At 38.8% G+C, this 128,271-nt stretch overlaps 4 protein-coding genes across 9 annotated transcripts; 1 reads left to right on the plus strand and 3 right to left on the minus strand.

Annotated features, from left to right (window-relative positions):
• Positions 1-959: 959 nt before the first annotated feature.
• ERCC3 (ERCC excision repair 3, TFIIH core complex helicase subunit) lies at positions 960-24,903 on the minus strand. 3 transcript variants are annotated; one of them, XM_026095505.2, is made up of 15 exons: positions 24,787-24,903; positions 24,471-24,676; positions 22,827-23,063; positions 22,129-22,178; positions 20,590-20,725; positions 20,220-20,384; positions 18,978-19,182; positions 17,597-17,911; positions 16,382-16,566; positions 12,739-12,941; positions 9,369-9,465; positions 9,069-9,186; positions 7,344-7,462; positions 2,505-2,657; positions 960-1,826 (listed from the first exon to the last, which is right to left on the minus strand). In XM_026095505.2, exons 1-15 carry the CDS (start codon positions 24,803-24,805, stop codon positions 1,692-1,694), a joined length of 2,343 nt encoding a protein of 780 aa, XP_025951290.1. In that variant the 5' UTR covers positions 24,806-24,903; the 3' UTR covers positions 960-1,691. The 3 variants fall into 3 exon arrangements, 2 of the variants coding, with proteins under 2 accessions (XP_025951290.1, XP_064370817.1); XR_010389960.1 differs by lacking the exon at positions 960-1,826 and adding an exon at positions 4,526-4,700 and having other exon boundaries at positions 2,587-2,657; XM_064514747.1 differs by lacking the exons at positions 960-1,826; positions 2,505-2,657 and adding an exon at positions 4,521-4,700.
• A 43-nt stretch (positions 24,904-24,946) lies between these two features.
• MAP3K2 (mitogen-activated protein kinase kinase kinase 2) lies at positions 24,947-79,033 on the minus strand. 2 transcript variants are annotated; one of them, XM_064514749.1, is made up of 17 exons: positions 78,634-79,033; positions 61,367-61,436; positions 59,198-59,316; positions 56,736-56,776; positions 54,138-54,237; positions 52,110-52,223; positions 51,329-51,428; positions 50,286-50,416; positions 46,646-46,725; positions 43,418-43,485; positions 40,890-40,982; positions 40,270-40,476; positions 39,371-39,519; positions 37,181-37,312; positions 35,805-35,934; positions 34,524-34,701; positions 24,947-33,119 (listed from the first exon to the last, which is right to left on the minus strand). In XM_064514749.1, the coding sequence occupies exons 2-17, from the start codon at positions 61,368-61,370 to the stop codon at positions 32,894-32,896; spliced, it is 1,872 nt and encodes a 623-aa protein (XP_064370819.1). In that variant the 5' UTR covers positions 61,371-61,436; positions 78,634-79,033; the 3' UTR covers positions 24,947-32,893. The 2 variants fall into 2 exon arrangements, with proteins under 2 accessions (XP_064370819.1, XP_064370818.1); XM_064514748.1 differs by having other exon boundaries at positions 40,890-40,985.
• Positions 79,034-85,379: 6,346 nt separating this feature from the next.
• Positions 85,380-103,958, minus strand: PECR (peroxisomal trans-2-enoyl-CoA reductase). Its single transcript, XM_064514753.1, has 8 exons — positions 103,802-103,958; positions 100,358-100,491; positions 92,708-92,873; positions 91,959-92,040; positions 89,635-89,731; positions 87,217-87,327; positions 86,508-86,619; positions 85,380-86,403 (listed from the first exon to the last, which is right to left on the minus strand). The coding sequence occupies exons 1-8, from the start codon at positions 103,914-103,916 to the stop codon at positions 86,315-86,317; spliced, it is 906 nt and encodes a 301-aa protein (XP_064370823.1). The 5' UTR covers positions 103,917-103,958; the 3' UTR covers positions 85,380-86,314.
• Positions 103,946-122,611, plus strand: TMEM169 (transmembrane protein 169). Of its 3 annotated transcripts, none has more exons than XM_064514752.1 (3): positions 103,946-104,105; positions 116,505-116,954; positions 118,723-122,611. In XM_064514752.1, exons 2-3 carry the CDS (start codon positions 116,651-116,653, stop codon positions 119,343-119,345), a joined length of 927 nt encoding a protein of 308 aa, XP_064370822.1. In that variant the 5' UTR covers positions 103,946-104,105; positions 116,505-116,650; the 3' UTR covers positions 119,346-122,611. The 3 variants fall into 3 exon arrangements, with proteins under 3 accessions (XP_064370822.1, XP_064370820.1, XP_025951265.1); XM_064514750.1 differs by having other exon boundaries at positions 116,523-116,954; XM_026095480.2 differs by lacking the exon at positions 103,946-104,105 and having other exon boundaries at positions 107,320-116,954.
• Positions 122,612-128,271: the final 5,660 nt, after the last annotated feature.

The following is a 128,271-nucleotide window of genomic DNA, read 5'->3' on the forward strand; positions in this document are numbered from 1 at the left end:
CTTTGAAGTACTGAATGGCCGGTATAACAAAAGGCCCAGGAACAAGCAGCCGATATTTCTCAGCAGCTGACCCCTGTCTGGAGGGCAGAATTTACTGGCTCTCTTCCAGCACAGATCGCACTGTGAGCACAGGGCAGCAACTGTTTTGTAGTGAGTCATGGCAAACCAGTCTGCCACTCTCAGCTACAGATGTCTGCGTACAGTAATGGCAGGCAGCAGTTACTGCAGTAATCATATCAAAGTAATTAAATCTAAACTTGGAATACCAACACACAGTTGCTGAAACATGGAGTGATTCTTATCTCTTGCAATTGTTGCACTTTACTTGGTGTTGAAAGCACTGCATCCCACGCAGATCCATTACTTAGAGAAGCAAAATCATTAGACATCCTGGCCAAGATTTACAGCACAGGAAGAGCTATATCAATGTTCTGCATCCAGCTACTGCGAGTGCCTTGATTATAAAAATGAGTATTGCTATTAAAGCCATCTCCACATTTAGCAGTGTTTTTTTTTTTCCCCTTCAAATTTACGAAGAGTGGAGAATAGTTTCAAGGCAATTTTTAAAGCATGGTGGAAATAAGTATTCACTTATCACACTGGCTGACTTGCTTAGGAAAAAAAGGAAAAAAAAAAGTAGCAGCTTACCTGTTAACATTATTAAGCAGAAGTTTTTCAAAAAGCATGCCCCTGCTGCAAACTGCCTCCACCCTCGTTCCAATTCTTCTAGAAGCTTACTGCATTAAGATCAAATGTAGTCTTATCAATTTTTTAGCATAGTTTACCCCCCCCCCCAGAATTTTATGTCAGTATTGTCATTTAACCAAAATGTAATTTAAAAAAAGAAAAAAAAGCCCAACTCAGGAATTTCTCCTTCACATCTCAGCTTCCAACTCACTGTACAGCAAAGTCAAAACACTTTCTGATTCAACAATAACTTTTGTAGTGACATGATAGTGTTCAGCAGTTATGATGGTTTTATTTCATGATCAATAAATAGAATATAAATGACAAGGAAAAACAGCCTTTATTCCAACAGTTTCTCATCAGTAGCAAGAACATAAAAAAAATGAAAATGGAGCACAGGAATTTATTTTTATTTAGGAATGCTTTCCTTGAGTTAACTTTGGAGACAGTCTATCTTTCTCATCTTAAACTTCAAAATACTTTCAACCAATTTGTTAGAATTTTAAGATAGGTTAAATCATGAGTATAAATTAGCTCCCAGTTTAAAAATACTATGTAAAGTGCTCCTATCAGGATTTGTTCAGCTCAAGGAATGATTTTTATTTAAGCATTTTAAACATCAATATTTTAGTTGAGCAGACACAGTAATCAGATAAATAATATTTTAAACATCAGTACAAACTTCATATACAAAACCTTTACAGAATTCTTCTGAAAAGTGGTCTTTAGCTGATAAAAATAAATTCTATTAATTGCCCTGGAAACCAGATGGGTATAACCAGGATCCAGTCCTTGGATAACATCTTTCCTGTGGTGAGATTTAGTTCCTTTTTTCCTTTCAGACTCGTCCATCAGAGTACATATATTGCTAAGTAGATAGGTAGCTATATAGATGCATATAAAAAAGTCTTTCAAAGGACCTGTCAGAAATCTCAGCTCCATATTTTTAGTTATGGAAACCGATACATGGATCCAGTTTTAACAAAATGCACACATGAAGTACATCATTTCCGGAAGCGTTTAAATAATGGATGGACATGTTTATTTGATGATGCCTTACTCCGGGAAGAGTGGTATTCCATGTAAACCGTATCATCTGCTCCTGACATAGAGCTCATTGTGCCCGCACGACGGGACACCTGTAGTAAGGGGAAACAAAACAAACCAAAAACAAAACACATACTTAAGTGTGTGATTAGATAGATAACGCTTTAACCTACTGACCCCACAAGTTAGAAAGCAGCACTATTCACTTACTGACCTCAGTGCCAAAAGTTCTGGACATTTCTTAAGATTTACTACAAAGAAATTCACTGCCTCCCACTGACCATAAGTATACATAATTATGTAAATTTTAACATGAAATGATACCTTCGACTGGAAGTTCCTAACACATTTCACCACAGTACCATTTAGCTAAAAACCAACTATAAAATATTAACTATTTCATTGTAGCATTCTTTTAACTTATGTATTATCAAATATTTAAGGCATTTTTCTTTACATCTGTTGCTGAAATTATTGAACTACTACCTGCAGTAATGCTGCTTTTCTTGAATACGAACAAAAGTGGCCTGCAAGCTTCTACCCTCAAGGCACGAGGTGATTCAAGGAACACAATACCACCAAAAAACATGTGCTCTGACACGTGTACCTATAAAATGTTTTTAAATATTTTCCTTGCTTGTGAAAGTCTCTCTTCCACTATTTCATACAGATACTATGGCATCAATAGTGGCATCACACTTGGACAGAATTGAGAAGGGAATGGTCGAGTTCTCTACCATTTACAGTCATCCTTTTCAAAGCATTATTACCTGAGCTGATTTTGAACCATATTCTCCAGCTACTACTTCCTCCTCAGCATCTAGGTCGGATGCTTGCAGGACTTTCTGGAGAAGCTGCTGCTGTTCTTCTTTGGATGAAAATGAAAGTTCTTCTTCTTCCATGCCTGCAAGCTTTGTTATCACCTAGGAAACACAGTGCAGTGCAAAATGGTTGTTTGTTTTTTTTTTTTTCCTTCTAAGCATTCTACGTAACTGTCCAAAACCAAGACAGGGACTCCTGATCTCACATCCTTGTTGGAACTGTCTTGAGCTTTTAATTAGCAGTTCGAACAGCTTAGCACTAGACAGCACAGATATACATAACACACTGCTAAACGTGCAGTGTCTCTAATTTCTGTCCAGTTTAAGATCTACTGTTTTATATTTCATAAAAATGATCCATTAGCTTTCCAGACACTGGGAATTTTAGCATGAACATTGATGAATATGGGCGAAGCAGCCTAACAAATTCTGAGGTGTATCATCAGTGGCTGAAAGAGAAACAATGCAGCAACCTGCAATAAAGCATGAGTGACAGAGCAAAAGGACTCTTCATCTTGTGCCTACGCACACAAAGATAACTAAGCTGTTATTTTACTTCTCTTTCAAGCTCTTGGTAATTCATTAGATAACCACGGATGTTTGGCACATGCCATCTACTGGCAGTATAGTGCTATATATTTCATTAGTTGAAAGTTCTTCTTTCCTGAAGTCTCATGTTTCTGTTACAGTGCAACAAGCAACTTGCTTTCTTAATTACAGGTATTCCACACACTTCACAAGAACTCTTCCTGTACTTAACACATTCTACTAAAACTCTTTAAAAAAAAACAACAAAAAACAAACAGAAAACCCCTATCATCCGTGTTTGGCTATCCAAAGCATTAATAATTTGAGGATCATTCCATCAGAAAAGCATTAATTTTTTTTAATTCTTTGCCTTTTATCAAAATATCATGCCTTTCTTCAAAATATCAGCCTTCCTTCTCTTCTCCCTCCCTTCCCATTCTTACAGCTGTTCTGAAAAAAAGGAAATGAGCACATATGCTTATTCATGAGAATCTTAATTGAAATTTGATTTCCCAATATGTTTCTAACTAGAAGAGGTTTTTAGATAGACCGTCTAATTCAACCATTTCTTCTCCTCATCCTCCTTTTTCAGTTTATCTCAAGTCAATAGGATTAGAGATTAATCATTTCAGTAATCTGGCCTGGGTCTGATTTTTGAAAAACAGATAATGAAACACTAGAACAACTTAGCGATGTTGTAGGTGGTTCTCAATGGCAGTTTTAAAAACAAAAATGGGTGTCTTTCTGAGAAATGTCCTAGCTTTAAGAATCCATTCAGAGAAGCAATCTGTCCTATTACACAGGCTAAATGAACAGTACGGTTGTTCCCCTCTTCTAATTTATTAAGAACTGCATGTGCTACGATCATCTCAAAACTAAAGAAAAAGGAATCATGGGAAGCAATTTTGAACTGCACTAGCCTGTCAGGTGTGGCTGCAGAAAAAAGCTAACCTGATGCGTGGAACAGAAAGAATTTCTACTGCATCATAATTTTTTTAAGCTCAACTTTTAATTTCAACAGATGTCAAGTTCAAAATGACCCCTGATTCCTTGATATAGCAAGTTCTTCTGCTATTTAAGATTTAATATATGCTACATTCATCCTCTAAATATACAAAGCAATAAATAACTGAACTTTGGTTAGCTAATGAAAAAAATTAAATAATTAGACTCCAAGCAGAAAACTGTGATGACAAAGGTCCTATTTAAAAAGCAAAGACAAAATACATGATGTAGCAAAGAAGTATTATTCTAGTCCTTCAGTCCTTTTTTTTTTTCTTTCTTCCCTAAAAGGCAGAGAATGGAGCTATTATGAGAAGAAAACAAGCCCTAGAAGAACAATGCAGAATGTTACCTTTATATGGGAGTACTGAATTTTTAGTAAGGTTAGGCATTAGAAACAAATATTCTGAAGGAGAGGACATAAGCAGTGAAATAATTACCTAAAGATGAGGTAGAGTTTCCATACTTGGAAGAATAAAAAGGCAAACATCTGTCAGGAACGACATACGTATAGCTGATCCTGCCTTGGAATGAAGTAACACACTAGATGGTCTCTTAAAAGCTCCTTCCAGCCCTATTTTTCTTTGATGGCAGGTATGACTAAGGCTTAAAAGTCTGGACAACAAAAGAAAATAGATCATCTCATATTTTGTTCCTAAGCTTCAAGTAAAGAACATTCCAGGACTGGTCAGCTTAGGTATTATTCCAGACACTCAGCTGTCACTTGCACTGCTTTTTGTTTCAATACAATGCCATAATGCTTAGGACTAGGTCCTTGCAAAATGAAGTAGCTCCATTTTAACCTCTTAATTAGTTCTATAATCCAAAGCACTCAAATATAAGTAAAGGGATTTCTCTAATCTTTTTGGCCACAGCCACATTGAAGTGTTTGTTGTAGTTAGCTGCAGATTAGTCCTGATCTATAGTGTTGTCAAAACAGATTTGCTACAAAGAAAAACAAAGCTTTTAAAAACTATAAACACTATGACATGACTGTTTCAGTGTGAGAACTTCCTCTCTAAAGCTCTCTTTAATGTGCCACTGATTACGGAGCAGTTATTTACTTCAGAGAGATTTTATCCATGGGGACACCCGCTGTTACAGGTATGCCTCACGAGCAAAAGCCCTTAAGTAACAAGGCTCAAGTGGAAGCCACTTGTCCTTGCATCTTTTTGATATCCTCTGCTCTCTCTCTCCTGAGAATGAAGAAAGATGGTGACTGCCGGCCCTGCAGTTCAGTTCAAAACAAAAGTTATATGTGACTGAGAAACCATGTAAGAAAGTACTTTATATGGCCAACCAAGCTTTGATAATCTATTAGATATCATATGATGGTCTTCCAAATTGTCATAAAAATAAGGCCTATATATACACACACTTACTCCCATGCAAACAGCAGGCTTGTGTCAATAACATAAGATTAAGCTTACTCCCTACAAACAGGTATAAGCACCCCATCTTTTAGTATTAACAATATCTCTTACTGAGAATGCTTCTAACTAGAGCAGTAAAACTGCAGTTTTGTTAAACAATGATTTTCCTAAAAACAAGATTTGTTTATGATGACACTCCCTTGCCTCTAGCCACCAAATAGTTGAGCACATAGGACTGTCCAGGGATTAAGAGAAAAAAAAATCAGGTAAGTCTTGAAATCTATACAGGAGTTCTGCTTTAGTGGAATGAGATTTTATGTTTGGAGGAAGAAAAGCATATATAGAGATACATAACAGGCAAATGATATACAATGGGTGATAAACTGTCAAGGTTTCCTTGAAAGACAGCGCTAGTGCCTTCTGGTTGCCAGCAGCTCGTTTTGGAGAAGACAGACAGTCCTCTAGAGAAGTTTTAGCAAGACCCCAAAAGCCACTAACCACTGAATTTTCTTTTGGAAAGAAAACTGCAAAGACCAATCACTGTGTTTAAATGGAAGTTTATTTTCAGGTTGGTATGAGATCTCAGCATCACTGTATCCAAGAGAGGACACTATGGAGTTTGACTCTCCTAACCAATAAAATGGCAATCAAGAAGACAGTCTTGGAAGTCAGATGATTTGAAAAGCACTCTTTAAGGTCATAGCATATGAAGAAGCAATGCTAAGAAACTTTCTGCAAAGTGAAATTTTTAACTGGTTTACAAGGCGTAAACTTTCTAAAAAAACAAATAAGAAGAGAGGAAACTATCTATGTCTTGAGACAGGAGATGAGATAACATTATGTCCTTTGCAAAAGGGACTTTAGGAGAAACATGTAAATTACAAGTCATAGCTCTTTATGCTGTCATGATAATCTCTGTTTTGATGACTACATTTTACTTGTGGGAAGATTTCTACTCTGCAGTAGGAATCTTTTCCCACAGTAAATTCTGTAATTTCTTAACCAATTAACATTCAATCTTGTGATTCTGGATTTGGGCGATGCATTTCGTATCATGCAGAGAAAATTACAAGAGCAAGGTCAAATTCTTAGTGGAGGCTAAATAAGCACAGTCTGAAGAGCTTCATTAGCCAGAACAGCTTCAGCTAACACAGAGCCATCAGTATCAACGTGGCTGCATCCTGACTAATTTTCTGCAGCATTGCAGGCTTTGGACAGCACTGTGAAAACAGTGCACAAGATCAGTGTGTGACAAAGATCCCAGGCAGGTATTTCTTTCGGAATGGGTGGCTAGACACTTTGGACACCTAACTTTTTGACTGGAATTCCAGAGTCGGATCCATGAATCTAAGACAGATGAATCCTGCCTGTTGTATCTTCTCTTCAGTCACAAGCAAATAGATTTTCTCCCAAAGTGAAATATGGGTCTGAGACTGGAGTTCTTTGGAAACTATTTGTGACTTGTGATGTTCTGGAAGTTTTCTGACTCACTGCAGGCCTCTAAAGACGTGGACAGCTGTCAACAATGTTTTTATGCACACTTAGTATGAAAACATACAGTAAGAGGCCTGCATGGGCAGACAGTTGAAAAACATGAACATAAACCAACCATGCAAATAAACTTCTGCTTCGCTCCCCAGCAGCTGCTTGGTTTCAGGCTGGAATACTTACCTTCCTAGAAGCTATATTAGTGCCATTTGTACCTATTCTCACAGTAATATAGGTGATAAAACAGTCCTGTCAGAACAGTCCTTGCCTGCAAGCATAACCTTCATTAATACACTCCACAGCTGGAATTCTCAAGTATTTGACCTAGTGGTAAAATAAGAGAATACAGAATTACATGCATAGGGCATAAATATAACAAACAAAAAAGACAAGTTACCTTGAAGCTATAACCTTGATCTACAAGAAATCGTTGTCGCTTGGTTGAATATGCCATTTCCTGAGTGTCTTGGGAAACAAGAGAATAAAAAAAGGCATTGTATTCCTCTGCAACCATGCCTAGGAGACAAAGACACTGAGTGGTTAGTTCCACCTGGAACCCTGAAACCAAGAATAAAAAGAACCTAAACAGTGAAAACAGGTGTTCAGATAACTTGTCTCTCTACAAAATCAATTTGCATAGTTTATTTTAAAGATGAGCTGCACCCACACCTTCATAAACTGATTGACAAAGTACGCAGCATGGAAATTTCTACTCTTGTTCTTAGTAACTTCAATGTAGGTGAGAGGAAGAAACTGCAAATGAAATGTAGATTAACTCAGTTACGTTAGTGCTCTGAGCAGAACCTTCTCCTTTATGATGCTAAGCAAGATAAAAGAAAAAAAAACTATTTAAAAGCCTATTATGTAAGGAAGTTGCACGAAGTTAGGGCAAGGATTGTAACAGAAGTCAAAAAAGTTCAACAGAAAAATACAAAGGAAGTTTTATCAATGTAGACTAGAATTTGCAGTGATTCTACATTAAAAAAGGTAAAACAAAAATATTTAGCTAAGAATATGCCAGGCTATCTATCGTTTTCTACTTATGGTCCCCAATACCTAATAACCCCAAAACACTGGGTTCTTCTTTGGAACCCAAGGTCTCTCCAAGAGTTTGTTAGTTCACTAACACAGGTTTTGTAGGCATTCACAAATAAAGCCTCAGCTGTAAGAAGCACAAACTGCACACAGTGTATGCAAAAAAGTGTATGCAAATCTTAAGTAGAAAGGATTTTAAGAATCTTTTTTCTAAACAAAAGGATCCTTGGGTACGTTTTGCAAAAACGCAACTAATTTGTGAAACCAAATCCCATTTTTAAAAGAAAATAATCTGCACGTATGAAAAATGTGCTTTCTAGAGACACACGAGACACATGCTTTCTACAGAAACATGCTTTTTAGAGTAATACTATAATTTTTTTTAACAAGTATTTGACGTTGAGGAAATTATCAAGGAATGAAAATGACGAACGAAAGACCTAAAGGTTCATTTTCATTCATTTTCCTCTGAGAAATGAGAGATATAAAAATGATTTTTCTCTTCTTATAAGAAATATTAAAACAAAAAACAAAATGGAATTCCCAAACCCTTTTAATAAGAAAGTAAAGCAGCTTAGTCATTGTCTCCAAAAGTCAAAGCTGGCCAGAGAATGAACAAAAAAAAGCTTCTCTCTCCCTGCAAGTTCCTATTTGTAGTAGTACCTGGTGTGTCCTGTCACTCAGATGGGCAGAAAAGGAGCATATGCAGAGAAGCACAAAATGCGTGTGCATGCATATTTTGCTTTTGGAAGTGCAGACTGGTTCCATAACCAGAATGTACCAGTACTGTCCTCTGTGCAGATGAAATAAAGGTGCACACAGGGCTACCACAGTAGCATGACATGCTATCAGCAGCTCCTCTCAGTCTCCATGACATACCCATGCAAGAAAATAAACCCATCCCCAGTGCAGGTAATTCTTTGCCTCAGAAAGTAACAGCCAAGAGGCTGTTACCTAATTTGCCTGCTTATTTAAGAGGATGCAGTTTATTTTATCTATGTTTCAGTATTCAACAATTTAAATTGAATAATTATTTGAAAGCTGTACCATGATACAAGACCCAGAGCCCAACAACCACCTCATTTACCTTTTTTGGCTCTCAGCACTCGTCCCAGCCTTTGAGCCTCCTGTCTTCGAGACCCACCATGGGACGAAATCTGAATCAGAACATTGGCTTCTGGCAGATCAAAGGATGTGTCACCTACCTACAACAGAGGAGCAGCCTCTGAGCAATATACTATTTCTGCATATCATAAACGAAGATTTAATATAATGTGTGCCTTTGAAAGCTGCATGAAAGATGTCAAATGCACTACCTGCACATATAATCTGCCCCTCAATAACGTTCACTCTGAAGGTGGGTGTAACACTGAATACTCTTACTTACCTTGGAAATAAAAATAGTGTTGATTTTTGGATTGTGCTTGAAGTTCTGTAGAATTTGCATTCTCTCTCCTTGTGCAGTAGGACCATATATGTAAGGTCTAAAAGAACAGGACATATTCAAATTACTTCAGTTCAAGATTTCTCAGTCATTTCTTGTTAGGTACTAGGATGCCATGGAAAGGAGTGGAGTGTGCCCTTAAACAGATATGAAAATGGAATAGACTTTGACAGAGCTTACAGTTTATCTTTAGCTTGTTTAGCTCTTTATGGCAACTACCCAGTTGTTTGCGGAGCCATCTGCAGCAACCCAGCCTGCCAGAAATAAATTCTGAGAGTTATATACGTTTTGCAATTAATGTGCACCCACAAAGCTGTACATCAACAGACTGAAGACATTTGCTAAGCCTACATGAAAGACTGAGGGCAACTGTTAAAATAAAAGAATTTTTTCCTCAAATCTATAGACCTAGTGCACGGACAGCTGCCATCTGTGCTTCCTATTTAAGCGCTTAAAAACCCAAGCTCCTCTATTAATAATATTCTGAGTGTCACAAGCTGGCTCTTGTATATTCTTTTGGGAAAATGATTCCTGCTTCTGAAATTAACCTCTTGCCCCTCCTAATAACGTCTGGACCTAATGAAATGAGAATGAGGTCCCAAACGTTCTGGGAGCGTGCCAATGCTCCCATGAGCAGCCCAAAGTGGCATTTCATCTAAAGTTTACAACCGATGACAATGAATAATCCTGAACACTTAATATATCAATCAGGAAGGCTCATTCAAACAAACTCTCAGTCACCCACAGACTTCAGGAGTATCTTAGATTACTATGAATTTTCCAAGACACTCTCTAGAGCCCAGCTATCCTCTTCCTGCTTTAGCAGAGTTCAAAAAGGCCACAAACTGCAAAGCCTGCATTGAAACATCAAAGAAGCACAGAGGCATACATAGCCACTGCATTTCAATCTGCTCTATTTCTTTTCCAAATGCTTGTTAAGAAGCATCTCCAAATAACAGGAAACAAATTTTACGGTTTATATTAGAATTGTTCACGCTTCCATTTATTATTTCTAACACAAGGAACAGCCTCAAAAGCTTAATTTAAATTTTAACATTGCACATATGTGGGTGGTAACTGAACATAAACATGCAGTGCATAGTACTAAGTTTTTCTGGATTCATCAGTTGATTCCTATGTTGAATCCCCCCCTTTTTTTAAGAAAACTTTATTGTAGTTTTTATGCTACCAAGCAATCATAGTCACCTCTAATCTGATTTTTTTACTCAGTGCATTTAACCAGCAGATTGTTTCAAACCACAGCTAAAAAGCAAAGGTGGCGAATGAGTCAACTCCCAAACAATACCATTACTGTTCAGTTAGTGGCATTCAGTAATGGGTTTTTTTAAGCCTTGTCATTTCACATCTAAATTGTGATGACTTTAATCCCCATCAAGACTGAAGTACAAGATATCCCACTGAAACGAAAGCATCTATGAGCCTACTGTTTCTTAAAGCCTCAAAGAAGGGCTGTCAAACACATGCACATTCTTAATTAAACACAGAATAACCCAAAACTCCTGGCTGTCAGTCCTCCCTTTTAACCCCCATTGCCCTACTTGACAATGTTTCGTTTACATGTATCCAAGTACCTTCCTGATCCAGAACCTAGAACATCCAATGTTAGCTTTTTTTTTTTTTTTTTTTTTTTTTTTTTTTAAACCAAATTACCCCCTTTTCTCATTGTGAAAAGATGTTGGAGGGATCTGCAAAGATCCCTGTCCCAACAACAGTCAAAATTAACTGCCAAAGACAGTCCTTCAAAACAGTGATTTAAATACATTAACACCACCACTAATAGGCAAAGAATAGTCATCACATGAGCTATACTACGCTGGAAGACAGACTCATGACAAAGAGTAAGAGCTGGCTAAGCGAACTTGAATTCTGTGGCCCTGAAGTTAAAGTAATTCCTGTCATGTGCATGGTCTTTCCCTACCAGTACCAAGGCAAAGGGGGGGGATTAAAGAACAAGCTGGTGCAAAGGCAGCCAGGCAATGGCCATCTGCCCCTCGGGCAGGGAGCCCACCTACCCTACACACTTCTCCCTCCTTTGCTGAGCTAGCATAGGCCATGCACAGACTTGGTACCACCACAACACCCACAGGACTGCTCTCTCCTGCTTAAACTTATCATTCCTGCCCTGCCCAAACTAATTTTTCACTTTGTTTATGCCTAAAGCCAACTTTATATATTCATATATATATATATTCAACTTTGAATATGCTCGCAGCAAACTATGATTAGAAAATTCTCTGTTTAAAAGAAATAACCCCTTACATTTATCTAGCACTGTAACTCTCCTTTCTTTCCAACACTGACAGTTGTATAACCTGGAGCTCTATAAACGATTTGAGAAAAGGAGAATTCACTCAAAAACATGAAAAGCAAACAGTAAATACTTCTTCAGCTGGTTTTGCTACCACACATTTCCGCATTATCTTCCCCCAGTTAACAACTGTTCTGCTATTTAGGAAGCAGGCATCCCCTCCCAACACTTGTCTTTATTCAAAAGCTCTTTTTCTGTGGAGCACTGAACACAACTAACTACATTCCAGCAGCATCGTTACAGCTAATCTCTGTCCAGACAGATTTAAAAAAATGAAGAAAGAGACCACGGGTGCTGGAATTTATCCAGCACTATTAATTCTGCTTCTTATTAGATGTCACAGCAAGCCAGCACAAGATGGCTACTAAACTATTCAAAACTCATTGCAAATTTTGGAAAACGTAAGGAGATTCATCTCTGATTTTGCTCAGAAGTACTGCTGAAATTCCTGGACATGAAATCATACGCAGTCAAAATGCTTCACATTCACATTCATATCTTCCCACAGGAGACATTATTTGGGCTTGTCACAGAAAGGCTAAGGCCAGCTCCTCCGCTCATTTTCCCCAAGAAAGAGATCTTGAAAGATCCGGAGGGTTCTTATTTCAGGAATCTTCCCCTCACTGAGACAGGAGAGCCTACAGTCTCTTACAAGAATAGTTCTGGTAACCTTTTTAAAAGGTTTGCCACTCATTTTACCACTGGCCTTTAATAACAACAAAATGGACTGAGAAATACTAGCAGTCCTCCACAGAAATCTTGGATTAAAACTCCTCTGAGGCATCTACTAAACAAAGATTAATTGCAATGCCAGTAAAACTGATCCAAAAACATCCTCTCAAGTTCCTTTTTATATAGGAAGTATTGGAGTTAAATCAATGTATTGTAAAAAATGTCTAAGGGGTACTGAAATCTGAGAAATTACAAGGTAGTTTTCTAGGAAGGAGGAAAAGGATAGTGCCATCTCTGGCTGTTAACACTTACTTCCCAAGCCTGATTGCATACTCCTTCAGTGCAAACACATTGTCAGCAAACACGATGATTTTGTCGTTCCGTCGCTCATGAAACTTAATCAGGAACTGGCAGGCTCTGAATTTATTTGGGTTCATGGTATACAGCAGTATCCGCTTCTTTGTTTTGATAGCTACATATTCTCTATAAAATTCAGGTGACATTGGGCACCAAACCTAGAAGGAAACAACCCACACACATACAAAGTGACCCACAACTATCTAATTAATTTTATTCCAGTGAGAAATTAAGACACTGGGGGATGATAATGCATTGTAACTTTCTCTATAGCACAGGCCAGAAATTATGAGACAGTATTTGTTGTACTAAGATGAAGGCTACTAATTGTTCTAGTCTCCAGCACTGTCAAACCCTTTTTGACCTCACTAATATTTTGCCCTTCCAAAATTCTGTAGCAGTGAAATCCACAACAGGAATAAGCACTGGGATTGGAATAGGATTAGAACATTTTTCCTTGATGTTTCATGCCTAATAATTTCACTGAATGCTACTATTTCTTACAGAGCAAGAATTAAGAGAAAGAACTTTCTTCCATATATTCTCCCTCTCCTACTAGTCAAGGCTTTTTCCTTAAAAATTAATATTTAGCCATATTCTCAATATTTGAATCAGAGATGCATTTAGTTTTCATTATTGAACATATTTACCAATCCTTTTTACATCCACAGCAGGGTGAGCTTTATTTTAATCATTACTGACTCCACAACTTTTAAAACATTAGAATTGATTAGAAGTTTTCAATGGCCTTCCCTACACATAATGATTTTATATAAATACATTTCACAGTACTGCATAAGTCTCTCTTTCTGAAGTATCTTACTTTTCTACTGTAGCATGAAAATAGAAGAAAAGTTTACACAAATGCAATGACACTATCTATAACACAATTTAGAACACATTTATTCTGCTGATCATAGGTTTTCCATGATATCCACTACACACTACAAATTAACAGAATACTGCAACAAAATGCCTATTTCATAACCATTGTTCAGCTAAGAAAGTTAACAAAAGATCTGTTCAGAAACGTAACAATTTATCAATTTACATGAGTTTATTTAACAACCTGATTTGTTCTGTACTGTTAGGAACTACTTTTTTTTAGGCTTTTTTCAGCACTTGACTACAGTAACAATAGATTTATGCACTGAATAGGGTCCAATGTTATTGTATGCTATCTATATGAAAGATTCAAAGTTTTTAAACCAAGAGAGAATATTTCAAGGTGAGAATGAGATATAAGTACTGAACATGTCATGGTAGTAAGATAATTTGTCTATTGCTCAGTGCCTCAGACTGTATTGGGTATTGAATACATTTTGTGTTGTTTTTACATTCTGTTCCAGATTTGGAAATGGATACAATTATATTTCCCTCCCCAACAATCTTTTTCATTTTTATATTTTGCAAGACACTCTCTCCAAGTCAAGAACTTATAGTATGGCAGCTATGAATGGGATTATGGGTAAATTAAAAACTTCTGAAAATAGAGCTAATGAAAAACACCAGAATCATCAGACAGGCAAAAATCAGTTAGCATTTATTTTAACCAGCTGGAGTTATTTACATAACTCTTCTGCTTGTTCTCTTTTGGGGCAATGAAAAAGTAGTACCCACAATGAATATGACCTGCCTTATCACACAGCAGCACTGCCCTCTTTTGCTACTTGGAAAGAACTTCGCTTAAGGAGTAAACCTGAGGTCTTACTTGGCTATGATAAAATAAGGCAAGTTGAGAAAAGACAACAACATGCCAAGAAAATCCAAACAAATATGCAGTGCAGTTGTGCATACATTAGACTCATCATTTCCCAGCCACTAACATTGTTTTTGGGGAGTTCTTTGCTTTCAGTAGTAGTTCAGAATATTACTTCAACAAAAAAAAATTGTCCTAAAGAATATAAATTTATAAAATCTGCAAATCATTCAAAAGAAAGGTACTCCATGCTTAGCTTTTCAATGTCTACATGGCAGTTTAGAGGTTGAGAAGAATTATGCTTCTGAAATGGAATCATCTAAAGTGCCTAAGCACAGCAAAATTCATAATTGCAGACCAACTACTCTCCCTTCAACCTAGTTACTTTCCAGATGCTCTCTATTTACATTCTATTACTTAAAAAAGTATTTTTTTTACAACTACTAGTTTGCACAAAATTCAAAAGGAGAACAACTGACTCATACAAGAGAAAGCAGCAGAAACACACTAATAAAAGTCAGTTTGGTTTACTTTGCCATCACTATGATTGACTGGTTATAATATTAACCTTGGGTATTATTTCTAACAAATATGTATATAATAAAATTGTTTTTATAAATTGTCTCTAATATGTACTATAGCTTCAGTCCTTACATCACAGCTAGGAGGATAACTCTCATAATAAACTCTACACTTTAATAGGCAGGAGACTGGAAATTCAATCTACCTGTGGATTTTAAAGAAAAGCTACTTTACTTCATAAGGAAGACTCCTCTGACTCTACAGTACGGGTATGAAAAGAAACAACTGTGACGACTGTTTCCTACTAAATCATATCTTGTTATTCAAGAGGAAATCAAAGTAGAAGTAAGGCTTTTTAAAATCTGGGACAACCCATTTGGTAGTAACAAACAATATATCTGTAGAACAATGAAAGCCATACATCCCTTTACAATAAATTTTACTCCTCCAATGAAAGAGGTGATTTGCCTATATTTCAGTGATAAGCCATTAAGTGTTTGATAATTATCAGGAGTGACCACAAGAGGATAAATAGGAATTAATTTTGCACCTTCTCTTCCAATACCAGAGCTAGGGAGCATTAAATGAAGACAGGTTTTAAAAAAATAAAAGTAAAAAGCATAAGACCCTTATCTTCTGAAACTCTACCACAGGAAGCTGTAGCTGCTAAAACTCCACTTCCATTCAGTAGCAGACTGGACAAGTTCATGAAAAATAAACCCACTGAGGATTACTAAATACACAGAAATCACATGTAGCTCAGGAAGTCCTCTAGTCACAGATGACTGCAGGCTTGGAGAGTAATCAGGAGAAGTATCAGATATGCTTGCCCTGTATTTATACTTTTCCCTAAGCATCTTACTTGACAATTCTCAGAAACAGTATGTTAAGTTAGGCAGACCTTTAGTCTGACCCAGAAAGGTTGCTTTAACATTCTAATGTGCCTCTGTGACAAGATTTCCACTTATCTGGTATCAGATTAAAATCTGATAAGATTCAAATCTTACCCATTTTCTTGAGAGAACAGAGGTCACACACCATCACATTGGACAACTACAGCAAGATCCAGTTTCATGTTTTCAATTTTCATTTTCATGTATTTGGGCTTGAAACAAAGTCTGTGTTTTCTTAATTTTTTAAGCTTTGGGCTATCTTTCTGTGTTTCAATAATTGGAAGAATTTTCCTTAAAAAAACTAAAGACTGTCTACCATCTGAGTCTCTAGAAATCAGCTTCAAGGACACCACCTGATGTTATGCTCCAGTAAATATAAAGTCATATAGGTACCTTTTTTCACAGTTTTATAGCTCTTCCTGCAAAGAAAAAAAAAATTAGCATACTAAATACACACTAATAGTAATAAAAAACAAAGCATCACCTCAGCACACTGTACTTTAGCAATGTAGCCACTGTTCTGCAGCTCCATCCAGTTCGCTTCATAGAGCTTTGGTCCAATCAGGAAGTTCAAGTCAACAATTTTATCATCTTCTCTGACCAGGGTAGCAGTCAGTCCCAGCTTACAATGAGCTTGTACTATAGTGAGCACACGTCTGAACATTTTTGCTAAGAAAAACGAGACAAATTTTCTGTTTACCGTCACGAACGGATTTAGAAGGCAAACACTGGAATTAAAAAATTTCATGAACTCCTAAACAAAAAGCAAGCACAGTGTTCGGAAGCATTGCCCCATTTCACACACAATTCCAATGGATCCACATTACAGCAAATTGACTGATTGAAGGTTCACTTTACACCTTCAATGCACTCTGCAAATCCCAGTAAACCTTCAGATATGTGTTATTTCCCCATTTCCCAACAACAAACTAATGTACTCAGCTGTTATGTGACTTAGGCCACATAATATTTCATAGGAAGAACTACTTTGTTAAAATAGTAGTCAATCAGCAAAATCTACTCTGAAACCTACCATTTCTGTAGAGGCCAAATTATACTGAAGTCAAACCATACCAATAAGGTACAAAAGCTAACAGAATCCTGGATGGTATTTTTAGCCAGGATTATTCTACTGAAACTTTAATACCACATTATTCCTTTTCAATAGCATGGGTGTCAATTACATAGTAATTTCAAATACAACAGCTGTTTCTGGACAGTAATGACTATACCTAATCACAGTATTTTATGGAATAGAAATAGACATGAAAACCTAGCCTACAATGCGACCACATCTCAAGAGCAAAGAAGGCAGACCAACTCTCCTGTTCCAGGTGAGAGAAGCACCATCCACACAGCAGACTTGACTACAGCAAAATTAAACAAATATAACTAAGGTATCTCAGAGCAGTTTATTAACCTAAAAAAGGGGGAAGGTGCTTATATTTTACATTGCCTTCATTGAGAAAGAATTATCTCATTTGAAAGGTTTCAGGGAAACAATGGTCAGCTAATCTCTGTAGCATCAGAAAAAAACATTTTTAGAACATGGCCATTTATCTAAGTCTCAAAACCCTAAGTTTTGGGTTTACCCACTATATTAAACATGAAAAAAGACAAAATGAAAACAAACTTTAAAAAAGCAGAGTTACATTAACAAGTGTATACAGCATGAGGGGGTTGCACACTGCCTCCTTACCAGGGATAGTATGTACTTCATCAAGAATCATAAGGCCCCACTCTTGACTTTTAAGCCATTCCATTACTCTCTCTGCTTCCCAGGATCTTTTAGTTGTGTGTCCCAACATGGAGTATGTGCTAATAGCAATAGAACAGCCAATGGGTTTGTCTTTGGCATCAGAAGTGAACCGACATATTTGACTGTCATCAATGGTGGACCACATCTTGAATTGGGCTTTCCACTGCTCCACAGACACTGCAGAATTACCAAGTACCAGACACCGCTTGCGGACAGTACACGCAGCTGTCACTCCAACTAGAGACTTGCCAGCACCTGCAGAGGATATTCATTAGTCATCCCATAGATATTGGGAGAAAAAAAAAAAAAAAGAGTGAAAGAAAACAAAAAGACTGAGAGAGGATATGAAATCATAACAGAGAAAGGCAAATTCTTCATTGTTTCTTTTTTATAACACTCTTAAAGTAACAGATTAGTTACTATATAAAACCAGCTTGATTGTCTACTAGCCACGTTACTGTGCAATTTCTCAACAAAATAATTGTAAATATTGCTTTGGCAGCTAGAAGCAATCATTTTAACACTTTCTTCATTTCAAAACCAGGTTAAGCTCTAGGTGGATACAGAAATCTCTTATTAGAGGTCCCATACTCCATTGCTCCTGTCAGCTATGCGCATTCCACCACGTAGCAATTCCTTACGTTCTCCTCCTCCTCCTTCACATTTTTCTTCTAACATCCTTTACACACTCCTTCAGGCACTCCTCATATCTCCTGTGTGCCTTCCCATCCATACCATGGGCATTGCCATGCCGTCTCCTATTCTCTCCCTCTTCCACCATTTCCCACAGGTTGTCTCAATCCACACAATCCTCATTTCTTTCCCAAATTCCCCTGCCCAGAACTTGTGTGTGCAAACTCCTTTCTTTATACCTCTCAATGCCATATTTTTATTCCCAGTTCCCCACCGAGTCTTCCTGTCCCAAAAAACAAATAACTCAAGTGCCAACAATTTTAAATGTCACTGGAAGATCAGCAGAGCTGTTTTAGAGGGACCTGTGAAAGCACTAATGGTAATTTTAAGTTACCACAACAAAAATCAGTTCTTCATTAACTACAGGGAAACTGACTGTTAAGTAGATCCTTGATAGCTCTGTAAGTCGGGCTCTCCCTCAGAGTGTCCCAGCCCACTCATTAAAAATAGACAGGACTCTACATGCTGCTACCTAGAACACTCCCTACTACTGTTTGAAATCTAAGTAGATGTAACATTCAGAAGTCACTTTATTACAGGGAAAGATGCACCACCTCTTCCATTGAATGTCTTGAATCATTTAGCCAAGAACAAAACAAACCCCCCCAAAATTAAGCCAGCAACTTACCGCACGGCAAGACAATAACACCAGATCTAGCTCGCCCATTTCCAAACATCTTCCTTAGGCTTTTCTCTTGGTAGGGTCTGAGAACAGCTGTGGGTTTCAGATCTATATTAATATCAGGATTCACTGAATCATTTCTGAAATCATATTCTGCCAGCAAGGGGTATTCCAAATGGATACAACGCTTCTGAAGTTCTTCAATCATCTCCTGAAGAGGAGACAAACCTTCAGATAGCAAATTCTCCATATCTGAACTATTTCTTTTAAATAACCACTTATTACAGAGTACCATACAAACTATATATATATATATTTTTTTACATTCCTTAAGTTTACAAGAATTAAAGTCCATTCCAAGAACTTTAGTCATGACCACCCCCCAAATATTTGAAATAACAGTCTATATTAAAAAGGGCTTTTTAGACATCCAGGACTAATGAGTTATGTTCTTCTGTCTATGTTCTTTATCTGGCAGTGACAAAATTACATCCTGAAGTCCTGCAACAAAGAGCTTAGTAACAGAGACAAAAGATTCTGTATTTTACATGGAAGGATCTAACAAAGTTGCACATCTGTTATCTGGGAAATCTTCATACCCTGGTAATGCAATTATTTTACCACAATTACAGGTTGTCTTCAATCACCAAGATTTTTTTTTTTAATAACCAGAAAAGCTACTAGGTTCTTTCTTGTTGGCTTTTGTTTTCCCCAGTAAGACTGCATTAGAATTACTGAGCCCAAGAAGCAACAGGAAAAATTTTGAAAGCTCTCTAAATGTCTGATCAAGCCAGTCACCTTTCATCACTTGAGAAGTGATGAAAGCAGAACCACCAAAAGTTCCTTCTGTACGTATGAATTGCAAAACAGAAGCAGAAAAAAACAGCTCTGGAACCAACAGGAGATTTGCCCTCCACACCAATTTCTTACTCGTCTTGCGCACAGTAACGTTCAGGCCCATACGAAGGGGGACCTTTCTTAGCCTACGGAGCCCTCCCCTAGCCTTTAAAGCACTGCACCTTGCATGCAGGGAAGGAACAATATGCAGTCTACCTCCCTCTGTACTGAAAAGGAAGATCCTAAGATAATATTTTGGAAGGCAAAAAAGGAAAGACATTTTAATAACCCCAATAAGCTCCTACATTAAACAAATAGTCATGGTACTTTATATTTAGCCCTCATACTTATTTGTGAGTCGTGAGCATATCCCCCACAGATACAAATGATAGGAGACTAACATAATCATACCTGCTTGACTTCAAAAGATACTGTCTGTGTTTCTTCCTCCTCCTCCTCATCTTTGTCCATCTGTTCATAGAATTCAAATAAATCAGCTGGGACATCTGGCTTATTCTGAGCATCTGTTCCTTGTGACGTTGATGGACCCAAGCCTCCTTCACTAGATTTGGAAATCTGAAATAGATGGACAGGAATCTTTATTGAAGTCTTCATTAGAGATCCCCCTCCCCAACTAAAATGGGTCTCATTAATGAGGCACAGGGCATTGCTGCTGAACAGAATGCAACCGCTGACACGACAAACATACGATAACCATTCTAAACTACTTAATAGCTTATCTAACGTTAATTCAATCATTTTAAAACATGCCGAAGCATACCGCTGATTTACTCGTAAATGTCTCTGTAATGAGCTCCGTTTCTTCACCCTCCGCATTTCTCAGGCGACAGTCTCTAATAACATGGTCTTGCAGAAGCTGCTGAATGACATCAGGATGGGTACTTTCCACAAAATACCTAAATGGAAAGAACAAAGGAAAAGATATGCCTATGAACTAATCAACTGAATAACTCACAGGAAGAATAGTGTGGATGCCTCAATTTATAGTTCTCCCAGATGCATTCTAAGGTACTCCCATCTTGGGGGTAATAACTTAAACATAAAGAAATAGTGGTAATCATAAATTTTAAAAGATACTTCATACCAAAACCAGTATTTATTTTACTGTTATCAATCTTGTTCAAATTACCTGCCATTAATATAACACGAATAGGAAAACTCCAAAAGAACCACCTAGACAGAGCTGAATAGTCCTCTTGTATTACAGTCTTATTTGTGACAGGAGACAATTTTTTTTGAGACTGAACTGAGGTGAGTCTGAAAATTCTGGATGTGGTGTCCTGGCCAGAAGAGCAAAAGGAAAAAAGAAAAAAAGAAAAAAAAAGCCAAAACACAAATCCTCTAAAAATGTAACCTTGGGTATCCTGAAATTTTTCTTTCCCTTGAGATTCACCAATAATGATGCTCATTTGAGAGCACAGTTAACATGTAAGCCAAGGGAGACTTAAGTCTCAACTGGCATGGGGAAAGTTTTTTTTCTCAGAGACACCTAATAAAACAATAAAAGTCTGCTAATAATCCTAGCGTTAGTTTTAGGCTCAAAAAAGAAGCAGCACCAGCAGAGCATTAGATCATAGTCCTAGGGCTCAGTTGTGGCCGTCACACAGAAAAGAACTTTATGAAGAAAAGAAAGGGAAGCAGAGAAAACATAGGAAAGTGTATGGAGATTTTATTTTTCTGCTCTCTTCTTCCCTCCCCTCTCACTACCCCAAAATCATAAGTTTAAATAAAACTGGTTAGCTCTAAACCAGTAGATGTCCCAAGATTCCTTCCAATGTTATCGTCTATACATAAAACACATCAGATTCAATCCACTAACAAGCAGATTTCACGCAAACACACAGGTCTTGTCAGTGGATTTGCTTGTCCTTCCTGAATAATGGATTACAAATAAAAACACAAGAGACTGAAGGACAGCTATAGAAAAGCTTTCTAACCGAGGTTCTGGTAAATTGGGAAGGAACGAATGAAACAATTATCTGAAAACCTTAGTGAGGTACTGCAAGTCCAAGCAATAAAGACACAAGCTAGAACATCAAATTAGTATCCTACTTACAATAATGTAATGATAACCGCTAGTAGCTTAAGGACAGTCAAACTGAATACACTGACTAACATATTAAACGCTTGCAAACTGAGAATATGATCTTGCAGTAATGCATGTTGCACTCAACAGGGAGCTGTAAAACAGTTTTCAACTCAACAGCTACTGAGACCACAGTCAGAATCATTTACATGCAGCGGTGCATTTGTTTGGAAGACTTCCTCTTCCACACTAATTAAGGAAGAAGCTGCTTACCTGTTGTGTTTCAGTACCAGCTTTACCTTCCCATAGCTGACAGTACACAACTACAAACAAATAAGAACAATCGTTATGAACATGCAAAGGAATGTTTCTAGGCTTGGGACCAGATGCTGCAAGGCACTTCTGTTCTTTGTGGGAAAGAGTGACATAGTCAATCATTTACTTACAGCATTATTATGCTTACAGAACAAACCTATTTTAACAAATATTTTCAGAACACGCATACATCATCTCACATAGGAGATCGGTCACTGACATCCAGTTTTTATATCCAATTCCAATCTACTGCCAAGACTACAAAAAAACATTTGCAAAATAAGATAGGCTGTGTTTTATAGTGCACCAGCTACTCCAGGTAACTCCCCACATTCATAATCTTCAGAGTAAACATGAGGAAACTTACTCCACATGCATTTCCTCTGGCATAAAGCATGCACACTAAAATTTTGTTTTAGGATCTCCATTTCAAGCTATAAACCACACATAGGCTACACTATGAAAATATTATTTGTGCAATTGTATGCTATAGATAAAGATAAAAAATAAGATAAAGTCTCTGTTCTCTTGAAACGGAACGACAGGATAGAATAAGATTGTGAAATCAATGAGTGAGTAAAAAACAATGAAGAAGCAGCAGCAGCAGGAAGAGATTTCAATAGTAGCAGTAGATAAATTTCCAACAATGGGCTTACCTTGATAAACTGAATTATTCCATCTGGGACACCAGTCTTGCTCAGTTTTTGTAAATACTCTGTGATGTCACTTGTTTGTAAGCCAACGCTAACAGCAGCATAAAGCGAGTAAGCAGTCAGCTTGTATTCGTGTATATGTGTTGGTCTGCACACTGGCTCAGCAATAGCAACCAAAAAATCCTGCGCATATTTGTAAACTGGAGAAAAGGCTTCCAAAAAGATATGGCCATCAGGAGCCTGTACATGGAAGAAAAAACAAGCTGAAAGCGCACCAGTGTTAGTTGAGAAAAACAAGGACTTTCCCGTAAAACAGCTGTTACGACACAGAAAGACTCCATTACTTAGGTGGCAATACATCACTGTGTTTCAGAAAAAGTGATGACTCTGACAATGAAATTACAATAAAAAGAAGAAATATAATTTTATAAAGAGATCCAAATTAAAGAAACCAAGAAACTAACATAATTTAATATACATGTAATAAGCTGCACTAAAGCTGATTTCCCCCCCTATCGGGGGAGGGTGTTGACATAGTTTAAAATTAAAAAAAAAAAAAAAAAAAGCAAAATGCTTTATACAGAACTTACAAAAACTAACATGAGTCATGGAAGGAGATGCAGGAATGTGAAACTTTCATCTTCTGCAAGGGACCAGGCATTGATTTGTCAGTGGCCTTTCTAGGACACTAATAAAAACCCACATCCAGATTGATTAAGCTTTTCTAGATTGACATTTTAGGCTTTTTCTCTTTTTTTGTTTTAACAATAATAATAAAAAAATTGTTTTCCTGCTCCAAGCAAGAGCAAGCTTCCAAACCCCCCCTCTTCCCTGTCCCCCATTTTACCAGAAGAAACAGAGAAGTAAAGGTGCCAATTGCATTTCACAGCATTCAATAACAGAAACCCTGCAGGACTTGGCAGGGCAACTGCCGCTTCTAAATATGCTTTCACTACAGGCCAAATTTTGGACAGGTTTCTTGACTTCCCTTTTAAGGCAGAGAAAACAAGTGGTACCAGATACAGGAATTAGGCCACACTGATTAATGCTGTTTCATTCCAACATACAAACCAAGTTACTGTGTCACTGCAAGAACGCATCCTACTTGTCTTTTTAACTCAAACAGTTTATTCCAGGATCCATTTCATCTTCCTCCCAGAAGCATCCAGCTAACGTGCTCCTGCTTCGCTAACCTGTTAAGTTTATTGCACACCTGAAAAAAGGGGTGTCTGGCAGAAAAGGGACCGGAGATTGCCAGCACGTGAGCTTTCACCTGCACTTCTAAACTCCCTCCAGCTACGGGCTGGCTCAGCGACCGCGGAAGGCCTCGCGAACCGACGACCCTGACACGCGCTGCACGTATCTCACCCACCCACTCTTCCAGAACCGGAGCAAATCTCGTTCTGACAGATTTACGCGGAAACCTCCAGCAGCGGAGCCTTTCCGCCCTTGCTTTCCCCCTGTCGCCACACGACTCCAGACAGGCGGGCGCGCTCCCGCCTTCCGCCTCGCAGAACGCGCACGCAGACCCCGCCGAACCCTCCGGCAAGCGCTGCCCACGCGCGGGGGGGTCTCCCGCAGCGCCGCCTCCGCCGCGGGCCTCCGCCGCGCCCCCCCTCCCCCGCCGCCGGTCGCCCCCGCACGCACCACCCAGAGGGGCCGCGAGGCGTGGTCGCCCTTCAGCGGCATCTGCAGCCGGTAGTCCTTGGCGCCGTACTCGTCCACGCGCGCGCCGCTCTCCTCCACCTGCTTCCCGGCCGCCGAGGGCACCGCTTCCTGCGACTCCTTGCCCGGAGCGTCATCGTCCTCCTCGTCGTCTTCCTCGTAATGGCGCTTCTTGGACTTCTTCTTATCTGGGAACCGAGCGGGGCGGGTCAGGAGGGGGAGGGGGTCGGACCGGGAGCAGCGGGGCCGCCCTCCCCCCTTTCCCGGCCGCCCCCCGCCGCCGCCGCGCCGCGCTCACCCCGCTCCTTCCTGCCCATGGCCGCCTCGCGCCGCGGTGGCGGGAGGGAGGGGAAACGCCGCGCGTGGCGTCACTTCCGCCGGGGAGGGGCACGACGTCAGCCCCGCCGCGGGGCCTCTGTGTGTGGCGGGGGGGAGCAGAGAGAGGCGGAGGCAGAGCGGGAAATAAATATTTCGTTTATTAACACTGAAAGCGCCGCTCCGCCGGCCGCGCCGGGGCCCGCGGCCGCGCAGCCAGCAGCCCTCCCGCGGGGCGGCCCCGCGCCGCAGGGGAACAGGGCTTCGGTACAGCGGTACAAAACCCCGAGCGACATGAAAGCCATGTACCAGCAAGGAAATAAAACAGGTAAATACATAGGAATTTGTTTAAAAAAAAATGAAAAAATTTATATTTTTTTTTTACAAGCACAATTTTAAAAATGTAACAAAGTCAAATGTGCATGAGAAGTGAAGGAAACACCGTACCAGGCAATTCTTAATTTGACGGAGTATATCAACTCTTCCTAAACTATGGACTTAAGGACAAGTCAACAGTGCACTGTGTAACTAGCATGAGAAATTTTACTTGGTACCATTTTAAACATTAGGCTTTCTTAAACCACACTGAAAAAAAATCGGAAATTCATATATTAGATTGACATTCTGTTCATTTAAAAGGAATAAGCCAAGTCTTTAAAGCATGTTCCAAACGTATGACATTCACGGATCAGCAAGAGGACAAACATGCTTTAATCTTTCCCGACATCCAAAAACCAGAATGGGAGAGGGGCTACGAAAGAAACACCGAGACAAAGGACAGGAGATAGAAGAATGCGACTTCCCCAAATTGGTGTTGTCTTCCTACTTTTTTATTCCCCAGTCACCTCTGAGAATTCAAAGATTGCTTTTCAGCTTTTCAGAACAGTGTATTTTCTCTGCTTCAATTAAATACTTCAGCTTTTTTTTTTTTTTTTTTTTTTTTTTTTTTACAAAATTCTTAAAAGAGAAATCACACTGTTGTTCCTATGGAGTGTTTTAATATATCTTTTAAGTACAATTCGTGTCTGATTTTGGAAATACAAATACATTTTGAATGGTTAAAAACAAAAATTAAAAAAATATTTTGAACATCAGCCAGCTGAAAATATATTTATCTAGTAAATTATCTCTCAAAGCTTTTATATATTTAATTATTCTAACTAAACATAGTACCCTTAAAAAACAAGTTCATAAAAATGTAGAAATGAAATTGTGGAATAAGATTACTGGGATATATATACACACACACATTCAATGCATACACAGAATTACAAGTACTCTTAAGTTTGGAAGGTTGTTAGACAAATGGAACTAGTAAGCAATGCTCAACTCCTGAGTTCCTCAACCAAGATAACCATAGGCTAATTTTTTAATTTTTTTTATACACAAGATATTCCATGTAAAGCAGCAACAGCAGTGCAGTTACTGATAGCAACATCTCAAAAGTAATAAAAAACCCATACATCCAGACAGTAGTACATTGCACACATACGTGATTCTCATACACCCATCGACAATTGGTCAGAGTATTAAATCAGTGTACAAATTAAATATTTCCAAAAATGTGCAAAAAAGTCAACGTTGATAGAAAAAAACACCTTTGTGTACATACATTACAAACTGTGCCCAGCATTCAACTGAGAGTAAAAACATTTACAGTGAGAAACTGATAGATTAAATAGAGAATTTAATGGCTACATAAAAAATGTACATTAGGTCAACAGTAAATTTACAAATTTTTATTCATAGCTTCATGAAAACTAAAAGCCTATGTTCCAATTTATCTAAGTCTCCCTCCATGTATTTACAATGATATTCCTTTATATGACTTAAGTGAGGTCTGAGATGACAGACACTTTTTTTTTTTTTTAAAATAATAAACCATTTCAATTTTAGGATGACACCATCTTTTAAACTGGTATTAATGAGAAACACTAGGAAACTGACAATCTAATGCCTGTTCAGAAAAGAAAATGCAATCCTTGTTTTTAAATCCACATTATATAATCTTGGGGGGAAAAGGATAATCTATTATTGGGGAAAAAGACATGAAAAACATGTGAAATATTTCCCGCAAATAGCCACTCTAGAGTTACCACATCCTTTTCCTTATTTCCCCACAAAAGACCGTGACCTCCAGTCCTCATCAGTGGACTCAGTGTAAGGACTGAATCACAAGATACGATTTTAATGCATTTATTCCAGTTCCTCTCCCTATAAAGCAGGTTCATGTAAAACTAAGACCTAGCCAAAGAATGACTGCTAATGTTGTTCGATGCATGAGAAATTTTTTCTCCATCTCATCTTCCCCCTCAAATAGCTGGATGTATATATACTGCTAGAGTGAAACCGAACAGTTGCTTTGTATGGCACAGAGTGTGGCCATGGGAGCCACACACCAAACTCCTGGTACAGCCAGGAGCTGCAGGACACAGGTCACCTCCCCGGAGTGCAGGGCCCACACGGCAACAGCAGCCCGTGGTCCTCCAGTGAGGACAGAGCGGGGCAGCCTCGGCCCGGCAGCCCTTGCTAGCTAACTCCCTCCAGCAAGCAGGAGTCTCCAGGACCCTCGACTCACATGGCGGAGCCATGGTATTAAGCTCTATGTAGCTCCTGTGCAATTCAGGAGCTATCAGTGGCCACCACCTATACAGTATTTAAGTAATGCCAATTAAAATGAAAAAATAAACCGTGTGTAGGCCAAGCAGAGCAAATAAAAAGAGAAAAGCTCCTTCGCTTCTCGTCAAGAATTTTGAGTTAGAAGCCCCAGTTTGGAAGCAGTTCTGCCCCCTCTGGTGTGTGTTTGTGGCTCCTCTTGAAGGCAGCATACACCCCCTTATAGTTGTGGGTGAGATTTGGCTCTCAAGTAAAACAGACTGCTTTGTAGCAGCTTTGAAATGTCCTCACTATGGCGCACAGAGCAATGCAGATCACAAATCTACTTTTCTTCACGGCATTCCTTAAGTGTCCCAAAACTCAAACCTGGCTACAAAGTAAGTTGTCAAATTTAGTCACCAAGCTTGAACGTTATTTTTCAAATGACATCAATAAGATTAAGTTAAAAAGAGTTTTAAAAAAACAAACTGTTCATTTTAATGCTGGCATGAATTCTGCACATCAAAACAGCAACAACAAACACCCAAATCTTTTAAATATGGGCAGTATCCATCACTTTATATTAGTACCTGCCTTCTTCAGTTAGCAACAGCTTACTGATAGATATATATGTATATGTAAGTAACAGTACTAATCCATGAAACATCACTTTTGGCTATACGTAGATGCGGATAGAAAAGCTTTGGTAATTGTATGTGATTTTACACTGCATACTTGTCATGAACACAAGACAGCAAGTTACCAGCAAGAAGAAGAGATACTGGCAGTAATACTTTTGCTTTTCCAGAAACACCATATGGACTTGCATTCAAGCAAACAAGTTATGCTTTTTCATATGCATGACCAGCTTTCAAGATTAAAAAAATATAATTATAAGTTATGACAGATCTGACCAATTTGCTCAAGTCTCTGAAGCTGCATACACATTGCTCTATGTTGTCTAAAAGAATGGCTTGCTGTACTGCACTGTACCTCCTGGTGCTGCAAGAAGGCTTTCAGTCAAGACAATGGCAGGATTAGGATTATCTAAAAGAAACAGGTAACAGTTTTATGGGAAACAAAGCTAGTGTCACTGAGGATTTTGTTGATTTGCTAAAGCAGAACTAATATTCCCGTATATTGAAAGTAAAAACCTTGAGTACAGTACCACGTTTAGAAGTATACCAACTATTGCTTTCTAGTCCATTAAGAACTCTTAAGATCTCTACAGTAAAACCAGAGTCTAGTACCCAGAGCTAAGTAACTATATCTTGGCTGTAACAGTATCTGTATGAGTGCAGAGAAGTAGTTTTTCTGGTATGCATCAGTTTGCAGTATCCAAAATGCAAATATAAGAACTGTATTAGTTTAGGTAGTACTCTGCAAGTACTTCAAAAATTACTTTTTAATAAAAAGTCTCAAATTGAAAGTCTACAGCAGATTATAATAAAGAAAGCTTTTCAATGTAGTTAGTGAATTTTGGTTTGGAAACTTTAAAAATGTATTTAAAGACTGTTTTGGTGACATAGAATTGTATGACAGCCATAGCATTTCAGTATGGTGTTCAAATATGAACAAAATTAAGGCATACAGATAAAAAGGCACTAGCTAAAAACAGCTGTTAAATAACTTAACATTCTGGTATACTGAAAGGACTGCTTAGCTACAATAAGAATTGCAAATCAAGTGAGTTTTTAAGACTTAAATCAAAACTGAGAAAGTAACAGATTTATCAGTCAAGAAAAGTCAATTATATCCATACTTTTTTTCAGTACTTGCATGTGTATTTTTTTATCACCCAAATTAAAAATGAACAATCTGCTTCTCACACAGGACTCAGCTAGATCAGAGCTCATCCATTTGCATTCCCACCAAATGGAACTTGTATTAACAGTTGTTCATAATTTTCCTCATTCCAGCCATACAAAAAAGCCGATTAAAAAAAATACATGGAAGTTTAATAAGATTGGCCGAAACAGCAATAAAAGTCCTCTTTGTGCCAAAAAGAGCCATGAGCAAACAATACCATTACAGTTATCACCATTAAAACCATGGTACACAAGTAGTTATAACTTTTGTTACTTAATATGTGTAAACAGCCAGAATAGTAAGACTCATTAGCAGACAAGTTAAGTCCTCTGAAAATACGTATACTCACTATCAATCTTGACCCTTACTTTTTGTGAGTACAGCTTCATCTTGGCATTTACAGAAAAGCAAAACATAACCTTGCAACAGTATTCTTTGCATTGGTATTTTCTAATAATTGGACCTAGTACTGAAGCATAACTGATGATTCTAAAATGCTGGTATCTTCATTAGTAAGGTATTAAAAGTTGTCATCAGGGATCTCAAATCCACAACCCTTCTCTCTAATGGAATTTTACGCATGCAACTCCATGCACCCTCTGAAATTCTGGAGATAGGGCTTGTTAATTATCATGCCAGAAGTCCACAAAGTGTCTGACAGACACTCTATACAGAGGTACTACATAATTTAATACAGATTGTTTTTCTATAATACCCCAACACAACAACGTTGAAGTGCAACATGCAAGGGGATAAACAGTAACTAACCTTTTGGTAAAACAGTTTCATTTAAATTTGCATATATTTCTAGCTCAAAATATTAATGAATGGTTAATAACCACCTAAATTTACTCTAAGTAGCTTAGGGCAACTTAGGGTGGAAAAAAACGGTGCAGGCCTAATCTTGATTCATTTAATGTAATCTTACTAGAATCACTTGAACTGGCAAAAGTCATCTTCTTTTAAGAAGTACTGTCATTACTCAGCAGCTTTCTGATGGCAAGGAAAGTTTGAGGAAGATGCATTCTGCAAATTCTCTTTCTCCAGTTCCAAAATGCTTACCATTGTCATGACTGAATGCCATTTTTAGAAAAGGCACAAAAGCAACAATTTCAATTGCTTTCAGTAATTAAAATCACAATGAGGAAATGATATTGCAATATACATGAGCCAGCACTGCCTCACAGAAAGGACAGAGTATTTATTAGAAAACTAGATTCTGAAAATTTTCAAGCTTCAGAGAGTGCAGTTTCTTTTTAGAATAGTATCTTTAATTCTTATGAATGCTACAGATAAACCTGATTACATTTTCCCTTTAAGGTCCTTTTTTGGTAATAATAAATTTCCTTACCTTTTCAGATATCACTGTCCACTACTGATTTTATATACATTTCCCGCTTGGTTTGGTACCTTCTTGATCTGTTTGAAATCAGTCATTTCAATTACACAATCTTTAAATTAGCTACATAAATTATGAGGCTCTACATTAAACCTCCCTCCCCTGCTGCCACTAAATTTTGCTTATAAAGCAAAAGTCCTTTACAGCAGATTACACACAAATTCTCTTTAAAGGCTGCTTTCGTACCTTTTGTCTAGTTAGAGAAACTAAAAATAAGTCAATACAAGTTGACTTTCATTTTGGCCTTCTAAATTTTCCCTGGTTGGGTTAATTCTTCCTGTGCTTATAAAATCCTGCACAGTTACATACCCTGACCAAAACAAAGTATATGCTGGATAAAACACTCACAGAAACTGAAAAAGGCCACTGCTCATAGTTTCAGGAGAGGTGGCTCAAAACAGAAGGAGAATCATTCTTACTCTGCTACAGGTAAAGTGATTAGAATAGATCCATACTCCTGCTTATGCTCGGTAGAAGATATGGAAACTCCTAAATAAATTCAGAAATCTCATGAGTTAACTGTCATGAGAATGGGTAAGTTTATTATTCTATGTCCACGTTCTTTATAATTCTGATAGTCCTCTAAGGATGCAAAACAGACAGGAGCCTGGGAACTACAGTGCATAACCTTGTCAGAGAGGACAAGATTCACAGTTATCAGCCCGCTCTGTTTTTACGTAACAACAAAAGCAAGCAAGAAATCATCCAAAACAGTATGTGTTATTTCAGTTCTGCAGCACAATAGTTCCAATTCCCTTTCAAATTATTTATATAGTGTACTTCTACAAAAATATGAGAGTTTGACTTTTCTGTAGCAAAAAGTCAGTTATTAACTGATCAGCACCGGGCTTCTCAATTGAGGACTCGTATTTCAGATATTACCTTTCTTCTTTTATTATTCTTTCAGAAATGGAAGAGTGATTCATTTGTGTTTTATGACATTTGGAAACCTGATAAACACTGATCATCTGGATTATCAGGTTGGAGTAATCATGCTCATGTTATTTAGTTGCTGGTTCACTTTATGTTTTTGGCCTATTCTTCATACAATCTTTTGTGCTGTGCCTTCTTGTTTAGGTGGATTCATCATCATCATCATCTTACGAAAAGTATAACCAGAGTTTTGTCTTTTTCTGTGACTTATTCCTAGTGTTAAAAGATGCTGGGCTTCATTTCAGAAATTTTCAACACATCCTAAGTGACTGAACTGTTACTAAAACAATTTTTTTAGTGCATAATGGGAAGAATTTTGTATTATTCAGGCACTTGATGTTGACATACATTCCACCCTAGTGCCTCTCAACAGCTTTGAAGACGTTATTTCTTATAGCTCATTCTGAATCATATACTGTGCAAGGATTAGTCACTCCCATTCCCCCAACCATTCATGGGATTGTAGAGGAAGATTCTTTCTCAATATCTCTATTTTTTCTTATCTAAGATAATTGTCTCCCTCCAGGCTTATGCAATAGAGGATTCTCTTTGGCAGATACAGCAGGAGGCATTCTCCAACTATTTACATCCAACAGCTGACTCTTCTGTTTATTCTGGAAATTTTCACCTTGCAGTATAGTAGTTCCTAGGAGTCTGCGTCCATAATCTGTTTACCTGTAAATCTTTTCCTATTAAGATAATATAGTTCTATACCAAAACCTCTCTTTACTGAATCCGTGTCAAGTTCTATTTTGTTATTTTCTTTTGGTCGCAGAAGAAGTACCAGGTAGACACGCTGCTGTACAAAGAGCTCCAAGTTCTTCCAGCTTCTAAATAATTCTCAAAACTGTGGGTTTAAGCTTGAACTGTTAAATCTGGAAACTGATTAAAATGCTAAAATATAAGAACTTAGAACTCTCTGCAGCAAGTACCTATAAATACAAAGAACAATCACAGATAAGTAACCTTCTTGTCCTCTAGCTGCGTCTGTTTTTCCCTGCACCCTGAGTCAGTCAGCAGTGTCAGAAAAAGTCACACTGTCCTTGACTGTCCAATCATTTGTCATTTTTTTTCCCCTTTAAATAAGGAACATGTACTAAAGTGCTTTATCTACATGAACCACATCAGTACATTATAGAAACAAAAAGTTCTAGTCCTGGTGGGGGAGTGGGGGAGGGAAGATTCTCATTTTACATACAAAATTTAGATTGTTTACAATCTAAGTGAAACAAAGATTCAAGAGAATGTGTTCTCTCTCTTGTCTTTTTTCTCCTTTTTTGTAAAAAATAAAAAATAAAAGTGCAGTCAAATAGAAAATAAATGCAGTAGATGCAAGCTGAGTTGAGGCAGGCTGTTAGTGATAGTGTGCAAACGTGTGTCTTAGCAGTTCATCTGCAAATGGTCGCAACTTGGCCTCGATAAAAATCCGTTTCAAGAAATCCCGAGCATGGTCTGAGACATGAGGTGGTAACTGGGGGTTGGTTGGCTGAGTGGCAATTTTAAAGATGGCAGCCATTGCTTCGAACTCTGCCCAAGGGGGCTTCTCAGTGAGCATTTCTACCACTGTACAACCTACGCTCCTGAAACAGAGGCAAAAGTGAAACAGCAGGTTACAACAGAGTCATGCTCTTCGAGGAAAACAAGAAATATCAGATAGCTACTAAAATACCACAAATAAGTGTCGTCCACTTAATGCTCCAGAGCAACTTCAGTGGAAAACAGGATTTCACACATTTGTGTGTACCGCTATATTCTTTATCTCAAAGTTACACAAATCACCATCTGCATCTTCACTTTATTTCTTCACTGGGCCAAAAGCAACTAGCTCAATGAAGAAATAATTACATTTTTATTTAGACAATACTGATTGTATTAGGCCACTATTCAGATTCAGATCTAGTGCTCAGCAGGCTAATGCCAACCAGGAACTTTACGGAATCCCTGTACTCTAGCACTTTAGACACCTTCAGGACTTAAACGCACTCGAAAGCTTTCTTGCTCATTATGTCCTAGTGGAAATGCAAAGCAAACAACAATGCTCTACATTAAAGTAAGTCAGAATATACTGCGTATTTTGGTAGCTCATTAGAAAGGCCTAAGTTATCATTGAAGTATAGGTATAAACTTTTTAACTTCCATGTTATATTTTTGTGTGCTATTAAGTGGTGATATCTTCCTCTGTTAGCTGAAGATACTAATACAGTCCAGACTGTCAGACAGTTTTAAGAAAGATCATACACAATCCTTGGATATGAAGCTTATGTTTAAATGATTTCTGAAGGCAGAAGGGTGCGCATATGTCCAGAACTTTGCTCCATGAGCCCTACAAGTTCAATCTCTGTCAAAAATATGTGAACGATACTACCAAATCGATCAGTTGGAATAACTTCTGAATTTCCAAGAAATTTTATGGTAGGACAGAGGTTCATTTCTTTTTAAATCCCTACTGTCTAGTTAAGGATTTATTCAACAGCAGAAACCCAACTTCAGTATTTCTTAATATTAAGCCATCAAGAAACATGCGTTAACCTTGATGCAAGTACTTCAAAGCTGAACAAGCCAACTACCACAAATCTATGAGGCTGTTCTATAAGTACAGCAGAATAATTACTAGGTGATCTATATGAGGCTAAATGAATTTCCCTGACATGAAAGTATGGCTGTTGGCTGGATATAACGTGGCCACCCAATAACTCACCAGGATTTACAAAGAGTCTGGTACTCCTAACTTCATGCAAGGTTGGCTCAAAGGATTCTCATAGGATCTCTAAATCAATGGGTACAGGAATTGACAAACCAAAAATTCCCAGATTTCATCTGTGTTATTTTCTCCAAATATGACTGTCACTGCTCACACTTGTCACCTTATTTCTGCTTAAACCCCAGAACAAAAAACATTCCAATTTCAGATCGTGCCTTCACACCAGTGAGAAAGAACCCATTCTGAAATGGTGCCTTTCAGCAGAAAAGTTTTTTTGACATACCAGATATCTGCTTTTCTGCCATATCCTTCTCCACTAATAACTTCTGGACTCATCCAGTACGGAGTTCCTGTGACAGACTTCATCCCTGTACCAGAGAGACAGATAGTCTGGAGTCGTTTGCTGGCACCAAAATCACCTAGCTTCACATTGCCTGCTGAATCTCGCAGAATATTTGCTCCTGGAAGAAAGAACATAGCATTACATTCATGAAAGGCCCATTAAGGCTTTGGTGTGGAAAACAGTAACAAGTGTTTGATTTCACTGATACAAGATGGGCCCAGTATTTCAAGCCAGAGAATTTACTTTCTCTACTCATTCCTATTGCTCTACTTCTGAGGTTCAGAAAATAATCACTTGTTCATACTGTTTTGCATCATTGGCCTTTTCAAGGAAGTCTCAGTCACCTTTGTAAACCCATGCTGGCAAAATAAGCAACATGCCAAATATGTTTTAATATAAGGGAAATTAAAAAAAGGGGGGGGGTAGTTTCTACAGCACTAAAAATATCTTGATACTGTATTAAAACAAAATCACAAACTTACAGATTTGTTCAAAACAATTATCTTGCATAAGCATGCAGAGATTGGCAGTGACATCTCAATCTTTTGGAAAAAGACTTGATATAAAGCACTAAGAAAATGTAAAAGTTTTTAGGGAAATACAATGGCATGGCGTCCAACACACCTATTTTGCTCATCACTGATCTTACTACATATTCATAGCTTGCTTAGGCAGCACTTAGAAATCACCTGTATCTATCTGCAAAAGGTAAATGTCTGCTCCATTAGTTTTCCTGGCTGCAAAATGGAAGTCTGAATCATTTGGATCATGCAAAACACCTCTGCCAGTAAGTTCTTTCAACAATGAAGTGCTGGGTAATTTTCAACTGATAGAAACAAAACTGTGTACAAATAAGTACTTTAGAGTCACGATGCTTGCCTTTGCGTGTTCCATCTATTTGTAATGACATGATCCTTCAATATATTAAAAACTATTAATACACACAGAAACATCAGAACTAAAATTTATGATTGTTTTGCAGAGAGAGACTAGGGAAACATTTTTAGAAGTCTTAAAACAGTATGAAGACGCTGATTTTTTTTTTTCCCCTCAGTTTACAACAGTGACAAAGATAAGTGATGTAAGGCAATGTTTTCATGACAGTTTCACATTGATTCTCAATATTTTTGGCATTTTAAACTTAATTTTTAGTATTTTATGCTAGAATTGAATTTGTAGTAAAGAGCACAGAACTGTGCACGTAACTATCCTTCTTATTACCTTTAATATCTCGATGGACAATCATGTTACTGTGCAAATAGTGAACTCCTTCCAATATCTGCCGCGTGTATTTACGAGTCACGTTCTCTGTGAGTGCTCCATATGATTTTAATTGGTCTTTGATAGAACCCTATGGCAAAGAAAGAGTATGAAACACTAACATTTCTAGACTCATAAATGGGTTAATACTATAGCTGAAACCCCATGAAATTTATGCCTGAAATGTAGACATTTGAAGTTGCAGGACTTCTCTACCACCTCCACTAAGAAAATCCTCAAACTTTCACTAGAACGAAGCTGAACACACAAATCATATACTGAAATACCAGACTAACTTCGAAACTATCAAATAACTTAATAGTGCCAGCCTGTTGTACAGAAAAAGAGGATAGCATTCAACACCATTCTTAAGTGTTTTGATGACTGAATGATGATACTCAATTTGGACCTGTACAGATGCTGTTTACCCTGGTTAATTTACACTTGGGGGGGAAAAAAATGTCAAGGAAAAACCTGAAAGCTGGAGGATTGTGCTTCACATCTGCATAAAAATTAAAAATTAGATAGGTCTTGGCTTAAAATAACATTCATGGTTTTATAAGTATCTTTGCATAAAATGGCTTTGTCATGCAGAGATACAAACTGCTAAAATTACTTCTTTGATACTGTCCTCTAAATCTCAGAAAAATTCAAGAAGCCTCCAAAAATAAAGCCCAAAACTCACCTAAAAAATATCACTTTTCTTCTATGGAGTTTCATGGTAAAGTAGAATGCTGTAACTCTATTCAGAAATACCGATCCTATGTTTTTATAAGAGCACATTTTATTCAGCTCTGCTAGTCCCACTTGGTGAGAAAATGAAAATCTATATTTTTCAGAGCACAGAATAGGTCTTGACAAAATAGTAAAAGCAGAACAACAGTTCAGCATGTACCCAAGTGCCACACAAAACACAAGCACCAAGAATATTTTTAATGCACCTACTCTCACAACTATCTTAACTGTTTTTTCTGAAAAGCTGACAGGGTGAGTACACAACAGCATAAGCTGAAGTGCAGTAAAAAGAAATACTACGCTTTAGGGAGATTCCAGAATCTACTACTAATATTGCCTTTTCAAAGACAGTTCTAGGTACTTCCTATGCCAAAATCAAATGCAAATGATTTTTGTACAAACTACTAATTCTGAATACATGAACAAACAAAGGAGAAGAGAGTCAGACCGCTGTAAACACGCCCCCAATATCTATCTTTGGCTACTGTTTTTACTTAGCCATTTCCTTAATATCTGTGTGCACTGCTGCAAAAGCTGTCTACTTGGGTGCACATCACATTGTGTAGAAACGATGGTTGAAGTGGGTTGGTTTTCTTGCTTACCCCAGGCATATATTCCATGAATATAGAGAGTGTTCTTTCTGGCGGATCTCTTAAGAAGCCATAATACTGAACAATTCTTTCATGAAGCAGATTTTTCAGCAACTGAATCTCACATTCAAGTGCATTTACTTCCTAAAAGGAAAAAAAAAAAAAAAAAAAAACAAACAAGATTTACCACATTTGATCTAACAACATTAAAATAATGTTTGGGTATTTTTTCAGCAGGACAATATGTACCTATTTAAGGGATATGTAAACTAAATAGCACTACTACTCCTGTAGTTTATGTAAAGTTTACACATTTTACAGTAAGAAAATACCACAATTAGATTGAGGGAAGGGAGGAAAAAAAAGTGTTTGTTTTCTGTAAATTGGCTTTGGGATAATTTTGCTCTCATTTCATTGTTTCTCTTATTTTGAAGTTATATGTGTTTCAGAAGGCAGCAGATATTAAGATGTGTATTCACTTAGGAATCATTACATAACATATCCCAAACTGCCAACTGGGTAAAAAAAGTGGGGTTTTTTTGTTTTGTTAAGTCTTTCTACTGAATTAACTAGCATTAATTCTTAACTTTTCCAGTACATCAAGGTTTTTGCTTGGGAAGGACTGGTTAATATTGTAACCATGAAATACAATAAACAAATCACATGAACAAATAAGGTGTTTTCACTAGTTACCCGAATGCTTCCCATTTGTAAAATTTACTATGTAGCATCTTTCAAAATGCCCCACAAATTCAAATTTCAAAGGATCCCAGATTTCACCCAAAAGCCTTTCATCAAAATTTACTTTTTAACCACAGTCTACTGATGATACCCCCCATATTTCTGAAGTTAGAAGGAAAACAGATTTTTGACACTGACAGATGCACATTACAAAATGCTATGGTAAGTGAGGTTACAAAACTGTTTCTACAAGAGAGATCCTGCAGTTTTTTTATATTTAACCATTTGCAAAGCAAAATCAGCTGTTTTCTTATATTTTTAAAGAAATAGCAACAACAACTACACTAGAAATCTACAGCGCAAGTGATTCTTGGCTTTTCTGGATCCGACATCACTAGTAACAGCAACTATAACTGGTAGCCACTCGATTCTGCAATAATGCTTACACCCATCGCTCCCCAGGCCATGCTCCCCACAGTGTAGAATGCAGTCCTAATTCAGGAAAATTAATAATTCTTTTTCCATCCTGTAAAAAGCAGCAAATACAATTTGGGAAAAAAGAAACAGAAAACTAGCGCTAATTACATTGTTTCTCTTCTTCAACGTCCAGTATTTGAAGGACAAGCTCAATTTCAGAGAGATGATAAACCGTCAACAAAAGTTGTGCTCTTCAGAGAGAAGTACTGCCAAGAACAGTAGCTAGCCCTGATGCCCAAAGCTTTACCAAAAAAGCCCAGCAACCCATTCCCCCAAACCTATAGCTTTCTACACCTTATCCCCCCTTGAAAAACAAATCAAAACAAACAAAACACCTTTATGCAACAAACTACCAAGCACAAGGGGAACTTGAAATGAACACTCCAACAGCCTCAGGGTGTGATTCCATGAGATTTTTCAGAAACAAAGTTTTTCTTTTTTAACCTGACTCATTCCAGTGATTTTTTAAAAATTTTAATTCCACCTCAAAGATGTCTGTAGATTCTGGTTTAACAAGCAACCATGAACAGTTGTACTGTTACAACTAAAAGGACTGTAAACTATGGAGGGACAGGTGGAAACTAGCAGCTAGGACTGGCAGGATAAGAATCTCGAGCTGTCTTCATAGCAAAATAAAAAATCCTTGAAAATTTATTTTCAGGAACAACACTTAAATAAGGGCAGAATTTCTGTTTATAAATGCAATTTGTTCTAGTTCCTATACTAAGTAAAATAATTATCTATTTCAAAACACACTTCACAACAGATTGCTTATTTTATGAGCAGAAACTGCCCCAAATTAGGTCATGCATTTTCACTGCATAAGGATACATCTGAAAATGAAAAAACACGATACAGCACTAAAATGAGTTAATCAAATTAATTCATCAAGGTATTAATAAAACAGGATTCCTAAAAAGTCATGAAAAGAAAACACATTTTAAAGTATTCATGACATTCAGGGAAAGGAACAACATGAGTCTAGTCTAGAGCATACCACTTTAGCAGAAACCCTTTACAAACTCCCTATTTTTCATCGCTTACCTTGCTGGTTTCTGGACTATCAGGATCAAACTGAACTTGTTTAACAGCAAGTTCTCTTCCAGTATCAGCATCGTAGCACAGGTATACTCTGCCAAATGCACCTTGACCCAGCAGTTTACCAAGTCTCCAGTTAGTTGGAGCTCGTGGTGCTGAAAATATAAGTATGTTTTGGTTTTCAAATGAGCTTGTTATTCAGCTGATGGACAAAAAAAATGCACTACACAGAAAATAATTTTTTTAAAAAGACTGTTTTTTCCAACAACAAAGACTGCATGTCCTAAAGTTCTTCATGTAAGTTACAAAGGTTAGTAAGACTTCCTTTAAGATGGAAAACTATGAGTTAAATTCATTCTCAGAATGATTTCCAGTATAGACAGACAGGTACTTGAAGGAATTAGTAACAGCTAGTCTGAAAGAGACAAAGTATGTTAAGGAAACTTACTAACACTTTTTAAGAAACAAGGGATGATTAAAATGTACAAGTTACAAAAGTCATCATAGAAAGTATATTTATGGTGGTATTTCAGGAGCAAATATAAAACAATACAAACTAGAGACTACAATTTACCAGAAAAGTTGACTAACATGAGCAAAAATAAATAGTGATCGCATCCTATGTGACACTTCTTGGGTTCTCAATAGTCTAATATATCAGAATCTTTTTTTTCTTAGTGATTTGTTAACACAGATGTAAATTCCATGTGAAAAATCTACATGAAGGTTGGCACAATAAGCAAAGAAAAAATTGCTTGAAAATATAGTCTTGGCCTTTTCCTACTAGAGAGATAAAACATTATTCAGTTGCATTTATTTTGATGACATGTTTAGTTTTGACATGATGTATTTGGAAGGTGATAAAAGAGTTTTTATTGTGGAGTTCACAAAATGCCTTAACTCACAGCGACTGGGTGGGCTGATGTCCATGACTGACAAGGTAGGATTGTCTATATCGCTTCCCCTTCTCCTCATTCTGTTATCTTCATATTCTGGTGTAAAGACGCTGCTCCCACTACTCGTGCTCAGTGAGTGATCAGTGGGACTGAAACTAACTGGCGATCGGAAGCTGTTTCCCTGAGTCCTTCTGGCTCTTGGAAAAGTTTTACGACCTTCAATAATATACAAAGAATACTAGTGTTAACACCATGAAAAATAACTACTATGCAAATATTTGTATGCATACATTTAATGAACTGCACATAATTCCAATTTTCCACAACATGATATAATGATCATGGAATTTACTGGTTCAACTTTCTGACTGGAAGAAAACAGCCTAGTACTTAGATACATCTGTGATAAATGCCTGAATCATAAGCTGGTTTAAGTGACCAAAATTAGGAGCAGTTAAAAAAGAAAAGAGAAGAAAAAGGGCAGTTTGTGGATTTGTTTTGAATTAAAAAAAAAAAAAAAAAAAAAAAAGATTCAAAGATGACTACAGCGTTAGAATAAAGAAAGGACACTGCTCTTCAAAGAAGTTAGTTACAACCAGATGCTTAACAGGTTAATTAAGAACTCTTACCATCATTGTAGTCTTGTTGATGGTAGGAAATATGATATCTTCGAGGATAAGTCCCACCCTTTCCAAATTTCTCAAATATTGGGATATCATACTCTACTAGAAAATAAAAAGAAAATATATTTCAAAATTAAAAATGTGACAAAAGCATACTGAATAAATCAGTTTTGTATTATAAGTCTCAACATCGACAACATACCAGAGGATACATTTCAAAGTGAAGTGTCAAAGCAGACAAGATTACAGAGCAAATCCACAGAATGGTAACAAATCACAAGAAATAAAGGATATTCATTCAAAAGTTCTAAAGGATCTCAAGAATTCAATAGCTCAAGTAATCTCTTGCTTAAAAGAGTATCAGAGGACTGCAGCATGGCTAATAACTCCAATTTTTAAAATACTTTATAGGGAAATTCTGGGAAATTACAGTTCACTAGCATGAAAATTGGCAGCAACTATTACAAAGAATAAAAGATGCCTAAATATGATATACACTGACACTGACAAATATACACTGACAAAGAGTCAACGCAGCCTGAACTACTAAAATACACTCAATAGGTCCTCCTTTAAAAGCCTATTAAAGGAGAAAAATAATCATAAGATAAAGGGGAAAGTCTTTCATTGATAAGTATTTGGTTAGAAGATAAGCACAGAGGATAAGAGTGAATGGTCAACAGTTTCAGAGGGATCTGGGCGACAACACACACAGTTTAATTAAGCCTGAATTTTCCGGACAGAACAATGACTAGTGATGTGATGATGTTATTCAGAGCAATAAGGCCAACAGAGGAATTCCAGAAAGACCTTAGGAGTCCAAGTGACTGGTTGTTAAAATGGCAGATGAAATCCAGTGCAGACTAGTAGAGAGCTCTAAAAAACCATCAGCTCAACACTCAGTGTTGGCTGAGAAGCAAATTAAACACTATAAATTATGAGGATATACTGAACAAAGCTTTTGTCTACTCTATTTCAGAGAAGGATTTAGTAAAATTGGAAAAGATTTAAAAGTGCAAAGATGATCAAAGATACAAAATTACTTCTCTGTAAGGAGTGTAGGGCTCCACAGCCTAAAAGAGCAATAGCTTAAGGAGCGACGAGAGGTCTATAAAAAATAAATCACGAGGGGCATAACACTTCATACAACAAACAATGAGCTGTACAACTTCTTTCCACAAGACACAGTGGATGCTTAAAACAAACAAAAAAAACCCCAACAAACAAACCCCCACTTACATAGGTTCAAAGAAGAACTGGACAAATTCATGGAAGAAAAACCCAAAGCACAAAAGAACATCCTGCATTTGGCAAAGTCCTAAAGCCTAACACCTCTGGGAATACATTCTGAGGAAGGAGTATTACACGCTTGTCTAAGGAAGCCCGATACTGGTTGTGGCAGGAGAAAGAAGATTGGGCCAGATGGACATTTGTTCTGATTCTGCATGCTATTCTGCTTTTGTTACACACCAACTGATGAGGACAGGCACTGAGTGTGTACTTATTAAATGACTGCTGTCTATCCCATCATTAACAAACAAGGGCATCCGGTGCTGGGCAGCAGCATCCAGAAGAACACTCTTACATGATCTTATTAAAAAAGTTAGCATGACGAATAAACACAAATAGGCTAAATTAAGATTACCAAAAGCAAACTGCTTTCTGACATTTCCCACATTTTTGGTGTTTATCTGTACAATGTAAACGTTAAACACAGTGCAAAGAATTTAAGAGTGATGTAGTCTGTTAAGCCCTCTAGAACCCGTAAAAGGAAAACATTACAGTTGCGTGATTATGTGGATAAAAGCTTCATAAACAACATAAAAAGAAGCCTTAAAATATACAATAATGTAAAAAAATACTCAATAAACACCCTAGATTCATTGGAAGCCAATTATTGTTCAATAGTATAATTTTATTTCAAGGCATGCCCACAAAAGACACCTCAGAGCACTTGCAAGGTTACCCATTACAGTTGGTATCCTGAACCATGCACAACAATTTGGATTCATGCCAGAGTATGGTATGAAAACAACATTAGTAGTGATGACTGATTAATTTATAGGCCCAGCACAGTCCTCCTTCAATCTTTCTCTTTGCAGTACTTTCCATTACAGCAATCATGAGCACTTAAAAATGATTCTCATTTCACAGAGGAGAAAATGGAGGCTCCAACATTAAATAAATTAACCAAGGTTATGCAGTAATTTAGGGGCAGACATTACAGTCCAGTCTGACTCACAGTTGTGTGCCTTCACCCACTGCATCACTTGTTGTTTTCAGAGAGGCAAGTCTGTTGTATTATACACGCTAGTAACAGTGCTATACATGTGATGAGCTAAAAGAAAGAGTGTGCAAAGAAAGATCTTATCCTTCATGGCATCTTCTATTGTGTGTAACTGGTATTTGGATTGTTTACTACCATATTATGTATGCATAATATGTTACCTCTCCATGTGGACTTTCCCTCTAAGCCCTATTACTTGCAAAAGAATGCATTTTGGAAAGCTAGTATGTTCAGTGATTTTGCTTACCTGAGAACTCCTGATGATTATCTGGATAGCTCTGTGCTCTTGGCATCCGAGATTTGGGATAGTTGTCTCTAGAAGTGTAAAAACATACAGCATCTAAAAACTGCTGTTAATCTAATGAAGTACTCAAAACATTTAGTCTTACTAATTACTTACAACTGATAAAAGTTTAGTGCTATACAAGTTAGTGCCCTTGTTTACAGACACAGAACCTCAGTTTAAAAAAATAAATCAAATCTACTAGGTATCAATAATAACTGAAGATCAGTAACAATGGAAAAGCTTGCTTTTTGAGCTATATGTATTAATACAGCAGACTGTATTAGGGAGCAATGGTATTAATAAAAACATGAGTTATCACAAGTAAAGCCACATAGGAACATTGTTATGTTTTAACACCTTCATAGCTAACTACCAAGATTTATATATTGGCAAAATCTCTTACACAGCATACATTCTTGACAAAGCTTAACCAAGGAAATGCAGAACCTTTCAACATTTCTCAAAGTTTTTCTTCTTCTATGAAACTCATAGGATTAAGAGAACAACTGTACTAAGTTACAGAATGCTGAAGAATTTTTGTCTTCCTGTGTGATCCCATTATTTCCTACCTACAGTTGCAGTTACACAACTCCCAACTATCAAAAGGTATAGATGGGATTTGCCAGTCAGACAGAACCCCCCATTACAGTATATTTCCATAAGCATACAAAACCAGCATCCTCCTTTTTCTGTTAAGAATTTCTCTACTAGGTAACAGAAGTTAAATAGAGACGCAAAAGCTGCACTCTTGTAGGAAATATCTGAATGGAGGGGCGGGGGGGAAGGAGGGGGGAAGAATGCAGACTAATTAGATGGGACAAACTAAGGAGGGAGAAGAAAAAAGCAGAGAAGGTTTTGAAGGAGAAACATTATAAATTGAATTAGGATTGCTTTGTTTCCCCCTCCTCTCTACTCACCATGACCTCACAAAAAACAAAATGTGGCAAGTGGCAGAATTTTTATCCTAACTACTGTGTATAACCTATTACACTCCAGCCACAAAATATTTTTCATGCCTAATATTCTTTTGTTTGTGAAATGGAAATATATTATTTAACTCAAAAACTTTTAAGACCAAATGTGTTTGTGTCCTCAAATCACACATTCTAGCTAGAAGTACCTATAATTCTACTAGTGTATTAACTCTACAAAACTTTAATATATTATCAAAATAAGCCACTTGCTAAACCTTTTTATTCTAGAAAAATGGAGATATGCAAGACGAATTTTACTGTAAAATCAGCTTCTGGGTCAAAAGTTTAAGATCTACCTTTCATTTAATGTTTTGTTTCTAATCAACCACGTACTGCATTAAAAAAAAAAAAGATTTGATATGTTGTACTCAAAAAGGAGCTACTGCAGTCTGTAAAATAAAACTGCTACAAATTAGGTATCTGAGCTCCTATGACACTAGCCAGTATGCAGTATCATCAAGTTCTTTCTCCACAATCTCCAATATGCTGGCTTCCTAGAGAGCTATTTGCACAGCATTCCTTGACATGGAAGCTTGCAATTCTAACACGTGTGGAGTCCCAAGCATTATGGTTACAAAGCATCTGGAAACCAGCGTCTTCCAGCTAAATGTTATTCTCGCTCAGCTCCGTTTCTCTTGTAGGGAAATGTTGCTGTTGCTTCTTTGCACACGCAAAGAGATGAAGACCAAGAGGTCCTGAGGTGATTCATCTGATGTCTAGCTACGCTTCTCACCACTCAAAACAAAAACACTTTTAAAAGATTACCAAATGTATCCATATTCTAAATTCAAGTTTCCAAACCCAGTTTACATACTATCCCACAGAAGAGAAATACCTTCCCCGAAACATACTGGGAGGGCCTATCAAATTTACCTTGCAGTCTCTTACCCCTCCATGTATGGACCCCAAACCACCTCTAAAGGCTTGCTAGGAAAGATAAACTTTGTGGCATGTCTGGAAGAAAAACAAATTCATCCACAGTGATCTCCTCCAAACATAAAAGTTTGGAAAAGAAAAATTTACCTCAGCTGTAACTGGCTGTTGTGCATATACGACTGATACAACGTGTGGAACCACCAACCCACTCCAGACTGGTGGAGTTAAAGTTCAAAAGTATGTATTTGTACATAACATGTTTTGAACAAAGAGTTTAACTCAAGTTTAGTGATTGTCATTCTGAACACCTAATCTAAGCAAGCTTATGACAACTAGTTATTTGCTTATTTCTTCAGCAAAATTCGTCTCTGACAGTGAGTATCCTGCTTTAAACAACAAAAAAACCAACGATTAATCTGTAAGATGTTCAATTGTATTTGCAATATATTTCTAAGTGAGAAAACCTGTAACATTCAAAAAAAGTATACTAATAGCAATCCTATAGCTCAGACTAATCACCACAGGCAACGATATACAACTTTTTACCTCTCAACTAATTAAATACAAATATTTAATTAGCAGTATTATTTGCTTACCTGTATTAAATAAACAAGTAGTCAATCTGCACAACCTAACACTCAAAGTTATTTGCCTGACCCACCAGAAGCCAAACAGAAGTATATTCTGTTTGGTATACCTGGCAGCTGAGAAACTGTGGACAGTGAGCCTCTCAAACAGACCTATCTCCTGAAAGGTCAATCAGAACAGAGCTCCAGATCCACCACAGTACAGGCTGCCTCCTGCTAACTGGCGGGTTTAAACAAGGAAAAATAAGTGGAAAGTCTGCAACAGGAACAAGGAGAGAGGAATGGACAGTAATTGTAAAGAAAAGGAGAGGGTAGCCTGTTGAAGTCTTTAAATGATTCTACCCCCTTTCTTGAATCAGGTACCACCATCCTTGGAAGAAGAAGTTTCCTACATATAACAGTATCTCAGAAATGTAAACCTAATCAGGCAGCTCACTGCTAGGGATCATAATATAAAAACAAGCCTGGCAAAATTTAGTAAAAACTTTTATACGTTGTTTGTTGTAGCATCTGAAGTCCTGTGTTTCAAGTTTAAATCTTTTTCTTTTTTTTTTTTTTTTGGGGGGGGGGGGGGCTACATCTCTTTTCCATGCGTTAGTAAGCAATTAAGTTTCAATACGCTTTCTAAATGTTCTGTAACTTACGGAAGAATTTCTAGAAGCAGGTCAGTAAAAGTTGAAGAGTTATTATATGTTACAACTGGTACATTAAGCAATCTAGTAAAATAGATAATGAATCTAAGTAATTCTTACCCATCTAAAGGGCTGTCAAGTGAGGGACAGCTTCCCGAACCAGAATTTTCAGGACTACTCAAAGACAATGGATCCAGCATCTAATAAATAACAAAGAGAGAGACCAACAAGTTCAAGTTTTTGTTTTTTGAAATGCTTTAAGGGTCTTGCTTTGAAGCTGCTAATAAAAGAAAACAAAAACTGTATTAATTACAAGAGCCAACAAAAAGTTAGCTGCTGTAATTGAACCTCCATTACGTGCAGTTCTTTTTGCTGAATGGATTCTGTCATTTCTCTCTCATCTAACTAGAATATAATTAGGGAATTCTTTATCATGTTCTGGAAATTAAAAGTTATAATGCTACATTCTTCCTGCATACTCTGTAGTCTATTTTAATACGTAACAATACCTGAATGAAAGTAGCTTAACAAAATAACAAAAATAAGACCTCTAAATGATATTTTGACAGTGGTCAGTTTTGACAGTGTTTTGAAAAAAAAGTGTTGTCAGCACCAAAGAAAGAACTTCAAATATAACAAAGAGTGTCATGGATGCAACTTATCATCTCTGCAGTGATTTAAGTCTGGGCAACTAAGCTGCACAAAACATCAGAAATAGAATACTCTGAGAAGCTTTTAAATTATATTCTCTAAGACTCCAAATGAGTTGTGCAGGAAATAAAACTGAACAGAAAATGGAAGGAGAAAGAGGGAGAACACATAAAATTTATAAATGCTCTTCTTTTTCATCCAAAGCAAAATTCTCCATTTCAATTAAAATAAACATTTAATCTCAAACTGGAGTTTACAAAAAGCACTGAAGCCAAATTTTTTTCCTGTAACATTTCTGATGACCTAATAATCAATATTCATGAGCTGTGTGAAATCTCCCATTTATCAGTCTGAAAAAGTCATAAAATCTGAAATTCTAGGCCAGATCTATTAAATAATGAAAATTATACTCAATGCTACTTTCTCTGTTGTTCAATTTCTAATCTAGAAAAAACAGAAGTGGGTTGGTAGTCAAGAGGTGACTCTTGACTACCAGCTGTTTGTACTGGCTGATATTCATTTTGTTTACTGCACACTACCACCTTTAATGCCCAAAGTGCAATGACAGGCAAACATCACTCCCTTCTCTTTTGCAGCAAAAGAATTTGAAATATTTTAAAGAGTTATTTTTCAGAAGAACTGGAAACAGAATGTGGATCTTGAATCTAGCATACACCTGTCAATTTAACCAGCCTACCTCTCAAAAACAGACTGAAAAGCTTATCTGTTGTCTTAGGGCTTGTTCTAAGCTTCCTAATATATAATTTATTGCAATATATTACATAGCCTATTTGTTATTTTCTATGAATTGGACAGCAGTCTATTGCTGTTAATTGTTTACACCTCCAATTTTTGTGGTCTGTGCTGCATCTTAAAAATCCTGGGAACACGCATTGTTGAGTACCCATCAAGGACTTTTTAAAGAAATAGTGTCCAGAGAACAAGTTTGTACTCTGCAAATTCAGACATGTGGAATAAGCTCCATATTGGGAAGGATAACATTCACCATAGGTTCAGCAGTTATCTTTCTCTTTTCTCATGTTGAACAGGGCACCCAAAAAGGCAAAAAAAAAAAGTCAACTGGTTCTGCCAGATGAATTACCCCTACAGCTTAATGCAGTATGGTCCAAATGGCAGCCCCTGGCTTCCATATCTAACCCATCACCCATTCCCTGGGAAGGAGCAGGGGGGCTGCTGTGAGAGCAAGAAGAACAGACCGACTGGCTGAGCTGCGACAGACCCGAGCGCGGCACAGGGGAGGCCTTGCCACTGCAGCAAGCACAGGAGGGCACAAGAGGCAGCAAAGCTCCGTGGGGAGGCAGTGGCCATCCTCTCTCCCTCGCTGCCATCCCAGCAGCACAGCACACACTGCCAGGCGGAAGTTTTTGGTTTCTTCATCATTCATTCTCTTCTCTTCTACTTCCACTCCCGAATTCCCTTCCGGTCTGGGCCGGGGAGGCTCAACAGATGTAAGCAGCACGCTCAGCTCTTGACAACGTGCAGCGGCAGCTTAGGGGAAAGGGAATGAACAGAGGATATGGAGTCCCAACACCCTTATGGCTGCTCAGGCTGAATTCATCTGACTTCTTATGAAAGTAAAATTCCTGTGTTTAAACCCTGCAGACAGCTCACACAGTGATGCTTACATGACACGTTACACGTTTTTTTAAATACTCTGGAGTGAATGACATCCTGGCCCTCAGAGCTCATCTGTCTATCTGACCAGTCAGTGACCAAGAACGACTTTGCCCACGCCAAAAGTAATCATTTTCTCTGAATGAATCTCGGCCTGGGCTGGATGTGACCACGTGGTGATCAGTCTGGAAGTTAGGAGATGCAGTCTCTATTCCCAGCTTGGCTATTTACATTGTGCAACTTGTTGCACAATCTCTTTGCTCTATTTTTATTCTATCATCTGTCTCTCATTTACTCAACTCATAAAAACCACTGCCTGTTGCCATTTGTGAACAAAGTGCCAAAGTCAACAAGAACTTGAAATGATTTGGGTATGCAGCACCACTATTCTTTCTTCCCTTAAAATATCTCTTTCTCCATTGCCAATTCTGTGACCCCTTACATTCCTCCATCTCTTCCTGACTGTTTTTAAGGGGAATATTGCTATTCAGAGAGCAGGATTTTTATACATGCTAAGTAAGTTGATATGCTGCCAACATAGCACATGGATAAGGGGAATAAAATACCATGCATTTATGATCCTCACAAAAAAATCATAACTGTGGAAAGGACTTCAGAGGTGATTTAGACCAGGCCCATCTCCACCCCCTGCCTCTTCCCCAAAACACCGTCAGCTGAGTCCAAATAACTTCTTACAGATGCTTATCCAATCTGTTGTTTAAAACCTTGCTTGATACAGATTATCTGAGGAAGTTGTGGAGTGAATCTTGTTTAGGTATCCTTCTCATTAGAAGAAAGCTTTTTTGTGCTTTCTAACCTAGACATCTCTTGCTATAATTTATACCTAGTGCTAGCTTACTTATCTATCATGAAAATGAAGAGCAATATCATCTTTGTCCCTGTAGCAACATATTCAAATATTTGAAGACTTACAGAGACAAACCAGGTTCTACAAGACTAAACAATCATAATTGTTTTAACCTCTTCACATAGATCATGTTTTCTGCACCTCATCTTTTTTTTCTTCTGTTCTTTCTAATATCCTTCTTGAAGAGCAGTGCTGAAAAGCAAAGTAATCCAGCTGAGGTCTTATCAATGCCACACAGCGCAAAAGAACTGGTGTCTTACAAACAGTACTACTGCTTATATAGTCCAATATGATGTTTGCCTTTTTCAAAAGGAACATCACATCAACAATTCATATTCAGCTTGTGATTCCCCAGAATGTGCACTGCATGTCATGTTCTGTTTGCCCAGATGAGTATTCAAAACTACACGCAGAACTTTCAAACCGTCCTTCAACACCATTACGTTTATTTCAGATCACCTCTCCAATACACCAGGGTCATCCCACAACGACACGAGATTTTTATCACTTCACTTTCTTAGCCAGTCTGCAAACTTTTCCAACAGAATGACAACTAGTATTTCATCAGTCTCACTCACAAAGAACTTTAATAAGTCATACACATACCTGATCCATACTTTCTGGAATGAATTCACCCTCGCTGTTGATACTGGTAAAGGACCCATTTCGGGCGACCTGATGCAGCTCATCTGGAATGTATCCTGGGGGAGGTGAACTCCTATCACGAGTATTAGAGCCTTTTAAAAGAAAAGGGGTAGTAAGAATCCCTTCGCTAATGCAAAACGCAGAGGCTTTATTCAAATGCTTCATAGGCCCTGAGCCTGCTTGGATCACTTTTTCCTTTAGATATTTCCCAAATGTCTGTTCAATATAAGACTTACATATAGCATTTAAAACCTGTAATCCAGGAATTATGAAAGCTTGAGAGCAAAACAAAAAAACATCCACTCTTTTCCCATGTCAACTAATTCCTTCCAAATCTTGAGATGTTTCAACTTTTCTTTGTAGCATGCTATGTCTCCAAAGCATGAATACATATATTTAGTATACATGTACAAAAAATTAAATAGGCTGAAAAAATTTGTTCATTAAACTCTAGTTTCATAATTAAATTTGGAAGTTAACATCATACCAACCTGAAAACATGAAAAAAGGTTATACCACTACCAGAGAAGTATCTTAAATAAGTTTGCACACTGAGATTAAAAAAATATGAAAGTCTAATACCTATCAAAAACATAATGCCATATAAACAAATTTGTTTGGTAACTCATTTCTATATCTGAAAATAAATGGTAGTATTAACATTAATTTTTCAGGATATGAAGATATACTAGAAAAGAATCATAAAATTCAGATGAGCAATAGGGAATATAAAATTAACCTGTCTGTTAACTCAAACAATTCTACATAGATTTATTTCCATGTGGATTTTTTTTATTATTTTCTATACTACAAGTTTAAACCACCTTTGATTCCTAAAAGTAGAAATTCACTGCTACAGCATTTCAGAGCGCAGACTCTATAGTATCAAGAATCAATGATGAGCAAGAGAAACATACACAATCTGTGTTGAACGCGAGATCTTCACGAAGAATATCACAAAAGAGAAGTTCTTACAATTAAAGGTACTGGAACATATAGCTTACCTATTACAGAAAGCCGCCTTTTTCTTTCTGTCACACCAAACACTGTATTATCTAAATCTTCCAGTGAGGGCAAGGGTTCCACATTATTTACGCTGGGCGACTAAAAATGAGTATACATTACAAACTGTGATTTTTATTTTATACTCCTGACAATAAAAATACTTCACAAATATGTAAAAGCTTCATGCAAAGCATCCTTTTTTTCAAGCAGCTGAAAGAAAGCTAGACAATTTATACCAAAATTTCTGTATTTTAGTAGCTCATTCATAAAGTTTAAACACAATTGTTCATTATGTAGTAGTATTCAGAATCCTATCAGTATCATGACTATGGTGTGTTAGATAATATCAAAATAACATTATTCAGGCTACAGACCACTGTTTTTTACAGATCACTGTTTTGCTGCTTTCTACAACATTTACCTTTCCACAGAGGAGTGGCACCTGAAATCTCACTTAGAAAACGGTTTCAAACAACAATAATTGCTTAAAATTCCCCATGCACTTCTCAAATTTGTATCATATCATCATTCTAGTAAGGAACACTTTTCTACCACTGTAGGAGGAGCATACACAAAGAGAGGAATGGTATTCATGAAAAGTTAAATTTGACTCACTACAAAATACTAATACATGCATAAAGAAAACTGAAGAAGCAATCTCTAATATCAGAATCTTTACTATCGGAATAATGAGAAAAGTGTCATCTTTAACAAAGGATACAAGTTACATTTTCATCTGAAAATTGAGGAAAGACAGACACTTAGAATGTCAAATCATACCTGTGTATTTCCATGTATTACAAGCAGTATCTTGAGACTCTTCATGTGAACACTACGGTCAAGCAGTTCAACAGCTTTGTCTAGGTCATCCTGTGTGGTTAATGGAATGACAAGCTACAGAAAGAAAGAGAGAGAGAGAGAAAAGACATCTTAAATGGGATACAAGAAAAGAGGAAGTTAAGAGCAGGGGGAACAAGTGAATTGATACTATCTTTCCTTTCATTCCAAATAACTTGAAAATAAAATTTATTAACGATGTGTCAAGTTACCACCAAAATGTACAGGGAAAAAAGTCTAAAGCACAACCTTAATTCTGCTTTCAAAGAGTACAGCATTGTGGAACAAGCCTTCACAATGAGGAAACAACTGTGTTGCATATACAGCTTAATTTTCTACAGATTCAGAAAAACGTGCAACAGCATCAAGGTATTTTCCATCCTCAAAATTACTGCAAGCACATGAAAAGTATGAATAAAAATAAGTCCTATTTTTCTATCCCACAATAAATATTACAACTATGTTTGTCTGAAGTAGTATTATTTACATAATTTCTCCACTGAATAACAGAATTTGTTAAGGAAAAGTATCAGGCATGATGAGAGCCACATGGAACAAATGCAGTCCTTACTAGAACTAACTTGGCTCTAATTAATTAGAATTAACTTGGCGTACATGTTTTTTTTAGGCATACGTGTTTCTTTAGAACAGGTAATTACATGCAGTTAAAATGCACTCGGGATCCGAGTTCTACAATGATTAGTGTAAATTACAACTTATTTGTAATAAAGGAACAGCATAATATGGATTTTTAAAAATCTATTCTATCTGTAAACAGATAGTCTCAATGATACTCCAGTACAACAACAGATGAAGTACAGTACTGTTTAAACAAAAAGAAAACAAATCATATAGAAAATTTTAGGGACCAGTCAAGTAGGACATCATCAAAACAGATACTGTGCAGACCAAATTTACCTCAAAAGTCTTCCTTATGGCTAGAAACAAACAGATGGAGAGAGGAAGGTCTTGGTAACTATGAAATGAGCATACTCTTCGTTTTATGCTGCAGTTCTAATGTTAATAGCAGATTATTACCAGCACACTTCTGAAACATGATGGAATGATTGTCCAACTGGAGCAGATGACGACAAGTAGAAAACCTGCTCAAATGCCTAAACAGCTACTCGGGAAAGGAGCTGAGGCTAAGCATCATAAATGCCTATTTCCTCTGACCTTCCTAATCTCCAGAAGCCTTCTGTAGGAATTTTCATCTTGAGGATCAGTTTCACAGAAGTGCCTGGTAAGCTAGTTAGTAACCAACAAACAGCAATTACAGGAATCTTCTTCAGCAGAGATACAGATTAAATGGAGTAACTACACTGTGCATAACTAAGCGTCCAAATAATCCTTCAAGTATTTTGCTGACTCAAGGCCAAAACCAGAATGAACTCCTAAGAATTGATCCTGCATCCCTAAACACATTTTCTATTAACAATCCCATCTATACTTCAAAAGGAAAGCTGGAAGTATCTTGATCAGACGTAACTGGTTTGATGCCAGAAAATCTTTGCCAACCAGACACTTTAAGCAGAACAGTTGAGTCCAGTTCTCCAATGTAATGTTACAAAACAGTATTTTTGCAATTTCCTAGTAACACTAAAAATCAATGTACAAGAGAGAAACATTATTTCCAATTTACAAACAAGACAAAGCTCAGAGAGCGAAAGACTTTCCCAAAGCCTCGCAACAAGACGATGGCAGAGCAAGAACAGAATTTATTCATTCCCAAAGAAGTCTCAGACTTGATCCATTAACATACGACTTTCCCCATAAAACACTTCATACATCTCCTGTCTACATTAATTTAGACAAACATATATTTGAGGGCACACACATTAGAAATCTGGGCTTTCATAAAAGAATTAAGTTTCATGACAGAACTGGTCCACACTGCTAATGAGAGCAGATCCCTATCCTGAAATAATCAGCAAAGAAGAGATTGAGAATTTAGAAAATACAGATTATTACCTCATTATTGCTGTAATGCAAATCCATAGTCTGTCCAAAAGCAACTTTAGCTTTAGCTGCAAGATCTTCTAGCTTGACAGGTCTGGAAAACTGCAGGATCCTGAAAGACAATTTAAGTTGTAGAGAATTTTTGTCCACTACTCAAGATAAGTTGGTAATTCATTACTTAAGAATATTCTCAGAATTAAATTTATTACTAAAAACAAAGAGTGTCTGTTCTATTCACTGTCCTCTGTATTTTCAATCATTAAAAAAAGAGAGAAAAGCAGTGAAAGAATTAAAAAGGATAGTCAAGCATAAAATCAAATCCCCTTATGAGTATTTTATTTGCTTGCATTCTGGCTTCTTTCTCAAGTTAATGCTTTGCACGACTCCATTCTGCAGGTAAATTCTTAGAAAATTCTAAACTTTCTATTTCAGAAAATAGAAGTAAAACATTGGAGTACCATAGGCTGACAAGCACAAGCAGCAGAAAGGAATTACTTCTACAGTCCTCATTTTTCACATGTCCAGAAGACCTCTGTATCTGTAGAAGGTAACTAAATATCATCTTTACAATAAATTACATAGTTAAACTTCTGAGTCCATGCACACTGACTGTGGTTCTTTAAATACATTCCCATAAAAATCATGCAACTGTCAATGACTCAGATTTTCTGTTAACTGCATGTCTCTCCAAGACGAATGATCCAAAATGCCCAGAACCGACTTCTCACTACAGGAAACAATTCTATTATTTGAGAAAGAACATCATCAAAACAGAAAAGTTAAAAAAAAGTTAAAAAGTTACTAAGCTAGTGAGGCAGATTTAATTCACACATTCAAAGAAGAAACAACACTCAGATTCTGTGAAGCAGAAAAACTAGCAAAGGCTGACTGTCCCTTTTATTGGTGTTTTAATTAGTACACTGCTCAGGGAACAATACTTTCTCATTGAAATAAGGCTAGAAGCTAGTTTGCTTCCAAATATTAAAAAAAAAAAAAAAATCAGTTTTCACTGTAGTTAGCTATTTGCTTAGCAGGTCTGGAACTCTCCCCACTAGAGTGCACGTTCCCTGGTATAGATTGCCACGTTCACTACTGAAAGGAACTCCAGAATCACTTCTCTTTTCCACTTCCCTTTTAGAAAAACTAGTGAGAAAGCAATTGCATAACTTATTTTTTCTTGCATCATTTCATTATTTTATCTTTAGGTCTACATGCTTAGGCAACAAAAGTATTAGAGCTGATGCTGAGCAAAGTGCCTGGTCTGCCCGGTATCCCTAGGCAAGAAGATTCAAGTTACTTCAGACAATTCAGGATAGAGTTAGGCTTATCAGCATCCAATAACAGCTATTTAATGCACTTCATGCTTGTATTCATACTGGATTGTTTAGTTTAGTCCACTGTAAAAATGAATTAAGATATACTATATTCTCCTAGTGCAGACTCAAGAGTGAGCAAACAATAGTTCTCCCTTTAAAATTCATACTTCTGCTTATTTCACAATAAATCCCTAGGTAGAAAAGTCCTCAAGTTTTAAAGCTTTTGTAAAGACTCATTTATTCCATATTACTTATAACAGTCAGCCATTAATGATGCACTGTTACATGTGATGTTCAGAAGGGCGATAGAAAGATGCTGAAGAACATTAACAACTAGTGAACTTGCTGCTCTTTTCTAACTCCCGTAAAGAGAAGCCACATATTGCAACTGCCATGAATGCACCACTGATCTATTGCACATCCTTAAGGACGGCAACAAGAAGTACAAGTTTCAGTGCGAAGCAATTCTTGATTAAAGGGTTTACCATTTCAATTGACAAAGAACATTATCAAGATGTTATTTCCCTTTTAAATAAGTATTTTCAAAGATATTAATTCATAATCATTTCTCAGTAGGTACAATGAAGGCTTATATTTTCAGAAAGAGGCAAACAGACAAAACAAGCTGTCTGCAAAGCAGCTGTGCATGAAATTGAAAGTAAAGGTGAAAGGTTTTGAGCAGCCATCAGAGCAGAGATATATACAGAGAAGTTAGTACACTTCAAGCACATGCAATGTTCACCTCTCATGCACAAAATGAAAATAAATTTAAACTGATTGTTCTTGTAGGTGTTTTCCTGAATAATCTTGTTACAAATTCTAATAAATTTTTCATTATGGTTCTCAGGTTGGTTCCTCCAAAGCATAATTCACTATTGAGTTTAAAGACCTAGGTTGCTTACTCCAGTGTTAGAATAACAATATATTAGCATGCACTTAGGTATAATAATGCAGTGAAAAAAAAAAAAAACTTATTTACTGGTCTACTCTTTTTTAAGGACTATGCTCGTGATCTAAGTAATTGTTCTAGGCTACAAACATCTATCTGAAGGGTAAAATATAAAAGACATGTGAGGCACGGCTAAGTTAAGATGCTTCTGAATTTTGTACACTTAGAGTCCATACTTTGAACAGCTGAATTCTGCTTAAATTGTGTTTATATCCAAATTAAACTGAAACCAAACACTCAAGTATCTGAACCACATTTTGAATAGTTTATTTGAAACTTTATTTATAGATTTTGGGTGAGTTCTTGATCATAAAAGAGAAGATTGTTTCTGTATTCCCACCTTACCTTTTTTCACCTCGATGTTCAAATTTGACTCTAACATCATTCTGTAACAAAAGAGATATACCAACAACTATTAGTTTGTTACCACCTCTTCTAACCACAGCCATGAAATTCCATTCAGTAATCCTAGGCCGTAAGTATAATCTTTAGGCAGTTCATACTAATTTAGTATCCCTTTCCTGATATACCAAACATTTTGGCAAACTCTGCTATCAGATAGAAGCTTAAAGTGTGTTAAAAAAAAATAACAGAAGTACAATGAATGCTTCTATAGGTAAACACACCAGTTACAACCAGTATATTTTAACAGATTCATTTCAAATTCAGCATGAAACCAGTTACCAAAGAACCCTGTATCTTGAATCGGCACTCGCTTGAGTGATATGAAAAATAACAAAAAAATAAATTTAATGTTTTAAAATAATCTGTTCACCACCACCCCTTTGTGTGCCCTGTAATATATAGGCATAAGCAAAACATCTCACTTCACAGCAACAGAAGACAATTATTCTCATTCTTTTAAGCTTAAATCATGCAGTCTTAATATTTTTCATTAGTTCATTACCCAATCTTTTTACTTCAGGAGCTGAACAATATAAGCGCATTCCCTATGTATAAAGGAGCTTTTTTTCTGACTGTATGTTTTTTAATCATCATCATTTATATTTAGAAAATGAACTGAAAAGAGGTTAGATTTTTTTGAGATACAAGGAAAGGATCTTTTTCAAGCACATTTTAAAATATTTATTACAGTAGCTCCCGCCAGCCAACAAACATTCCTGAGACAAGATATTGGGCACTACTTAGTGAATGATTTCACTTGTACTGTTCCCAATTTTTGCAAGACAGCAACATAAATGAGTAGTAATGCACAAACATAAGAGGCCAAAATAATAGCTGCTGAATTTAAGACTATTTGCACATTTCTTGACCTGTTTCCCTTGAAAATGTAATGATACTTTGAGTGAAACAAAATCTGTGACACCTACTAGATTAGTATTGGTTGCCTGCTTGTCACTTTCTTAAAAGGAAAGTGAACAGGAAAAAATACAGTGTGCACTTCTTTCCTAGTCAGAACAGGATTTAGATCACACTTTGGATTAAATGTGACAGGCTTCTTAAGAAACATACCTCATTTCATAAGCACTTCCATAAAAACCCACAGATGTGGGCTTTTATGCAGCATTCATGCAATTAATTTCCCAATAATCAAGATTCCTGTAAACCTTTGCAGTTCCATGGAAATAAAACTGTTTCGCAAAATTGTAGTTTTAAAATTAAAATTGTATTGTCAACTATTATCAGAAAAAAAGGCATTTAACTCCACAGATTATGTCCAAATAACAAAATGCTACATCTTCCAATTGAAGTACCTGATTTATACAGAAAGTTCGCAAATCTAAACAGAATGACAAACGCATATTTGTCCCTCACCACTACCACTTTAAAACTCAGGAATGGTTCAACTGTTTTTGTTCCAACTTTCTAAGCATTTACTATATGCAGATCATTCTGAATAATATATGCACCTTACTTCAATGCCTAAAGTTACAATTCAGAAGTGAATTCTCTGATGCCAGTAAAGCACCATTTGTTTACTAAATATACTGAACTCTACTGCTTTTAAACCACAGAAGGACAAGATACAAACTTAGCAATAAGCTTTTGATGGTTTAAGAGCTAAATATATTCAAATGATTTGATACTTAACAGGTTAAGCACAGACTGTACAACCTGAAGTTTCATGAAATATAAGACTGCCAATTAAGGGTCCAATTGAATAGACATATTAACTCAATAAGGTTATTGTAACAATCTGGCTAAAAATCCATGTACCCTCCTCTCCTAAACTCTCCCTATCATGGTTCAACTCTATCAGTGCAAGTGTTCACTACTTTTCCAGCTGTCTTTTGTATCTACAGGAAGAAAGAAAAAAAAAATCATTGCTGAAAAGAACTCACATTTCTAACATATGAACAAACAAAGAAAAAACAATTCAGACGTTCTCCACATACCCCGAAGATGAAGCGAAGAAATTTATTTTCTGCTGCTGTGTAGGCATCCTTTAATATGACATAGTTAACAACCACACAATCTAATATAACTATAAAATTCAGTCTGAAGAAGCATTTCAAATGAAAGATAATAGCACACCTTGACATTTTAATATAGAATCTAGTACCGGTCAATTGAAAAAAAAAATTCTACATACATGTAAAATTGAAGATCATAGGAGTATTTTATCAGGATTAGAGTCATTTAAGCATACACTATGATCTGTCCTGAAATACTGCTGTTTCACTTTGCTGCTAATTTAAGAACATGAACAAAGAAAATGGCAGCACATGTGGGAGACTGTAATAACCCATTTTGGTATGCTCACTGGTCTGGCAAGAAGAATAATTACAGAAGGCACAGCAGGATATACAGTGTTCAACAGGTTAGTAAGAATATTAAAAGATTACCTGTTTTTTAGGTGAAGATGACTTTGGTTTTCCTGATTCTTGCTGGGGCAATACAGGACGACTGGCCTTATGAAGCACAGCCAAATCCTGCATGATTGAATTCAAAGCTTGCTGCTCATCTGCTCACAAAATGAAGGGGAAAAGAAAAGAAAAAAGACAAGTTTAAATGACTGCTACACTTTAAGTAATTACTGTATTATTTTACTATTAAGCAGCCATTACTCTAAAATCCAAAAGTCAATATTAGACTTCAAAACATAATTGCCAATTTAAAAAAAAATTACTGCCATGCTGTAATCAAATATGTTATCATAAGCAGGGCCTATGGAAATAAACGACTTAAACAGCAAATATACTTAAAAGGTAAGTTTAAAACAAACGAGGTCATAACAAAGATTGACAGCCTTTCCTCATCTCTACAGAACTGTAGGCTGTATTATGCAGAAGGAAAAAAAAAAAGAAAAAGCTTTATGTACTCAGTTTCAAATAAAGTCCAAACAATACGAAGGAAAAATGATGAGATCCGAAGTAGCAGTAATACTTTTTTTCTAGTTCATAACATAAGGGAAAAAAATCGAAGACTTTATTCTGAGTATCATTTCTGTTCTGTCCTAAACGGGTAGTGTCATGCACACAGGAAGCATCATCACAGACACTCTTAGAGGAGCACCTCCACTCCTTACAACAGTACAGCACTTGAGCACTCAAAAGTCTGTGTGGCCATCACTGTAAACAAAATTTATTTGGCACTCTTCCTTTGTATTAACTCCTTGTCGCAACAGCAGTACTATATTTAACATGTATCTAGAACACTGGGCAACAATTTCTCTACGAAGCTGTTCAGTGGATGTCTTCATGCTACTTCATAATCAACAGGACTGCAGAAGAATTAATAACTAAATCCTCTGACGTACAAAGATCAGTATTTCTCAAATATGAACCTGAAAAGAACTCGGCATAATTATTAGCAAGCAAACGCTCCAGGTATTCAGTGAAGATGAGAGAATTCCTTCACACTCCATTCAAATATAAGCAAATATGTTTATCAAATCAGGAAATACAGTTTGTGGGATTTCAGTCTTCTAATTTAATAGACTGCTAACAGATCAGAAAGTTGGCCTGGAAATTAATAACTTTGACCACCAGTCATGCTGTCATAATTCATAACTCTACTAGGATAAGTAAATCCCTAAAGGCAAGTTTTACTAGAAGACTGATGGCATTCTCGCAGCTGACAGTTCCTTCATTCCCACAATAAAACACCCTTCAGAACTTGCCACCGTTGAAAAGGCTCACTTATTTTATTGCATTCTAGTGCTCAGTGAGAAGAACACTGTTTTTTTAGCAGTCGGTTGGGGGAGGTATAATCCCCAACACTCACTAGCAGCACACTTGATACAAAGGCAACCAAAGCACTGTGGCAAAACTTACTTCATAACTTTAGTGAGTATCCAATACAATTCAATAAAGCCATCTTATATTATATAATGTTGAAGAATATCACAAATCTAAGTAGTACTTCATTCCTAGATTCAGCTATCTTATTATTAAGCATGGGGTTAGGAAAAAACTACCATAACAACAGAAGGTAAAAGTTACAAAGAAACACAGTTTTGTTTTTTTTTTTTTTTTTTTTTTGAGTGTGAACACCGGTAAGTGAAGTCAAGACCGACATGCTCAACTCATTAAAAAGCATGTACAATTTCAAAACTTGAGATTAAATTTAAAGAAACATGATACAGATTTAGAGAAGTACAGTTAGAGCATCTAGACAGTTCCAGCTTTTTGCACAGCAATAACACGGCAATATAGTAATGCTCTTTAATATACAGATTTGGGGGTTTTTTAATTGTCATTATAATTCAGATCACAGTAAGTATTGCTCAGTACCCTAATACCCACAATATTAACTGTGAATTTCAATTTTCCATAATAGGAAATACCTAGGGAACAGTGTTATACTCCAGTGGGAAAACCAAAAGTATTTTGCATATTAACAAAGCAGCTGAACACTGCTTTTCATGTAGACATTACATTGAGTTACAGAGCCATAGTATGCATTTCCTAAGGATGTACAAAAAAGGCATTACATAAATGTTTTTGCTCTTCACTAGGAATGAAATGCAACAGAATTAAGTTTTTAATATATGATACGTGCACAAAACTTACCCATAATGTCAGTGAGCCTCAAAACCTGAACTTCAGGGAAATGGTTGCCCCGTTACCATTATTTTATATCCTAAAACACAAAACCAAAATTACACAATTATTGAAGTTGTCAAAATGACGCAAGGCAGTCAACTCTTCACTGTCAACAGGCAGTTTATCAGATAAACTTCAGATAAGATTGCATATGCAGATACGACGTGGAAAAACAGACATTGTCCCCAAAGCCTCTCTGGGCTCAGCGCAATATATGTATGTGTATATATATACACACACACACTAGATATATATACATATATACATACACTTTCAGAAGACACAAAGCCTGAAATAAATGTTCTGGTAGACTTAAGCTGAATTTAGTCTCCATCTACACCCCCAAATCATGCTTAGCAGCTTTATTAGCCATATTGCTCTACTATCTGGAATACCCACTACTCCAGGTATTTAAAATGCAATTATATTTCCACAGGGTACTTTGTCTAGGGTTGAAAACTTCTGTGTTCAGAACAATAGATATGAGAAAGTCAGGAAACACCGCCTAAATCTACAGGCTTCAACATTTGCTGTTGATATAAATTAGAAATCATCAATTTCTAGCATTTTTCACCACAATACAAGGGCATTACAAAATTGTTCCAGCACCCCCAGGGGAAAAAAGCCTCAGCAGGAATTAAGCCAAATCACTTTTTAACATGTACACTATAATTTATTAGTATAGTTACATACAAGTTTCCCAGAAAAGTAGAAATATAAAGGGCACAGTTACAAAGAAACCCAATCTGTCGGGGTATCTTCAACACCAGCCAACTGAAAAAGACACTAATTAAGAACCAATTAAAATCATATTTCTATAGGATATTATTATGTAGCTTAACAGCAGAAACCTAAAGACATATCCCTTAGCAGACATGGAGATCTGTCTGCAAGACAGGCTACTGCAAGAATTCAGATTTCTACGTTTTTGTGTTATAAGACGACTTCCTAATTTCTTAAGCACGTAAGCCAGTAACAGCTTGCTGTCACCAGGCAGAGAGAGCCCAGGCTTTCCTCCCTTTCCCTGGCTGCACAGGATCATTCATTCTTCTGACTCAGAGCAGAAGATCTACCTCACTTGGGTAAAACAGATGCACTTCCCTGCAAGTCCATTCAACGAGCTAAACCAACAGAACACAACTCACTTTTTTTTTTTGTTCCCTCCTCCTTAGCATTAATTTTCTCTTGGTCTAGTTCCCCAGCAGAGTGTCAAACGAGCCCTGAAGCCAGCGCAGGGCAGTGGGTGGGAGCGCATGGCTGAGCACCACCTTTCAGCACCAGCCAGTCACCAGAATTCCTTGCTCGAATATTCTATCAATTTTCTAGCTAACAACAAATTAATTACAATTTTCAAAGGGGGCACTGAGTACAAGGACAAATCTTACAGGTTGATATTCTTCAACATTAAAAGCCTTTTGAAAAAACGTGTCTAACAAAGTCTCTTAAAGAAACTAAATTGCACTGGATAAAGACAGGATTGATTCATGGATTGGTAACTACTTAAGAGGTAGCAAGAACAGGGCAGAAATCTTTCTCACAATGGAGGGCAGGTGGACCCTTGATCTGATTATTATAGCTGCTTTATAAAAAATCTAAAACTCTAGACAGATCCCTTCCACAGCAAAGCAGAAACACACTGTAATTTCTCCAGCAAAACAGCACTACTATTCTTAAATAGTTTTAAGAAAAATCAGGAATTACCAGAGTAATACATCTTACAGTTTTATCCATTTACCATTCTCCTACACAGTATTTTTGTATTTGTTTCAGCTTTAATTATTACATGGACTAGTACATATATTCAGTGCAGAAAAACTGTTTATATTTCTGCATGTAAAAGTAATCTCGGTTAAGTGGACAGATCTTTCATTTTGAGTCTCTGGAATCACACCTCTTGCATACCCGTTCCATGAAAACGGCCTTTTTAACAACTTCCATTTCACCAGTGGAATTAGAAAGCTCCCAGTACTCATGGCAGGACCTGTAAAGCTCACGCTTTTCGGAAAGAAAATTGCACTTTAGAGCCATGTAAAGTTTTCCCCTAGATACTGCCTGACCTTTACCTATGTAACATCCGAGTCTAACTACTATTGTCTGGCTCAAGCTCTATAATAACCAAGAAGAGACGAGGCTCTTATGATAGACACCGAAGCCCCCCGGTCCTGCTTTTCAATGAGAAATCTGTTCAGTTTAAAAACTTTTGCTGCTAATGCTGGCTCCAGCCTCTTGATGCCACCACCTGTCCCCAGCGGGAAACAAAATCTATTAAAGCTTCTGTTGCCCCAAAACAGCACTGGAGAACCGCGAGGATACAAAAGAAATAGGCTTGTACTGATCTTCAGAGACGAAAACAAGGGCCTGGATTTTCATTTATTTGCCAAATGATGATAGCCAATGTCATTTAAAATAGAGACAAAATCTTTCGTTCTTGATCTTACAAGATGCCAGGAGATCTGGTCTAACTAGCTGGCTCTACTTTTAGAGCCTTAAATACCACAACTAACTTTTCCCTCACACCTTATTCTTTGCTTCTGTTACATGCTGAAGGATCAAAAAAGCAAAATGAAATGTATATTCAATTATTTTATACACTATGTGATGTCCGTACCAGTAGGGGTATTGGGGAAAACTTCCAAAGAATTATTCACTAGTTATTAAAGTACTTGCAAAACATTTTTTAATTCTGTATTTCATCTGTCTTAAAATAGGAGCTAGTGTCATTTTCCTAAATGTTTGATTTAATTAGTTGTCTAATATATTCAACACGAAAATGTGTTCCATCACTTTGGACACAGCACTTTTGTGGTATTTCTTTTGTAAGCAGTCAAAAGAAATATAAAAATTCTATGACACATTTCAACTCTTCTGTCACACTTTGAAAAACAAGAACAAGTTATATCTCCAAACAAAATATACCCCAGATATCTTCCTCAACCTGGCTGAGATAACCAAATTTGGAAGTTCAACTTATTTGAGCTACAGGGCTTAAATAGGGCAAGCAAAAAGAAAAAGAAGAAATATCTTAGGAAGCACGAGTTCCTCCGGTTACAAGAATTCATTCTTTAATATTAGTCTGCTGCATCTTTCATTAGAAGCATACAAGCAAATGAGTGATCATTCGCTTCTTTTCCCTTCCTAATTCCAATTGTTTTTTTCTTTTAAAAAGAAAAAATTGTATTTCTCCAAATAATCTATGAACTTTGTACCTCATTATTTCTTTTAACCAAACATTCTTTCTCTTCCAGAAAAAGCACAATTGATCACTAAACATATTAATCAATTTGTTAGCATTTAGTTTCACCTCAAAAATAAATCAGTATCAAAAATTTAAATTAAGCAGGTGACACACATCAACTCTATGAAGGCTTCATCTTTATGAATTGAGAAATCGGTTCTGTTTTTAACTGCTTATTATAGCAACGGATCGGGGGGGAGACAGACTGGAAAAAAAACCCACTGACAAAAAAAAAAATCAATGTATTTTAAAAGATACATTCAACAGGAAAAAACCCAAACCCTAACTATGGATACACAGTGGTATTCACACACACACACACACACACACACACACACACACACTAGATTTCTCTTCCTTTTTATCCTGGGTTGTAAAAGGAAAAAAAAAACCTCAAAGGACAATCTAGGAGAAGCAGAGGCAGCAAAATACAACAGGAGCATATACAAAAGTAAAACAAAATTCTGTCAAGATCCTGAAAAAAAACACAAGCAGCCTGAATTTGAATGCAATTAAAGAAAGGATGACAGAGTGAATTTCAAAAAGGTGATGATGTGATAAGAGTGGCAAACAAAGAATACCCTAGCAACAGCATTTTGGGGATAAGGGTGGGGAGATGCTGATTCATATTCATGATTCACTTCCTTCAGCCACCTTGCACAGAGCCTGGAAGTCTTTCAGGATCTGGGAAAGCTGCTGAAGGAAGAAAACATCCAGGTGATTCCTGGAAATTGTTTTTTTTTCACTTTCTCACAGCAAACGAAACAAAGACAGTAGACAAGTAAGTTATGTGGACAATAATCTAGCTGTTCAAACTCTGTGCTAATTGACCATAAGCATGTACTTTACCTATAATAAATGCAATAGGTTTAAGCTAACTCTCATTTACTGAGAGATAAAAGCACACAAACATAGGCAGATATACCATAGTCTCTTGTCACTTGTTCACATGCAGAAAAAGCGCTGAAGGTTATGAAAAAAACATTAAGACCCTTCAGCCTTACACAGCAAGGGAAAAAAGCAAGCAGATGCTCTAAGAGCTAAATAGTTGATTCAGCGGGTTAGAAAGGGTGGGTTTACTTCTACAGGATACAGCAATATCTCACCTGAAGAAAAAATGGTTCCTACAACATTCAGCTTCATAACAGAAGTGCAAAGTTTGGAGAGTCAAATTAGCTACAGTAACCAGCAGAGCCCTAAATACATCATGAGGGCAGCAGAGGCGGTAGGTAAGCATACAAGAACATAAGCCAGTTTTCATGGTGCCTTGTATGTTTAAAACAAGCAAAAAGACAAAGAAACACAAGCAATGTCTTAGCCTGATTCCATAAGGAAACCAGATTTATGCAATTACCCCTTAACTGCACAGAAAGTTGCCTTACAATGCTGAAGTCTACTAACCTATTTCAACAGAGGACCAAGAATCTCAAGCATATTAATTCCTTACAAATTTTCATTAAAATGTATCAGCCAGAGGATACAGAATCATAACTCTCTGTTCTCACATCAAAGTAAAATAATACAGTGTGAATGCAACAAGAAAAATGTACAATAATTATTCCAAACACAGGTAAAGGTTTAATTGGAGATTATATCATATCAGGCATGAGCCAATTAAACCAATATGACCAAAATCCCCCCCCCAACACACCAAATTTTGCTAGTACTGTTATTCAAAAACACACTTGTCTATACACAAATACACAATACAAAGAGCCAGGTAAACATGAACCGTAGGGGCTTACAGCTAGGGGTTTTTTTAACTGTAGAAATGGATATTCAGAATATGAAATAAGATTGTTTCAACTTACTTCCTGGAAAGGAGAATGAGCCAGACAAAATGCTTTTTATCTCAAAAATACTGCTTCTAAAGAATCAGCTGCTCAGTCTCACACAACCTCCCGTAAATCACAGAAGGCAAGGCCAAGGGAACCTCAAGCCATCACCTAGGCAAATATGCCTACTAAACCTTTAGCCAAAATAACCCCCAAATCTGTTGTGCAACACTGATCACCTTTTTAGTTTATATTCAGGGTTTATTTTCTGCACAACTTGATTCTGTTTTTCAAAATATTTTAAGTCTTGTTCCGATTCCCCCACGCATCTTAGCACACTTCTGAACTTTGCCCCAAATTTCTTTCTCATTGTGTCCTGTAATCAAACACTTTATTCAAAACCTCAAGCTATTTTAACCTGTTGTACAGAGGAGACAAGCCACTTAAACATGTAATACCCTGAGCCAGCTTTTAAATCGGCGTGAGCACAATGGACTTCCTAAAATAGCACCCAAATCACTCAAATTCAACACTTTTTTTTCTTTAATAGAATCATATTAGAAGCAAACAGAAACTTGTGATCAGATACAGACATCTGATCTGACTGAATTTAGATGACGAAGCTGCAAGTGGAGACACAGAATTGGAAGAAATAGTAAGCCTCCATTTTCTGTTCTGGTTTTTAAATATAAAGACGATGTATCCAAACCACAGCACAATGTCACTGGAATAGGAATTTCACCATCCACAACAACAAAAGGATATGGGGCAGTATATCACAAAGTATTTCATATCAAATATTTGAAATTAATTAATTAGGCACTATAAGTGCCTCACTTCAAAGTATTTGGAAATCTGGAAGATTCAGTGAACTGCAAATGTTGCATAAGTAACCGAGAAGGATAAGAGGAAAGGTCTCAGAGCCATAGATTATTTAACTCAACATGAACTGTGGGTAATCTAATACAATAATTAATTTCTCTTTTATCATGGAATTACAAGCAAAAATACAGTACATACATTAATGTCCAGAACGGTTATTACTGCCAAGCAAAGTGTCTTCTTGAAAGGATTACAGATTAGTTAACAAAAGTAACCACAGCAATTAGCATACTTAGATTTTGCCAACATATTTGATTAAATATATTATGTTTTAGTTATTTGCTTAAAAGGCCTAATTAACTAATAGGAAATTCATTTATTTGATTAAAATATGGTATTTTAAGATCCATATTCCTATTTAGCAAAAAACTTTGGCGAGCATGGTTCCTGCTACCATTGGCAGTCTGTAGCAGGTTGTAAGACAGGCACAAACAATGAGAAAGGGAAATTATGGCTCAAGAAAATGATTCGAATCGACTGTTTATAGCAGTCACAGTCCAATAAAATGTGTTTAAGTACAATTAAATAGCTTAAATACCTTTAAATGAAAAAAAAATCCCAGTAAGTTATGAATGTTATTCATTTTCGCGTTTAAAATAGTTTATATAATTATTTAATATTGTTTTTGCATACAAACACAAATGCAATCATTTAGGAAACTGCAAAGTTGCAGCTACAAGACTGGACAATCTTAGCAAGTGACAATTCAGAACAGTTATTAAATCATAATGCATAATTATCTAAGTGCAATACAACAGCAAAGAGGGTTAATGCAATCCTTGTGTGTATAGAAACGCACCACAGATACAAAGATGCCATCCTGCTTCCGTACACAACCTATAGATTCTCTATTCAGAGTAGAATATCAGAAAAATTCCAGACAGCAAGCATGGGATGGCTGAAGCATTCAAACCTTTTTTGACATCATAGAGGTGTCAGATCTCTACAACGCAGAGACTTTAAATTTCTGAAATTGAAAACTTAATCTTTCTTTTCCAGCCTAAAAAGAGTGAATTATGTCTAATTTATCACACAAGACATGCTCAGCTGTATAGCAGTAGACACTATTTGTAGTTTATTTTCTGAACAGTTACTTGATTTATTCCTCCTGGAGTTCAATTTTCAAAAAGAAGAAAAAAAGCGACTTGCATAAAATACAACTCCTAATTACGGATGGTGCCCTCCCAGCTGCAGGAAGGCTAAAAGTTTAAAAAGAAACAGTCAGTCTTAGCACCATAAAAGCAGTCCACCTCTCAAAGTGCTTTGAGAGACAACCTTCAGAATCAACTGTAAGCTCCAGCAGGCCCAATGAAAAAAGTAAAACCTCATCCTACTTAGAGTAAATCTTTAATGCTGGCTGTTCTATAAGCTGTAATTGGACACATCTGTATAACATATCAGCCTAAAGAACAATGATATTGACTCCAAAAAGTTAGAAAGCCCTGGAAGGTTTGAGAACGCAAGGACACAATTTTTAATGATTGTTCTCATAAATATGCAAAGTAGTAGATAATTTAGTTCAAGATGAGCTTATAGCAAAATTACGCTTTTGAGATAAATATCTTAATAGTTACAGCAGGATTCACAAAGAGTAACTGTAGTCTAGGAAGACTAATCTCCCTACGCTTCCTTTACAGTTGATAGGGAGAGATAAGCATATTTAGAGTTTCCGGACACTTCAATTTCAGTTCCTGCTTTGAATCAACCTCTGCTTTCCAAACTGTACCAGGAGCCTCCATAGACTACCCTTTCCTAAGCCCACTCAAGTACAACAAAAAGGTAAGACTGTAATTGGTCTCAAAACGAAAGTCATCTGCTTTCCTTCTCCATTTCCTATAGCTGCACAATATTATTGCTTCATCAGCAATCCAAGCACCCCCTCTGACAGCTAATGTCTTGATATTCCTGTAGAATGACTTTGCAGAAACACCAAAACTTTTACCTGCCTAAGGAAGCCATGTTTTCTTTAGGCCTGTTCATCATTTTAAGAAAAAAATACTATGAAACAAACATAAAAGCTTTAATTTGAAGAAGGGCCCCTAGAGCTGAAAGTTGTGGACATTCAGACACTATGCTGATACTTTGCAAAGAGTTGCCAATTTCTCAACAGAGGGGACTAGTTAGAAATTGATTCTGCTCATATTCCTGTTCATCCTGTTTAGCCCTACTTGTACCCGAGACCAGCTTCTCTCACACACGTATCCTAAAAAGAAACAGACACAGTTCAATGGGCTACACACGACTGAATCACTGCCTCCAAATCATCTTGGTGTCTTGGAAATTTATCACCACCACATTAGCTGAAAAGTCTCTGAACAGCACAGCATTAAGAACAAATTTTTTCTCATTAACTAAGCTGTATGTTACATAAAGTGATTAACACTATTTACATCATAAAAATGTTTAAATCTTATTCAACATGTTAAGATAACATAACGCTCACAAATACACAGAACAAAACACTTGCAGACTGTTTGTAACTTCCTTCCTAATTTACAATCTTAAATGAAATGAACAGCACCATAAAAGGCTTCCCAAAGAAAACAGGTACATGAAATTTTAATCCTTACAATTCATGTCAATGAATTCAATACATGTCAATGAGACGTACTGCAATGACTGCTACAATCAGATTTTGGTGCTGCTGTTTCTTTTTCTAAAATCTCAGTGCTGCTCTTGGCTCTCAGTACCTGCTGCTGCCATTTCGAGGTCTTCCGCTAAAACTTTGACGAATGGCAACAATGTCAGTTTCAGTTCATTCTTACGATTGCGGAGTCAAAGTATTTCTGAAGAAGGGCTAAAGATATTACAACAAAAACCATTACAAAAATGCAGCTACATGTCCCCTACTGAAAATACTACAAGAGGTGAAACTTTTAAGTGTCACAGGCTGTTCACACATACACCTTACAAGAATATGGTATATATCTCGTTACAACAGGATTCAAGATCACCAGTTAAGCCAAAGAACTACCTGTACAGAGTAAGCCTACTTATTCTCACCAGGTATTAGTGATTCCTGCAATCTTCACTACTCTAAAAATGGAAGACACTGCTGAAACCAGTAACAACCAAATAAATTTTAGGAGAGTAGCCATTCTCTGAAAAAGTAAACCTATCACTATCTGCTTATAATCTATGAACATTATTCTTTAAGCAAAAACCATTAAAGTAACATGACAGCAAAAACTGGCTTCCAGTGCACACCAAGTATTGTAAACAACTAGAGCACTTCAACTTAAGTACAAGTGCAGTTATGCTACCTGTCAGCCAGACGTCACTTCTGACAGCATACAGAAGAAAGTGCATCCTTAAACTCCAGTAATTAGTTTAGTTCTGTCTTTTTCAGCTCATCTTTCAGTTCTGTGACCATGATGAGTTGAAAGACTACTATCTGGGAGGAATAAGCCAGAGAGATGAACTCCCTCTCCATTTCTACAGCTAATGTTAATATCTGTTTCCTAACTGCTTCTTTCCAGCTGACCCTCACAGGCAAGTAGATCAAGAGCAAACAGATGATCCACCCGGAAAGTTATTTTTATGTATTTTAAGAGAGTTACCTATCAGTCAGCTCACCTCCCTGATCTGACACTTTCACAGCACTAATACCAACACAAAGAAAGGAGCAAGAATTCAAGCTGGAACCATCCGTTTAGCCACTGCATGGATTTGGACTGGCTTAAGACTACCATGAAACTGAACCCCAAAATATCTGATACAAGGTAGTATTAGAGAAAGAAAGCCAGGTCATACGGTGGTATACACAGGTACTGCTACAATGGGCATTTTCTGTCCTCCTCCTTTACAGTTGCAGGATATAAGGATATTGCAGGTAAGCTAAATGAATTCTCCGAATCAGTGTTCTTTGCAGCAGAAATTTGGAAGATTCCTCTACAAAGAGCAAATCTGTGACATATTATTCATATTATTACAGTGACATATAATTTCTTGATCATGAAGCAAATGTAGATAGGGTCATCAAAAAAAAAAAAAGAAAGAAACGAACAGTAAGAAAACAACATAAAATCATCAGATCTAAATGACATTTGCCTAAAAAGTTTTAACAGAACTGAAGGATGAAAACAGCTGGGTTACGAATAGCAGTGTATAACCTCTTGCTAAAAGTCACATTGGTGCCTGAAGACACAAAAATGGCATGTGTAATCCAAGAGTTTTTTTAAAGGAGATTCCAGAGAATTACAGCGCAATAAGCCTGACCTACAGCAAATAAATTAGAATTAACGGACATATGGACAATTAAGATGCAGTAAGGAAGAGCAGATATGGCTGGGGCAAAAACAGATCCTTGCTTTCAACTCTCCTGGTGTACTCCAAATGGGTAAAAATCTGAAAATAGTCTACTACTTGGAGTTCCAAAGCTGAAAAAGTCTCACCAAAGGCTTTTTGCAGTCACAACATTAGAGGAAAGACCATGAATAAATCATCTTAAATGCATGAGTAAATTGGCTTACGTATAGAAAATAGAGGGTAGGCCTAATTGGTGCTCGCACAATGGAAGGAGGATACCAGTGGGGTTCAACAAGAACCTGTGCTTTTCAGCATATTCTAAATTATCCAGGAAATAGCAGCAAGACGAAAAGTTTGATGACAATACACTTTGCATCAATACTATGTTTTTCAGGATAGCAAGGAAAGGGTAGACTGAAGAAGTGAAGCTGGACCTTATCAGAGTAGATAATAAATGAGCAATAAAGCAGGTGATAGCTAATGCAGGTGAATGAAAGTGATGCAAGTTGGGGGAGGGAAGCAACCCTAACTTTACGTAGAAAACAATGGGCTTTGCACTGACTACTACTACTCAGGAATGAAATTCTAGGACTACAGATAGTCCCATGAAAACGTCAACTCATTGACGGTCATAAAAGCAAGACAATGTTAGGAACTATTAAGAAAGGAACTGAGTACAAAACAGAGATCATGCCTATATCCTGAATACCACTAGCTGTGCTGGAGCCTTCAGCAAAATTGGAATGGTTTCAGAGAACAGCAAAAGCATGATCAGAGATACAGAACAGGTTCTCCAGTGGGGAAGAAAGAGGCAAGCTAGGACTCTTCAGTTTCAGAAGTGCAGGGTCAGGGGAGAGAGGGAGATGATAATGGTCTACAAAAATCACGTAAGGAACAGGGTGGGTAGATAGAGATGGATTGTTTGCTCTTCCCTCCTACAAAAAAATTGTGGCACCAAAAGAAATCAGTGGAGCCATGTTCAAAACAACCCCCCAAAAATAAAAAGGTAAGTTTTAACTTTACAAGTAGCATATATGTAGAATTTCTTGTGAAAGGATATTTGGGTGCTAGAGATGTAGCTGGGTGCAAAACCGGACTAGACAAGTTTGTGGAAAAGAAATCCAAAGGTTACTAACTACACAGAAACTACAGCAGATTTAGAACAGCCCTTTGCTGAAAATAGCTAGAGATTGAATATTCCAGGAAATTATTATACATGCTTGCCCTGTTCTTTCTTACTCTTCCCTAAGCATCCTCTCGTGCTTATTACTCTTGGAAGCAGAATACTGGAATATCTTTTGTCTGTTTTCATTATGGATTAAGATTTTACCTAAGACTTGTCAGCCACTTCACCAACAACATTTAAATTCTCATTTGAAAGCCTCATTTGGTACTCATCACAGTGCCAATATCACAGACACAGAGCCTTAACAGATATTTTCTAATGAAACTTGCTGCAGCAGCTTAAAATGTCATTCCTTACACTATCCAACTCATCCCCGCCAGAAGTTACTGCACTTACTGTACCAGTGGCAGAAGAAACTGTTCTCAAACTATTCCGTTACATCCATTAATTTCCCATCAAACCATCACCAAAAAAAAAGGTGCTTGAAGGTTTAGCATTTTACCACTCCAATTACATTCCTGTTTCATCAAAGTCCTCATGCTGGAGGTGCAACAACTGTGGCACTCTTAGAAGTGCGCACAGTGTGACAAAACAACTGAATACAGGTTGAACTTTATCAATCATGTTTCAGTAGTCAGACACCCTTTACCAATAAACATTTAGGGTGGCGATTCTCACATTCTCAATAGAAAATGTCTTACTTTCTTTAGATCTTGCAGAAGTTTCATTACTTTGGGTGTCAAATAATTTAGTTCTTTTTTATCTGAAAAACTGCCTGATCCAGATGTTTTCCAGTGTTCGAATCTTTGCTCAAAGGTGAGACTATAGTTCTCACTGCCATAGTTTTGACAACAGCTGTTGGCATTTATAGGACTCTCTCATCTAAATCTGTTATGAAATCATTTTGAGGCCAGATAAGAGGTAATCAACACCGAGTACTTCAATATTTCTTCCTGCAACAAACTAAAGACTTTCTTTAATGATCATTCTTGGTGTCTGCTTTGTCTTTTGTGAAGGCAGCACTGCTAAAAGAAACCAACAATTTGTCCCATCTGTGATCTAGCCTCTCAAGTTATGGATAAAATGTTCTACATAAGAAGTCAGACAAAATGGAGTAAAGCCAGGGGACACGCTGATCACATCTGTTCGGTAGCTGACTCTGCAAATCTTCCAATAAAGCAAACCTATAGGATAAAAAATTCTTCTACTATGTCACTGGGCTGTGATACTCTAATGACATTTCAAAATGGCAAAAGGCTTGTTCAGATACAGTTACACTGACAGAAGTTACCCTGCCAATACAACTTACTTCAAAGACATAACATATATAACTGCTAAAGACGCATTTTTTCCAACAGAAGCTTCAACCAACCCTACAAGAGCTTGTTACCAATGATGGTTTCCTATTGTAGAGCAGACTTGCGTCTAAAAGTCACAGGGATTGCATGTGCTGGGAAAGACATGGGGAAGGGCAGAAACTGCATACTTTGCTATACAATAACTTATCAAACACTGATCCTGTAAAGCCCAGAAATACCTAAAAGAAGAAAGCTGAACGGAGATCAGGATTAAGTTCTATGATTCAGAAAGGTAACCCAATGCAGAAAGACGAAGAGAGATAACTGGTTTAACAAACACTACAGAAGAGGATATGGGACACACCGTATTTTAAGTTGTACAGCCAAGAATCTGACGTTTTCGCAAAAAAACATAACTCCCCCCGCAAATGACATTTTAATAGGGCTGTCATATGTTATTTCTACTGCAACTTATTGTGTTGCAGTAAGATTTTGGCAGGGGAACTTTGAAAGAGATGCAGACAAATTAGAGAATTGAGTGGGAGTTAATGCCCGAAGAAAAAGAAAACTGAGAAAACATGACCTGTGAAGAAAAGGTCTGTTTGTACAGTTTAGTAAAGAGAAGGCTGAAATAAAAGGAGACAGAGCAACAGCCTTCACATATGCAAACAGTTGGTATAAACAGTACAGAAATTATTATCCTGCATGACTAATAACGGCGAGGCAAGAAGTAATTGGCCTAACTAGCAGCGAGAGAGAGAGACATAAGTTAAATATTAAGAAAAGCCTCCTAACTGTAATGATAGTTATGCACCAGCTATGAGTAGATCAGTGAGGAGGTGTGGTATTACCCTTTTCGGAGGTTTTTAAGAACAGATCAGACAAACATCTGTCAGATACAGTTTCAGTATATTTGCTTCTGCCCCAAAGTAGGGAGTAACTTCTTGAAATTCCTTCTTTTCTTGCACATCTATGATTTCTTCATTATCCAAATAAAAACAATTTATCAGTGTTATCACACCTGTACTTCAGAAGTACTGCCTTTGCAAACATCAACGTCTGAAACATCTGAATTTTATTACTGAAAGCACTGATGTTGTCAAACCTTCACTGTACTTACCAAAAAAGCATTTCTCTTCAGGAACACAAAAACAGCATCTTTTACTACTACAGATAATCCACAAAGGTGGACAAGAGATTGAAAGGAAATATGGAATGAAAGATAAGTGAACAAAGAAAAAAGTCTGTGTAGTTGAACATTAACCTAAATAAAAAGAATTTGCTCTTATGAAGAACTAAGTTACTGCTTGTCAGTATGATTTAAAAAATGTGCAATAATTTGAGATACCAAATACAAGTAAAAGACATTGCAAATAGACAGGAAAAAGTCACAACTCCACAAGCCTCCCTACTAACAATTCCTTATCCTCCGTTTTAAAAGCGTACTGCAGATAGCCCTGCTTTGTCCTTGTTCAAGTAAGTCCAACTTCAAATGACCTCGTTAAGTTAGGCTCTAAACTATACCACATGTGTGTTTGTGGGTCAAGCATCTCTAAGTCAGTGATTCCCACAGATGGAAGCCACTGCAATATCCTAACGCAGAACTCCATCTTTCCCTCATTTGGTCTTACCTGAACTTCTGCAACTTCTCAGAAATACATATTTAAGATGACTACATTAAAAACGATGCAGAAAAAAATATAAAAATGCACACTTAACCAAGAAATTGGCTTAATGTACAGCCATAAGTTACATTTGTCCTTATTTATATATTATTAAGTCAAGATGTCATGCTAAGACTCAGAAGTGAGAATCACAACTGGCACACTGTGTGCTGAATGCTGTTTCCACTGCCCAATTATATGATGTATAGCAATGCTATTTTGGAGCTTATATGCAATTATAACATACATGGCCTACATTGACCTATTCTGTAACACTACAAATCACCAGAATCTTTAAATTGAAAATTCAGTGTTTATCACTAAGGGGAAAAAAAAAAAAAATTTTTCTTCTCCATATTCTGTGGGTTGTTCTTTCAGAATATTAAAAGTTAAAATTTAGAAATTAAACTTTCAGGACAGCAAACAACTGCTGACTAACCAGATAAACCCAGGCAGAGTCACCAGTCTATACACATATTTACACTAGTTCAGCATGTATACGGAAACAAGTTCTAAAAAAGGTACAGAATGCAATTAATTATATTTTGTTATCAGTTGCATCAATTTCCATTATTAATTTTTCTCCAACTATTAGTCTACATAAAGAAGATAGTATTAATTGCAAAGATTTGAAAAAAAATTGTAACAAAGTCTGGTCTTTACTCCACACAAACTATGTACATCTTGACAGATCAGAACACCTTTGGCTACATACTTGGTGGGAGAGGGGGAATTAACTAAAGAAATCACTCCATTATCACTCTCATGATGTATTTTTCAAGCAGACATTACTCTCAGTCCAAAGACTGTTCAGTGATTCTCTAACTGAACAATCTGTCACAACAATAGATTACATGTTATTTATGACTTTTGACTTAGTTTGCTAACATAAGAAGTCAGCCTGCAGTGAAGATAACATGATGAAAAAGAACAACTGAAACTTACATTGCTAATACATAAAGCTTTTTCAATAAGTTCTCCATAAAACTTTATTAATAAACGGCAACATTTTTTTCAAATCTAGTTTATACCTAAATACCAACAGTAATGAGGAAAACATAAGAAAAAATACAGAACCAATATTACATACGTGAATTAGATTTATAACATGACTAATTTGCTTGCCTTCTCCAGAAGAAAACTGCATCCTCACAATAAAACAAAACAGGCTTTCAGGTCTAACCTCAAGCAGCTTTAAATTCCACAAGTCCACACATTTTCCAGCTTTCCTAAGACTCATAGGAAAGAACCAATGATGATACTATGACCAAATGTGAAAGGTTATTTACTTTTATCATAAAATATCTAGAGGTTTATCAACATAAAGTGGAAAAATATGTTTACGTATGATCTCCCCTGCCAGGGTATTAAACATCATACAACAAAACAACACTCCTGTTACACTACATGTTGGAAAACTTTACATATTTCCCTCTGCCTGTCCCAGACATCTACCTATGCACACATACTATACAAGCTCTCAAGGTTCTCAACTGCAATAGCTATCTTAGAAAAAATTTCCTCTGACAGTTTAGAAATCTCAGCAGGCTGACACAAGCTATTCAAAAACATGTTTTCTTCACCATAGTCCTCCATTAGTGCCATGTAAACCACTGATAACAAGTTTATTGAGACAAACTGCACACAGATTTTCTCCAGCAGAGCCAGTTTGACAAACGTCAGTTTTCTATTATATCAAAACATAATAAACAATTTGAAAAGAATGAATTACACACAGCATCATTAGCTGAATTAATAATCAGGTTCAATACATTTCAATAGCAACCATGACATAACACAAATTGTAAGAATTATAAGAAGTTCTCTTTTATGAATGTAATGTTATGTATTTTGGAGGAAAGAGGTATTTAAAAAGCCATCATAAGCAACATCATCAAATACCAATAATACATCAAAGTAAAATTTTTCATACAGTATTTCTGTTATTTTCAAATGGCAGTGAAGGATTTACTCACAGAGCAGGAAAAAAAAATCACAAGAAAATTCTTTTTAGTTTTGCAATACAGCATAAATACTAACTCATCACTCCTTGTTCCCTTAAAACTATCCATAAGGGAATCCCATAAGAGAAAGCACATTTTCTAGGGTATTCTGCTAGTAAGTGCTACGCCACAAGGGACTCCAAGATGTTTTGCAAGACAAGCATGTAGACATCCATCCTACAAATACTAAGTCTTTGCCACATGCATAGGAACACATTATGGAAGGCCTCCTGCACTCTGCAACATGCTGCATTGTTTAAAGAAAGAAATCTCGTAGTTCGGAAATGCTTTCTGCACGCAATAAAAACCCCTCTTCTTTCAAGGAAGACTTCCATTATCTCTTACCACCCTCTCAAGAAATACTTCAATGATACAACACAGCTTAAAAGTACTCAGCTTATTTAATACTTTCACCTTCAATAATTCCACGACGAACCATTAAAACCATATTAAGGAGGAAGGAGAGGAAGCCGGAGGAGACTCGCGTGGGTACTGCAGAGCACCTCACAAGCAGGAAGGGAAAAGAACCCAACGTTCACTTTCCCCCCAACAAAAGCACCTCGCAACACCTGACCCCCCCTACCCAATGCACGGCACCGCTCTCGCTGGGGAACAATTTACGGAAAAGAGCCCACAGTATCAGCGCGCAATCACAGGGACACCCACGGTCACGTATAAGTATTTACAACAGCTCGTAAAACCCTCAAAATCCGGCAGTTGTAGCGTTAATACCTCTAACGCGTCCACCCGCCCCCCCCCCCCCGACACCTTGGACCGGCACCCGGTCCCTCCACCTGCGCGGGCGGCGACGCCAGCGCCGCTCCTCGGTGCGGCCTGTGCCAGCCCGCCGGGCGCCGAAACCGCCTCCCGGAGGCCTCCCCACGGCGGGCCGCGCCGCCGGGCCCGCTCCCCCTCGGGCCGCCCCCCCTCGCACGCCTCCGCCCGGCCCCGGCGGCCCCCGGCCCGGACCCGAGCCGCCCCCCGCCCGCCCCCCGGCACCGACCTGTATCACTGCGGAGGCCGGGCGGCAGCGAGGGCCGCCGCGGGGCCCGGCGGGGGCCGGCGCAGCCCCGGGAGGGAGCGGCCAGGTTTCCGCAGTAGAGCCCACCCGCCGGCAGGGGAAGGGGCCCGGCCCGCCCGCCCGCGCGAGGGCACGGCGGGGGGTGGGGGGAGGCCGCGCACCGAGGCCGGCAGCTGAGGGAGGCGAGCGTCGAGCGGCTCCGTGAGGGGGGGGGAGGGGGGCGCCCTCCACCCCTGGCGCCGCCGCGGGAGTCCCTGCAGGCGTGAGGCGCCCGCGGCCGCCGCCGCTCCTGCTGCCCGCCGCGAGCTCCGCCTCCCGCTCCGCCGAAACCCGTGACGCAGGCCGCACCGCCCGGCACCGCCGCGGGGGGAGGCCGCGCCACACGTCATCGCGGCTCGGCGTCACGGCGCGGGGGCGGCAGGCGAGCGGCGTCCGGCTCCGCGCACGCGCAGGCAGGGGCGGCTGGAAACGCGGGCCCACCTCGGGAGGGGTGCGAGCGCATGCGCACCAAGCGCCCCCGCCGTTGGGCCTGAGCCCCGCGCATGCGCGGCGGCGCGCGGGGCTTGCGGAGCCGTTAACCGTCCCGGCACGTGACGGGCGGGTGGAAGAACGCGGGGCGCTGCCCGTAACGGTCGCAGCAAGAGGCCGAGCACAGTCCTTTGTTACCGACACGACTTCCTCACAGAAACAAACTGCCGTTACCCCCTCAAGCAGTGACGGGCTGTGCTTATATAATATCTTAAACGACAAACGATGTGAAAGTTACATTCTTAGTATTACTGCTTGTGGATCACGCTATGCTCCACCTATTACACTGTGTTTTTGTCAAACAATTTTTAAGTTGTGCCCGGGCTACTGCTTTTTGGTGTTTTCCTGATGTCTTTTTAGATTTGCATTCAGAAGGCTAGATTCAAGTTTGCCTGGTGATAACATTTCCCCCATGATTGATTAAAAAAAAAAAATTTTTTTTCACTGACAGCTCTTACAGTCCAAAACAGCAACAATGTAGTAGGACAAGCCATACCAACTCCACCAGTCGGTGCAGGCCTAGCACAATATGCACTTTTAATAACTTAAAATGGCCTCCAGCCTCTGAGGTCTACCCCATGCTGCCTCCCTCGCTTTGCGTGTTTCCTCTTGTGAGGCTCCACAGTAGCCAATGTCTTTCTGTATGCTAGAAAGGAGGATGCTGTCCTAAATCAATCTAAGAAATACCTCCCAAAACCTAACAGGACACCTATTACTACTACGCTCAAAGTCTAAGTAGCAGATGACAGGAAATAGTGCTATGGCCATGTAACTATTTTTGCCCATGTTTAAAAATAAGCATACAGGCATGATCCACTATGCATGAGACATACAGATGGTCTGTGCCTGCTTAGCAAACGCTATCTGAAACATGTTGATAGGCAGTATGTGTTCAGAAAGTCTTACCACGGTAGCAGTAGTCTGTGTTACTACACATGATTATACAGCACAGTAATCCCAAATGAGCTACCACTCATATGCTGTTTCTGCCATAAGGCATCCCACTCAGAGGTATTTATCCTTTAAGTCAATCAAAGGTTTGTAAAACCTGGACATTTCCTCAAAATGTACCCAGACAAGGGGTTTTGGCCACTTTAGACACATACAGGCAAACCTACTTGACTGTCAGTTATTATAGGCATATATAATTATGCTGATAAACTCTTTGAAGTAGACAAGTCATAGACAGAATCCCAAGATGCCTATCCAGGCAACTAAACTTTCAAAAGGAACCTCATATGAAGTTAAGAGATTATACGTCAAGGCCCACAACACAAGTATTTTGAGACCCTCCACTGAAATACACTGCGGATGATAAAAATAGATATTGTCATCCTTTTTAAAAATGCATTAAAAAGGACAGTACTGAAGAAAGATCACCTGATGAAGTCTATCAAAGAAAGGCAAAAGGCTCTGAATCACATTGATTAATAAGAACTCAAGAACCAACATGAAGAATATGTAATAGTCCCTCAAAGACACTTTTTCCACAGCAGGCAAAATTTTGTCGGCCATGTTTGTGAGATGCTTGTTGTGACCAAGAGTCCTAACTAGGGAGTTACAAAGGTGACCTTTTGTGCTAAATGATGGGGAAAGAGCCAACAGAAATGCTGACTTTGTATGATGCTCCTGCACCATCAAGCAGATCAATGAGCCACAGCTGCTTACACAGCTTTGAAAACATATCCAGTGTTTCCCTTGCCTTAATGCTCCAGTCCATGGCTATTTGTCAGTTTTAGCATCTTGCAAATAGATTTCCCTGATGGAGGAAGGGTTAGTGAACAATAGGTTTTGAAGACAGAATTCCTTTACTACAGAAGAAGCCAGCAAGGTTCTAGAAAATCCTCACTTGCCCTTTTCCTCTGCCCACGTGCACCTTTATATCTCTGCACAAAGTCCTCATAGCAGAGAGCACTCTGACTGCATTATTAGCTCCATCCCCAGAGTGCTTCGCTGAGGTCAGGTACATCCTGACAGGCATCAGCATTACCCTAGCATAATCCCTAAAAGAGTTTCTTCAGTATCAGGAGCAGGATAAACAGCTAAATATTGACTTTAAGAAAAAAAAGAAAACAAAAAAGAATCTATCAACACCAGGGACCAGCACTTATGACTCTGGCTCACAGTGAGCTCAGCCCAAGCCCAGGGGTAAGGTTCTGACATCATGTGTCACGCTACTGGAGCGAAATAGTGCTTATAGGAACTGTGTAATTGCTGATATGGAAGAGTATAAAAATAGATGACACTGTAGCTGCAATAAAGCACATTAGTTATTTATGCATTTGGTACAAGCCCTACACAGGCACTTGAAGTTGGGAGGAGTGGGGGTAGAAATTATAGGGTAAGCACATCTTAGGAGAGTCTACTCAAGTAATTGACTGAGATTTGGCAGTGTGAATCTCCCCAGATTCCAGAATCAATACCTCATTGCAATAAGAGGTTCTCACCTAGAGATATTGCTTGAGGCTAACAAGTGACTGTATTAGTTAACACTAAAGCCACAGCTTCCAAGCACTTATGGGCATAAACCAGCTCTTTTTAGTGGCCATACCACTCTCCTCCCTTCCCCCCAAATCTCTTTGCCTCCTTCTTGCCTCCCCACCACTCCTTCCTTTAGCTTCCTCATGCTGTTATGTTCTGAACTACATCCAGAAAAAAGATCTTGTTAAATAAAGGATTAATTTCATGTATTTTTAATCAAAAGGGGGAAGAACTGTCACAGGAACAAACTGCTGGAGATAGAATGGGTGAGAAAAGTCAAGACTGCTTCTTTTGGGAGCTCACAAGCTAGAAGTGTTTGTGATGCCAGCATGTTATAACATGATCGAGAGTCCTTCCTCACAGGCTGGAGAGCTAATACTCTGCATAAAAATTTTAAACGCATGCTCATGTGCACTCAGCAAACAACAGTATCAGTTGAGGCCCTTACTGGCTCTAGCTGACTGTTATGCTCCTCTGCCTTTCCATGACAGAAGTGAACATGTGCCTCCATCTCAGCAATTCCATTTCCTCCTAATATAAATGCACCATCACTGTCAGGGTGATGCCAAAAGACAGGAAGAGCAAATAGCTTGAAGAAGTACAGTTCTAAACCATTGCTGCAAGATTCACCACGGCTTTCCAGCTAGAGCCCTAAACTGACAGATCTGGAGCGAAAAGTGGTTATGCACACAGTGCATAAACCTATGGTAAGGGGATACAGCAACCAATTCCTTTATCAGCACGAAGCACGAAAAAATGTGAACTTCTACAGGAATATAAGCAAAGAAGCCAAAAAAACTGTGTTAAGAGACAACACCTAGAGAAGTTTTATCTACAACCACTTCAAAATTAAGAGCCACAGTTATAGTAAAAAGAAATTATATAGGAAAAAAAAATCCTTTTTGTTATAATGGCTCTTTTAAACAGTCTCATTTCTCTGATGAGAGAGGCTCCCTCCTCCCCCCTAGCAACTGTATTTCTTACCCAGACTGGAATCTCCTGTCATAGTAGTATTTTGCATTTCAGGATGCATTTCTGTTGCCAAAGACATGCAAGTTTAGCACCAGAACAAAATAAAAAGCATCCAGCTGTTGACTTGACTGTAATGCTTGAAACAAAACTAAGTATGAAAAAAGAAAATACAGTAGTCATTCAGGTATTGAATTGCTTCTCTAGAAAAAGCACGCTGCAAATGAGAGTGGGCAGCAGTACTGATAGGTTTGCCTGCTCCAGCCCCATCAACTAAAGCTTATGAGGCAACTCGTTTACCTTCAGGACTCAGCCATATTCAGTAGTCCAGAACATGAACACTGTTGACTTTGCTAATAAGATTATTACCCTTATGTCTATATTACTCAGCCATTTAACACAAGTCAGCTATTCAAGATGTCAAGAGTAAACTAGGAGATGTCGATTAGAAGTGTATGAAATTACACTATTCTGGCAGATACAATGGTTTCTTGGAGATTACACGGGATATCCTACACAACCATTCAGAATAAACATAGCAATAAAAGCTTATAACAAGCAACTGTTGTCTCATATTTATTCATTTGCATGTTGAGGCACACAATGCACCTTACTGCAGACTGGCACTGCACAGACTATACTCCCTTTAGCAAACACAGCGATGACTGTTAACCTTTACACACTGAAGTTTTTTTACAACACAGACTTTACAATAAATAAATAGCCTGAATAATCAATATTGTGCCCAAGACAAAGAGTATCTATAAAATATATGGCAAGTACAGTTTATAAAAATTCCCCTTCATGGAACCACATTCGTTTCATAACTGTAAAGTTCTACGATGCATATGCAGATATAAGATTAGACAGTGTAGCAAGGTAGTAGTTGATAAGCATCCATTTATCAGTCACACTAATATCTGATAATGGGTAGGCAGAATAAATAAAGCTTTAGCCAGAGGTAAATATTAAAGCAGCTTAGGAGAGATTTCTAACAGAATGGTAAATGTAACTGTCAATTCCAACGGTTCTGCTTTTTGCTCATTTCAACTACACAGTGCAGGAAACATTTAAGTTTCAGTGTTTCATCAATAAACCTCCTTGATTCCTCATAAGGTTCCTCTGTCCTTTCCCACAGTTACATTCACCTCCTTTGTAAAATAAACTAATTAATTAAATAAAATCGAACAGTCTTCTCTGAACTTCAGCTACCCAAGTTTATACAGGTCAAGGATGTTTTTGTTACCACACCCATTTTTTTTAACCTCTGAATGCCCTTCATTCAAGGGCTGTTGTTACAACGGCATAGGAAGAGATTTGCTATAGCTGATTTTATCTGCAGTACTAACAACTGAAAACTAAAGCATTCATCCAGGCGACTGACTCAACACCTGTTCTTTGTGAGGTGCTGCAAAACTTTAAAAAATAATTTCATCTGCATTACAGAGGGACCAAGGGGAGGAACAAAATAAAACCTCAGTTCTGAGAATTAAGCATTTCCTTCTCGTTAGTGCTAGAAGATCAAAAAAAAAAAAAAAGAAAAAGCTGAGACCATTGCAAAACCATTACAGCAAGGCAGTTACTACCCTAATATCTAATATAATGTGATGTATGTTTTAATATTCACAGTGAGCCTCAGCACACAAGACACAGCATTATTACTCAAAAATGACTGCAGAGATTGCAGAGAACACTTTAATGTTTCCCCGAGATTGCAGAGAACACTTTAACGTTTCCCCTTCTCCTATCTAGGATGCATCTTCTATATTCTTACACAGTACTTACCCCTAGAGTATTTTGAATATACTCTACTAATGCACTAAGCCACAGTGCATTATGACTCCACACATGCTGGTTGTTTCACCTTCTTGCCATAAAAACCAAAGGCAGGAAAGTACCTCTTCTAGCTTAGATCTTCTTAAGACATCCATTGCTTTGCCTGGAAGTTGAAGAATAAAAGGTCAAATAAACGTGCCTTGCACTCAGGGCAGGCAGAAAGATTTGTTATGGTTCTTACTTGTGAGGAGTTTATTCACTGCAGACTGAACGCTTCTCCCACATGGGAGAAAGCTAACCTTTCTAGTGTTCCATTTCACAGACTTGAATGATACATTTCATCATCCTTATGCATAAACTTCTTTACAAATGTTCAAACTCCAGCAAAGCTAAAAAGGAGATTTGCAACAGTATTAAATAGTTATTTCCAGTTTTATGTTCAACTTCTGCAGAGAACAGCTTTGGGATATAATAAAAGTCATTTGGTTTTATTAAATCACTTGTGTTTCACCTCAAATCTACAGTCTGCATGTATCATAGAGGCTGACAGCCAAACAGGAGGAAGAAGTAAATTCCGTGAGTCTTAAGTCTGTTTAACTATGTTTAAACTTCTATAGAAAGATGTGAAGAATGTAGAAATAATCTCTTAACAAACTAAGTAATTTCACTTGAATGCAAAGGGCTAGGCTACTAGTGTTTCATTACCTAATAGGTACATTTTCTTCCAGGAATTCTCCTGCCGCATACCCAATCGAAACCTCACACAAGAGGTTTGAAGAAGCTGATTTCATCTCTGTACAAGTTCCTCACAACCACATAAATGATCACCCAATTACTAAGAAAGGAGGATATGTCAGAAGTAGAATAAATCTTATACAAAGCATTTCAGCTTTATGCTCAAACCCCTTTTCCCATTTGCCCACAAAACTGGCATTCAAATTTTCATGACATAAAGCAATCTACATGTACCTATGTAAATTCTAACATTTTAATTAAACAAAAGTCAAACATCTTTAAAGAGAACAAATAGCTGGCAAAGACTTACATTCATTCCAAATTTAAGCATCAGAGCTTGCTTCTGTAAGAGCAACTTGAGTCCACAAATTTCATTTGTTACAGCAAGCAAAAAATCATAACCTATTTTTTAAATTTTGATCAAAAGTATCAAACATCTGGGAACATTTGCCTTAAAGTGAGTAATACAGCAAATACAGCATCTTCAAGTGATATATTAAAATGTTTCTGATTTTCAAATGGAAACTCTCCATTGATCACAAAGATCATGCCTTTTTTAGGGATACTGATATACAAAAGCATGTTCAAATCATAAGAAAACAGCATGTCAATAGAAAACTATATGGATAGGAAGTGTTTTAACTGGCGAATGAAGGATTCTGAGTTTCTCCCTCAACAAGATAGAATACTGCACAAAACAAGGCAATATATATATATATTTTGAGCTGTATGATGTTACGAGATAAACCACACAACCATGAACTTGAATTACTGTCTTTTTTTTTTAATAAAGAAACTTGCAACTCAGCTTTATATAGCATGCTTTAAACTTCCATACAAAATGATTATGGGTTAACGTGACAAAACAGGAAACTAGGATTTAAATACTAAGCTCTATTTGATGCATGCTACGCCACAGATTGTGCTTCAAGACTTTGCATGTTAAATTGTTGAATCTATCACACCTTCTTTCCAAGACAGAGTGAGTGTTTTCAGAGAAGAAAATTTATTGTGTATAGCCTTTTATTTTTTACACATTAATCAATGAAAATCAAGGCACTCAGTGTGGTTATGGATGACCAAAAAATTCAGATTACTGAGAATTATAAACACAAGCCACAAAGCAAGAAAATCAGCAAATGTCCGACTTGGGATAGGGTGAAGTCTCATTCTGTTACAGCTTTGGCTTGAACTCGCCAGAAAGAAGTTTTTTAAGCATGTCAGAATTTCTTCCTTCTGGTGGTGGGGACCATCTGTTGTGATCTGAGGAAAACAAATAAAACAATGTATATAGTTATCTAAAAAGTAGACATTTTATTGTTGTGTCCTGCCCACTTCAAGGGCACTATTCTGTAGCCCATTTTTACCTGGTATTTCTAGGTTCCTGCTATATAAACTTTGGCCACCATCCACGACCATGGTTATCCCAGTTATGTAAGAAGCAGCTGGAGATAGCAGGAAACACACTGCAGGAGAGATCTAACAGGGAATGACAGTTTCAATCATTCCTAAATTGCTGGGAACCATCTGTGTCCAAGACATAGCTCATAAGAACTGATATAGGCAAAAGAAATGAACATATTCTACTCAACAGTGAAAGTCATTAACAATCTTAAAGCTAAGTTTCTAGCCACAGACATCAAGTACATAAAAGCTGAAAAACAGCAGTCTTTCACAGATCAGCATCAGATGCATAAAACCAAACAGATTTTTAAGTTGACCAGTTTATCAAAGACACATAGTCCTGGTAGAAGAGAGATAAGTACTCTGAAATTACACTTTTTTCACATTGATCTTCAATACTTTCCAATTCTCCCTGCAATAGGTCAACCTCTTCAGGAACTGATGTCAACTATGGAACACTACAGCTGTAAGAGGCATCTAAATTAAATTTTCACTTTAACAGTAGCTACTGGTTAAGCCTCCCAGTTGGCATTACTACATATTACTGCAAGCTTTCTTTTTTTAATACTCCATCACAGTTCAAAATTAAGTCTTTATTGTTCTCCATATACTAAAGTAGCTTTGAAACAGAAATAGAAGTAGAAATATCACAAATGTTCTGAAAGACATTACCTCCTCGGGAACTGCTGACCTCTTGGCAGGAACCTTTGGGATGTTCTTTAACCACATTATTGTACCTTGCTCTCCATAGTTTGCAACAGCAGTTTCTGAAAATACTAATCCCTGTGTTAAAACAGAACACAGTGAAAATTAAATTATCTTGCATACATTCAAATTCTGATCATTGTAAAATTGTAAAGTTATTATTAGTGGGATTTTTGTGGGATTAAACTGTCTAAACAGTACTTGAAGGCTAGTTTTTAAATTGCATTAGATAGTATTATTTATAAAAGAAGGTAACTTGACTGCTAGCCACATCTCTATTCAAGCAGTATTCAGATTATTCAAAGTCCTGATTTGCTTTCATTATTCCAATTCTCCACTGTCACCTCAACAACTATGAAGTAGAGACTATAAAGAACAAACTCAGAGACTATTCCAGAATTACAAGGATTTCAAACTAGTTCACAGCAGAAAGCTACAAAACCAAGGACAAAGTTCTCATGAGTTTCTTGTAACCTGTAAGAACACCAGATCAACTTTACTGAGAGTTATGGTAGCAGCCAGACTATGCAACTGGATTTCAGATTCTCCCTACTTAGCCGCTACGGAAATAGAGAAAAGAGACTGTTCTTGCCCTGATGAATATACGGTCCAGCTCAGATTCAAGAGGAACAATGAAGGCTACAGCAAAAGGAAGATAGAGTTACACAGACTAGTTACATCATAACCTGTAGGACTCAAGGTGGTGGGTCTCTTTAAACATGTAAAAAAATTTTAGTTCATCCATGGAGTCCACATTAAGATTTTTCTTCTAAGATATCTGTGAAATGTGAGCAAATGCATTTCGAGAGCTAGGGAAGTAACTCATTTTTTAAACCCTATTTTCTTAGAATGCATGTTTCCTTCTCTACATACGTGTTTCCTACATGTTACTCCGTGCATATTTGGCAGCAAGTGTTTTGTATGGTTACTGCAACCCTGATGTGGCTACAAAGGTGAAAGAAAGATATGAAGTATCACCCTAGCTAGAATATGAATGTTTTGTCACCAACATGGTAACAAAGCTATGAAATATTTCTTACAGAACATATGAATTTATGAGTCAGGCACCAATGAGAGTAGCACAAGTACTGGCAAGATGACACATACTAACTACTGTACAAGTGCTGAAAGAGCCAAACCACTGAACTGTTTGCTTGTCAGAAATTTCATTTGACACATGCTATAATTAGTATGATTCATTAGGTAATTAGTATGCCTTAAAAAATACACACACATAATGCACTCTCCTAATTACTTATTTCCTCAAGACTTGATAAATTGGAAAAATGAACAAACAGAAAAACAAGTCAATAGATCTTAATATTTAACAGGTCTCAAGATGACCTGGACCTCAGAGGGCCTACACAGAGCCATTACCTGAATGATCATCACACGTTTCCAATTAAAGCAGAGCAGTTGTTTTAGGATGGGATACACAACAGGATATAACATTCTATACAGACAGCAGGAAGATCGTCGTAGGGACCAGTTAATCAAATCTGACACTTACCATACTATAAGATAAATTCTGAATGTAGAAACAACTGGACAGCTTTCCTTTCCCGTTTTGTTGTCAACAGAAATAAACATGTAAAATAAGCTGTGGTAAGGAGTGACTATTACACAAATCACAACAGATGGAATCTCAAATTTCAAAGCTAGGACTAAAGCCTCTGTATCTGCAGCATTATGTGCTGTGAAAATATAGCTGGTCTTTCCATATGGTTATTTAAGACAATTGCTACATGCTACCTACTTCCTCGGAAACGTGGCAAGCCTGTTTTAGCTACCTGTATTGTCATTTCCTGTCTACATATACTTCATAAGCAGAACGCACATTTTTACAACTAATCTCTTCGAAAGAGGGTCCTTTTATGTCTAAAACTTTTATGTCTTGCATTCCTTTTATGTCTAAAACTAACCTAATTTGACATGCAGAAGAAGAAGGTAAAAGACATTATGTGATACATTCAGAGATTCTCAGAGTAACTGTAAACACGGTTGGAAACTGCCAGGACACTTGATCGCCATGTAGAGAAAGTTTTGTAAACTCAGAAATAATCATTACTGAAACAAAGAATTGTTTAATTTTATGTCATGCTCTTGTAAAACAGGCCACTCCTCTCAGATGTCCTTTGGTTAAGCTAGAAAAGTCAGAATGCCAAGTCAAAACAGAAAGCAGAAGTGACTTTATCCCACATTCCTTGCTTGTCGTCCAAACGGTACAAAACATTCTCAAAGGACCTGAAGGACATAGATGAGAGAATTAAAAAAGCAAAACCCACAAACTACAGACTCTAGATTTTTAAATGCCTTTTGGTCTGAACGCTTTAATCATGAACATGTATGATGGCTAAAGTTATTTTGTCATTTGCCATTACTTACAGGAGCAACACTGTTGATTCTTACTCCGCTGTGGGCCCATTCTAAAGCTAAAGTCTTCGTGAGGTTATTCACTGCAGCTCTTGCAGCTCCTGTATGCCTATTAAGAAAATAAAGCAAAAGAAGCATCTGTTCCCTCAGATAATACTGCCCAATCTCCATTCTACTGCAGTCACTAGGCTAATCAGGGTAGTGCTCTATTGCTAGACTAATGGTCAGAGATGCAGAGGGGTTTTCTAGTTCGCAAGCTTGACCATAGCTTCACAGTTTAGCTGAACTATGCTAAGATTTTCTGTCATTTCAGCAAATAATTATCATCTCTTCCCCAACATACTTGGTGGTGATGAGGCCTGCTACGTTTTACTGCAGAAGCAGGCTAACAGAATGAAAACAACTGGAGATAAACTTGCAGGTGTGTGAAACTATAAAAGATAGGCTGCACAGGTAAGGCAAACCTTGTAAGGTCAGTAGTCTGAAAGATCGTTAAGCTCTTCTGACAAATGTATTTAAAATCAGCCAATGTTCAAAATCTGCTACAGATGGGGAAACAGGAACATAGGCACAGTGATCTCATACACCTTGCTGCTACAGGAAACCTGTATGAATGAATACATGCTTGAACAAATGCAGACAAAATTACTGCAAAGATGAATAGCAGACAGAGGGACTGAGAGAAGACTAAGTTTAGCTTCTTTAGTCTAGCAAAACAGAGAAGATGCAGTAAGTTCTCAAACATGATGATATATACCAGGAAAGAAGAGCTTTTTTCATTGAGGAATAAGAAAAACTGGTTAAAACTGGACTTAGTCATATGATTAGGACAGAAATTAATGACCCCCGGACACAACATGAGCAAACAAACTTGAGTAGTTTCAGGTTGAAAATTGTTATTTATGAAAGACTGTAGGAGGTGATTTTTGGCATGAACAGTGGTTGGAGTTGTAAAGGATACTACACTACTCTATACTACACTTCTGAAACAAGCATCATTTCAACAGGAATTCAATCTGAAAGTAATTTGTCTACCCATCCACAAAACCATAAAACAGTTATTTGGGAAAACTTATTTCCATTGTTATTCAGAATTAGGTTCTTTATTTCTTGATGTATCAACCTATTTACAGTGACAGTTCAACTAGATTTACCTAGAGCAGTGAAACTAAAAAAAAGTAGCTTCAGCACCACCCTGTGGATCTCGAAATTTATTTTGCACTGCCAAGAACAAGCTAGTGAGAAAATATGCTGTTTCTTAAAAATCGAGTTTTTGAAAATTTTCAAGCCAAATTAGGACAAAGAGAGGTAGGACAGCATTTGTTCAAAATTGATTTTTGAACTTTTAATTTCTGTTGAAGAAAGCAAGTTAAAAAAAAGTTTCCAAGAAAAACTCTGAATTTTTCAGTTAGGAAACTGTCAAAATGTTGCATTTTGACAACTTCTAAGTTTCCTCATGCAAAGAAAATAACTGAAATAAACCATTTGCTGAACATTATTTCTCTTTCAACACATTGACAGTTTTTGGTGGAAAACTTTCAACCAAAAGACTCCTGATCACCTCCAATTTGAGGGTGAAGACACTTGAACAAATACAGTAAGTGTATAGATATGGAGAGGATGCTGCATTGACATGCAGAAAGCCTTAATCATTTTTGTGAAGAAAAAAAGAACTACAAACACATGGTAATATGTTTGTACCCATGAGCCTTCTCCCAGTCAAGAAAGAGGCAGAGCAAATAGAACTGATTCTCTGCATCACAGAAAAAAAGATCCTCTGCAGCTAGAACAGGTAGCCATAAAGTGAGAGTAGAAAGCAAAATCGAAAAGGCAGGCATTATGTGAAGTGAAGGGCAAAGCCACAACCCAAGAGCACGTTAGGAATGTTCCCCCTACACCCAGTCCAAGTCCCATAACTCACTATACACCATCGAGACCTGTTAATTGACAGTAGGAGAGCAGAGCAACAGGTGCCAAGTTCCTGCAAACCCTCCAGAGATTTGGAGAGAAAACAGGCAAAAGTTACACTTGAATGCACATAGCTCCCGCTCACATCCCATTTCCAGTGAAAGCTTCACTGCAAAAGTCTTGCTTCATCGTTTCTTACAAACTAGCCGGCAGAGACCAGAGATTTCATTTACTCTTGCAGTCTCCACTGAATCAGTAAGAGATCCCCACACAGACAGCCAAGTGATCCTATTGCTCTCTTAACATACCTACTATATTTCTACACTCTGCTGTTGCCCAACGCACAGCTTTCTAGAAGAAAATGAAGTATTTAGGAGCAATTAGAACTTCTAGGGGAAAAATATAGGAAAATGTAAAAAGAATATTACGACATTCCAGGAAACCCATTTCTCACGGCAGCAGTAATGTTGACAATGACTCCTCCATGTTCCTGCATCCAGGCATTGTACACTGTATGAAGGAGGAAGACAACCTATAAATACTAGAAGAAATACATAGGAATGAAATTGCCGATTGGAAGCCAAATCTGGAGTCTAATTCCAATTGTGCTACAAGTTGCCTGTGCAGATTTGGAGAAACAACCTGCTCTTTGTACCACAGCCTTACCACTGGACTGGTGAGAAAGCAGGTGCAGTCTAGGTAAGGCTCAGTGTTTGTAAAGAAGGCTTTGACAGAAATCAAGATCTTGTGCCTTCCATTTAAGTTCCTTTCATTTCCATTTTCCTAATGCTATCTGAGAATCATATATCAAACATAAATTTAACTCTACATCCTTGATGTAAAAGTCTTCCTCCTGTGTTACAGACAGGAAATACAAGACAGAGAAGTTAAGTGGTTTTCCTATCATCCTTTAAGTCAACATCCAAACCGAGTGACTCCCCAAACCTGGCTGTAACCAGAAGGTCATTCCTCCACTGAATGTGTAAATATGGGTACATGTGTGTTTGTGTATATTAACAAATATAATGTACAGATTGATGTATACTTAGGATGAGATTCATGAAAACAAGTATCTACTGTCAGATAAGAATGTGAAAAAAGAAGGTGGAGAAACTTTTACAGAAATACTGGTAAGGCAAGAAATATTAAAAAAACATGCATAATGTTTATTCCTCACCTGCTTTGCAGCAATAGAAGGTTCCTGTCAGATTAGTGTCTATCACAGCATTCCAGCCTTTTGCACGGATGGCTTCAGCAGGACTCATGAACTGCCCCCCTCCATTGTTCACCAGGAAGTCAATCTTCCCACACAGATTCAGTGTAGACTTCACCAAAGCTTGTACCTAAAATTATATATATATATATATTTAGTGTGGTATGCTAAATAAGTTATATACCCAATTTCATTCTCAGATGAAGTTTTCTCACTCAAATCCTTTTCACACATGAAGAGGAAGTACCAGTCTTCAGAGAGGCTGGTCAGCAGTCTCCTAGGCTGGAAGCTCAGTATGACAGGTTTAATCAACCAAGAAGGATTGGGCTGAGTCCATGTTTGCTTGATAAATCTTCCTGGTATAATGCAGGTGCTACACAAACATCAGCACTGAAATAAGAGGGAGATCTATGCTGTTGAAGCTGGGGTGGCAGAGGGGAACAATCCTATTTAAGACCAACTAAAAATCTCCTGCTATTTTCCACAAAGCAGAGGTGTTCACATCAGATGCTAGAAGGGTTCCATATTAGGTAGCTACTGTTTTTTTCACCCAATCCATACTCCTGAGGGTTTTGAATAGAGGATATATTAATTTCCTCCTTATTTTCAAACAGCATGAAGAGTGATAGCACTGTTAAAAATGGCTGCTGTATTTCAGTAGAAAGGAAACTAATCTTGTAAAATTTTAACTTCTTATCTAGAAGCTTTGTGCCTTCATTGAAGGTCTGACATATGAGTTAGCAACAGGCAATCTTCTCATGCAGAGCAAGAAAGTTAGATTATAATCTGACAGAACAGAAACTCTAAATAAAGTTCTAGCAAGGCTATCAAGTGGTCTTCTTTAGCAAAAAGAAAGGTGACTGTTTGACTGAACAGAAACCTTCTGTCTGTTAGCAGAAGGAATACCGACAATTAAGAGCACTGTCTGGCACTATTGACCTTTGGGTACTCTGAGAAGGTATTAAGAGCAAATAGCAAGACATTCTGTTCATTCACTTAAAGAGCTGCCGCACAGAAAACAGGTGGCTTAAGTTCACTTGGGAGAACAGATATTTAAGAATCTAAACCTAGCACTAACACTGATCTAATCTGAGCTACAGGTTGTCAGCTAAACCTTTTGCACTGGCTTGCGTTTTGGAAGAACAACGGTTTCCCTACTCATTTACACAAAGCACGTGAGAGAACGGGGAATGTGTTCCAAAGCATTCAAAGATTTTACAGATACCGAAGCTGACATATTTTTCCCTAGTAAGAGATAATAAGGAGAGACTTTTAGAGCAATGACTTAATTTAACCTTTATCTCAAGAAATAGGGGAAGTAGGACACCAAAACTGTTTCCTGCATCTGCATTAGCTATCATAACTGGACACCATGGATCAGTTATTCCTAGCCAAGCAGATGTAAAGAGTTAATCTAGCACCTGCAGTCAAACAAAACACAGACAAAAAAAATCAGTTGGGGCAATGCTGCTGATGAAACAGATTTGACTGGTTGGAGAACACCACTTAGCCTTCCTCTGTACTGAGTTAGCAATATAAAACATCAGAAATAAAAGAATAAGCAATGAATGATCTGTATCTTACCAAGAGTGTCACTGACTCTGTCTCAAAACTAGCAGTCTTACAGCTTGTGTGGCTAACGAACAGGTCAGAATGTTTTAATGGGATAGTGTGAATCCTGTAAGGATGCACCTCTCCGAAGAAGAGAATCTAAACAAGCTAGTATAGTGACAGAAGTCTGATTGAAAGATGAAAAAAACGCATTATAAAATAATTTTAATATCTATATCACCATCTTTACGTTCTGACTGGCATCTCACTCCTTGCAGCAGTCACTGCAGGCTATAGGATCTGAGAAAAAAGCATCTGTGACAGCAGTCCCAAACCCTTGCCACAAGACTTCCAGCTTTACTCACAACCAGGGAAAGGTAAGCTGATCTCACGTTAGGCAGCAAAAATTATACCGTGCTTGGCAGTATCAAACTTTTTTCTCCTTGTCAGCCTGCTAATCTTGCTTTGAGTATTGTCCATAAGTCAGTGAAATATGGACTCATTTACAGAAGGAAAATGGCTTCTGTACGAGGAATGACTGAACAGACTAGGACTCTTCAGGCTGGAAAAAAAGAGACAAGGGGAAACGCTAGGAATCTATTAAAACAAAAAAGAGAGGCGAAAGCAAATGAAATAATCATGCACTCTCTTCCCGTAGAAGAGTTTGGGGCCATCAGATGAAATGACAAGGCAGTAGATTCACAAAAAAGAGAAGACTTCCCTTCACATGCACACATGCACGCACACACACAATAATCTGTGGAACCTCTTGCCACAGGACAATACAAATGCTAGAAGCTTACCTGAGTAGAAAAGAAAAAAGGACAAATTAACAGAAGAAAAATCCACTCAGAAGAGACATTACAAGCAGGTTTTCATCAAGTGCACAGAACTTGCTATAACCTATCATTTCAAAATGGTTCTCAAGTTGTATGAACCTCTGCTGTTTTTCCTACTTGCCTCACCATATTGTCAGAGCAATAAAAAATACACCTATCAGTTCTGTTTTCTGAAAGACAGCAAAGGTTGGCAGGCTCTGTAGGCCTGACAGACATCCAGACTGTAGAAATCTAGATATCTAGCTCAGATAGGTCCAACTGTAGCAATCTTCAAAATGTCCTCTCTGTTGTAGAGAAAGCATCATCTCAGTGCTTCTCCTGATTAGAGTAAACGTGGTGACAGCAGCCACCAGCACAGTGAGAATAAGGGACTGATAGAACACATTTAAATCACAGTGAAGAACTAAAGAAGGTTTCTTACTATTCCTAAAGATTCAAAATCCACACAGAAAGAATTTCAAAAAATCCCAGCTGCTGATGGGCATCCCTGGGAGTAAAGCAAACTGTAAAAGGTTTAGCTAACAGTTTAGGATGCAATTCTGACAAAGATTGAAAAAAACAAAGTCAAGCAGTTCAAACACATAACCAGAAGACTGAAACTCTTCAATATGGACCTTTTCTGTGTGACTACAATTCAAAAATACTTTGCAGTAGCACACTTCTGCAGATAATGTTAAGAAACTGAGATGACAGTATTCATAACAAGAGAAAAGGGGCAAATGTGCAGGTAAGTTCAAGGTGACCTATGAATGCTAGGAAAACTCAATAGGCAAGCTACTCAGTACAGACTGTTAGGAGGTTTGCTATTTGGAGACCGTTCCTGCACAGCGATATCAGGTATTTTTACTTTGTGCTATTGTTGTATTATTTTAAAATAAGACAACAGGAATCTCTTATCCACAGTGCTCCTTCAAGCCACTCTCTTCCACTACAGGTTTCACACAGACTGGCATTAAGTATTTATACACCAACAGAGATTATGTTAAGCTATAAAGCTTACTGGAAAAGAAAAGCCACTAGTGAACTCAGAGACAAGTTAAAGTGCTAAATATCACTGTGTTGAGTACTTCTCAAGGAATCTTGTTTGTCAGATGTCCAAATGGTAAGTTTTAGCCTCAGGGTCTCCTTCAGCAGTAGTTGTTACTGGAGCTGAAGTAAGGAAAAGGGACACTGTGCAGAAAATTCTAATTTACTCGTTTGATTTCAAGAAAAGCAGTAGCCTACTAGAAGTACAAGGCTTTATATTTCACTCATCTAGATACGAGTTAAAGAAATGCGTCTCCAGGGCATACAGCACAAAGGCTACATGGAGGTAAGAAGTTCCTCATACCTTTCTTTTCCCCACTGGACAGTTTCTGTAGCTCAGCATTTAGGACACGCACACATGCTCCCCCTTCCCAACACCCAAACAGTTAAAGAAAAAGCTCTTTCCATAATGTAAAAAGAATGTGGTTTTCTCTCCTCCACTCTGGCAGTCTTTACAGTGATGCACCAAAATTAACTTATTAGATCCTTGGATTTAGGGAGAAAGCTTGATTTGACAAGAGCCGCATACACACGCAGGCAGTCATTTTGCCTACATCCCAGCAGAAACAATCTGACCTGCTCTTCTTGTATCTAACACGTTGTGTGTGATAGTGCTGGAAAATATTCAAATAATTAAAATCTTTACAGCTTCATAATCACTCAGAAGCGTATGGATCACTACATTCACTTCAGAACGCAGGATAAGGGAGAGGTGCACAACCACTGTTTCAGAGGGGGCCCCATGAAGTCAGAATACAGCAATCTCAGGTGCTCTTTGCAGAGCAGCACTCCAGAACTCTATTCTTCTCTCTTTAAACATGAAACAGGTTTGCTGTCCTTTACAAAACACTCATTGGAAAACTAGCCAAAACAAGAAGCAGCAGGCTGTTTTGACAGCCATAAGCTTGACAGGTTATGTAGTGGTTGAAAATCCTCTGTCAAGCAAGCAGGATTATTTCTTGCACATTAAATGAAAAAAGGCGGCTATGCTAGAAAGCAAGAGGGCCTCTGAAGATAAAGATTAAGAGACTTTAAAAGGTGAATTCATTAAGCTATTCCCATTATAAGTACCAGGAAGCTTCTGCAGCAATTTATTCAGTACACCTTTTTTGGCTCTTCATAGGCCAGAAAGAACTCTAACAGCCACATATGCACTATATGAAGGAAGATGCATCTTCTAATGCTTCAGTTTCACAGATCGAACTGGTGCATACGAAAGGAAAGAGCTTTGTCATCTTCAAAGCAGGTGAGTTACTTTAAGATTTGGAATAGGACACAAAAAAAGTCTTCTGACCATTCTGAAAACATTCATTTTTCTTAGATCCTCTCTATTCAAACTTCTTCCCTCCAGTTTGTTTGATTATAAAATTAAAATCAGGATGACATTCTTAAGAGCCTTTAGAGAAATAAAGAACAGGTGATGGAGATGCAGGGAACAGAAAAAAAGGCATGGCACAGTGAGAACAGGTGGCTTGTTTCTACAGGTGGCTGGCTGGCTTTATTTAATAGGAATATTTACTCTTCCAAAGGTTTAAATGAGATATCAAAGAGGATACACTACATACATCTTCAAGCATCTTCCTGGGCTTTGTTATCTTGTGATCAATCAGTTTGGACATCTAAGGAGGCTTAAATTCTGAAGTTTTTTCTATTGTTGACATTTATATGGTCTCTTCCACCCCCACACATTCTTTGGTACCAGGTATAAGAGCTGAAAAAGAGAATGTAATGAAAACTCCCAGGGAACACTTGTAGGGTTTGTTCTCTCTACCTAATAGCATACTTTCATGAACTTCTGAGGTAACTACTCCTCAGGCATACTGAGCTGAAACCAGCCAGTGAGTTTTAAAGTCATTAAAGAGAAGCATACAGAGCCAACACAGTTCTAAAAGTTGTTTCCTTCAGGGAAAAAAAAAAAAAGGCTGAAAGTTCCACAGGGTTTATATGGGCCTTCCTCCCATTTTTACCTGTAAAAGGAAGGTATTCTTATATTTGCAAAAATGATCAAGAGAGTTATGTTGCTGTTTTGCCTCTACTCAAGATGTACTCCCAAGGCTAGAAAAATCTGTAACTAAATCTTCTACTGGTCTCTGTTCCTAGGACTCCAAGTCTCAGACACTAAATCTTAGGTAAAGAATGGAATAGTTTTTAAAAGTGGATGCACCTGTGCTCTTTGAATAGAAGTAAAAGCCCAAAGGTACTTTTCTTCTAGTTCCTGCAAGACAGAGGCAAATTAGAAATAAGTACTTCCCATTACTCCTCTCAGCAAATATTATAAATACGCAATAGTGAGCACTGGGTTGTGGAAAATCCACCACATCCCTCAGTTCTAAGTTCTGACAGTTTTTAGCAGTGAAGGTCACCAACTGTTAATTTAAGTTTATTTAGCTTCAGTTTCCAAACACTGAGCACCTAAGCATTAAGAAGTATTACCCTCACTACAAATTAAAAAGCTGAAAATGAGATCCACATATTTTCAGTCAAATAGTAATTTTAGACAGTATCAAGGGGCCAGAATTTAGCAATCTTCAAAAACCTCAGTATTAAAGAACAAACAGACAAGCATGGAGCCAGAAAAACAAGAGTTAAAGAACAAAGATCACAGGTTGTGTCTAACCAATAATGATATCTGCTGTTGGAGATGCGCATTTGGAATAGACAACATTTGTTTTGTGGGTACACTTATGTTCTTATGGAAATAATGGAGTAACAGGAGTTTCTCTGAGTATCAGTATGGCTACCTGTAAAATAGAATAATGCTTGAACACTTTACACAGCACTATAATTTCACCTTCCAAAAAAAGCTTTATAAGTTGTCAAAGGCTAAAGCTGTTTTGCCATATCTGTACTTAGAGACTTTAAATAAACAGATGGCAAAGAATGAATGGTAGTTTGGTGGAGACTACCTCATTTTGCCATCCAAGCCCTCTACCATCTCACAGAACATTGCAGTTCCCACTAACTCATTTTTAGAAGAATGCAAAAACAAGATTCATATACAGAAGGTTATTAAGCACACCACAGTGCTCTGCAAGAACACTGGCATGAAAGAAGGCTTAAGCCTTTTCCATCTCTTTTCCTTTTTCTTTCATGTATCTTTAATCACTTAAGTTGCCCTCTGACATCTGTCATAATGTATTATATTGCACTGCTGATGCTAGTAAATGCAATCCTAAAATTCACTGGTAGGTAAAGTGACATACTGCATGGCCCCAGGGTTCATCTCTTTCAGGAGAGAAAGTCTAAGGATATCATTATAAATATGTTATGGCATGAGCTGTTCTACGAGGGAAGAATTTTATTTTTATTTGCTTTATGGTAGTAAATTAAGATAGGATTTGAATTCACATAGCTCCTGAAGGTCACTAATGTTCTTTTAAGTTTTGCTAGATTTTAATAGTCTTTGGAAGGTTAAGAAAAAGGTAGCAACCAATGAACAATGGAATGTTTTCTGGCAGTCCTGAATAAGTTAAAAGTCCAACCTGACACCTGCATTTTTAACTGTTTAATTAAACAATTGAAAAACAGAAGGTGAATGCAGACTTCTGAAGAATGTGGACCAAGTACCTGTAATTTAAGGAAGGAAAAGAAGTCTCAGTGAAGGTGGAGAACTCTCAATAAGGTGCAGTTCTTACTAAGGACTGTGAGCAAGTCTTGCACACCTCAGGTTGTAAGCAACAGTTAAAACACAGCTAAAAAAAAATCTCTATTTTTTCCTTTAATACAAACAAAATTGACAATGCAGGATACATCTTGATAAGTAACTTAAATTGTGTCAAGTCACAATGGTGAGATTCCATGCTATGATTTCCTGTTTGAAGAAAGTAGCTCTGGAGGTCTCCATCAGCACAAGCTACCACCCCCTCCTTACAGCGAAGAAATGCAACATGGAACCATACATAGGGCCCTAGAACATACCAGTACTAAGTACTACTTTTCCTAGTAATATTCGTGAATACTTTATGACCATCCATACCTACTTCAGTGATAATTACTTTCTTGCTTAGGTGGCTAACAAATGGTTTTCCCCTTGAAAGTATATCTTAACCTCACCTAGATCTATTTAAAAGTGATCCACTGCACCTGTCTTCTGATCTAAAACACTCCTGAGGACGCTACACCTCTGGAGATCTGAGAATTTGTATACACTATAAACTTTTGACATGTTAAGCCCCAGAACAAGATCACTGGTGTTTACCTCCTCTTCTTTGCGGATGTTGCACTGTATAGGAGTCACTTTGGCAGGACTCATGGAAGGAAATTTATTATTCAGTTCTTCTGCTGTGGCTTTTAATTGATCAAATTTACGTGAGGCAATAATAACACTGCAACCTGTTGAAAAAAAATGAAAAATCCTTTAGCTACTGGATATTCAAAATTACAGTTACACTAGGTTTTTAATAACATCATGGAGATATCTTGTAGGATGTGTGTCTATTAGTCATGGCCTAGAAGATACAGTAATGAAGAATTTGCAAGAGAGAGAAATTACTTATGTCAGGAGCTTCTTAGCAACAAGATCCCTCTGTGCCAGGAGAAGAGCAATTGAAAATACGTCCACAAGGTTCTTTCTCCTTCCTGCAGAAGGGAAGATAGCCTGTGAGCTGCAGAGTCAGCAAAGTGGCTTTCAGACACCATTTTTGCTGCCTCTGCCCAAGGCTGCCTCATTTATCAATTATGTGATTTAAAGATGTTTCATCAGGTCTTAATTACAAAAAAACACTTGCTCCTCAAACCACAAAAATAAGCTTACTGTAACTCAGGCCATAATTTTGACTAGTGGTGAGCAAATGTAATGCTCTCCTCTTTAACCCTACACAATCTGAAGGACAGGATGATAGCCTTAGGAGATGAACTCGTATATCTGCAAAATACGGACAGCAGGAACAGATACTTCCCCATGGCACCTCCACATGCTTCAGAGTCCTAGCTCAGAAAGGAGAGGAAAAAAATAAACAGGAGCTCAAGCCTTTTGCTTCTTTCTGTATTGGAGGCACTAGGACTCATTCTACAGAGAATGACGATGCAGGCCCAAAATAAATGGCAAGCATTCCAGACCTAGAACCACTAGAACCAGATACCTTCTTCTGTTACCAGAGGACTCAGGACAGCTTTAAGTCTTCAACAATTACTACTTCATAGACTAAAACATACCGCACCAGATTAATTCCCCGTACAAATCTAGTAGGCATGCCATTTCAAATTATGGATGCGCAAATTAATAGCTTGCCACTGCCTAGCAGGGAGGAAGATCTTGCTTCCCCTTCCTCCTTCCATAATCTTAGCATCCTAGCATAAGCCATCCCTTCCTCATACCAGCTCCGTGCTCATCAGCTTAAACATAAACCATGTCAACACACTAGACCAGCCAAAAAAAAGTTAACTTTCTGCCAGGTGTTTTTTTCTGTTGCTGTTTTACTGGGTGGAATTTGGCCTCCCATGTGATCAAACAAACACCAGAACCGACTCAAAATGGGAGTAAGTGGGAGTAAGGAGCAGTGGCAAGCTGTTCATTTGGCTCAGGCTGTCTTGTGAAATCATACATAAAACTACAAGGAGTAGCTAATTTTTTTCCAGAAGGAGATACTGCAACTGCATATCCCTAGGAATGGGTGCTTCATCTTCAGTCAGTGACCATTCTAAAATAGCACATGTACAGATGTTAGTTAAGGTCTCTTGGCTTTGTAAGTCAAGAATTCCAGTCGCTTACACAACAACCTGAATAACCTGGAGTACAGTTCATACAACAGCACACAGAATGACTGATTAACAGAAAATACTAATTCACAGTTACATAGGAATATTCATCAGGTTAAGTGCTAATTAGTACACACACTAATACAGAATAAGGCCAGTAAAAGACTATTTTCACTAAACATGCTAATTTGGGAGGTGGAAGATTCTAGCTCACTGAGGCAGGCTTGGTACCTACTGTACAAACTGATACTACTTTATTAAAAGTCCCTGTTTTTCTCACAAAGGAGAGACTGGCTAGGAAAGCGAACGATTTTCACCACAACTGGCATTATCTGGGGCTGCTCCTAAAGGTGTTGCAACCAGATCTCCTCTAAGAAGGTGCAGCCTGAAGCGCAAGGTAGATACGGAAATGATTCCAGGCTGTCTTCTCGCCAGGAGCAGCCAGTAAGTCCGCAGGCGAGACATCTACTTTATAGGAGGTTACATCACAAAGATTTAAGACGTAGCCCGTTTTTTCATTTTCTCAGATGTCTTTTGCAGATATTTTTAGACGTGCTTTTTATTTAGGATGTTATGAAGAAAACCCATTTCTGTTACTTGTATTTTACTTGAGCAAAATAATGCAGCTCAAATTAAGCGCAATTTTAACATAACCAGATAACATCATCAACCAAAAGCGTGATGACATTTGAGAAGCACCTTTTTAAGGCGTAAGGACACCTTAAAAAAACGCTTAGTTCCCCAGGCTCCCAAAGGCAGCAAAGCTAGCCCTTTTTCAGCTTCACAGAGCAGGTGGGAAGCTGGTGCAGCAAAGGCCACAGGAGGCAGGCATGCCTCCCAGCACACAGTACTGACAAAGCGAGCCGTGAACTGGTGCAGCACGCGTTGAAACAGTGCGAATCGCAGGCAGCACGTCGCAGTGAGGCATAAGGCTGGGCACGATTATTTTGAAGCCAGCACTCCTAATCATGATGATAAACATTATCTGAAACCAGTCAGATGTCAATGTTCCCTAGCATTTATTTTAAAACCTGCAGAAAAGGTATTGCAAGGTAGATTAGCCAGAGGTTTCCAAGGCTGCCTTTCGCTCCAGAGTTCAGGGCTGATTAAAGATAAGTGATTAACAAAGAAAGCCTACAAGGTACACCACGCTAAAGGGATACTTCAACTTCAAGACATTTATGTCGCAAGCATCAACAGACAAGCACCATTTCTCTAAGATTAACACGCAAACAACAGTTCAAAAGTCTACTACATCAGAAGCAACAAGAGTTTCAGTTTAATAGTATCAGAAAATTATGCAGTTAAGCAAGATAAAAAATAACTTAACACTCAGCATCAGAAAAACTGCCCAGGTTTAATGTACCCTCCTTCTGAATGCTATATTTAAAATACAGCATCTTTTCAGTGTTGGTGGAGCAAGAGCTGTAGCCCCACATCAACTTGAGCTTGTTCCCCTCAGTTTATACTATTCCTTCATATTCACATCAATACATCAGCTAATCCCTCGCTCCCTCAGGATCTCATCTTCAACCCCTCAGGATCCACCACACACCCAACACTGTCTCCTCAGCGTAGGCGGCCGCCTGCTCCCGAGGGTCGCTGCACCCCGTACCCCAACTCCCCTTCCAGCACCACCCGCTATTCGCCACTGCCGGCAAACCGGGACGCGCAGCCGTCCCGAACCCCCCGCACCCCGCCCACCGGGAGCTGCACACCTGGCCCAGCCACCCGGCCGCCCCTTCAGCCAGCTCCCTGCAGCCCCACACACCGCCCCGCTCCCTGACGCCCACCCCCAGCTGCCCTCACGCCCGCCCTGCTCTCCCCTGCCCCCCGATACACCCCACACCCACCCCACACTGTCCCGCCCCCCTCGCCTGCCCCCGGCCCCACAGCCCCTCACCCCACGCCCCGGGGCCCCGTGCGGAGGCCGCCCCGCGCCCACCGAGGGACAGCAGGTCGGCGGCGATGGCCTTGCCGATGCCGGTGCCGCCGCCGGTGACGATGGCCACCCGCCCGCGAAACAACCCCGCCGCCAGCAGCCGCTGCGGCGCCGCCATGTTCCCCCCGCGCTCGCACCGCCGCCGCCACGTGACCCGCGGCCCCGCCCGCCCGCGCCGCGGCGGAGCGGACCGGAGCGCCGGGGACAGCGAGGCGGCGGCGGCGCCCGGGGCGCTGGCGGCGGTGCGGGGAAGCGGCGCCTCTCTCCGCTCCGCACCGCGCCCTGCAGGCGGAGCCGGCGGGCTCAGGTAAGGCGGCTGCGGGGGCGCCGCGGGGGGTGCCCGCGGGCCGAGCGCGGGGAGCATCTGCCGGGCAGCCACCGGCCCTGCGGCGGCGGCCGAGGTCGCCGGCAGGCCGGGACAGCGGGGTCGGCGGCGGCTGCGCCGGGCGGCGCGGAGGGGGCGCGGAGCCGCCCCGCGGCGAAGGGCGCGTCGGGCGGCTGCACCGGCCGAGACCCCGCAACGCGGTGCGCCCGAGCCGCGGTGGCTGCAAGCTGCCCCCTCGCTCGCTTGTGCGCTTTTTTATGTGGGGGGCGTCTTTTTGTTCCTCTTTTCTTTTTTTTCCAATAAAAAGACCATAGGTTGCATATTCTACTGCCCAGAGAAATCCCTGTTCGCCTTCCCATTCTCACATGCGCTTAAAATAGCATCCTGGTGACTCATAATTTCTTGTACCTCTTTACCTGCTGCATCGTTTTAACAAAACCTGGCTAGATCTACCCCGCCCCCCTTCTCCCACCGTCTGCAGTTTCATTTGCTTTAAAGCAAATATTTTTTTCAAGGATTTTCAAATATTTTTTTTGCAGCCATATGTATTTTTAGGTACTGTCTCAGGTCTTCTTCCACAGAAATGTGGAAAGACAGTCCTCAAGAGCAAGGGGGGATGGAGCTCCAACCAAGAAAAATGTATTTAATTCTGTAAATGTGCGTGTCTTAATAAATTTTGGAGAAAGCTTGTGGTATTTGCCTCGCAGGTACTTAGGCCCTGTTCTGCAAATGGAAAAGCCTTCTCTTTGGAAATGGGCTTTCTTGGGAAGATGCTGTAACAGCTCAGATGATCCCATTTTCAAGAGCAGTTAATGTGTTCTGAACATAGCTATTTTTCTGTTAAACCTCCTTTATGTTATTTTAATTCAAGATTGCCCTCAATAAACTCAGTATTGATTATTCTGTCGGTACAGAGGATAGTCAACATTAGTTTCATTTCTATTGCACAATGAAGTAAGTGACAGATCGTCTTTGTCCCTTGCAGATGATTTTAACCAGCTCTGATGTGCCCAGGAGTGTATGCATGTCGAACATCTTTCCAAGCATCTCCTCTGTCCATCTCAATAGAAGAGATGTTTGAAAGTCTATCACTTTTGTTGTTATTTTTCTCTTAGGGTAGATGGCTAATGTGTGAAGATAGTGATGGAAAAAGAAACGTACACATGTGAAGTGGGAAAGTCATAGAGTCTGGTTTGGTTTTCTCATTTGTAAAACAGGAAAATATTTATTTTCCCTGAAACGTGTTATGAGGCTTAAGGCTTTAAATCGAAGAAAATTCCAAGATAATGCCTTTCTTCTCAAGTTCAGTGTGTTTCAAAGGAAGCACCCTCCTTCTAAATGCAGGGAGGGGAGGGTATGGAGAAGTTACTGTCTGTCCAGATCCATTCAGCAAACAGTGACAAGACAGAAAGAGACTTTTGTGTGGTGACTTAGACCTACATGTGATCTAACTGCTAGACAGAGTTGCCTTCCAGATGGGTTAATGTTTGCAGATTACTTTGATATTTTTAAGTGCTGCATAACTTTCTGGAGGCAAAGTGTGGAATGCTACGGGTGACACTGCAAGATTTTTTTTCTTTATCTTCCACAATCTGGAGACTCTGCAGATCCCCATTAATTATCTCTGACTGTCCTACATACCTCAGACAGGCTGTATCAGAGAGAACTTTAATTAATCCCAGGGAGAAACATTCATCTGTGCTAGTGAGCTAGATCTTTATATCCCAACTTGCCTGCCATCCCTACTGAGCCACAGGCCACCAAGGAAAATCCAGAGTGCTGGTCTGTTCATATTACTCACTTCTTAGATTTCAGTGCTCTTTCTGGAGAGCACTGTCAAAAGATTTTGCTTCCCTATAAAGGTTAGGTACTTGTTTTCTCTGAAGTTTTGGAATTTATCAATAACCACAGCAGTGCCATAAGTTACAGGCTTAACACTTCAGATACAAGATTCTGTGAGAGATGTGTGAGAAGGCATAGAGACTGGTGAGTAAGGAGGCAAGAAAAGGAGACATCTATTCCTTGGCATTAAATGGAGGATGGCCCCTCGTGGTACCAAAAGTCTATCCACTAGGAACTGAACTGAGATAACCGACTTTCACAGGTAATTTTCAGCAAGGCAGTGGCTTCTAGTGCCTGTTGTGTGGATGGTCTTTGAACCAAGGATTCAAAATGCATCTTGGAGTGAATCGATTTTACTCCAGTGGTTGAAATTCAAAATGATTTAAGCTGAAAAGAAGAAAATCTTATTAACTGAAATCAATTTTAATCTTCTCTTGCATTTATACTTTCTTATCCCCAAAAGAATGTTCATTTTCTTTTATTGGTTAAAACATTTTGGTCTATCACTACATATAGCCATGGCACTACATTCAGCAAGAAGTGGGGTCTTTTTCTATGTTTTTATATTATTCTGTAAATGTAATGTCCAGATTCTTATTTTTTATGCATTATGAAAGAGTGTCTGATTAGGCAGCAGCTGTTTTGGGGGGGTTGGAGCTCTTTGAAGGGGGGTGGTTGTTTTGTTTTACCTGTAGTATGTGTCAGCATGCATTTGGAAGAAAATAAATCTGCATTTAAAGCCTCAGAGTCTTCATTTACATTTTTTGAAGTTAAAACCATCTTAAAGTGATAGATACACCAAGGAAAAACATTAAAACATTTATCATTCAAAAATCAAAATGCCTTATTTAAGAAAAGAATTAATAGTTTTTTTTCCTCCTCCTGCTGCCTCCACTGGTTGTTAGCACCTTCAAAAACTGAGAGATTAGCATATGTCATTCTTTAGCATCTACCTTTTTATTTATAGATCGGAGAGGGAAAAACTAGCTTTCATGGCTTTTCAGCTTACAGTTTGTGTCTTGGCTTTGAATGAACTAGTTAAATATTTTGAGATGAAAAAGAAATGCTGCATTTTCAGAAAAGGCTAATTTGTCAAAAGCTGATTTTGTAATTGGCCAGGCAATGGTTCAGGTATTCAGTGGATGACATCTACCATTCCACTAGTTTGCCATGCTTTAAAAATCCTGGCAGCAATATGTACTGTTTGAATCTTCCTTTTAGCCTGTTGTCCTTCAGGGAGGCTTGTGCATTCACCCCATTTGTCTCCTCCCATAGCTCTGAATCTATACTGGCGAAGCAGGGAGGTCTCAGGGTTATTAAATACCCCCCCCCCCCCCCATTACCAGAAAACAGATTGCTCTGAACAGGAGAGAAACCTCAGTGGGATCCAAACAAGGAGGGGTATCCCTGGGGCCAGCAGCCTTTCAAGGAGGGGGAAGCTGAGGAGACAGTGAAAAGCATCTCAGTGACAGAATAAAACCTTAAGGACAAGGAAGACTTGCAGCATGGAGTTTCTATTAGTTAGCCTACAGAGAAATCAGGCTTGCAGTCTGGTTGCCTCTGCTCTCTCAGAGCTCTGCTTTCTTGGATGCTCCAGGTTTCTCTCTCTTCTTCTGGGACACCAAGATTGCACAAAGTATGACAGCAATCACCTTTTTTCTTTACTTATCACATGAAATACCTGGATTGAGCCAAAGTTGATCAAGAAGCTGTATGAATTTCTGTTTCCTTATGTCTCTCTAGTATCCTGTGGGATTAGGCAAGAAGCCTCTTCATAAGTCCCTGGCATGTTCTCCTTCTGTCTGTGTATTGTCCTCTGTGGCTGTTTTCCTTCCACCGTCTCTCACCGGCAAGTGAGAGCCCTTCTGTTACATGACTTCTGGTGTCCTTGTCAGATGATGCTTCCCAGTCTGCCTCATCTGATGGTCAGGTTCCCTGGCCAATTGATCAGTTTAGGTACTTCCCCTCTAGGAACATACTTTACTCTCAGTGATATCGCAGGGGATTTCAACCTAACTAGGCATAATAAGGATTTTACAGCCTTTCTTCATTGTCCCTAGGAATTTCATTCCAGCAATTAAAAAAAGACAGGAGACACCTAAGACAGATATCACACTCAAAAGTAGAGTTTGTAGTCTCACAAGATGTAGAATATCAGTATCAAACAGTTTGTGATTGGCAGATTTTGCAAATAATCACACACCTCACTGATACCATATTAATGATACTGAAGCATTAACTTGTCTGCAGTTGAAAGTGCCATATTATTTTTAATACCCTGGCATCATGGACCTCTATCTGCACTTGTATCCAGTTGAGAGTCCCCTGAGCCAACTAATGCCTGCTGCTAGAGATACCATCTAAATATCTTAGATTATATTTACTATGTAGTGCATTAAGCAATCCTGAATCACTCTCAGGGGAGTCTTCCAATTTTCTGTGTGCACAGTTTCTCTCTTCAGCAACTCCTGGGCCACAGCCTGCTGTTCTTACTCAGAGAAAACTCTGATCTGAAACCCCTGAATATCTTGCCCAAATAAGAACTCCAAGATGTAGCTTTGTGTCACTATTTTTCAGATAATCATCTGTTCCACATTGGGATTTAGAACTGACTGTGTTTTCCATCGGACTGTATGGCAGCAACTTTTTGCTCTGTTATTTGCAGATATATCTATGTGTGGTTTCTCATGTTGTCTGAGTAAAGTACTGCTTGGTATTCTCACCAGCATGGAGCAGGGTAGGAACGGAGAGGAGACTGAGGGATGTTCAGGAATCTTCCAGGTAGGAAGAAGGAAGGAAAAAGAGCCTGAGGTGCTAATGCTGAGTCCTCGTTTTTAGTTATTTTAAGGTCGGCAGGAGTCCAGCATGCGTTAAAACATCCTGGCAAAAGTGCTACGTGATTTACTGAGAAAAGGAAATGGAGGTCTTGCAGTCCTTCACTGAATTAACTACCTGCCAGCTAGATCTCGAGCTAGCTAAGACCGTGCTGTCTTGTGTTAGCAGAAATACTTCACACCCACCACTTCTGCTTCATGGCTCTGCAAGCTTTGGTCATAGGAACTTGTCAGTGTGTCTTATTTGTGTATGTGTTTAGGTACACACTTTGCAGAAGGTATATGCTGTGCACTCTGGACAGGGGACAGTGGCAAAAGGAAGTGAGGAGCTTAAAACTCTGTTTTAATGTACTGCTACTTGCTTGCTTTGTTGTTACTGTTTACTAGGTGTCTGCTTATGGCTTCTGGGTTTGGGGCTTTTTTTGGTGGGGGAGTTTGATCCACCATTTCTGAAGTTAAAACATCAGTTTCATGGGTGGAGCAAGCTCCTAGTGTATCGCACAATCCTATTTAATATGAAGTGTTCACACTGAGGATATATTGGGAATTACACCAATAAAAATAGATGCCACACCTGATCGCAGCCTTAGGTGCTGTTGGAGGCAGGGTGTTGGGCTTGAAGGACTTCTGGTGTGTCTGACTTGGTTCTGCTCCTCCTATGGAATTATATAATCCAGCAGTGATCTGGTAAATGGGGCAGAAATTACAATAGGCATCGGCTATGTTTAAAGGTGCAGGACAACCTGCTTGCTCTGGGCAAATGCAGAAATGATGGGTGGAATAAGGGAAGGGAGAGAGCATGTCTCTATTTTTTTTTCTTAGAAGATTTAAGCACATTTGTTAAATTTCATCGAGATGTACATCTAAACTACTCGGATTGCTTTGAGAATTTCAAACCATCCTCCATTTCCATTTCACTCTCCTTTTAAAGCCTTGATTCTCTTTGGAGGTTCATGTACATGTGCCATTCACTGCAATCTCTGGCATAATATAATACATGTAAGGAAATGGATCTCATGCCTGTGGAAGCTTCGAGTCCTTTGTCTGGATTTATTTCTCTTTTATCAGTCTGGACAAAGAAGTGTGGAGACAAGGGAGAGAGCACTTCAGACTTTTGCTCTAAAAAAAGGTAGACCAGCAGTGTCTGGGGATTTTGAATTGGTATGCAAGAAGAATGACTAGGCATTTTGTTTAATATAAAATAAAAAAGCACAGCTATTCTTGTATGCTATTTTCCAGACTTCAGTAATGCTGATCTGCACAGCAGTTATTATCCTGTGACATTTGGGAAAGTTACGGAACAGCAGAGGAAAAAAAAAGAACTGATTCATAAAACAGATATTCTGTAAAATGCCCTTGGCTTTTAGAAAAACTCTTTGAAAATGTCATCCAGAAACAATTTAGCGATACTTTGGAAAGCTCCTCATCACTACTTTTTTGTTTGTTTGTTTTGGCTGTATCTGTAGAATATCATTAGCAAGCAATTGGATCTCCCGTGTAAAGGAAGACAGGGAGAGCAACAGGCCCAAGCCACGTAGCACGACCCTGGGAGCCCTCACTCCAAACGCAGGAGAGTCTAATCTTGGTGCTACTGCAGGCTCAGTGCGGGTGGACCTGTGCTGCTTGACGCAGGGCTGGCTCATGTCACCAGCCACAACAGTCCAGAAAAATCAGAAGGACTGAGCAACTTTGGGTCCATTGGTGCCTGCCTGCAGAGACTATGTCACTCACCCGCTCTTCCCTTTGCTTTAGCTTGGGGCCAGCACCCTCTGCTCCTGAGGAGGGGGCATGGAATGGGGGGGCACCATTAGCACATACCCTTAAAGTTTTTGGTGGCATGAGTCATCTTACTGCATTATCCTCTCCAGTCTGGTCCTCCGTGCGGTCTTGTGCTTTTGGCAGTCCTGCTTGAGGTCAGCTGCTGCTCGGATGCATAGCCAGAGCATGGCCATTTTTCTTCTCTCCTTCTCTCTCTCTCCAAGGAATAAAAGTGTTTTGGAGCCTGTGGGCTAGGCAGGGAGCGAAAGACAGATGTGATTTATAAGCTTAGCTGCCTGCTTTTTCCTACCTTGCTGAGAGGCAGTAGGCAGGTGTTTCTCCTCGTGCCTCACACTATACTTAAACGGACACTTAATCTAGCCTTGCTATGGATCATGGCCATGAGGAGTAGTTTTCCTCCCCTTCTTTAGCCATTCATTCATCTTTACTGGTAGCAGCATGGTGAACCTGATGAGGGAATTCATCTGGCTGAAAATAACTTTTTATTTTCTTTTGAAATGCAAAGGATTATTTTCAGCCAGGTATCTCCCTGTCAAGTTGACCACAAGCTGCACAGACACTAATACTGTTAGGGAAGGGGTGTTCTCACCTTCCCTTCTAACATCTCATTCATCACAGCCTTTGGTATTTGCTAAATTCAAGAAACTGTGTAAAATAGTTTAAGCTATTTCACTGCGAAATGAAGAGAGAACAGAAGTGTTTCTCTGTTTCAGCAGAGTATGGTGAGGACGAATATATGAAAGATTGTGTGGAGTCATTTTGGTATTTAAAATAGATCCAAAGCTGGCATACCTGTCTAGGGAGCCTTACTGTTTGGCCCTCTCCCACCACAAGATCTGAATTAAATATGTGTCTTATGTAGGTTTTGACACATGTCTGTAGAGAGTCTGGAGCAGCGTGTCCTTTTTTGGACCTTTGTGTTCTGCCATAATGTGATTGATGGTAACAGACAGATCCGTTCCAAACAGCTGGATGTATCTGATACCCCTTTTTTCATGCATACAATCTGCCAGCAGACAACCCCTTTAAAAATACTAGGGGTTGGAAATGCGGTGTGTGGGGGGCAGGGTTCTGGGGTGAAAGGAGCAGGCAAAGGAGGATCTGTGGCTGGGGAGCTCTCTTCCAAGATGGATCTCTGGCGTAAACTTTCGCTTGTCTCTTCCCCACCATGGGTAACCCCCAGTGCTTATAAAACACAGGTTGGTTTTTGTTTCTGCACATAACCCCTGCACGATATGGGTGAAGATACGGTGCCAGTGCTTCTTATATGTTCTACATTATATGACTATAAAAATAAAAATTGATGCTCCTCACTGCTTCCAGTCTACATTTTTTCCCCTCATGTCTGCTGAGCAGTCATAAAAAGGTTACTTGTGCTGTAGCAGGGATTTAAGATCAAGGATTTTATTAGCTTGCTGGAAGGCTCTTCCTGCCTCTCTGCATGCAAACAGGGTAATTTCTCTTCTGTTGGCAGCAGGATCAAACCCTGAAAACCAGCGGAAAAACTTTCTTTGACCTAAATGGTACAAGACCAAGCTTTGAGACTCCTGTTTTGTGTGTCAGAGACTAATGCTGTCATGGGAAGCGTAAGCAGCAGTAGCTTTCCTGCATAGTAACAGAAGACTCTGCTTCTAAAAATTCCTCGCCAGAGTGTTTTTGCAGAGCCGCCTCCCCTGGGTTTTCCATCTGTTTTCACACGGAGATTAATAAAAAATTGTTTGGCTAATAAATTGCTCCCTGCTGTCTCTGAAATTTGACCATTTCTTTTCTTTCCCTCCCATGGACAATTATTAGATTCCTGTCTGCCCCTGTGCTCCCATGTGGGAGACAGTCATCACTGATATTAGATGCACAGCTATTGCCATGTTTCATCTTCACAGCAAGGCTTTTAAGGAGTGGAGATCTCACTGCACGCATGGAAAGAGTTGCTGCTATAAACAACTGTGTGGAGCAGGGCTGCCAGAGCTCTCCAGGCTCTCTCAGCAGTATGCTGAGGACTGGCCTCATTCTTACAGGACATTAAGAAAAAGGAGAGAGAAAGAATAAGCTTTGTTCATGCTACTGTGATTTCTGTAAGAGTCCCTTTTTTGTTCACAACTACTGAGAAAATATTCCCAGCAAAAATCAGACTGGGATGTGAACCTGTTTCATTCACCAATGTCCATGAGCAGTTTGGTCAACAGGTAAAGGACATAGGGCTGAGGGTGGTGTTTCTAAGGTCTTGTGTCCAGAAGGGTTGCAGAGGGTATCCTGGCTGCTCTGTTGATGAGACCAACATCTGGGAAGAGAATAAATTCACACTTCATCTACCACAGGGGCACAGTTCACCTCTTTGTGGTCTGGAGTGAAAACAGGTTTATGATCAGGAGGGACCTTTGTGATCTTCTAATCCTACCACCCATCTAATACAAGTTAGAGGACTTTTCTACATTAACACCTCTTCCAGCCCACTACCTCTGACTGAACTTTTAGAAAGATACCTAGTCTGGATTCAGAAGTTTCCAGTGATGGGATAATTCTCCACAGCTCCCAGTGTGATGTATATCAAAGGATACCTACCCCATTTGTTGAAATGCCTACCTGGTATCTACCCTGTATTTGTATTCTTCAGCTTTTTATCTTATTGCATCCTTCTCTCCTGGATTAGAAGATCTTTTTCACCATATTTTTGTTCCTCATGTAGACTGACATCAGATTTTACCTCCTTACCTCTCAAAGAGAATAATCTGGGCTCCAGCCTTTCCTTATCCAAAGAGCTAAGATTCATCAACAGGAACAATGGTTCTCAGGGTCTTGGCCCACATTGCCCACTCCCTTCCCTCTCTTGGTGGTAGGGACAGCTCAGTTGCTACAGAAGAAATTGAGATGACAGCCCACCTACAGATGGTAATTTGCAGTGGCGGTAGCTGCTACAGTAGAGGTGAGAATGTCAGACATAGCAAGGTAACTCGGGAATCACAGACATCATCTGGTCATTAATCTGCATTGTGCCTTACCTGTGAGCATGAGAGCTGGACACAGATTTCCAGTAGCAATCCTATCTGTGCCAAATTCAGAAATAACAACACCTCGCTCCTGCTCCAATAGTCACTGTTCACTTAGTCCTTTACTCTTTGGCATCACACTGAGAACTGACATTAGCTTATTATCCCTTGTGGCCCTTGAGCTCTCATTGTGCCATGGGGAGGCAGGTTGCACTGGCCATTTTGCTTTCATTTGCATGTGAATTTACCCAACGTCACAGCTGGATAAACTTCAAAAAAAGCCCAACCACAAAGCCTCTAGCTTTGGATTATTTTTTAAATGTTATTGGAAGTTGCTGTTTAGTTTAGCCAGATTTATCTGTCCCCTTTTCAAGGCAGTAGGGACTAAGCGTGGGATTATAGCCAGGAACCTCTGGAATCTGATCCCAGTTGAACATCCATGTGTCCAAATTTATAGTAGATCATCCTAGCAGTGATGCTTTTGGCTTCTCAATGACTTTGGGCCTGCCTTATTTTCACCACGTCTGGGAAAGGACAGACTCTCACTGCTATCTCAGAGGCTCATTAGGCTCAGTCAGGTGATATTAGGATTTTCTTAGAGGTAAAGCATGAAAGATTACTGCTGATCCTCAAAGAAAAATGCTAGAGCCTCTTTGTACCTCCCAGACAAGTTTATTAAAAAAAGTGAAATTATTTCATAGACATTTGCCCCACAAAGGCATTTTTAAAAACACTAAATGAAAAACTGAGGTAAATGGATCTCGGAGTCCTGCCAATGTTAGTATTTAAGAGCCAGAGTTTGCAGTCTTTGAAGTCAATGGGGGGTTTGCTTTGGAGCTAAAAGGGGGAAGTTGAAAGCTAAGCATTATATTTCACAGTGAAGTTTCTTGCATATCCCATTCCTCTTTTATATTATGGTAAGTGGAAAACTAGCTATCTGTATGCTACTTCCAGATGTAAAGGCCACATTCCTCAGGCAGACAAGGTGCAACAGTCGTAGCAAGGGATTGCTTCTTCTTAGCTGATCTATGTTTCCTGTTTTTTTTTTTTAATGTGAGGCATATTTCTCACAGAGACCCAAAGGGGACAAAAATTCCTGTATTGTTTTTGCTCCATTCTTTTGGAGGGTTGGAATTTGGGATGGGAGAAGAATATGAAGGCAGTGATCTTGAACAACCCACAAATTAAACCACAGTGATATACCAGTCTAGGACACTAATCATAATTATGCCTCTTTTTTCTTGCTTCTATTGATCAACAGTAAAATAGTTAAACTAAGTTGCTTCTAAGTAGTTCTAAGTACAGCATTTGACATTGCAGTGAGAAGACTGAGTAGTCAGTTTAGTATTTTGTGGAGCAGTTTTCCAGTATGTCTGCAAATTCAGGCATACATTTTTTGCATGGCAGGTGTAAACTCAGGGGGCAATCTAAACAATCTGTTCTCAGCTATGTTGCAGAGCTGGCCAAGATATTCCCATGACCAGTGATTTGGAAGTAGTCTAACTTTTGGGATATGCTGTAGCTTGTTTTTTAAATTTTATTACATCTGTCTTTTAATCACCAGTGAAGATTTGTCTTCTGTAATGCAAAAATGTCTTCTATAATGCAAAAAATGATCTAAATTGTTGAGTTCTTTTTTCTTTAAAGCCACACAGAGGCAGCTGGCCACAGTCTTAGGTGTTAAAGTGATGAAATTAATAGTTTTGGAGGGGGGGCATATAAATAGTTGATCTAAAGTTCTACCACAAATTTCAAAGCAAACCAGCAAAACCTTGTATCTGGGGGAAAAGCAGGACCACAGTGCCAAATCTAAAAATGCTCAAATTTTTTTCCAGCATCTGTTCAAGTAAAACAATGCCACCAGCATTTCTTGGGCTATAAATTATGACAACAGTGTTTCTTAATTTCCTTTGAAAGACATGACTCAGACATTAGGTAGGAACTTAATTTTTGGTCATGAGTTCTTTTGAATATGTAAATGTTCAACAGAGCTCTTCAGAGTTGTTAAAATGTTGGTCAATTTATTCATATTTATACCTAAATATTTCATGAATACTTGGCAGACTCAACTCTTTAAATGTTGCGAAATCTGAGAACCGTTACCATTGCATGTTCCAGGTTGGTGGAGCAGGGCTTGTCTACCTCAATGCACGTTCAATCAGATCTTTTTTACTTAGGGAACATTCCCACAGATACCAGTGTCACTTACTAGTAGTTTTGCTTGAATGAAGAGTAAAAACTGAGCCGTTAAATTTGTTTTACAGATTTGTAAAGATTTGGTTTCTTTTTTCCTGCAAAGTCAAGTGATTTTGCTGTGATTTCAAATTTCCTCCACAGTAAAGTCATCTTGGTAGTAATTTCAGCTTTAAGGTCTGCATAATGCTAATTTGGAGGGGTTTGAAATGTCATTCATTTTGGCATCATTTGATTACTATTTGTAATATCCTTGTGATGGACAGTAAATCAGAACACAAAATTAGAAAGGCCGGCACCAACATAGCTATTGTAATGCCATATGAACACAGTGTTTCTGCTGCAATTGTCTCTAATCTAGGCCAGTCCCTTAATTAGTCAACTTAATTTTCATCTGTGGTTTCATTTTCTTTATTCTTATGTGTTCAGGCCAAACCTATTGTCTTCTCTTTGCTTCCAGCATTGCAGAGGAATGTTAAAATTAACCAATAAGCCGTGCTTGTTTAATCTCTTTTTCTAAATATTAATATTCCTTCCTCTTAGAGTGGCTTTTGTTTCTTATATTTAAAATTGAAATTTAGGAATCAGGGTTAGCTGATATTAAAAAACATGTATCCATGTATTAAAATTGATGTACAAGACAGTAATAAAGATCTTACATGACATTTAAACCAGATGGAAGTAACCCTTTACTGGAAAGTTCCAGCAATTTTTTCTATTTGGTATGAAACAGACACTGTCTTTTTCAGCCTTCGCTCTCATTTTAGGCTGGGAATGGAGTGCATAGTTTGGACACCAGCAGTGGGGCATCTTCATGAAATAAAGCATCCCTGGAACCATTAGATATCAATGATTTCTAAGTACAGGTGCTGGTAGATTAGAAACGTGCCAAAAAATGCCAAGTGAGATGCTTGAGAGCAACAGTGGGATGGAGGAGACACTGCAGAAAGAGAGCAAGCCTGGAACCCACAGCCCACACCGTGGCTCCGTGAGGAGGGCTGTGGCAACGACTGTCACCTTTGATGGAGAAGCCACTATGGACCGGAGGAAAAAGAAGAAGAAAGAGTCCCGTCCCGAGTCAATAATAGTATATCGGTCGGAGAATGAGAATAAGGTGGAAGAAGAGCAGGCAGATGAAGAAGGAGGGGAAAGGAGCTCCGAGGAAGGCTCCAAGTTCCTGGGTCATTCCATGGCGGATGGTACGTATGCCTGGGAACATCCCCTCTCCATAGACCACAGAGTAACTGCCCACTGAGACAGAGTAGCTGCAGGAAAATAAAAGGTTGGAGCTCCTGCTGCCATTTTAAGGGTCAGAAAGGACAAAGGTCAGAAATACCTGCATTTGGAGAAATTTGTCCTTTTTAAACCTCTGCTTGGATCTGCAAGCTTCGGCTTTATTGAGGTAGGGCACAGAAATGCTGGGTCTCCTTCCTCGCTCTGTTCCTGCCTTGCATTGTTGACCTTGGGCAGGAATGCAGGACTGGGGAGAGGGGAGGCGAGGGCAGAGCCACCCTTTTTGGTGCCAGTGTGAAAGTAGATCAGATTGAAGTGAGTGTGAGACCACTTCTTCCTGAGACTACAGGCAAGCAGAGTTTGAGTTCATTCATGAAAGTACTCTGAAATAAAAACCACTATGGACTGGCTTGGGGTGTCTCCTGCAGTTCTTTGCAGGGGGTTGTTGTTGCACTGCTATTGGTTTTCAATGTACATGCAGACTAGGGCTGATCCAGAAAAATGCTGCACATGCTCTTTATCAGCGATGCTGTGATCAAGCCCTTGTCCCTGCCCAAAACAGCTTCACGTTGAGTGAAAGGATGGAAGTAGGTAGATTTAGCAGCTCTACCTGTGCTAGGGAGTTTTACTCATTATCTCAGAGACTTTTTACTGTTGCCTTTTGTTTGCATATTCTCAGCACAGCTCCCTTTTAAGAGTGATAATTTGGCTAGGCCATCATGGGGCCTCTCAGAGTCACTTTCACTTCTGATGTCTGTCCCAGATACTCTTGTGGGGAAGAAGCATGGGAAGCAGGCCTGATGGCTGATCCTCTTGTGAGGCAGTGCAGCCTGAGAGGGGCATAAATGTGAATGCGCACTCCTGGTCCCTCAGCCACAACAAAATATCTGAGCCCACAGACTAGGATCCTAAGCCCTAACCTCATGCTTCTCTGCTGGCTTCCTGTTTTTATGGACTACTTCAAACTGTTCAGCCTCCCTTGAAAAGCCTCTGAAGACTACCTTGCAGGCTAGTCAGAATTAAGTCCAGGAAGAAGCATATTTCAGTCCCATTGAGCTTGTGCTCAGTACCACTGCAGGGGCCATCTAAGCCAATGTCACTTGGAAGCTAAGGCAGTCTGTGACTTCAGCACACATGCCAACACTCTCCTGTTTATTTCTTGACCCACTAGAGTGAGAATGTTATTGTATGAGACTTCTTTAGAGTCTTCTAAGCTTTGAAAATTAATTTGAATTGAGATATATTGGAAACTTAAAGTGGAATAATAGCTATTCCAGGATAACTCCATGGGTGGATATGCTTATTGCATAACAAGAGTCTTATTTGTATTTAGCTAATTCATCCCAAGCATCTATGCTATTCAGGAAGTAATCTGTGAGGGGACCAGAGAGAAAATAGGCACACCGTTTATTGGATCACCTTCATTTCTGTCTCATCTCTTTCCCGTAAGCTTCTTCAGCCCTTTCTCTTCATATACTGTCCCCAGTGCAGATACTGGAGTCTTGATTTTTGCCATCTAGAATTCCTGTCTTCCTCCTCATTAGCTTTTCTTCCATTTTCTTCTGTGTTATCTTCTTTTTACTGCATTGCTTTTTGTGTCCCATCATTTTTGGATTGCTAAATACAATATAACACCCTCTGTACTGTCTGATTCTGTTCAAGGTCTTTGGAATTTACACAAAGTATTCTGCACCAAAAAAAATCTAATGTTGATGAGTTTATCTGTGTTTGCAGGTGTCTGGAGTATGCCTTTAGACAGCCGATATGTCACCTTGACTGGAACAATCACCAGGGGTAAGAAGAAGGGTCAGATGGTGGACATCCATGTAACACTAACTGATAAAGAGCTACAGGAACTGGCTAAGTCAAAGGAACCTCCTAAAGAGGACGTACCTGAAAAGAAAAAGACATGTGATGTTGGGCTGGACAGAGGTCCCCACATCATCCTCTGGACCATTGTCTGCCTCCCCATCATTTTTGTAGTGTCCTTTGTGGTTTCATTCTACTATGGAACCATTACATGGTACAACATCTTCTTGGTGTACAATGAAGAGAGGACCTTCTGGCACAAAATCACCTTTTGCCCCTTTTTGATCATCTTCTATCCAATTATAATCATGGTTGTGTCTTTTTCCCTAGGCCTGTACTCAGCTGTGACCCAGGTAACATGGTCCTTTGGGGACTGGTGGCATGCTGTCATGGATATGGAGAAGGGCTTCTGTGGCTGGCTCTGCAGCAAGCTAGGTTTGGAAGATTGTTCTCCATACAGCATTGTTGAGCTGCTAGATTCTGACAATATCTCAGGTAGTCTGTCTGGCAAGAGCTCTGCGCAGGGGGTTGAGACTTCAGCAGTCTGAGCCTTTGTCATGGCTGACTCTTTTGGTCATAAGCAAGTGGTTTTCACCTAGAAAATAACTGATTTTTTATATATAAATATATTTAAACAAAAACATAAAAAATAAAATATTGGGCCCAGAGCGCTCTTTAAATGTCACAGAATGCAAGTGTGCTAGCTGTTTGTGGTCTGGGTGGGGAGGTGCATGGCTCTCCAATGACTTGTCATCTGTTTTAGCTAATTACAACTTTGTAGAATAGTGAGAAAATTCAGGTCCATGGGGCTGGGGCTGTATGTGGAATGGCAAGGATATATGCTGAAAAGCCTGCTTCTGTAAAGTTACTCTTAGGAAATAGAAGATAACAGTGAACTGTAGACCCAGTGAAAATAAGTCTCTACTCAGGAGATGAATTTTAGGAGACAGGAACTCATTCAGAGGTGTAGGCTAAGTTGCAATGTTTGTGATATTCCTGCAGTTTTCCTAGAAGGGGTTACAGATGGCAAAAGTTTTTAAGCCATTCAGACAAATGAACAAACCTTCCAGGTAGGCTGACTGCTGAAACAGTGTCAGAGTTTGAAAGATAGACCACTACAGTACTTGTACCCAGGCTTTCAGTGGGAGAAGACTGTACAGCTCCTGATAAATGCACATGACACATACACTGACCTGAAACTCATCCATCACATGATCAAAGTTTAGGGCTTGCTTTGTAATGCAATGCATGGGAATCTGATCGTGTGGCAGACCTGTCACCAAGAACCTCAGGTTATAGCAGGTGCACATATATGTGATTAGGATGTACCTACATCTGATCTCTTGGTAAGTGCACTCCTAGGAAGGAATGGGCTTCAGGAGTCTTCAGCAAGAGGACAACCAAGAGCCTGCAGTCAGAACAGTTGCAATATAAGTCAGAAACTTCTACGTGAGGAGGGATGGTCAATTTGAATGTCACTGCCATTTATGTGTGGACTGGTGGCACGTGTATTTGGGGTTGTAGATTTGACAGTGCTTGGGACTGGAAAGTCTCACTGAAATGGTCGTTTTTCAAGTTGACCTTACGGAAGAAATGCTGAATCGCCCTTTCAGAATGGGGAAGTCCCTGAGCCCACATCTGTTACTGCAAGTGCAAACTGCATTAGTGTCTCGGCTCTGGAAATCTCCCTTCCCTCATTTCCTGGTTAATTATATGGAAGAGCAATGGATTATATCTCCTCCACTCATGTCTTATTTTCATAATTGGTTTTCCAATTTTGGAACTTTGCATGGCACCTTAGCAGGCTCCCCAGCCAGGCTGAGGTGGCCCCCATAGGCTGGAAAAATTTTAGTTGTCTATTTAAAAAATCATAGCAGAAAAGTTCTTTTTCTGGATTGGCATTTGACTGTTGGGTTTGGGGCCTAAGGAGGGCACATGAGGAAATTCAGAGAGATGTATAATGGTTTGTAATGGGGACTGAGTTACAAATGTCTGAAACATCAATAATTTTCTGAGTGCTCTAGTTCAGCTGGTGCTGCTAGAGAGTCTGGCTCTGCCCCCAACCCAGAAGGACCCACCATTTGCATGCGTGTAGGTAGATAATTCATAGTGTGCAGTCAGTATAGCCTGCACAGTCGTTCCTGTCTATATAGGTGTTTCACTTCCCCAATCTCGCTACCAGAGGGGGAGCTGCCCTAGATTTAGGATGTCAAAAAGAAACATGCAGAAACTGGATTTCACAAGAACTCAAGCTTTGTGTTGCATTTCAAGGATGATCTCAAGGTTACACTAACTGGCTGTCCAGATGTCCCAGGATGTTTGGGAACCTGTGATGTATAAATAAGTTTGTCCAATGCTCTAGGTCTGATGTTGAGAAATAAGTAAGGTCCTTGCTGCATGCGTGGTCTGTTCTGTTCTGGGAGATCCAGCCAAAGCTGCCTCTTAGCACTGGTTTGAGAACTGACAGTGTGAACAGTGTGCAGATTGAATATCAAGAGCAGGCTTTGTCTCACACTTTATTGACAATGCAGATGTGCCCCTGGGCACAGGTACAGCCAGGCTGTGTTTCATGTGGCATTCAAAGGTGACATGTGCCACCGAAACCAATTAAAGCAAAGAAATGCCTTTCACAAGGCTGTTTCAATCAGGGAGTTTGGTTTGCCTCTGAATAAATAGAGAAGCTGAAGATAAGTAATCCCCTTTCTGGCAGTCTATACTGACCCAGTGCAGCAACTCTGCTTAATGTCCTCCCCAGGGGAACAGTAGGTGCCCACAAGGCTGGAGAGTGGGAAGAAGTGATGTTTAACAAAGCTCTGGGAAGGAAGGCCCATTGGCAAGTCTTCCCACTCTTTGTCTAAAGGGATGCAGCAGGCGTGAAAGGAGGGGATTGTGTACCTTGGACCCAACACATGGCAAACAAGTGGGTTTGGGGGAAGGATGGCTGGCAAGAGTGCATTATTGCAGAGGGAGAAGAGCCCAATTCAGCTGTCATTGCCAAGCAGCAGCTGACCAAGGCTAGAAGAAAGACCGGAATCAGTAGCACAAAGAACCTTCAGCTTACAGAGGGCTCGAATGACAAATACTAGCTATTTACAGAATACAGCCATGTGAAATGTCTGCTGAGCTGCAGGATTTGCTGTCAGGATTGCAAACAGCCTGCTACAGCAGAGACAAAACCAAATCTGTGCCTCTTACTGCTATGTAAACACAAAGTCAGAGAAGTATTACTCTCCCTCTGCCATGGCAGCTATGCTTCTGGGTATACTGAAACTGCTTGGAGGCTACCTTTTGGGGGATATACTGGAACAATCCATCATGTGTTTTTTACTTCTCTACACTTAACCAAGCTTGCCTCTGTTCCTGCTGAAGTCAGGATGCTCTGCCACTGATTTTGGTGGGGGCAGATTTGAGCTTGGGGTTAGTTCTGGTGCTATTTGTAAAAAATTTATTCAAACTTTTCTCAAAGCAACTCTGGATAGCTTCCTCTCTTGCCTGTTGTTCCCCACAGCTGTTTGCCTGCTGCAAGATATATAATCATAATCACTTGCTGTAATGGGAAAAAGCACAAGTTTTTGTCTTGTTCTACCCTTGCTTTCAGAAATTCACAAATACTTTCTGCATATGTGCCACTGTCAAATTGCAGGGAATTCTAGTAATTCTGATTGTTGAGTGTGTTTCTGGCTGCTCTAGTCTGGATGTTTTTTTAAAGTAAAGATAGTGTGTGTTTGCCAATTGTTATTTTTAATTGCATTCCCTCTTCCCATCCTTGCTGGCCTGGGTGGAAAATAAAGATGTATCTGGCTTTAGAAGATCATTGCTGTCATGCTTCTGCTTGACTTTTTCTTAAAAACAATGCCATGAGATAGATACTGTCATTCTCTGCTGATAACTGATTACTAATCATCTCTGTTTGGAGACCCAGTTTGCGGTGCATATGAAATGGTTCTCAGTTTTATCTCTTGTTAACCTGTGCCTGTACAGAACTGTCCTATCTCTGAGGTCTGGGTTCTCCTTTGTTTTTACTTTATAGAACACAAATGAATGCTTTTTGATTTAATTTTACTCGCTGGGTATCTGTTTGGCTTTTAGCCCCAAGAATCTGTAGAGAGGGATACAATTCCATACCAAAATAGGAAGTGCACTTAACTCTACAAATATGGTCTGTGTATGTTTGGCTTGGTTCTGCTATTCACAGCTGTGCTGGGAAGATTTCTTACAGCCCCTAAGTACTCCAGAATTGTCTCTGTTATGAGCGTTTAAAAGAAGAATCTGCCAATAAAGTTCTGTCCTTGAGGCGTGTAAATATTAAATGACACCCTTGGTGCTCTCCCATGCAGACTTTCTACAGTCCTACCCTCCTGCTAGCATAGGCCAAACACTTACTTGACTTTTTCTTTCTTCTAAACAGCAGACATGGATCTTTGGAAAACCCCATATGAAATCCCTAGCTGAGGTCTAGCACAGCCTCAGTGTAACAGATCTTTGAGCTGAAAGGCTACCTGAATGCCTTAAGATAGATTCACATGACTTCATCAAACTGGCAGTGCCATATCCACACAACAGCTGGAAATACTAGCAAAGTGCTCTTGGTGTGATACCCGCTGCAAAACACCACCAAGGGAATAGGATTCCTTGCATGACAGATGTATACTGTGGAATTCCTACATCCAGTTGAGAGCCTGGCTAAGGACATTAAGCTTCTTGGTGTAGCAGGACAGGATGGAGGTAATGGACCAAGAGAATTAAATCATTAGCCTTCAAGGTTCTCACTTTTGAGGTAAAGGGTCACAATTTTACAGTGTCATGGTTTCCAGCAAGGTCACGTATAGACTTGAAGACCTTTGCACCAAGCAAAATATGCCTGTATGACCACACCATGTATTTCACCAGGGAGGAGAGAACATGCTAATTCTGCCTGCTGACTTACCATCCCATTTCTTTAAGAATTGAAAGAGTCACAGAATTAACTGTACCTTTGACCGCAGTTAGTCTCTGGAATTTACCCTTCAAAACTGTCAGGCCTGTGGATTTGAATCCTGAGGCTGGGGTCCTGCAATTCCTCTCTCAGAGACAACCAGCAGGGACTGCTCCATAGATCCCATGTGGTCACCTCCACAGATGCCTTTTGGAAACTGCAACCGATAGGTAAGCACAGCCACTCTGAGCCACTTCTGCACACTGAAGCATGTATTTACACCAGTGTTTAAGAGAGATCAGGATGGACAGCTCCTGTTCCTGTCCTCTGATGGACACCATTTTGCTCAAAGCTTACGCAAGCCCTTTTCATCCCAGGCAGTGAATCGTCTGTGGCACTAGTGTCCTTTCTGCTTCTTTCCAAAGATTTGTTGATGTGGGAGCAGTCAGAAGATTAATCCAGATTCATTTCTGAAGTTAAATAGTCCATTTGAAGTCATTCCCTGAATGGGAATGTGAACTCACAAAGAAGTGAGAGAGGCTTAAGCAAATTCAGACCTGTTCCAAATAAGACTACCCATAGAAGAGGGCTAATCCACTTGGAAAGGAACTTTTCAATTAATTTGGTGAATTGGAATGGTCATCACCTAGACGAAGCCTTGCCTGCATTAACCACTAAAGCATGATCTCTGTTCTTATAGGCAGCCACTTAATGGTGGGGAAGGGCTTATGGGTGTGATTTTGTTTGGTAACAGAGTATTTTACTATGGGGTTCAAAAAGCTCCCTAAGCATCCTTTCACATAGCTGTGTCAAGTGCAATTGCATTTGAACAGGCAGTCCAGAGAAACAAAGCTTGAGGGCCTCTCATGGATCCCCCTTGGTCACCCAGTTCCATGACTTCTCAGTCTCCCTAATTTCTTGCCATTACATTGTAGCTGAAGTCTGTCAGAGTGCATTAAAATAAAGGGAAAGTCTGAATCAGGCCAGCAATGTGTTTGTCTCTGTTATAAATGGTCTTGCTTTTAGTGAGCTAAAACACAAAACCTTCACTAAAAAAACAGCAGCTAAAATTTGTTGTGGTTTGCATCCACTGAAATTTGGTATGCTATAAATGAATTTGATATAGAGTCCTCTAAGATATACACAGTTTCTGCCCAAATGTAATCTCTCTGTCTGTAAGGCTCCTTTTTCCAAGCATTTGTTTTCACTCAGAAGTTTAACTTCAGAAGATAAAGATGACTACTGAATTCAATAACATGTTCTCCTTGGCAAACAGGATAAAAACCCACCTCCCAGACAAAATGTTTCCTCAGGGTTTGGTTTATTTTAAGTTTCTCCATCAGTAATGTATATTAAAACCAATATATTTTGAGTTGCCTTTAGACAGTCATCTTCATATGTTTGCCAAATTCTTTCTGTTACTGCAGTGATGAGGTGGGCAAGTCAATTATCTCTATTACAAAATAACAGCAAATTCACTCACTGTGATGTAACACAGATGTAGCTTAATTTATTCTAGGCCAGTTGTCTGAATCACCTGCAGCTGTGATCCTAACAACCCCAAATATTATAAGAAGTAAACTGAATGGTTTTTACAGTGTCAATGCTGGGCACAAATCCAACAGTTTCTGGGGTAGTCAGCCTAGGACAGCAGTCTTGCTTTCTAAGGCCCATTACTTGTCCTAGACTATGAAAGTGTCAGCTTCTGATTTTTAAAAACATATTTGTAGTAAGCTGCCCATACAATTACAGGTAATTACTAGTATATCCTTCTATCATAACTGGGATTTTCCTTAACATCTTAACCATAAAAAGTTGTGCACAGAATTAATAAACACAAGTAATTTTATACAGCCTTCACTAATTTATTCAAACAAACTCCCCTGTGACTTCAGAAATAAGCAGAAGTCTTAGTATCTCCATGTAGTAAAAAAAAAAAAAAAATAGAAATATGTAATACAGTAGGCCGTATCATCCCAGGGCACGCGTAGTGTCATTGCTAAATGACATCTCAAGTCTCACCTAATGTGTGTCAGTAGAGTTACTCTTCAGTGACCAAAAGCACATAATAGTAGTGACTCCTCTACAGTGCAATTACACACTGCTGAAGCAGTGAATTCTAATATTGAAACAGCCTCTAAGAGAAGAGTTTCACTTGGTGGTTGTAACTTTACCCAGCCTTGCTATTACAGCAGGATTGCTCTGAGGCTCCAGTTTCACTCTAAAATCAAGTCTCTTTTGATGGCTACGTTTGCCATTTATTTCAATAGAACATTATACAAATCTGAACATCTGCCTTGTCTAGTAGAAAAAAAGCAAAGAAGTCAGCTTTTGTCATCCTGTCTAGTTCCCTCCCTCTGCCAAGAAATTCCTGCAAAAAGTTAAATGACGAGGAAACTGTAGAATTATTCTTCCCCTGCCCCTTCATTTGACACTGTCACATATCTGTTAGTGTCATGGTTTAGCAACAATTTACATGAATAAAAACAAACTTAAGTCATTCTTCTTTCCTCCCTGAACAGCAGCTCTGGGCTCCCTCCTTCACACTGCTGCTTTGTAACCCAACAGCCCAAGCTGTACAAACTTGGAACTCACACAAATTAAAAGACTTAAAAAGTGATGTCCTGTCCTCCATGTTCACAATGCTCCATTTAAAGATGCATTAAGGTAGATGTTTCTTTGAACATCCAAACTTCCACCTTTTCAGCTTTATTTCAGTCTCCTTCCAGGTGCAGGCAGACAAATGGGGATTTAAAATGGGATCCTCTCTTCCTGCTTGGAAAAGGCCTTGGTCAGCAGCTGAGATTCGATCAGATGCAGACTCTCCCTGTCCCTTCCTGCAGGCCAGTTTGGTGGATAAGGAACAAATCCCTGTGCTATGAGGATTAAACTGTTCCACTAGCCAGAGCATGTGTGTATGTGCATTCATGCACGCATGCTGCTGGTGGGGGGAGGCTGGAAAGGATACTAAAGGCTTATATTTATGCATCCACAAAGCAAACGCTTCGCAGAACGAGTTATCTTTGCTATGTTGTTCAGAACAACCCCACTGCATGAGAGCATTTTCCAGAGACACAAAAAATGCAGCTGGATTGCTAAGGGCAACACACAAAAACTTACTGCACAGAGTGAAGTAAGATAAAGATTGTGAAACCGAGAATATGTGGAGAACAAGGCAGATGCGATTTTGCTTCTGAGATAATTCAGTCTGAAATAGTAGTAGCTAATATGAGACTTCTGGGCTAACTGTTGTTCTGGTTTGTTATGTCCTGTAATGTAGCCTGTGTCTTCCCCTGAGTTTTAAGGTGCCATTTCATTTCATTGGTATCAGCTCTGTATTTATTAACTCTTCCTAAAACTTAACTTCTTTCAAATACTATATCTGATACACTTTTGCTGGATTTTTGCTATCCCAAATGCAACCAGCTCTGACATGAACTCTCAGGTGCTCTCCAGGACCCTGGTGCTCTGGAGTTCAATCTGACCAAACCATTTCTATAAATTATAAAGAAAATCAGACCCTAAACTGCTGATAGTCCTCTAAAATGTAGCAAAGAAATCCTATATTGTAACATATGTAACAGCTAATCCAGAAAAGTCTGCTAGAGTTATTTCAAGAGTAGAAACGTGTCAGGTTTTCAATTACTTAACAATGGGAAATACTTCACTTCTCATGACATCAGGCCAAGTGGGCCTCTCATAGTCTCCTTCAGAAATCCTTTGGCTAATCCAGGGATTTAGAACTCATGAAAACATCACCCTAAGCAGAAACGTAGATTAATGGATTTTAGATGCAGAAAGAATTTTTAAAATCTACCTTCCAAAAAAGAGCAATGTAAAAATATAAATAAAACAAAAATATTTGTTGCTGTTGCCTGATTTCTGTCGTACCTTTATGCAGAAATCCCTTTGCTGAACTTGGTACTTGCTGGGTGTACACTGCCTAATTCTGCAGGCGGTAGCGTTTCATCTGTCTAGGTGACTGTGATCATGTTGCCATCCAGTGGCTGAACTGAAAATTGGGGAAAAAAAGCCCACTGCAATGTTTTTTTCTGTCTTATAAAGGCATCTAAAAGAACAGTTTGAACATCATGAAGGTACAATGGCAAATACTAAGAAGTTACATCATGCCAATTTTAAACATACCCATATAAAATTAGCTCCCCTCTCCCCATTCCTTATGGGTATGCATTCTGAAGCAATCTTTAATCATGGGAGTACATGCTATTCTTTCTCTGGTGTGCCAGGCTTACTTAGCGGGGACACGGGAAAGTATTTAATAAGCAGTCAATCCAGTATTTTGTTTTACCGCAGATCATTCGAAGTGTGGTCAAAGGCCATTTTACCATGGATCATTCAAAGCAGTCCCCCAATGACATAGTTCACTGTAGCATCTAAGTGCTTCATAAATACTAATACATTTATTTCTGCAATAGCATGTGACATAAATGTTGATGTCCCTGAGCTCACACGTGGCAACAAACGCGCAAGGACTTTAAAACCTAGAAACATGTACCAAGTCTCAATGCTCCTTTGAAATGCCTTGCAGCTGATTTTTC

Source organism: Dromaius novaehollandiae, chromosome 7, assembly GCF_036370855.1.
Source record: "Dromaius novaehollandiae isolate bDroNov1 chromosome 7, bDroNov1.hap1, whole genome shotgun sequence".
Taxonomy (NCBI): domain Eukaryota; kingdom Metazoa; phylum Chordata; class Aves; order Casuariiformes; family Dromaiidae; genus Dromaius; species Dromaius novaehollandiae.

What these genes read in the sequence shown, in the direction of transcription:
- PECR (XM_064514753.1), bottom strand. Translation starts at nt 103,916, where the DNA reads ATGGCGGCGCCGCAGCGGCTGCTGGCGGCGGGGTTGTTTCGCGGGCGG. An exon ending in AATGGGTTTCCTGGAATGTC is followed by an intron (nt 89,732 to 91,958) that starts GTAATATTCTTT and finishes TTTTCTTAATAG; the next exon opens with GCATACAGGAGCTGCAAGAG. An exon ending in GAATCAACAGTGTTGCTCCT is followed by an intron (nt 87,328 to 89,634) that starts GTAAGTAATGGC and finishes GTTTTAACACAG; the next exon opens with GGATTAGTATTTTCAGAAAC.
- MAP3K2 (XM_064514748.1), bottom strand. An exon ending in TGCATTACAGCAATAATGAG is followed by an intron (nt 52,224 to 54,137) that starts GTAATAATCTGT and finishes TTCTTTCTGTAG; the next exon opens with CTTGTCATTCCATTAACCAC. An exon ending in CATCAGCCCACCCAGTCGCT is followed by an intron (nt 39,520 to 40,269) that starts GTGAGTTAAGGC and finishes TTATATTTTCAG; the next exon opens with CACCACGAGCTCCAACTAAC.
- ERCC3 (XM_026095505.2), bottom strand. An exon ending in TATGCAATCAGGCTTGGGAA is followed by an intron (nt 9,466 to 12,738) that starts GTAAGTGTTAAC and finishes CTGTTCTTTTAG; the next exon opens with ACCTTACATATATGGTCCTA. An exon ending in ATGGTTCAAAATCAGCTCAG is followed by an intron (nt 1,827 to 2,504) that starts GTAATAATGCTT and finishes CCCTTACTACAG; the next exon opens with GTGTCCCGTCGTGCGGGCAC.
- TMEM169 (XM_064514752.1), top strand. Translation starts at nt 116,651, where the DNA reads ATGCCAAGTGAGATGCTTGAGAGCAACAGTGGGATGGAGGAGACACTG. An exon ending in GGGTCATTCCATGGCGGATG is followed by an intron (nt 116,955 to 118,722) that starts GTACGTATGCCT and finishes CTGTGTTTGCAG; the next exon opens with GTGTCTGGAGTATGCCTTTA.